This window comes from Leptodactylus fuscus, chromosome 5, assembly GCF_031893055.1.
Source record: "Leptodactylus fuscus isolate aLepFus1 chromosome 5, aLepFus1.hap2, whole genome shotgun sequence".
Taxonomy (NCBI): Eukaryota; Metazoa; Chordata; class Amphibia; order Anura; family Leptodactylidae; genus Leptodactylus; species Leptodactylus fuscus.
In genome coordinates, this window is record NC_134269.1 from 80,232,860 (window position 1) to 80,377,038 (window position 144,179).

General features: G+C 42.0%; 2 protein-coding genes and 1 long non-coding RNA gene across 3 annotated transcripts; 2 read left to right on the top strand and 1 right to left on the bottom strand.

Annotated features, from left to right (window-relative positions):
• The first annotated feature begins 37,554 nt into the window (after positions 1–37,554).
• TEX9 (testis expressed 9) lies at positions 37,555–75,116 on the top strand. Its single transcript, XM_075273533.1, has 12 exons — positions 37,555–37,603; positions 37,815–37,906; positions 46,896–46,959; positions 47,977–48,056; positions 50,567–50,615; positions 52,711–52,790; positions 53,395–53,570; positions 55,147–55,229; positions 55,354–55,527; positions 68,475–68,609; positions 71,258–71,392; positions 74,974–75,116. Exons 1-12 carry the CDS (start codon positions 37,565–37,567, stop codon positions 75,049–75,051), a joined length of 1,185 nt encoding a protein of 394 aa, XP_075129634.1. The 5' UTR covers positions 37,555–37,564; the 3' UTR covers positions 75,052–75,116.
• Positions 75,117–76,435: 1,319 nt separating this feature from the next.
• On the bottom strand, positions 76,436–101,190 carry MNS1 (meiosis specific nuclear structural 1). The gene is made up of 10 exons (XM_075273531.1): positions 100,977–101,190; positions 99,055–99,270; positions 98,119–98,246; positions 95,948–96,050; positions 94,386–94,615; positions 90,831–91,047; positions 90,125–90,232; positions 78,519–78,776; positions 77,254–77,379; positions 76,436–76,673 (listed from the first exon to the last, which is right to left on the bottom strand). The coding sequence occupies exons 1-10, from the start codon at positions 100,980–100,982 to the stop codon at positions 76,566–76,568; spliced, it is 1,500 nt and encodes a 499-aa protein (XP_075129632.1). The 5' UTR covers positions 100,983–101,190; the 3' UTR covers positions 76,436–76,565.
• A 141-nt stretch (positions 101,191–101,331) lies between these two features.
• LOC142203080 (uncharacterized) lies at positions 101,332–113,321 on the top strand. Its single transcript, XR_012716101.1, has 3 exons — positions 101,332–101,416; positions 101,838–101,882; positions 112,679–113,321. It is a non-coding gene; the product is annotated as an uncharacterized LOC142203080 (long non-coding RNA).
• The last annotated feature ends 30,858 nt before the right edge of the window (positions 113,322–144,179 follow it).

The following is a 144,179-nucleotide window of genomic DNA, read 5'->3' on the forward strand; positions in this document are numbered from 1 at the left end:
GGGATATATGCAAGTTGGTAATGGTCAGAAGGACATCGTCTGCAAATAGGCTAATCTTGAAGTCCCTATATCTCTCACCGAGACCCCCTTAATATCAGGATGGGCACAGATCTGGGCTGCAGGGGGTTCAATGCATAGGGCGAAAATAAGAAGGGAGAGGGGGCAACCCTGCCGCGTGCCATTACAAATGGGGAAGAGGGCGGACATAGAGTCTGAAAAGACCCCAGAGTATAATAATTGTTTATGGGTGTCCACAGTGGGGCATAATTCAGTGTTCAGGGGCCACTATGGGGGAATAATACTGTGTGCAGGGGCCACTATGGGGCACAATACTGTGTGCAGGGGCCACTATGGGGTACAATACTGTGTGAAGGGGCCACTATGGGGTACAATACTGCGTGCAGGGCCCACTGAGGGACATAATAGAGCGCGCAGGAATGCGGAGGAGGGGGTCGGTCGAGGTCTTCAGTGTCCGTCGGTCGGGTGGGGGGATCATGTCAAAAGTTCGCCACAGGGCCCCGCCATTCCTAGTTACACCACTGGGTAAAGGTTTATGGGTGAATTTTTAAACCCATTAATGACACAATCAGATATATTAAAAAAAACCACCATTTTTTCCCAGAAAATCCCTTTAAGCTTTACTTCATAGTATCCATCAAACAAATAACAAATAAAGATAGTAAAATACAGTCATCTATTTGATAGTGTAGTTACTTACCCTGGTCTGCTCCTCCACTAACACTGATAGGGGGACTGCCCTAACATAAGCAACCCCACCAAGGGTCCTACAATTAATGACCCTTTGTAAGGGCTTCATTCATGTAAGATTGTTGTGATAGTGATTAGAGATGAGCGAACACTAAAATGTTCGAGGTTCGAAATTCGATTCGAACAGCCGCTCAATGTTCGTGTGTTCGAACGGGTTTCGAACCCCATTATAGTCTATGGGGAACAGATACTTGTTAAGGGGGAAACCCAAATCCGTGTCTGGAGGGTCACCAAGTCCACTATGACACCCCAGGAAATGATGCCAACACCTCTGGAATGACACTGGGACAGCAGGGGAAGCATGTCTGGGGGCATCTAACACACCAAAGACCCTCTATTACCCCAACATCACAGCCAAACAACTACACACTTTACACACTCAATACCACCTCTCTGACAGTAGGAAAACACCTTGAAACATGTGTATTTGGCACTTGCAGTGAGGAGAGCTTGTCACCAGCAGTGAATTTGGCCCTTGTAGTAAGTTGAGGTTGGCACCAACATTTGTTTTGAAAATCAGGGTGGATTGAGCCTCTAACCAGCAGAGTTTGGGCAAATTCATGGTGGAGGGAGCCTCTAAAAAACCCAGTTTGGACCAATTCATGGTGGAGGGAGCCTCTAAAAACCCTAGTTTGGACCAATTCATGGTGGAGGGAGCCTCTAAAAACCCCAGTTTGGACTAATTCATGGTGGAGGGAGCCTCTAAAAAAACCCAGTTTGGACCAATTCATGGTGGAGGGAGCCTCTAACCAGCCCAGTTTGGACCAATTCATGGTGGAGGGAGGCTCTAAAAACCCTAGTTTGGACCAATTCATGGTGGAGGGAGCCTCTAAAAACCCCAGTTTGGACTAATTCATGGTGGAGGGAGCCTCTAAAAAAACCCAGTTTGGACCAATTCATGGTGGAGGGAGCCTCTAACCAGCCCAGTTTGGACCAATTCATGATGGAGGGAGCCTCTAAACAGCCCAGTTTGGGCAAATTCATGGTGGAGGGAGCCTCTAAAAACCCCAGTTTGGACTAATTCATGGTGGAGGGAGCCTCTAACCAGCCCAGTTTGGACCAATTCATGGTGGAGGGAGCCTCTAACCAGCCCAGTTTGGACCAATTCATGGTGGAGGGAGCCTCTAACCAGCCCAGTTTGGACCAATTCATGGTGGAGGGAGCCTCTAACCAGCCCAGTTTGGACCAATTCATGATGGAGGGAGCCTCTAAACAGCCCAGTTTGGGCAAATTCATGGTGGAGGGAGCCTCTAAAAACCCCAGTTTGGACTAATTCATGGTGGAGGGAGCCTCTAACCAGCCCAGTTTGGACCAATTCATGGTGGAGGGAGCCTCTAACCAGCCCAGTTTGGACCAACTCATGGTGGAGGGAGCCTCTAAAAAACCCAGTTTGGACCAATTCATGGTGGAGGGAGCCTCTAACCAGCCCAGTTTGGGCAAATTCATGGTGGAGGGAGCCTCTAACCAGCCCAGTTTGGACCAATTCATGGTGGAGGGAGTCTCTAAAAACCCCAGTTTGGACCAATTCATGGTGGAGGGAGCCTCTAAAAAACCCAGTTTGGACCAATTCATGGTGGAGGGAGCCTCTAAAAAAACCAGTTTGGACCAATTCATGGTGGAGGGAGCCTCTAACCAGCCCAGTTTGGACCAATTCATGGTGGAGGGAGCCTCTAAAAAACCCAGTTTGGACCAATTCATGGTGGAGGGAGCCTCTAAACAGCCCAGTTTGGACCAATTCATGGTGGAGGGAGCCTCTAACCAGCCCAGTTTGGACCAATTCATGGTGGAGGGAGCCTCTAACCAGCCCAGTTTGGACCAATTCATGGTGGAGGGAGCCTCTAAAAAACCCAGTTTGGACCAATTCATGGTGGAGGGAGCCTCTAACCAGCCCAGTTTGGACCAATTCATGGTGGAGGGAGCCTCTAACCAGCAGAGTTGGGGGAAAGCAGGGTGGAGGGAGCCTCTAACCAGCAGAGTTGGTGGAAATCAGGGTGGAGGGAGCCTCTAACCAGCAGAGTTGGTGGAAATCAGAGTGGAGGGAGCCTCTAACCAGCAGAGTTGTGGGAAAGCAGGGTGGAGGGAGCCTCTAACCAGCAGAGTTGTGGGAAATCAGGGTGGAGGGAGCCTCTAACCAGCAGAGTTGGTGGAAATCAGGGTGGAGGGAGCCTCTAACCAGCAGAGTTGGGGGAAATCAGGGTGGAGGGAGCCTCTAACCAGCAGAGTTGGTGGAAATCAGGGTGGAGGGAGCCTCTAACCAGCAGAGTTGGTGGAAATCAGAGTGGAGGGAGCCTCTAACCAGCAGAGTTGTGGGAAAGCAGGGTGGAGGGAGCCTCTAACCAGCAGAGTTGTGGGAAATCAGGGTGGAGGGAGCCTCTAACCAGCAGAGTTGGTGGAAATCAGGGTGGAGGGAGCCTCTAACCAGCAGAGTTGGGGGAAATCAGGGTGGAGGGAGCCTAGTATTAGCAGAATTGTGCAACGCTTATGGTGGATGAGTATGAGGATGCGGAGGAATTGGAGAGGTTGAGTACAGACATGGAGTTTCATGTTGGGGTGCTTTACACAGGTGGGCACAAAAATGAAGGCTCTATCCAGTGGTGGTTAATTTTTATCAAAGTGAGCCGGTCGGCACTCTCAGCTGACAGACGGGTGCGCTTGTCAGTGATGATGCCACCGGCTGCACTGAACACCCTCTCAGATAGGACGCTGGCGGCAGGACAGGACAGCACCTCCAAGGCATATAGGGCAAGTTCAAGCCACAGGTCCAACTTCGACACCCAATACGTGTAGGGCGCAGAGGGGTTGGAGAGGACAGGGCTGTGGTCGGAAAGGTATTCCCGCAACATGCGCCTATACTTCTCACGCCTGGTGACACTAGGACCCTCCGTGGCGGCACTTTGGCGAGGGGGTGCCATCAAGGTGTCCCAGACCTTAGACAGTGTGCCCCTCGTTTGTGTGGACCGGTGAGAACTTGGTCGCCTACTGGAGGAACTGCCCTCCCTGCCGCCAACGTCACATGCTGGAAACATCTCCATCATATTCTGCACCAATTGCCTGTGGCAAGCATTGATGCGATTGGCCCTCCCCTCTACCGGAATAAAAGACGAGATGTTGTTTTTATACCGGGGGTCAAGGATAGCAAAGATCCAGTACTGGTTGTCCTCCATGATTTTGACAATACGCTTGTCGGTTGTAAAGCACCCCAACATGAACTCAGCCATGTCTGCCACAGTGTTAGTTGGCATGACTCCTCTGGCCCCACCGGAAAGTTCAATCTCCATTTCCTCCTCATCCTCCATGTCTACCCATCCGCGCTGCAACAATGGGACGATTCGAAGTTGCCCGGAAGCCTCCTGTATCACCATCACATCATCGGACAACTCTTCTTCCTCCTCCCCCTCCTCCTCCTTCTCCTCCTTCTCCTCCATTAAACGCAATGAAGCGGACAGATGTGTGGACCTACTCTCCAGCTGTGACAGATCGGATGCTATCCCTGACTCCTCTGTGTGATCTGAGTTATCCCTGATGTCAATCAGGGATTCTCTCAGAACACACAAGAGCGGGATTGTAAGGCTCACCATCGCATCCTCAGAGCTCACCCTCCTTGTGGACTCCTCAAAGACCCGTAGGATGTCACAAAGGTCTCTAATCCATGGCCACTCATGGATGTGAAACTGAGGCAGCTGACTTTGTGGCACCCTAGGGTTTTGTAGCTGGTATTCCATCAAAGGACTCTGCTGCTCAACCACTCTATTCAACATCTGAAACATTGAGTTCCAGCGTGTGGGGACGTCGCACAAAAGCCGGTGTTGTGGCACATGCAGGCGTTGCTGGAGAGATTTTAAGCTAGCAGCGGCTACTGTCGACTTGCGAAAGTGGGCGCACATGCGCCACACTTTCACCAGTAGCTCTGGAACATTGGGGTAGCTCTTTAGGAAACGTTGCACCACTAGGTTGAAGACGTGGGCCAGGCATGGAACATGTTGGAGTCCGGCAAGCTCCAGAGCTGCTACCAGGTTCCGGCCGTTATCACAAACGACCATGCCTGGGCCCAGGTGCAGCGGCTCAAACCATATTGCCGTCTCATCGAGGAGGGCATCCCTCACCTCGGAGGCAGTGTGCTGTCTGTCCCCCAAGCTGATCAGCTTCAGCACGGCCTGCTGACGTCTACCAACGGCAGTGCTGCAACGTTTCCAACTCGTAGCTGGGGTCAATCTAACAGCGGAGGAGGAGGCAGTGGCGGAGGAGGAGGCGGTGGAGGAGGAGGAGGAGGGGGGTGTTCTTCTCGTGTCCCTGCCAGGAATGTTAGGCGGGGAGACGAGGTACACCGGGCCAGTTTGGGAAGCAGTCCCAGCCTCAACTACATTCACCCAGTGTGCCGTCAGTGAAATGTAGCATCCCTGTCCGCATGCACTTGTCCACGCGTCGGTGGTCAAGTGGACCTTTGTGCAAAGCGCGGAACTAAGGGCCCGCCTGATGTTGAGTGACACGTGCTGGTGCAAGGCGGGGACGGCACACCGGGAGAAGTAGTGACGGCTAGGGACAGCATAGCGAGGTGCCGCAGTTGCCATCAGGTCCAGGAAGGCGGGAGTTTCAACAAGCCGGAACGCCAACATCTCCTGGGCCAGCAGTTTAGCGATGTTGGCGTTCAAGGCTTGCGCGTGTGGGTGATTAGCAGTGTATTTCTGCCGCCACTCCAATGTCTGAGAGATGGTGGGTTGTTGTAAAGAAGCGCCTGATGGTGCCTTTGATGGTGCAGGAGAAGGAGATAAGACAGGAACAGGGGAGGATGAGGAAGAAGTCAACAAAGTGGCGGAGGCAGATGAAGTGGTGTCCTGGCTCGTCCTCTGGAGTGCATCGCCAGCACAGTCAGCAGTGGCAGTGGCAGAGGCAGAGGCAGTGGCAGTGGCGTGAATGGCAGGCGGCCTTTGTCCTGCCGTTGCTGCCTGCCACTGATTCCAGTGCTTGGATTCCAAATGACGGCGCATTGAAGTGGTGGACAGGTTGCTCTTCTCAGAGCCCCTAATCAATTTCGAGAGGCAAATTGTGCAGACAACACTATATCTGTCCTCGGCGCATTCCTTGAAAAAACTCCACACCTTTGAGAAACGTGCCCTCGAGGTGGGAGTTTTTCGGGGCTGGGTACGAACTGGAACATCTTGGGAGATTCCGGGTGTGGCCTGGCTTCGCCTAAGCTGCTGACCTCTGCCTCTGCCTCTAGCTACCCTTTTTGGTGCTGCACCTGCCTCAACATCCACACTACTTTCCCCGCTTGACATCCCCCCTGTCCAGGTCGGGTCAGTGTCCTCATCATCCACCACTTCCTCTTCCAACTCCTGTCTCATCTCCTCCACCCGCACAATGCGCCGGTCAACTGGATGCCCTGACGGCAACTGCGTCACATCATCGTCGATGAGGGTGGGTTGCTGGTCATCCACCACCAAATCGAACGGAGATGGAGGAGACTCTAGTGTTTGAGCATCTGGACACAGATGCTCCTCTGTTAGGTTCGTGGAATCGTGACGTGGAGGGGCAGGTTGAGGGACAATGAAAGGAGCGGAGAACAGCTCTGGGGAGCAGGGACAGTTGGGGTTATTGTTCTGTGAAGCTTGGGAATTTTGGGAGGAAGGAGGACAAGACTGTTGGGTAATAGGAGGAGAGGAGGCAGAGTCTGACTGGATGCTGGACAATGTGCTGTAAGCGTTCTCTGACAGCCATTGCAAGACCTGTTCCTGGTTCTCGGGCCTACTAAGGTTTGTACCCTGCAGTTTAGTTAATGTGGCAAGCAACCCTGGCACTGTGGAGTGGCGCAATGCTTGCTGCCCCACAGGAGTAGGCACGGGACGCCCTGTGGCTTCACTGCTACCTTGCTCCCCAGAACCATTCCCCCGACCTCGCCCACGGCCTCGTCCACGTCCCTTTCCGGGAGCCTTGCGCATTTTGAATTCCCAGTTAGAAACTGGCACTATATACCAGTAGCAAGAAATGAGGGTATTTGTAACCCCAATATATTCTTTGAATTCCCAGTCAGACAAAGGCACTATATAGCAGTAGCAAGAAATGAGGGTATTTGTAACCCCAATATATTCTTTGAATTCCCAGTCAGACAATGGCACTATATAGCAGTAGCAAGAAATGAGGGTATTTGTAACCCCAATATATTCTTTGAATTCCCAGTCAGACAATGGCACTATATACCAGTAGCAAGAAATGAGGGTATTTATAACCCCAATATATTCTTTGAATTCCCAGTCAGACAATGGCACTATATACCAGTAGCAAGAAATGAGGGTATTTATAACCCCAATATATTCTTTGAATTCCCAGTCAGACAATGGCACTATATACCAATAGCAAGAAATGAGGGTATTTGTAACCCCAATATATTCTTTGAATTCCCAGTCAGACAATGGCACTATATACCAGTAGCAAGAAATGAGGGTATTTGTAACCCCAATATATTCTTTGAATTCCCAGTCAGACAATGGCACTATATACCAGTAGCAAGAAATGAGGGTATTTGTAGCCCCAATATATTCTTTGAATTCCCAGTCAGACAATGGCACTATATACCAGTAGCAAGAAATGAGGGTATTTGTAACCCCAATATATTCTTTGAATTCCCAGTCAGACCATGGCACTATATACCAGTAGCAAGAAATGAGGGTATTTGTAACCCCAATATATTCTTTGAATTCCCAGTCAGACAATGGCACTATATACCAGTAGCAAGAAATGAGGGTATTTGTAACCCCAATATATTCTTTGAATTCCCAGTCAGACAATGGCACTATATACCAGTAGCAAGAAATGAGGGTATTTATAACCCCAATATATTCTTTGAATTCCCAGTCAGACAATGGCACTATATACCAGTAGCAAGAAATGAGGGTATTTATAACCACAATATATTCTTTGAATTCCCAGTCAGACAATGGCACTATATGGCAGTAGCAAAAATAGTGGGTGTATATAGCCCCAATTCTATTGCTAGGGGACTTGCAGGGTATTTCTGGGGTGAAGGTGGGGGGGCACACCGTTGGAACGGGGATTTGGGGTGTATATATGGGGTATATTGAATTCAGGATCCGGGGAAAGCTGGGTTGCGGCGATTGAGCCTGTCAGTGCCATGTTACACTGACAAGCTTCTCCCTGGAATTTAGCTCTTATAAGAGCTGTTGGTTGTCTTCTCCTTCCTATCCTAGCCTGTCCCTGCCTACCCAGAATCTAAGCCCTAGCTAACTGGACGGAAACCTCCGTCCCCGGTGAATTGCAAGCTCAGAATGACGCGAAGCTGGGCATCGCTGTTCTTTTAAATTAGAGGTCACATGTTTTCGGCAGCCAATGGGTTTTTCCTACTTTTTTCAACGTCACCGGTGTCGTAGTTCCTGTCCCACCTACCCTGCGCTGTTATTGGAGCAAAAAAGGCGCCAGGGAAGGTGGGAGGGGAATCGAGTAATGGCGCACTTTACCACGTGGTGTTCGATTCGATTCGAACATGCCGAACAGCCTAATATCCGATCGAACATGAGTTCGATAGAACACTGTTCGCTCATCTCTAATAGTGATCGTGAGCCAGATACCTGTGGTCCTGTTTTTATCATACATTATTTCTAATTAGAGCAGCAGAACATCCTGAACTGGACAATCCTCACAAAGGCCAATATCTTTATCTTGCACTATTATTGAGAAGTAAAGCAGTAGCAGGGTGTAGGGTGACGTATAGTGAAAAAGATCATTTGACAGCCAGAGGATGGATCAAGGGCTTCAGAAAGCAGCTTAGCCAGGCTCTGTGATTTTCTGATTCCTTAATAAGATGCACAGCCCACAAAGAAAACACTTCTTAAAGTAAAATCTATTCTACAAGAAGTGTAAACAGGAGCAAATGTTGTAAAAAATAAACATATTTTAGCCATTTACAATAAACATATATGAATGAGCACTGTTATAAACTAGTGCCGGGATCTTAAAGAGGACCTTTTATGGGTTTGGGCACAGGCAATTCTATATACTGCTGGAAATCCGACAGTGCGCTGAATTCAGCGCACTGTCGGCTTTCCCAATTTGTGCCCCGGGTAAAGAGCTATCAGTGCCGATACCATAGCTCCTTACAGTCAGAAGGGCGTTCCTGACAGTCTGTCAGGAACATCCTTCTCCACACCCCCTCCCTCCTGATAATACTCGTCTATGGACGAGCACTGTGAGCAGAGGGAGAGGGGCTTTCCTCCCCGCTCACACAGTACAGCACTATAGGTGCTGCTGTGGAGAAGGACGTTCCTGACAGACTGTCAAGAACGCCCTTCTGACTGTAAAGAGCTACGGTACCGGAACCGCTAGCTCTTTAACCGGGGAACAGATCGGGAAAGCCGACAGTGCGCTGAATTCAGCGCACTGTCGGCTTTCCATCAGTATATAGAACTGCCTGTGCCCAAACCCATGAAAGGATAGCAAATGGAGAAGAGGATCCACGCTCAAGGTTGTACAGGAAAAACGGGAAGCAATCGTATGGATAAGAACAGCTTTAATGAAGTATAAACAGTACAGCACAACGTGTTTCGGGTTATAAAACACCCTCTCAAGTGCAAAAATCACGAATACACGTCGGGCAGGATGCCTGAAACGCGTTGTGCTGTACTGTTTATACTTCATTAAAGCTGTTCTTATCCATACGTCTGCTTCCCGTTTTTCCTGTATGACCTTGAGCGCGGATCTTCTTCTCCATTTGCTGTCCTATTTGCCTCCAGGGTATCCGGTGTTTGCTGATGGAACCGCTGCCACTCTCACCAGAATTATTCATTACACAACTGTGTCTCCGGGTGTTGTGATCCTGTCACAACGCCATCAGGTGAGAGGCCAACTGGTCATTTTTTATTATCACAAGATTTGTTACATTTCAACAGTGTAATACTGCACTTAGTGCGCTCGGTGTCTCTTCTTTTCCTTTGGCAAACCCATGAAAGGTCCTCTTTAAGTGATCAAAATAACATCAGGTATAAGGGTTGGTGTTTAGGAACCAAGCTAAAAATCATAAAATAAATAAACACCAAAAAATAAATTTTATTTTTATATGATTAAAAAGTTCGATATATGTATAGGAGTGCAATTATTATCATATGTTGCACTTTTTATCGAATACCAATAAAAGTTATTTTTTAGGTTTTATTTATTCCATGATTGATAGTGCAGGGATCTTCCCTGAAAACAACTGGAGTAATATTACTAAACCATTCCTGGTTCACCCAAGTAATCAGAAGTGCCCGGAATCTCCAGATTAAAAGATTAGTCTGGTGCAATAATTGTGGTGTTTCTAGACAATGAGGCTGATGTTTACAATTTTTTTTCTCATGCTTATGAGGTTTAACATCTAAGAACCTTTGTCATATAGATAGGAAAGCTGGTGTAATCAGACTATGCCTTGAAAAGCTATTATGCCTGACGATACAAAATGGAAACATTTCTGCTCTCAATGTTTTTATTTATTTGCTTAATCTGCGAAAACAAATTAGAAAAAAAATGTTACGGTAGGAAAAATGCAAAATAATATGTCAATTTACAAGTACACACTAGGGAATTTATCAACATATCTACGCCAGTTTCCTTATGTAGATATGGGATGATGTGGCGCATATATGGCCAAGCTCTCTCTTACAACAAACATGCAACATATCCCCCCCCCGCCCCGATTGGGGAACGGGAACGTCTTATAACTTACCTTAGGTTTCTAGTGTGAGTTATACTGAAAATCTCTGTCAGTTCCTAACTAGCGTAGATTCCCATTCTGGCACACGAGTTTCCAGAGTTTTTTGATAAATCAGACGCCCCAATTGCCTGTGGGGACTTTTATTAATCACTTCAGTATTGGGCCAATTTCTCTGGTTCAGGACCAAAGCACAGGGATAGAAGAGTATGGGTTTTTTTGGTTTGATTTTCACCTTCTCTGGCCTGTTATAAAAGTTTATCCTGACAACCCTGTTTAAGCCCTGTTCTATGGTCTGGTTTATCTCACGTAAACAGAGCAGTTTTTCGTAGAGTCTGCAATCATACAGGGGGGAAGGGAGAATATTTCTAGCTGCAAAGTCAAAGGGGCATGGTCAGAAATAGTTATATTACCTTTGGAAGGAGAGGAAGATAGTGTTAAATGCCATTTAGATATGAAAATATCTAGTCGTTGATAGGATTTATGAGGGTTAGAATATTAGCGTCTTCTTGATCTAGAATCGCTTTGATCCCCTGAACTGGAGGGCGATTGGTATTATTAATGGTTATGGGTGGTGTGTTTTTTGTTTGTCTTTTTGTTTTGCTGGGGAAATTTTAAACTATTTATTAATAAAGAATGGTTTTAAGGGGAAACGTCCTGAGGGGATAGGGTCACTCTCCTATTCGATAATACATACCTGATTAGAGGCACGTTGTACATTTAGAAATTATTGTTTACAGGTCGTCACTTAAGCAAGAGGTGAGAGAAAAGGGAATGTCTGATTTAAAAGCTATAAAAACTTCATATTTCTTTGTCCCACTATGACAGGAATGAAACCAGGTTGAATAAGGAAGCCTGGGTAGATTAAGAATTTTACCTTCTAGGAAGTGCATTTCTTGCAGCAAAATAATTGAGGAGCCCATCTTTTTGAGTGCATGAATTACGTGGGGGTGCTTGGTGGTGGTGTTGAGAACCTAGACATTCCAAGACACTATCTTTACACAATACATAAACGTTTTTAATCAAAAACAATGGAACCACAAATCACATAATAAGTAGTTCTTGAACACAAATAAGAAAAATTAAGGTAGGTAAGGTAATAAGATGCACTGATCCGTAGTGCGCAAGTATTGGGGGGTGTAAAGGGGAGCAGACGGTGAGTAGAACCATGAGAGGCATGTGGGTTGTAGAGAGAAACAATGTATGTAGTAACTTGATATGAGTCATCATATATAAATATGTATTTGGCTGTTTGATTATGTGCCTATTTAACGTTGCATGGCCTTCAGAAGACAAACTTAGTCAATCTAAGTGTTCTGGCATAAGAGTCTGCCAAGTGGTGGGGCTCCAGCATCACCATGGATTGACTGTTGAGATACAAGTTGAATAAGTTTGACAAGCCCTGCCTTGTCTAATAGGATGTTTTTGTTTAACCCCCTTATTGACATACACCTTAATAGTACAACAGATGTCAGATATTTAAATATGGAGGCTGCTTAGGAGCCAAGTGGTCACAATAACCGCCAGGTCTCCACTGCAGTATGCAGAAGAGACCCAGTGCTAATGTCTGTGATCAGTTCCTGCACCTGGGGCAGACCCCTCTCTGGGGTCTAATAAATTCAAGCAAATTAAAAAAAAAAAAATAAAATTGGCAATGGTATAGATCATTGTTAAGGAGTTAAAATGTAAATAAAAGTATATAAATTTGGTATCCCCGGAATCATACTGAAACATAGAACACAGATGATATATCATTTTGTCGACGTAAAAATGAAGCCTGTAATACAGTTGCACAAATACGCTTTTTCTCCAATTCCACCCAATTCTGAATTTTTTTCCAACTTCCCAGTCCATTGTACAGAATAATAAATGATACCATTATGAAGAACAATTTGTCCCGCAAACACTAAGCCCTAATGTCTCTATGAACAAAAAAGTTATGGGGTTTGAGAGGCAGGGAGTTAAAAATTAAAATTGAAAAATGTCACAGATGGGAAAGGGTTACATATCCTGCATATGGGTGTACAACTATATTTACATCTGGTATAGCAGAAAACTTCTGTTTGTGTTGCTTTAAATACCACAGACCATACTGGTTGTGACATGCTATGATTTTAAACAAGTATAGGGACTCTATGTATTTCACCCCTTTTTGTGTTGCCTGTTTTATTTACACAAATTAAAATACTGTTTGTGGTGAACTGTAAAACTTATTACGTAGTACCACCCTCCAAAAAGTTATCGAAGCTTAAAATATATCATATATACACCCCAAATAATTGGTAAAAAATAGATCTTGCCTTGCAAAAACAACAAACAGCAAAAGAATTACTCTCAACTTGAAGGGATTAAAGATAAGTAACCATATGCTGGGTAAAGTAAGCAACAATAAGGGACATCTAGCAAGATTCTTTTGTGTTACAGCACATTTACACAACAGTATATGTAGTTGACAATAAAAATATTTTTCATATTCTACATATGTCTTTTCTTTCTAGAACTATCCTATTGGTACAGGAGCATAGTTTAATTTTCATTGTCTGGTCAGCTCATATGCACATGTGCTTATTTTTATTGTAATGTTTCCCTGGAGCTTATTGTCAAGTTGTTTACAAAATGTGATAACATTAGCTTCAATCCAAATCCGTCTGTCATCCTCCACTAGGATTGTGAGCTTTCTCTAACCTATGGCATCTTACTATCAGACATTCCCAGTTTTCTACACAGATACAGGGTGACACGTTGTTTTCTCCCTGGTTGTGTTCTCTGATTGGATGTTTTATACAAAGTAAGCTTATTCTCTACCCAGCTATCAAGTCAGAATTACAGACTGAAGCACAACTGGCGAGGTCAATCTGGGTTACAGTCAAAGTGATAATGTTTTAATGGAGGAAAGGTTTAAGGGTTTAATGCAGACTTAGTTCTGTTGTTTTCTGCTGTCCTGCTGCAAAACTATGACAACAACGGCAAAAAACCCCAAAACATTTGATTGTATCTTGTGATTTTTATATGTTGCCCTATAAAGAAATCCATGAGAAATATTTCAGAAGTTACTGAAAATCATCTGTAGAAGTCAGACCTGATCACATCACAGGCTGAAAAAGAAAAAAAATAAACTAGACCACTAGATACATTTTCTAGTCACATTAGCTTTGTCAAGCAGTTTAAATGGAAAAATATATTTTTGTAATGCTTCCCTACCAGAATCATGGCCATTGCGGTGCCCTGGGTAGATACAATGTTATTCACATTTCTGTTTTGAAATTGATAAAAGATACTATGATATTTATAGCATAAAACAGAAAATAATCCTTTCATCTGTTTATAGATATTGCAAAAAGTGGTTCTCAAGGTAGTAGTGTATGTTCATACAATGGCTTTTGGAGAGGAAAAACTGACCTAATCTGCCTCCCTTTCTTATGCAGATTTCATGGAGGTATTTGAGGCAGAAGACTTCCTCAAAAAACAAAATGTTCACCCAAAGCATTTTGCTGGATTCATTCAAAAAACACATAGGTACACCATGCTAGTAATGGGTTGGACCCAGTCAGACCAAGGCACTATATACCAGTAGCAAGAAATGAGGGTATTTGTAACCCCAATATATTCTTTGAATTCCCAGTCAGACAATGGCACTATATACCAGTAGCAAGAAATGAGGGTATTTGTAACCCCAATATATTCTTTGAATTCCCAGTCAGACAATGGCACTATATACCAGTAGCAAAAAATGAGGGTATTTGTAACCCCAATATATTCTTTGGATTCCCAGTCAGACAATGGCACTATATACCAGTAGCAAGAAATGAGGGTATTTATAACCCCAATATATTCTTTGAATTCCCAGTCAGACAATGGCACTATATGGCAGTAGCAAAAATAGTGGGTGTATACACTCCCCGGCCACTTTATTAGGTACACCATGCTAGTAACGGGTTGGACCCCATTTTGCCTTCAGAACTGCCTCAATTCTTCATGGCATAGATTCAACAAGGTGCTGGAAGCATTCCTCAGAGATTTTGGTCCATATTGACATGATGGCATCACACAGTTGCCACAGATTTGTCGGCTGCACATCCATGATGTGAATCTCCCGTTCCACCACATCCCAAAGATGCTCTATTGGATTGAGATCTGGTGACTGTGGAGGCCATTGGAGTACAGTGAACTCATTGTCATGTTCAAGAAACCAGTCTGAGATGATTCCAGCTTTATGACATGGCGCATTATCCTGCTGAAAGTAGCCATCAGATGTTGGGTACATTGTGGTCATAAAGGGATGGACATGGTCAGCAACAATACTCAGGTAGGCTTTGGCGTTGCAACGATGCTCAATTGGTACCAAGGGGCCCAAAGAGTGCCAAGAAAATATTCCCCACACCATGACACCACCACCACCAGCCTGAACCGTTGATACAAGGCAGGATGGATCCATGCTTTCATGTTGTTGACGCCAAATTCTGACCCTACCATCCGAATGTCGCAGCAGAAATCGAGACTCATCAGACCAGGCAACGTTTTTCCAATCTTCAATTGTCCAATTTCGATGAGCTTGTGCAAATTGTAGCCTCAGTTTCCTGTTCTTAGCTGAAAGGAGTGGCACCCGGTGTGGTCTTCTGCTGCTGTAGCCCATCTGCCTCAAAGTTCGACGTACTGTGCGTTCAGAGATGCTCTTCTGGCTACCTTGGTTGTAACGGGTGGCTATTTGAGTCACTGTTGCCTTTCTATCAGCTCGAACCAGTCTGGCCATTCTCCTCTGACCTCTGGCATCAACAACGCATTTCCGCCCACAGAACTGCCGCTCACTGGATGTTTTTTCTTTTTCGGACCATTCTCTGTAAACCCTAGAGATGGTTGTGCGTGAAAATCCCAGTAGATCAGCAGTTTCTGAAATACTCAGACCAGCCCTTCTAGCACCAACAACCATGCCACGTTCAAAGGCACTCAAATCACCTTTCTTCCCCATACTGATGCTCGGTTTGAACTGCAGGAGATTGTCTTGACCATGTCTACATGCCTAAATGCACTGAGTTGCCGCCATGTGATTGGCTGATTAGAAATTAAGTGTTAACGAGCAGTTGGACAGGTGTACCTAATAAAGTGGCCGGTGAGTATATATTCTTAAACAAAAATACACACATAAATAACATAATACGGTAACACACATATACACTATAACTACACAAATATATTTCATGGCATATGTACATTCACGCCTATTAAATATATATATATATATATATATATATATATATATATATATACACACACACACGCACACTCACTATAAATATATACATTATCACTGTAATAATAAACACTCACAGCACACATATCCAAAGTGTAGTACGTGTACACTATGTTTAACCTATTAGTGACCAACATATAGACTTTTGATGTCATTCACTAATGGGCCTTATTCTATCGCAATTGACTTTCTATGTCAGTTGTGGAGAAATAATGCGGGGTCTCCCCCACATCCAGACACGGGTACCTGGAAAACCCATGCAAAGAAGAAAAGAACATACAAACTCCTTGCAGATGTTGTATTTGGTTTAGATTAGAACTCTGGACTCCAGCGCTTCAAGGCAACCACTGACCTACTGTGCAGCCTATTCTCATTTTCATCAAGATTTTTAAAAATTATGAAATAGACTCAAATTTTTTTTCATTACTAAGATGTACTTTTATTCAATAATTAACATTACAATAAAATAAAATCAATACAATTATATTTTTTTAGGACTTCTAATGCTTATAATTTCAACCCATAGCTAAAAACAATACACAGCATTTAATATTTGGTTATATGGGTTACCCATTTTCTAATATAGATTGCATATCATTACAACAGAAAATCAATAATAGAACTGCAAACGTCCAGCAGTCAAGATTATTGCAGATCTCCTTTACCTGGAATTAGCATCTCCATGTAATTTTAGAAAGCCCGTAGCTGCTCTGTTTTGCTGCTGCAATGTTCCCCAATAGACTCAACAGGGCAGTGCAGCACTACCAAAACCAGAAGCTACAATTACTACCGTCATAGAGAATCTCATCCTGGCATTTAAACATATCTGGGAGCTGCAATCAGAAAAGCAGATCTGCATGAATCTCAGCTGTAGGACCCTCAGAGTTACAACATTTAGAGATGTAGACCATGATTATTAGACATTAGATAAACTATTTTATGTTTTGAATTCTTCTTATTAAATGGACTTACCTTTCTTACCTTTTCCTTACCATACCCAGCATTGATGTGGTTTTGCTGGCATTACAACCTTACGGTTTCCCTTTTATGTCTTAGTGTTATTGTTTATGTGTGTCCTTACATTTTCATTTTGGATACTAATAAAAGTTTACTCTTTTATATAAATTCAGGTGTGGTTTTTACTCTTTTTGGTTTTCTATTAATGTCCCATACCTAGTCATGTATCATTGGCCTCTATATGTATTAAAATTATTAGACATTAGATAAACTATTTTATGTTTTTAATTCTTCTTATCAAATGGACTCCACTAATATATTCAATAATTGCTACATAATTTATCATACATGTATGTTTTAGATCCCCATTTTGACACAAAGCATAAAAGGCAGTCTATCAACATATACAACTGCTACTAATATATTATAAGGCACATTACAATTTTAAAAATAAGAACTTTTGTTTTGCATGAGATTTTCTAGATTTGTTGAAAAAGTCAATTGATAAAAATCTTGTGAAAACCTGAAGTGTTATGAAAATGAAGTAGTACTTTTCAGACTCAAATCACTACCATATCCCATCTTTAACACCCCTTGCAGTGAGATTAGATCCTTCCTATCACCCATACTATTCGAGAAGCATGAAAAGTACTCCTAGGGCTAAACACTCAAATACTCAGAATCCCAGGATGTATACATCAGAAGGAGATAGGGAATATCTCACTATAGGGCACTATATAATTTTGTGTAGAAAATAGAGACTAATTGACATGCCTCTCAAAATTAACCAAAATTAATAAAACGTAACCTTTATCAGGGTACTATTAAAAGAAAATATGGTGTGATATACTGTAACTGGATGACAACCGTAAATAATATTATAGTGTTAGGACTGTCTCTGTGTTTCCATGAGAGTAATAAGGCTGAGTTCACACAGAAGTTTTTGGTCAGGAATTTAGGAATCTGCCTCAAAATCGGCCTCCAAAAAAGCCTCCCAATAGAACTCTATTAAGGTCAAGCCCGTATTCTACCAGGGGTAAATCACTATCTCACAATGTCCAAAGTTAATATGGACACTGCAAATAGTGTTCAATGAACACAATAGTGTTAAATCAACTGTGTAGAAAAAACTCAGGATATACACTATTTATGAGATAATAGACCCCTAAAGGGGTTATATAATTAAAAAACATGTTTAAAACTAAAGGCACATAGGAATAGCCTTTATAAAAATTATTCATCTCTTACCTTTAACTTGAAGGTCCGCACCACCGTTTTTGAATTTCTCTTATTTTCTTTATGCTAACTGTGCTCAGAAAGCACAAAGGGCGCCCCCCCTGGGCTCAGAAACTACAGGGGGAATTCCCATTGGGCTCTGGGCACAGTGTTGTCATTCATCCAGCGCCGCCTTTCTTCTGCTCTGTCAGCCATTTTCCTTCTTTTCCTACAGAAGACCACCAAAAAATGACCAACGGAGCAGAAGAAAGGCGGTGCTGAATGAATCACAACGCTGTGCTCAGAGCCTAGGGGGAATACCCCCTGTTCTTTCTGAGCACAGTTAACATAAAGAAAAAAAAAGAAATTCAAAAAGGGCGGCACAGACCTTCAAGATAAAGGTAAAAGGGGAACATGGCTGGGACTTCCATGAGCTAGGATGCGTCTGAGGGGAGCTACTGCCCTACCAGCTCAAATGTGGGACCGCTTGCTTTCTAGCATGACTAAGAGGTAATACCTTGAAACGCGTCGGTTTCTGTAACACCTATCCATTCCGTCTACATTTGAGTATAATACCCATGATTGTATATATGGATTTTAAAGGGAGTATGTCTCCGAAATAAAAGTTTCATTTTTTAAGAAGTCCAAAAGTGCTGGATATCTTCGTGTTGTCTACGCTTGCTTTCTAGGGCTTGGGTAAGAAAACCTGTAAGACATCTGTCTCTGGTGACCCTGCAGTCACTGACTGGTCTGGGCAGCCTACTCTGACCGCCTTTCTTCACTCAGAGCCTTCCAACTCATGGGCCTCCATGAGGTGGCGGCCATCTTGCCTAGCCGTCTCTGGCAATATAATCACCACGGCTCCTCCGTACTCCCTGCCAGGATCTCTTGCTACACAACAGAGCCTGCCTGCTGGAACCTCCTCATCGGAGAGACCGCTGCCTCAGCACCCCTGTTTCATGGTGTCTCCAGTCCTACATGCTCCAGGTATGGAGAGTGTAGGCTCTGCAGCGCTGACAGCCCCTTCCCCGCAGCTTCAACATGTCTCTCCCTCCCAAAGCCTCCCAGAGCCAGAAATGGTCCATCTTATCTCACTGGAGCCTGCTGCCACCTTCCTTCCCCTGTGCCTCACCAGAACTCTGTATTACTTTCCTATGATTTGGGGAAACCCTTCATCCTCCCACAGCCCCTGCAACCTTCTGCCTCTGCACCACTATAACCATCTCCATGGCACCCCTTGAATAGGGGCACCTACCTAGGGGCGACTCCATCCTTGTCCCCCTTTGCTGTCCTCACACAGCCTCCCCTCCTACACAATCTTTGCCTCCTGATGCCCCGGCAGCCTCCTCCGCCCCACCACCGGGGTTAGAATATCTTGCTCACCTGCCTTCTAAAGAGGACTTTGATTCCTTGGTTGCAAAGTCACAGCAGCTTGTTGTAAGCAAATACGCACAGAAATCTCTGCCTTGAGGCAAGACTTTCAGCATATTGCACACCGGGTTAATACCCTTGAGGGTGACCATGACCAGACTCATTCCTATGTTTTTCTGCTTCAGGACACTGTCCTTTCTCAATGCCTTGTGGTCAACGATATACAGTGCCACCTGGAGGACTTGGACAACCGAGGTAGGCGCAATAATATTAGAGTCAAGGGGCTGCCTGAAGCTACGCAGGAGGAGAACTTGCATATTACCCTGGAGGCAATCTTCAGCTCTATTCTACAGGAACCTCCTTCGCACAAGATTAAATTGGATAGAGCACACAGGGCCCTGCGTCCTAAGGGTTCTGGCCCCACTCCACGTGATGTCATTTGTTGCATGCATGACTTTGCATTGAAAGAGACTATGCTCTCTAAGGTCCAGCGGCTCAGGGATATTGATTTCGACGGGGCCAAGATTCAGATCTACCATCTCTCTTGGATTACGCTACAGAAACTAAGACACCTACGTTCTCTGCTCCAACGTCTGCATGATCACCATATACTTTATCTCTGAGGATTTCCCTTTGCCTTGACGGCTAGATTTAATGGTTGTTCCTCTTCCCTTCGAGTTTATGCGGACCCAAAGCTGTTCTGTTCTACCCTGCTTAACTCTCCTCTGTCCCCAAGATGTCTGAAAGCTGCGTTGGGATCTTGGTGTTTTCCTCCTTTGGCACTGAAAGGATAGATATGTTGAGCATCTAAGAGGAAACGTGGGTGGGTGGGGGGGGGGATGAGATACCCTTCTTTTCATTTAACTTCTTAAAAATCTAATTCTGTGCCAAACAGAGAAAAAGAGTGAAAGGGAAGAGAAGAAAAATAATTTTTTAGCGTAGACATCGTCTTTTCTCCATAACTTAAGTCATAATAGTCTGCGGGCAACATTACTCAGTGTCATAATCATAAATGAAAATTTTAAGGAATCCAATAGTTGATCACAAAGAAAATCTGCAGCAGTTTATAACATAGGGATGCTCTGAAGAATTTCTTCTCTAGGAACACTTTCATTTAAGTCACTGGTTAAATCTGTTCTCGCTACGGGAATAATGGAATTAGCAACTAAGGCCGAGGAGACATCCTTTTTTAGAATAAAATCTGCCTTAAGTTTCATTAGTTCCTAAGGAAGCAAGGATTCTGATGGAAAGATAGATTTTTTTTATTTATTTTTTTTTTAAATGTGCAACCAGGAGATCTGCTTTCTGAGGGTTATCCCAATTCTCTCCAATTCTACAAGAGCCAGTATCAGTTCTTTTTTCAGGCCTTCTTTAACAACAAGAACATGAAAAGGGATGCATTTCTATTTTAATGTAGGGAAATAAAATAGATGCTCTTTTTGGATTTTTTGGAGACATCATTAGAAGATTCACTGCTTTCTTAACAATCTTTGTAACAGTAGAACTTTTATTTTTGGCAACTAAAGGCAAATCGTCAAGTTCCTCGGAATCTGAATTGTCAAAAGCTATTTTGCGATCAGAGAAGTTTGACGTGTCAGAGGAAGATACTTCTTGAACAGCAGAGGGTGCCCTAGCTCTCTTTTTTTGAACTAGACCCCAAGGAAGATTTAATTTCATGTAAGGTCTTGTACAGCTGATCTTTAAACCTGAAAATCAAATTGCTGGTGTCAGGACCATGAGGAGAAACATTATGTAGGCATACATGATAGGCTGTAACTCCAATCTTCAGGCATGGGCTGCTGAAAACTATTATAATTATTGTGCTTGGTCTTCCTGGATCTCTTTTTATCTGAGGTAGCGAAAGGCCATCTGGAAGACAGAAAATTCGTAGGTCTTAAGTATGAACAGAGACTACCTACCTAAAAACTACCTTAAACTCATGAGGGTCCAGCTGCCTAGACGAGTATAGAGACTCTCTTCAAAGCCATACATTTGAACAGATCTGGCACCAAGTATACACAAAGGATGCTGTAGGTGCATTGAGCCAGAAGTTAATGGGACCCAAAGTGAGGCACACCTGATTGTGAAGGACCCAAAGAAGGGAAAGCAACCTCAAGCAGCTTTAGGGAGAAAGACCAGGAGAATACAGAGTCAGAACCAGATGTAGGCTCCATGGGTCCAAATTAGTCACAGACTACTGAGAAACAGGGCCAGACGGTATACATCAAACAGGAGACTACCATTTATCAACCCTTAGAATAGCCTTAGGGACTTTTTGCTTTTGGAAAAATTCTCTCTGTGTAGAGGGCCAGGTAAATGGAAATATCCAAACAGAAGTATTCTATCCAGAATGAAAAAAACAAAAAAAACAATTCTGTCTTGCTTTTCATTCCAGAGGCTTTTATGGGTAGCTGATTGGTAACGGATTATTTCTACTGCTAATTAACGCTAGGTTCACACTAGCATTTGAGTCACTCCATCCGCCATTCTGCTTAAAATAGTTCATAGGAGTAACCACTTTGTACATGGACAGGGTTTCAGTTTTTCGGGTCCCCAATCAGATAGGACAAGACAGAAAACCAAACTTCAGTGTGAACCTAGTGTAATTGTGTCTTTTTACCTAGCAGTCAATTGACTTAACCCCTTTGTGTATGTGCTGCCAAGGGATAATCAGTAAATTATATATATACAATAAAGTCCTTAGTTACTTTATTATATTTAAGGGTGACACAGCAATTTTCGGTTCCACAGTGCAAGTTGTGACCAAAACCAAAGTCAGAGTGCAACCTAATTGTTTCTTGAATGGCAGTGTTTAATGAGAACCTTTCACTATATCTACCAACTCCAGCTCTTTGCATCATTTAATACGTGCTGCTTCTCTGATTCTAGCACAGTTGGATTTTTTCTCTATATGCTCCCCAACTGTTGCTGAGCAATTACCATTGTTATCTTTTGTGCTTGATATCCTATTTCGGCTCTGTGCTTTCAGGTGGGCAGTGTCAAACAGGAGTAGGCAAGGCGTGTGATTAGGAGTTCTGACACTGGCTTCTCCTCTTGATGGAATCTTAGAGCGTCGGGGGTCACTGTGTTTTGAGGGTCATCTACCTCACCTATTATCAAGTCTGTGGGTAAGTTAGGTGGCATTTAGTTATCTATAGCTGTTTCTATTGTTGTATTTGTCTGGGCAGAACTTCATTGGTTTAGCTATTTTTAGGATTGGGAGCCTTGTATTGGTATTTTTCAGTAGGTACACTACCGTTCAAAAATTTAGGGTCACTTAGAAATTTCCTTATTTTTGAAAGAAAAGCACAGTTTTTTTTTTTTGAATGAAGACAACATTAAATGAATCAGAAATACACTCTATACATTGTTAATGTGGTAAATGACTATTCTAGTTGCAAATCTCTGGTTTTTAATGCAATATCTACATAGGTGTAGAGAGGCCCATTTCCAGCAACCATCACTCTAGTGTTCTACTGGTTCATTGTGTTTGCTAACTGTGTAAGAAGGATAATGGATGTTTAGAAAACCCTTGTGCAAGTATGTTAGCACAACTGAAAACAGTTTTTCTGGTTAGAGGAGCTATAAAACTGGCCTTCCTTTAAGCTAGTTGAGAATCTGGAGCATTACATTTGTTGGTTCGATTAAACTCTCAAAATGGCCAGAAAAAGAGAACTTTCATGTGAAACTCGACTGTCTATTCTTGTTCTTAGAAATGAAGACTATTCCATGCAAGAAATGGCCAAGAAACTGAAGATTTCCTACAACAATGTGTACTACTCCCTTCAGGGGACAGCACTAACAAGTGATTATGAAGATAATCTTGTTTCCCTTAGTCCTAACAGCGGCACAATGTGGGGTATTTCTGCCCCTGTGTGCTGGTAGGACAGGCGGATTTTTAATTAGCCAATCAAAAAGCGTGGCTGGCCCTATAAGAGGGCACAAGAACCTCCCCTCTGCGTGTCAATACAAAAGTACCTCCATATTTATACACAGTTTTATACATAAGATATGATTCCCAGGGTGGGAAATCTTGTGCCGCTGTTAGGACTAAGGGAAACAAGATTATCTTCATAATCACTTGTTCCCTGTCGTCCGTACCAGCGGCACAATGTGGGGATATAGCAAGTAGGCCCCAAGATGGGTGGGATTATTCCATGACTGAGCTTAAAATGGTCTGGGCAAAGGCAGAGGAATCTGCCACCCGGTCCTTCAGACGGTAATGCCGAATGAAGGTGGACTCAGATGCCCAGGAAGCAGCTGCACATATTTGATCTAAAGACAACGCACTCCTCTCAGCTCGAGAGGTGGACACTGCCCTGGTTGAGTGGGCATGAAGAAAAGATGGGGCCGGCAGCCCTTGGGCGGTATAGGCGACCTTTATAGTCTCGGAAACCCAGCGGGATATCGTAGCTTTGGCGGCTTTGGCGCCCTTGTTTTTCCCCGTATAGCTAATTAGCAGGTTTTCGGCCTGCCTAAAAGGGCGAGTGCGCTGCAGGTAAATTTGCAGGCATCTGACTACATCCAGCTTGTGCCATCTTTCCTCTTCAGGTGAAGAGGGGGAAGGACAAAATACTGAAAGGGAAATTGTTTGGTTCCTATTAACAGCGGATGGTATCTTGGGACGAAACCCTGGGAGGAACCTAAGCTGCACATGGTCCGAAAAGAAAATAGTATATGGCTCTTCAGCAGATAAGGCCTGTAGCTCACTAACTCTTTTGGCAGTTGTAACTGCCAATAGCAGTGCCATTTTGCCGGTCAGTAACTTAAGGGAGATATCCTCCAGAGGTTCGAATGGTTGGTCACAAAGAGCGTTCAGGACCGGAATAAGGTCCCATTGGTGGACAGGGGTGTTCACCACCGGTCTCAGCCTAGTTGCTCCTTTAATAAAGGTGCTCACTAAAGGATCCTGAGACAAACGCCTCCCCAGATAGGCGGACAGGGCCGCTACGTATACCTTGAGTGTGGCCGCAGCAAGACCTCTGTCTAGTCCGTCTTGAAGGAAGTCCAGGATCGCCTCCGTCGGGGGATCAGTGGAGTCCACTTGATGCTGCAGACACCAGGCATTAAAGATGTTACCAATTCGACGGTAATTCCTGTTAGTCGAATCCGCTCTGGCGCTGGATAGGGTCTTCAAGACGGCTTGTGACAGTCCTCTATTCCTCAATAGGGACTGGTCAACCTCCAGGCTGTCAGGTTGAGTCTCCTCAGATCCTGGCATCTCAGCTCTCCTTGGGTTACCAGGTCTGGGAGAGGGGGAAGCCTCCAATATATGCCCTGACTCATTTGTATGAGCTGAGCAAACCAAGCCCTTTTTGGCCAGAACGGGATTATGGCTATTCCCGAGGCTTGGTCCTGTCTTATTTTGATCAATACCTTCGGTATGATTGGAATTGGAGGGAATATGTAAAACAGCCTGAACCTCCATGGGATGGACAGGGCATCCACTGCCAAGGGATTGTCCTCCTGGTATAGAGAGCAGAAGGTCCCTACCTTGGCATTGAGTCGGGTAGCCATAAGATCGACCTCCGGGAGACCCCATCTCTGGACGATCTGTTGGAATACGTCTGGATTGAGAGACCATTCTCCTGATACGGTAATACCCCGACTCAGATGATCCGCTACTATGTTCAGGGAGCCCTTTATGTGAACAGCGGATAACTGGACCAGATTCTTCTCTGCCCAGGTGAATATGAGATTCGTCTCTCTCAGTAAGGTTGGTGACCTGGTGCCCCCTTGTTTGTTTATGTAGACTACCACCGTCATGTTGTCTGACCTGATCTTGACAGACTTGCCTTTCAATTCCGGGGCACCGAATCCATAGGGAACAAGGTCTTAAAGATCCTGGAAAGGGAGTGTCCCTTCTCTGGCTGTTTCCACTGCTGCCCCATAAGGTCGGTCAGCGTGGCGTCCGCATGGAAGGCAATATGTCCCCCAGAGGCAGACGTGGAGGCTTCCCCGTCAACATCTCGGCCCACTGTAGACCGGATGGACTTCAGCAGCCTGCCTGTTTGTTCATAGTGGAACACAGGTCTGCTGGAAACTACTGAGTCGTCCTCGGAGGAATCATCCTCTGCCACCCGTAGATGTTCCAGGGGAGGGAGGGACGAGGAACGATGCTCAGTGCATGGTCTCTTGGTGAGCTGAGACAAGGTAGACTGTATGCCTTTAAGGGAATTATCCTGCAAAAAAATAAAAGGAGAGTACAAGCAAGGGAATTACATTTACCTGAGCGATGCCCAAACTCACCATCTCCTTGACCCAGGCCATCATATCTCTGGGAGAGGGCTCCTCTGGTGGAGGGCCTCTGCAACCGCGACAACGGGTCCATTCGTAGCCTAAAAATAATAGGCGGGTTATAGGACCAGTGGTACCCCAGAGAGGATGACCCTTTAAGCCGCTACCTACCATCAGGGAGCGGTGTGTCACAGTCAAAACAGGAAAGATGCTTCCTTTTAGCAGTAGCTTTCCTCCTAAAATCCCCCGGAGGGGTAGTAGAGGATGACATATCCTACAGAGAGAACAGACCATGCAAACCTTTGTACCAAGACATGTCAAGAATAAAAAGGGTAGATCTTACCAGGTCAGAAGACCGGATAGCAAGGTGACATCCAACAAGTTGGTAGAAACAGCAGTAGAAGCAACAGGAGCTTTAGGGTTACACAATACCCAGCCTTCAGCGCCACTAGGAAGCCGAAGGTAACTGCTAGCCGGCCGGCCTGACCTTTAACCCGGCCGGCCGGAAATGGGCGGAGCTACAGCTCCAAAAGTCTAACCCAAACAGGGTTAGAAAGGCAAGATTCCCCCCCCTCAGCAAGCCCCAACAAGGGCACCTACCTCAGCCTCCTAAGGCCAATTCCTGGCCCAAAACGCGGCCAGAGCCCTGCCGGAGCTTGGAGACCGCCGGCGCCAGTACTAGCAATGGCGCCGCCGTACTTCCAGCTTCCCAACCGGAAGTGCGCACCCGGCCAGCGGTCGCCGCGAAACATCGCCGGGAACTCTTAGTTCCGGCTGCCGCTCCATAGCTAATACAGCCACCGCATCAGCGAAGTGGCCGAAGGACGGGGATGCGGCGTAAGATGAAACAAACAGGTTCACCGGCAGCAGCAGAAGGCAGCCTAGGAGAAGAGAAGGTAGGAAGGAGGACGGAGGAAGGAGGGGGGGGGAGGGGGGGGAGTAAGCCACTTACAGGCTAATAACATTAATTCCCTCAACAGGGCCAGAAGATAGACCTTCAATCAAGAAGGGCCCTGGAGTAAGAAGCTAAGAAAAGTGCTCAAAGGGTAAGTAACCCTATTGAGCCCAATAAGAGGACACAAGTCCTCCACCTGTCCTCTGTCCACACAGGACAGAAAAAAACACGCAGAGGGGAGGTTCTTGTGCCCTCTTATAGGGCCAGCCACGCTTTTTGATTGGCTAATTAAAAATCCGCCTGTCCTACCAGCACACAGGGGCAGAAATACCCCACATTGTGCCGCTGGTACGGACGACAGGGAACAGGCTCTAACCAGAGTAGAAAGAGAAGTGGGACACAACTGCACAATTGAGCAACAAGACAAGTACATTAGATTCTCTAGTTTGAGAAATTGATGCCTCACAGGTCCTCAACTGGCAGCTTCATTAAATAGTATCCGCAAAACGCCAGTGTCAACGTCTACAGTGAAGAGGTGACTCCGGGATGCTGGCCTTCAGGGCAGAGTGGCAAAGAAAAAGCCATATCTGAGACTGGCTAATGAAAGGAAAGGATTAATATGGCCAAAAGAACACAGACATTGGACAGAGGAAGATTGGAAAAACACAGACGCAGAACAACTGAAAATATTCTGCAAGACTGCCTGGCGCCTCTGTCAAGCATGGTGGAGGTAATATGATGGTCTGGGGTTGCTTTGGTGCTGGTAAAGTGGGAGATTTGTACAAGGTAAAAGGGACTTTGAATAAGGAAGGCTATCACTCTATTTTTGCAATGCCATGCCATACCCTGTGGACAGCACTTGATTGGAGCCAATTTCATCCTACAACAGGACAATGACCCAAAGCCACCTCCAAATTATGCAAGAACTATTTAGGGAAGAAGCAGGTAGCTGGTATTCTATCTGTAATTTAGTGACCAGCGCAGTCACCACATCTCAACCCCATTGTGCTGTTGTGGGAGCATCTTGACCATATGGTACACAAAAAGTCCCCATCAAGCCAGTCCAACTTGTGGGAGGGGCTTCTGGAAGCATGGGGTGAAATTTCTCCAGATTACCTCAGAATATTAACAGCTAGAATGCCAAAGGTCTGCAAGGCTGTAATTGCTGCAAATGGAGCATTATTTGACAAAAGCAAAGTTTGAAAGAGAAAATTATTATTTCTAATATAAATCATTATTTCTAACCTTGTCAATGTCTTGACTATATTTTCTATTCATATTGAAACTCATTTGATAAATCAAAGTGTGAATTTTCATGGAAAACACAAAATTGTCTGGGTTACCCCAAACTTTTGAATGGTAGTGCATTTTTCATAAAACTATGTAGAACTTTTATGCATGCTTCCCTCTAGATAAATGCGGTCATCATGTAATCAGTTGTTCCGATGCCACTGTTCTACCCACATTCTATTTTGATTGTTACTCTATACATTCTCTATGCAGATTTGTTATAATGAGATAGGACTAAGTATTACTTATAGTGTGGTTTTATTCCCCCCATGTTCTCCATTGATATGGGAATAGGACATATTTTATCCCCTTCTCCATTGTTAGTGTTTGTATTGATGTAATCATCTTTTTTTTTATTTTTTGTTATATATATAAATGAATTTTGTGATCAACAAATATTTATGGTTTACACATTTGCTTCTGTTGTGTTCTTGTAGTTGCTCTGACACTGGCTCCCCCCGATTGAAGCAGTATATAATGCCCCCTTGCCAGCTCCTGCCTGTCACTGGCTGTCTGATAGTACAGAGCTTAAAGAGGTATTCCGATGTCGCATACTCACCAGTCTTCGATGCTGTAAATTCTTCTTTCTTACAGCTTTGTTGCGTCATTGGTGGGCGGGTCACATATGCAAAGCCAGCGGCGAGAAGACGCCGCTTCTATGCCGCTGGCCCTGCGTGTGCGCTCCTGATGCAGCTAGGCATCGGACGTACAGCCTTCACAACGCAATTTAGACCCGGCATGCGCTGTAATAGCGAGGCGGATGCCAGGGAGTGTTAGACGCCGGCACAGGTGCCTGCAACATCGTTACGCTCCTGCCCTGCATGCTGCTATTCCACTCCTCCACCCCCCCCCTCCTCTCCGGAATAGCAGCATCGCTCCTGCCACTGCTGGCTTCATGCAGGGCAGGAGCTGTTATGACCCGGTCTCAGCAGTCTCGGCCTGTTAGGTTCAGGCGCAGAGTGTCCGGACGGCATTCAGCGCGTGAACCACCTGATGCACGGCAGGGGAATGTTCACACCAGACATGCAGTTTCTGCTCTGGCACTCGGGCGTGGATCACGTGGTGAGTGGCCTGATGGATCAGTGCCTGGTGTGTCTTGGCCTCTGATGGGGTTAAGTTCTCTGCAGTGCTGAATACTTTACAGGCCATGGGCGAGGCCTTCTCCTTACTATATAAGGTTGTTGCACATGCTATCTGATGCCGGTCTTAAACGTCTGTTCCTGTTCTCAGTGAATGTCTGTTGGCTGAAGCTGCTACCATCTGCATCCTGGCCCATCCAGTTTCTTGCTCCTGTTCACACAGGACTGGTTCGCTAAGTATTGAGCTTGTATCCAGACATAGTGTTCGGGGGGAAAGCGAGCCCTAGGTATTTTTCTGTTTGGAAGTTTGGAATTTTGGTAGGGGTTTTTTGTGTGTGATCCTAAGTTCTGTTTTTCCCTATCCCTTGCTTAGTTCAGTTATTCTGTGTTTCACGTTTATTCTCTTCCTATGCTTTTGTGTTCTCATGTTCACTGTTAGTCCGCGTCTGGACATCCGTGGGGGGCTTGTTCTGTATCTGCCTCTCCTTCGTAAACGTGAAGCTAGACAGGGGCTCTATTTCCCTTGGTAGGTTAGCTACTTCTCCGGCTGTGCTCGTGCCCATTCAGGCAAGTTAGTCGGGCCCACGGCTACTTCTAGTTGTGCGAGGCAGGGTGTAGGAGGATCCACACTAGAAGTCCAAACTGCTCATACTTCCGATTTTGTTTTCTTTTGGTGTGTTTTTCCTGTACTGTACTGAGAAGTTATCAGTCAGGGGCCAGTCCGTGGTCAAGGATCCCGAGACCATAACAGTAAGACCGGCCAAAAAGAAAAAACTAGCTGACCTTTTTCATTGGATTTTTTTTTTTGTGGGATCCTTCAATAGTTTTTTTTGTCATGGAGCAAGCTATTGGTTCTTTGATTGAGCAGGTGAAAAAACTGACTCTCTCAAATCAGGAGTTAGCTCAGCGCATACAAGCTCTTGAGACTGCAGGGCTGCCACAAGATGTGGAGCCTAAAATTAAGTTACCCGACTGTTTTTCAGGAGACTATACCCAGTTTGACAATTTTAAAAATAGCTGTCGGAATTATTTCTCAGTTAAAACTCGTTCTGCTGGAACACCTCAGCAACAGGTTCAGGTCATCATCTCCTTACTGCGAGGTGATGCCCAGCAATGGGCGTATTCTTTGCTTCCTAATGACCCAACTTTGCTAAATCCTGATTCATTTTTTGAGAGCCTTGGGTTGATTTATTCCGAACCTGATGCTGAAGGTGTTGCTGAACATGCTCTCATTAATTTGCAGCAGGGTTCTGATAAGGCAGAAGTGTATTGTCAGAAATTTAGAAAATGGGCTGTACAGACTACGTGGAATGACTCCTCGCTGGCAGCCATCTTCCGCAAGGGTTTATCTGACTCGGTAAAGAACGTAATGTTGGGGTTCCCAAAGCCTAAATCGCTTAATGAATCTATGTCTTTAGCCATACAGGTACACCGACGACTACGCCAAAGGAAAAACAATTTGCCGCTCCCTTCCATAAATAATGAGTTTTCTGAGCCAATGCAAATTGATCATTTCAAAACTCCTGAACAGCGGAGGGATTATCGGCGCAAAAATAAAAGGTGCTTTTACTGTGGAGATCCAGGTCATGTAATCTCGCAATGTTTGAAACGCCCTCCAGTGAAGTCCAACCCAGAGGTTTGTCTTGGACCAGGTTTTCGCTTTTCCTTGTCTGTGACGTTTCCTGATTGTAGTTTGTCCTCCTCATGTACTGCTAAGGCCTTTGTTGATCCCGGGGAGATGGTTAATGTTATGAATTATGATTTTGCACGCCAGTGTCATTTTTTTCTTGCTCCAGTAACTAAGAATATCAATCTTCAGGCTATTGATTCTTCTTCTATTGCAGAATCCAAGCCCCAGTTTCTAGTCAAATTGAGAATGGTGACTGAAGGGGAACATGAGGAGCTTTGTACTTTCTTGGTTTTACAGGGTCTCCAAAGTGAAGTTATTTTGGGGTACCCGTGGCTGAAAGCCCACAACCCAGTAATTGACTGGCAATCCCAGAAATTAACCAGTTGGAGGTGTAAATGTAGGGATTCAACTATTACTCTGTCTTCGGTACTGACTGAAGATGATCAAGTTCCGGAATACTTGTCTGATGTTTCTTCTGTTTTCTCCAAATCCCAATCTGAAAAATTGCCTCCTCATAAGGAGTACAACTGCGCCATTAATAACAAGGCTTTGTTGAAGAAGTTTCTTCCACCTCTGATTCCTTCTGTCCGAGCCAGTTCTGGTGGTTGGTAATCTGGAATATGAAGTGGAGAATATCCTGGACTCTAGATGGCGTAGACGCAGGTTACAGTTTCTGGTTAAATGGAAAGGCTATGGACCAGAAGATAATTCTTGGATTTCGGCGTCTGAAGTGCATGCGGCTAGACTGGTGCAGGAATTTTTCCGGAGATTCCCAGAGAAACTAGGTGCGGCCTTTGAGGGTTCGGTGACCCCTCATCAAGGGGGGGGGGTCATGTTATGACCCGGTCTCAGCAGTCTCGGCCTGTTAGGTTCAGGCGCAGAGTGTCCGGACGGCATTCAGCGCGTGAACCACCTGATGCACGGCAGGGGAATGTTCACACCAGACATGCAGTTTCTGCTCTGGCACTCGGGCGTGGATCACGTGGTGAGTGGCCTGATGGATCAGTGCCTGGTGTGTCTTGGCCTCTGAAGGGGTTAAGTTCTCTGCAGTGCTGAATACTTTACAGGCCATGGGCGAGGCCTTCTCCTTACTATATAAGGTTGTTGCACATGCTATCTGATGCCGGTCTTAAACGTCTGTTCCTGTTCTCAGTGAATGTCTGTTGGCTGAAGCTGCTACCATCTGCATCCTGGCCCATCCAGTTTCTTGCTCCTGTTCACACAGGACTGGTTCGCTAAGTATTGAGCTTGTATCCAGACATAGTGTTCCGGGCGCAGCGAGCCCTAGGTATTTTTCTGTTTGGAAGTTTGGGATTTTGGTAGGGGTTTTTTGTGTGTGATCCTAAGTCCTGTTTTTCCCTATCCCTTGCTTAGTTCAGTTATTCTGTGTTTCACGTTTATTCTCTTCCTATGCTTTTGTGTTCTCATGTTCACCGTTAGTCCGCGTCTGGACATCTGTGGGGGGCTTGTTCTGTATCTGCCTCTCCTTCGTAAACGTGAAGCTAGACAGGGGCTCTATTTCCCTTGGTAGGTTAGCTACTTCTCCGGCTGTGCTCGTGCCCATTCAGGCAAGTTAGTCAGGCCCACGGCTACTTCTAGTTGTACGAGGCAGGGTGTAGTGTAGGAGGATCCACACTAGAAGTCCAAACTGCTCATACTTCCGATTTTGTTTTCTTTTGGTGTGTTTTTCCTGTACTGTACTGAGAAGTTATCAGTCAGGGGCCAGTCCGTGGTCAAGGATCCCGAGACCATAACAGGAGCATAGCGATGTTGCAGGCACCTGTGCCGGCGTCTACACTCCCCGGCATCCGCCTCACTATTACAGCGGATGCCGGGTCTGTATTGGCGGCCCCTTCCCCCCCCAAAGTGTAAACTACCCCCCCCCCCCTCCGTCCAGGCTCGCTCCCGTGCACTTAGCCCCTCCTCCCTCCCCCCTGAGAGCAGCAGCTACATGACTTGACTTTTGACCAGATAAGTCAAGGGATGTGTCAACAGAGAAATGAATAAAGTAAGATAGTGGACAAACAAAGCAGTTTTGCTGAAGCAGTGTATTTAGGAAAAGTATTACATCCACATTAACAAGCAGTATAGATAGGATTCTTGTGATGGGACAACCCCTTTAAAATCACATCAACCACCAAACCTAACTGCACTGATAGCTCTGGAACAGTGGGGGCTAGAGAAAACATTCCAACTGTGCTGGAAACAGTAGAGTGGCACCTATTAATGGATGAAAAGATCTGGAGCAGGCAGATGATAAAAAGTTCTTTTTAAATAGAGCACACAAGAGCATTAAAGTATATTTTACACTGATCAACTACAAATGGCATTCAACAGAAAGTATGAGTATGTGTATGTATGTATTGGTCTTTTACACTAGCATGCTTTCCACAGTCAGAAGCTCATAGGAATTTATATATATATATATATATATATATATATATATATATATATATATATATATATATTCTATATCGTCTTTCAAGAAAGTAAACAAGCACAGCAGGAAGCTACAGTAGATAGATCTTCTTTGTATTTAATTTGTCTTTAACATAAGACTGTTTATAAAATAATTTCTAAGTAATAGTAAAAAAAAATAAATCAAAGTTAAAATAAAGAACATAAATTAAATACTGTCATCCTACAACCTTTTAAATCAGGACAACTGGGCATCAACCAGAACATGCAATGTATTATAAGTTTCAATGTCGGAGTGAAGGGCTTAGGGACCACCAGAGGAAATTGTTCTAGGGACTGACCCAACAGCTTCCTGCTATTAAGATAAGATAATCCTTTAATAGCTCCACAGTGGGGAAATTTCAGCATGTTACAGCAGGCTAGTAATACAGATACAGGATAATACACAGTAATATATTATGGAAGTAGAAACACATAAGCTGAGAAGAGAAGATATACGTACTAGATATATTATATAACCAAAAAACAAATGGAGCTATTATTTCTTATAAAAATAATATTATTGTACATCAATAATAAGTTTCTTTTGTCAGCATTTTAAAAAACACCCCAGTCAGATAAAAATCCAAGGAAAAGCACCCAAGTTACCTCACTAATATTGTCTTCAGTTCTTAGTATATATTCAAGTATTGCATTCCTGGTGTTACTCTACATGAGATGAGATGAGAAACAGATTTAACCCCTTAGCGACCCTTGACGTAACTGTACGTCATGGGTCGCATGGGGATGTATGGAGCGAGCTCACACGCTGAGCTCGCTCCATACACGGCAGATGCCGGCTGTATCATACAGCCAGGACCTGCCAATAACAGCAGCGGTCGGTGCCCGAGCCGATCGCTGCTGTTAACCCTTTACACACTGCGGTCAAACGTGACCGCAGTGTGTAAACGGCGCCGGCGGCATGGGCGCCGCCATGTTTCGCCGATCGCCACCCTCCTGAACGTCACATGAGGGCGGTGATCGGTTGCTATGACAGCCGGAAGCCTATTGAAGGCTTCCAGGCTTGTCTCTGCATGAGATCTATTAGACGATGCCAGAGGCATCGTCTAATAGAAGTGCTGGGATTCTGCTATTCACTGCAGTACTGTAGTATTGCAGTGAATAGTATGAGCGATCAGACTCCCTAGGTTTCAAGGTACCTAAGGGGTCTGATCATAAATGTAACAGAAGAAAAAAAAAGTTTTTAAAAGTATTAAAAAAATAAAAAAAATATAAAAGTTCAAATCACCCCCCTTTCCCTAGATCAGCTATAAAAGTAATTAAAGAACATTAAACATAAACATATTAGGTATCCCTGCGCTCCAAAATGCCCGAACTATTAGAATATTAAAACATTTATCCCGTACTGCGAACGGCGTAGCAGCAAAAAAAATAAAAACCGCCAAAAAGCGTTTTTTTCAACACTTTGCCTCCTATAAAAAATTGAATAAAAAGTGATCAAACCATCAGATCTTTCCCCAAATGGTATCAATAGAAACGTCATCTTGTCCCGCATAAAAAGACACCACAACCAGCTCCATATATGGAAATATGAAAAAGTTACAGGTGTTAGAACATGATGACACAAATTTTTTTTTCTATTTTGCAAAGTTTATCATTTTTTTAAAAGTATCAAAACATTTCAAATACTATATAAATTTGGTATCACCGCGTTCGTACTGACACGTAGAACACAGGTAACATGTCATTTGTACCAAACAGTGAACGCTGTAAAAATTAAACCTATAAGAAAATGGCGCAAATGCATTTTTTCTCCAATTGCACCTCATTCTGAATTTTTTTCCAGCTTCCCAGTACATTGCACAGCATATTGAATGATGCCATTACAAAGTACAATTTGTCCCGCAAACAATAAGCCATCATGTGACTCTGTGAACTGAAAAATGAAAAAGTTATGGCTCTTGAAATGTGAGGAGGGAAAAACGAAAATGCGAAACCAAAAAATGGCCGGGTCCTTAAGGGGTTAAAGAAAATTTTAAGAGAAAAAAATCTGAAAAATTGCCCCCTTTAAGCTTGTACAGTATACAACGGTAGGACTAATGGAAATGGTGAACAAATTTGTGGATTCATATCTCAGACCCATAGTGATGGAATTAGAAAACATTAGTTTAGCAGTATAAAGGGACACATGTAGTTACAGACATATATATACAAGAAGGAGAATGAAGAGTAGAATACATGCTGAATATGAAATTTCCTTAGTCAAAGCTTTGCTAAGGGAATATCTTACTTAACGCTCCCCATCAATCAGATACTGATTTCTGCTTGCCACCACGACAACAGGGAGGAGTAAGAAGCTGTATACACTTCTTCTATAATGTTGGTGTGTCCTGTCATAGCAATAGACTAGGCGGCGGAGCTAGAGGCAGTAAGCGTACACTTTTCTCTGAGCTTTGTTCCAATGCAATAGAATAAGGCTGGGTTCACACTACCATTGGATTCCATTATGAAGGTGTCCATTAAAAAAAAACCAACCCAGACACCTTTCATAACAGACATTAACGGACACTAAGGGGTCTTTCACACTTGCACTCGTTCTCTGGTTTGTGTATTCCACCGGGTTTCCATCTTCACCACCAGCAAAACTGGACAGGGGACGGAAACCCGGCGGTCAGCTTTAAAACTCATTCACTTGAATGGGATTGTAAAGGTGACCGTCTGCTGCCTGTCCGTGGGAAAACCGTTTCTCTTTTTTAAGCCGGACACAAAGTCGGACAATATAAAGGAAAAGTCGGAAAATATAAAGGAAGGTCCTAGATGTGTTCCTTCTGTTAAATCTACTCCTGACTGGCTCAAAAAAACACAGAAATATCTGCAACACAAAACGATGCATATCCACAACATATACATATACATTTAGTTGCATTTTTCTATTATAAAACTTACACTTTAAAGGGGTTCTATCATTGGGAAACATTTTTAGATAAGCACATATTTGCATAGCCTTTAGAAAGGCTATTCCACATGTACCTTTTGTATGTAAATTGACTATGTAGATTTTGAATAAGTCCATTTTTATTCATATGCTAATTAGCTCTCCATGTACTCCAGAAGTGTGTCTGTGCACTGTCTGCTCTATGTGTATGTATAGCAAAGATGAATCATCAGCACGGCAGCCTCTGCTATACATACACATAGAGCAGACAGTGATCACAGACACTTACAGGTGCAGGCAGAAGGCTAATTAGCATATGAATAAAAACGGAGTTACTCAATATCTACTGAGGCAATTTACATACTAAAGGTAGGTGTGGAATAGACTTTCTAAAGGTCATGCAAGGATGTACTTATCTAAAAATGAAGTTTCCCAATGATAGAGCCCCTTTAAATCAAAATTGCATGAAGGTTCCTTTTCGTATACAGTACCAAGTGGCATTCTGACAACTCTGCAGGTGTCTACTTTAAGAAACTACATAGGTATGATTTTTTTTTAACATTGTAATTTAGGATTCATTTGTCCATTTCAAAATTGTGAAAATTACACTGGCTCCCAGAGGTGTGAAATATCCGGAGACCCCTGGTAACAAAAGGGCTAAACCACCAAGTGTACAAAATCAGTGTCAGGGCTCGTTCACATCTGCATTCATCTGTCCTTATTGCAGGTTTCCGTTTCCTGCATAAAACAGATGCAGGAGACGGAAACCTGCAGGAGACTTTCTCACCCATTCATTTGAATGGGCGAGAAAGCTGTCCGGCCGTGAGCGGCAGTGAGCGTTTTGCGCTCTCCGCCGCGAATCTGGGTTTTATAATCCGGACACAGAGTCGGACATGCACTACTCTGTGTCTGGATAAAAAAATCCGGTTTCGCGGCGGAGAGCCTAAAACGCTCACCGCCGCACCCGGTCTATGGTTTCCGTCTTCTGCCAGAAGACGGAAACCATAGAACGGAGACATGAACGCAGGTGTGAACCCAGCGTCAGATTCGGGGGTGTTCACACTAGCGTCTGCTGACCTCCCAGAGGTGTCTGTCCTAATTTCCCGAGAAACTGGATAGGGGACGGATTCCTGGGGCTCAGTTTTAAAAAACATTAATTTGAATGGGTTTTTAAATCAAACCGCTGGTGTCCGCAGGGAAAGTTTTTTTTTGTTTTTTTTTAACCTGAACACAAAGTTGGACATGCAGGACTTTGTGTCCCTTAAAAAAAAAATGGTTGCACTGTGGAGAGGCTGCGTACGGACAGCGGCAGTTTGCTTTAAAAACCCATTCAGGACGCAAACCTCTGGGCAAACAGACGCTGGTGTGAACACCCCCTTAACTTGTGGCTTAATAAATATCATAAGGTATAAGGAATGAGAAATAGATAGATGGTTACACGGGTAAAAAAAAACAACCAAAAACGTATGATAAGATACACATGAGGAAAATAATAAGTATGAGAGGATATATGTGACCAAAATACTTGTAAAAAAAGCTAAACCTATAGCTAAAAAAATACATATGAAGGGATACAGGTGACCCCAATCATTGTAACTCCGCTGTAACCACTGACTCCCTGACGTGAATACTCGGTAATCGTACGTCTATTACGTCATATCACACAAGTGCGGAGAGCTCGGCCCCTACGCGCCACTAAAACACGGAGAGCGCGATGCAGACGAGGTCAGGTGACCAATCGCCGAGTGCAAGTTTCTCGCGATATTTCCAATATTGGTTTCTTAGCAACAGAACGCCGGCGCCTTAATGTAACCCAAAGCCTGTACAATGGCGGAGACCCGAAGATCTTCAGCTGTATCCAGCAAGGTGAGGGCTATTCATCGTGTGAAGACACCTGCTATAAGGACAGTGCATGTTGTGTGCCCGCTGGCAGTCTCTATACATAGATGACTGCAGTCACAGCACTGGGAAGCTGAGCTCCTTACACGCCACGTACTGCATATACAGATATAAAGCATCAGTGTGTCGGCTATTACAAGTCATGGTTATTACTCTCCTGCAATTTCTCTTTCGTTAGGTGAAGAAAAGTAAAGCAGTTGGCCCTCCTGCAGCTGGTACAGTGACGGGGAAGACACAGGACAGGCTGCTGGCTAAAGAAGAAGAATACAAGTATGTTATTAGCTGCAGAATATAGGTGACCCAGTGCAGTCAGAAAGCTGCAGAATATAGGTGACCCAGTGCAGTCATAAGGCTGCAGAATATAGGTGACCCAGTGCAGTCATAAGGCTGCAGACTATAGGTGACCCAGTGCAGTCAGAAAGCTGCAGAATATAGGTGACCCAGTGCAGTCATAAGGCTGCAGAATATAGGTGACCCAGTGCAGTCATAAGGCTGCAGAATATAGGTGACCCAGTGCAGTCAGAAAGCTGCAGAATATAGGTGACCCAGTGCAGTCATAAGGCTGCAGAATATAGGTGACCCAGTGCAGTCATAAGGCTGCAGAATATAGGTGACCCAGTGCAGTCATAAGGCTGCAGAATATAGGTGACCCAGTGCAGTCATAAGGCTGCAGAATATAGGTGACCCAGTGCAGTCATAAGGCTGCAGAATATAGGTGACCCAGTGCAGTCATAAGGCTGCAGAATATAGGTGACCCAGTGCAGTCATAAGGCTGCAGAATATAGGTGACCCAGTGCAGTCATAAGGCTGCAGACTATAGGTGACCCAGTGCAGTCAGAAAGCTGCAGAATATAGGTGACCCAGTGCAGTCATAAGGCTGCAGAATATAGGTGACCCAGTGCAGTCATAAGGCTGCAGAATATAGGTGACCCAGTGCAGTCATAAGGCTGCAGAATATAGGTGACCCAGTGCAGTCATAAGGCTGCAGAATATAGGTGACCCAGTGCAGTCAGAAAGCTGCAGAATATAGGTGACCCAGTGCAGTCATAAGGCTGCAGAATATAGGTGACCCAGTGCAGTCAGAAAGCTGCAGAATATAGGTGACCCGGTGCAGTCATAAGGCTGCAGAATATAGGTGACCCAGTGCAGTCATAAGGCTGCAGAATATAGGTGACCCAGTGCAGTCATAAGGCTACAGAATATAGGTGACCCAGTGCAGTCATAAGGCTGCAGAATATAGGTGACCCAGTGCAGTCATAAGGCTGCAGACTATAGTTGACCCAGTGCAGTCAGAAAGCTGCAGAATATAGTTGACCCAGTGCAGTCAGAAAGCTGCAGAATATAGGTGACCCAGTGCAGTCATAAGGCTGCAGAATATAGGTGACCCAGTGCAGTCATAAGGCTGCAGAATATAGGTGACCCAGTGCAGTCATAAGGCTGCAGAATATAGGTGACCCAGTGCAGTCAGAAAGCTGCAGAATATAGGTGACCCAGTGCAGTCATAAGGCTGCAGAATATAGGTGACCCAGTGCAGTCATAAGGCTGCAGAATATAGGTGACCCAGTGCAGTCATAAGGCTGCAGAATATAGGTGACCCAGTGCAGTCAGAAAGCTGCAGAATATAGGTGACCCAGTGCAGTCATAAGGCTGCAGAATATAGGTGACCCAGTGCAGTCATAAAGCTGCAGAATATAGGTGACCCAGTGCAGTCATAAGGCTGCAGAATATAGGTGACCCAGTGCAGTCATAAGGCTGCAGAATATAGGTGACCCAGTCCAGTCATAAAGCTGCAGAATATAGGTGACCCAGTGCAGTCATAAGGCTGCAGAATATAGGTGACCCAGTGCAGTCAGAAAGCTGCAGAATATAGGTGACCCAGTGCAGTCAGAAAGCTGCAGAATATAGGTGACCCAGTGCAGTCATAAAGCTGCAGAATATAGGTGACCCAGTGCAGTCATAAAGCTGCAGAATATAGGTGACCCAGTGCAGTCAGAAAGCTGCAGAATATAGGTGACCCAGTGCAGTCAGAAAGCTGCAGAATATAGGTGACCCAGTGCAGTCAGAAAGCTGCAGAATATAGGTGACCCAGTGCAGTCATAAAGCTCCAGAATATAGGTGACCCAGTGCAGTCATAAGGCTGCAGAATATAGGTGACCCAGTGCAGTCAGAAAGCTGCAGAATATAGGTGACCCAGTGCAGTCATAAGGCTGCAGAATATAGGTGACCAGTGCAGTCAGAAAGCTGCAGAATATAGGTGACCCAGTGCAGTCATAAGGCTGCAGAATATAGGTGACCCAGTGCAGTCATAAGGCTGCAGAATATAGGTGACCCAGTGCAGTCATAAGGCTACAGAATATAGGTGACCCAGTGCAGTCATAAGGCTGCAGAATATAGGTGACCCAGTGCAGTCAGAAAGCTGCAGAATATAGGTGACCCAGTGCAGTCATAAGGCTGCAGAATATAGGTGACCCAGTGCAGTCATAAGGCTGCAGAATATAGGTGACCCAGTGCAGTCATAAGGCTGCAGAATATAGGTGACCCAGTGCAGTCATAAGGCTGCAGAATATAGGTGACCCAGTGCAGTCATAAGGCTGCAGAATATAGGTGACCCAGTGCAGTCAGAAAGCTGCAGAATATAGGTGACCCAGTGCAGTCATAAGGCTGCAGAATATAGGTGACCCAATGCAGTCATAAGGCTGCAGACTATAGGTGACCCAGTGCAGTCAGAAAGCTGCAGAATATAGGTGACCCAGTGCAGTCAGAAAGCTGCAGAATATAGGTGACCCAGTGCAGTCATAAGGCTGCAGAATATAGGTGACCCAGTGCAGTCATAAGGCTGCAGAATATAGGTGACCCAGTGCAGTCATAAGGCTGCAGAATATAGGTGACCCAGTGCAGTCATAAGGCTGCAGAATATAGGTGACCCAGTGCAGTCATAAGGCTGCAGAATATAGGTGACCCAGTGCAGTCATAAGGCTGCAGAATATAGGTGACCCAGTGCAGTCAGAAAGCTGCAGAATATAGGTGACCCAGTGCAGTCATAAGGCTGCAGAATATAGGTGACCCAGTGCAGTCATAAGGCTGCAGAATATAGGTGACCCAGTGCAGTCATAAGGCTGCAGAATATAGGTGACCCAGTGCAGTCATAAAGCTGCAGAATATAGGTGACCCAGTGCAGTCATAAAGCTGCAGAATATAGGTGACCCAGTGCAGTCATAAGGCTGCAGAATATAGGTGACCCAGTGCAGTCATAAAGCTGCAGAATATAGGTGACCCAGTGCAGTCATAAGGCTGCAGAATATAGGTGACCCAGTGCAGTCAGAAAGCTGCAGAATATAGGTGACCCAGTGCAGTCATAAGGCTGCAGAATATAGGTGACCCAGTGCAGTCATAAGGCTGCAGAATATAGGTGACCCAGTGCAGTCATAAGGCTGCAGAATATAGGTGACCCAGTGCAGTCATAAACCTGCAGAATATAGGTGACCCAGTGCAGTCATAAGGCTGCAGAATATAGGTGACCCAGTGCAGTCATAAACCTGCAGAATATAGGTGACCCAGTGCAGTCAGAAAGCTGCAGAATATAGGTGACCCAGTGCAGTCATAAGGCTGCAGAATATAGGTGACCCAGTGCAGTCATAAGGCTGCAGAATATAGGTGACCCAGTGCAGTCAGAAAGCTGCAGAATATAGGTGACCCAGTGCAGTCATAAGGCTGCAGAATATAGGTGACCCAGTGCAGTCAGAAAGCTGCAGAATATAGGTGACCCAGTGCAGTCATAAGGCTGCAGAATATAGGTGACCCAGTGCAGTCATAAGGCTGCAGAATATAGGTGACCCAGTGCAGTCAGAAAGCTGCAGAATATAGGTGACCCAGTGCAGTCATAAGGCTGCAGAATATAGGTGACCAGTGCAGTCAGAAAGCTGCAGAATATAGGTGACCCAGTGCAGTCATAAGGCTGCAGAATATAGGTGACCCAGTGCAGTCATAAGGCTGCAGAATATAGGTGACCCAGTGCAGTCATAAAGCTGCAGAATATAGGTGACCCAGTGCAGTCATAAGGCTGCAGAATATAGGTGACCCAGTGCAGTCAGAAAGCTGCAGAATATAGGTGACCCAGTGCAGTCATAAGGCTGCAGAATATAGGTGACCCAGTGCAGTCATAAGGCTGCAGAATATAGGTGACCCAGTGCAGTCATAAGGCTGCAGAATATAGGTGACCCAGTGCAGTCATAAGGCTGCAGAATATAGGTGACCCAGTGCAGTCATAAGGCTGCAGAATATAGGTGACCCAGTGCAGTCATAAGGCTGCAGAATATAGGTGACCCAGTGCAGTCATAAGGCTGCAGAATATAGGTGACCCAGTGCAGTCATAAGGCTGCAGAATATAGGTGACCCAGTGCAGTCATAAGGCTGCAGACTATAGGTGACCCAGTGCAGTCAGAAAGCTGCAGAATATAGGTGACCCAGTGCAGTCATAAGGCTGCAGAATATAGGTGACCCAGTGCAGTCATAAGGCTGCAGAATATAGGTGACCCAGTGCAGTCATAAGGCTGCAGAATATAGGTGACCCAGTGCAGTCATAAGGCTGCAGAATATAGGTGACCCAGTGCAGTCAGAAAGCTGCAGAATATAGGTGACCCAGTGCAGTCATAAGGCTGCAGAATATAGGTGACCCAGTGCAGTCAGAAAGCTGCAGAATATAGGTGACCCGGTGCAGTCATAAGGCTGCAGAATATAGGTGACCCAGTGCAGTCATAAGGCTGCAGAATATAGGTGACCCAGTGCAGTCATAAGGCTACAGAATATAGGTGACCCAGTGCAGTCATAAGGCTGCAGAATATAGGTGACCCAGTGCAGTCATAAGGCTGCAGACTATAGTTGACCCAGTGCAGTCAGAAAGCTGCAGAATATAGTTGACCCAGTGCAGTCAGAAAGCTGCAGAATATAGGTGACCCAGTGCAGTCATAAGGCTGCAGAATATAGGTGACCCAGTGCAGTCATAAGGCTGCAGAATATAGGTGACCCAGTGCAGTCATAAGGCTGCAGAATATAGGTGACCCAGTGCAGTCAGAAAGCTGCAGAATATAGGTGACCCAGTGCAGTCATAAGGCTGCAGAATATAGGTGACCCAGTGCAGTCATAAGGCTGCAGAATATAGGTGACCCAGTGCAGTCATAAGGCTGCAGAATATAGGTGACCCAGTGCAGTCAGAAAGCTGCAGAATATAGGTGACCCAGTGCAGTCATAAGGCTGCAGAATATAGGTGACCCAGTGCAGTCATAAAGCTGCAGAATATAGGTGACCCAGTGCAGTCATAAGGCTGCAGAATATAGGTGACCCAGTGCAGTCATAAGGCTGCAGAATATAGGTGACCCAGTCCAGTCATAAAGCTGCAGAATATAGGTGACCCAGTGCAGTCATAAGGCTGCAGAATATAGGTGACCCAGTGCAGTCAGAAAGCTGCAGAATATAGGTGACCCAGTGCAGTCAGAAAGCTGCAGAATATAGGTGACCCAGTGCAGTCATAAAGCTGCAGAATATAGGTGACCCAGTGCAGTCATAAAGCTGCAGAATATAGGTGACCCAGTGCAGTCAGAAAGCTGCAGAATATAGGTGACCCAGTGCAGTCAGAAAGCTGCAGAATATAGGTGACCCAGTGCAGTCAGAAAGCTGCAGAATATAGGTGACCCAGTGCAGTCATAAAGCTCCAGAATATAGGTGACCCAGTGCAGTCATAAGGCTGCAGAATATAGGTGACCCAGTGCAGTCAGAAAGCTGCAGAATATAGGTGACCCAGTGCAGTCATAAGGCTGCAGAATATAGGTGACCAGTGCAGTCAGAAAGCTGCAGAATATAGGTGACCCAGTGCAGTCATAAGGCTGCAGAATATAGGTGACCCAGTGCAGTCATAAGGCTGCAGAATATAGGTGACCCAGTGCAGTCATAAGGCTACAGAATATAGGTGACCCAGTGCAGTCATAAGGCTGCAGAATATAGGTGACCCAGTGCAGTCAGAAAGCTGCAGAATATAGGTGACCCAGTGCAGTCATAAGGCTGCAGAATATAGGTGACCCAGTGCAGTCATAAGGCTGCAGAATATAGGTGACCCAGTGCAGTCATAAGGCTGCAGAATATAGGTGACCCAGTGCAGTCATAAGGCTGCAGAATATAGGTGACCCAGTGCAGTCATAAGGCTGCAGAATATAGGTGACCCAGTGCAGTCAGAAAGCTGCAGAATATAGGTGACCCAGTGCAGTCATAAGGCTGCAGAATATAGGTGACCCAATGCAGTCATAAGGCTGCAGACTATAGGTGACCCAGTGCAGTCAGAAAGCTGCAGAATATAGGTGACCCAGTGCAGTCAGAAAGCTGCAGAATATAGGTGACCCAGTGCAGTCATAAGGCTGCAGAATATAGGTGACCCAGTGCAGTCATAAGGCTGCAGAATATAGGTGACCCAGTGCAGTCATAAGGCTGCAGAATATAGGTGACCCAGTGCAGTCATAAGGCTGCAGAATATAGGTGACCCAGTGCAGTCATAAGGCTGCAGAATATAGGTGACCCAGTGCAGTCATAAGGCTGCAGAATATAGGTGACCCAGTGCAGTCAGAAAGCTGCAGAATATAGGTGACCCAGTGCAGTCATAAGGCTGCAGAATATAGGTGACCCAGTGCAGTCATAAGGCTGCAGAATATAGGTGACCCAGTGCAGTCATAAGGCTGCAGAATATAGGTGACCCAGTGCAGTCATAAAGCTGCAGAATATAGGTGACCCAGTGCAGTCATAAAGCTGCAGAATATAGGTGACCCAGTGCAGTCATAAGGCTGCAGAATATAGGTGACCCAGTGCAGTCATAAAGCTGCAGAATATAGGTGACCCAGTGCAGTCATAAGGCTGCAGAATATAGGTGACCCAGTGCAGTCAGAAAGCTGCAGAATATAGGTGACCCAGTGCAGTCATAAGGCTGCAGAATATAGGTGACCCAGTGCAGTCATAAGGCTGCAGAATATAGGTGACCCAGTGCAGTCATAAGGCTGCAGAATATAGGTGACCCAGTGCAGTCATAAACCTGCAGAATATAGGTGACCCAGTGCAGTCATAAGGCTGCAGAATATAGGTGACCCAGTGCAGTCATAAACCTGCAGAATATAGGTGACCCAGTGCAGTCAGAAAGCTGCAGAATATAGGTGACCCAGTGCAGTCATAAGGCTGCAGAATATAGGTGACTCAGTGCAGTCATAAGGCTGCAGAATATAGGTGACCCAGTGCAGTCAGAAAGCTGCAGAATATAGGTGACCCAGTGCAGTCATAAGGCTGCAGAATATAGGTGACCCAGTGCAGTCAGAAAGCTGCAGAATATAGGTGACCCAGTGCAGTCATAAGGCTGCAGAATATAGGTGACCCAGTGCAGTCATAAGGCTGCAGAATATAGGTGACCCAGTGCAGTCAGAAAGCTGCAGAATATAGGTGACCCAGTGCAGTCATAAGGCTGCAGAATATAGGTGACCAGTGCAGTCAGAAAGCTGCAGAATATAGGTGACCCAGTGCAGTCATAAGGCTGCAGAATATAGGTGACCCAGTGCAGTCATAAGGCTGCAGAATATAGGTGACCCAGTGCAGTCATAAAGCTGCAGAATATAGGTGACCCAGTGCAGTCATAAAGCTGCAGAGACCATCATTTACAATCAAAGGGATTGTTCCGTTTTCAGCAAACGAATATTGTTCAGTTTTCTTGATCTCTGCTTGCTGTCACCAATTGTTTACTTCACGTTCATAAAAATCAGTGAATAGTCACGTTATCTACAGGCCAGAGTCATGTGATAGACACACAGGTGCACATCTTGTCACTGTCACACCTTGGCGCGTTCATCACATTACTATGGAATCAGTTTTAACCACTGGAAGTAAATAAAGAATGACGTCAAACAAATATATAGAAAATTGTGAAGGAACTGATCCAGAAAGTATGTAGGAAAATTGTATAACTTGTCACTATACGAATATTTTTTTGCTGAAACAGAACGAATCCTGTGATTGTAGAGGTAGGTTCACACTCTGAAGACTGTATCAAAAATTTCCACCATTGTCCCATTTGTCTGATGGACCTGATTTTTTTGTTTTTTTTGTTTGTTTGTTTGTTTGTTTTTGTTTTTTTTGTACCTCTGTCTCCATCACATTCACCTCCCCTTACCTTGTATTCACACGACTGAGCCCATATGTGTGCTGGATCAGGAAAGGAACTCCTAGCATTATAGTTTTCTGTGGTGCTAGGAGTCCCTGCCCCTAACCAGCGACATCCTGTCTCATAGTGGTTATAGTACAGTATGTCACCACGATGCAGGGAGTCCTTGCAATCCTATTTGCTTTTGGCATGATCAATCAGGCCAGTAAATCCAGCAAAAATACAAACTGAGTTTCACGGGGGAAACTTGCTTGTGTGAACGTGGGGTTAATCTCAGGAACAATCCTCACAACCCATTCCTTTAGTAGTAGATAGAACTACATTTCTCTCCACTCCCCACAGCTTAGTAGTCATAGCCACATTCTTTTCTCCAATCCATCCAACTCTTGCTAGTCACAACCACATTCTAGACTAACTGACCCCACTCTCAGTAGTTACAGCCACAATTGCCTTAGTTTAAGCCCTCTTAAAATTCACAGCCAGGATTCCTCAGTCCCTATGTACTCATGCCCTTTTGCAATGAACCCTGTATTAGTAAATACATATGTGCATACAGACAGCTGGTTGTGTATATACTTGTGCCCTCTTACAATGCAATTTCTGATAGCCGTAGGCTACATATTTGCATGCACACTGTGTGTGTCTGGCTGCATCAGTGTTTGCTTAAAAAATGGCTGCTATTTTTCTGCTGTTAAATTAAATGTGGTGGTGATGGGGTTCCATGGTGGTTTTCTATTAAATAAGTTTTAGCAGCATTTTGCAACAATTGCTTTTTATTTTTTATTTATTAATTACATTTTTTTAAGAGTCTCAGTATGGGGAACTAAGACAAAATCTTTGGTCTCTATTTCCAGGACTTTTCCCTCTGCCGGTTTCTGTATGAAACGAGGGGGGGGGGACCCATTAAATTTCCCCATGGTGGGACTATTAAAGGATTATCTTATTTTATTGTCTATGAGGTCCACAGGTTTCCGAATATAAAAAAAATTTATGGACAGAAACTCAAACGCTAGTGTGAACCATCTTGTCTGCTTTATTGTATAATTTAGGTGTTTATTTATTTATTTACTTCTATAGGAGACTAAATGCTGAACTAGAAGCAAAAACAGCTGAGCTAGTACGTGAGGCTGAGGAAGTGATGGTGAGTAAGCTAGACAGGTGTTGTCTTCTGTAGAACAGTGTGCACAAAGCAAATTCCTTAGCTAGCCAGAAAGAAGATTTTTCATGATGTATGTAACTTACTTGTGAAACCATTGAACATCTGCAAGATTAGAAATGGATTATTAAGACCGTTATTTTTGTCATACATAGTAATACATTCTATAGTTGGCATCATTATCTTATAAGATATGTTAATTCAAGGGTTATTCCTATCTGTTAAAATGATGGCATATCTCCAGAATATGCCACATATTTGTTGGAGGCCCAACCTCTGAGAATTCTGGGAATGAAGGGGCTGCAGTGCAGTTTTAAAAAGGACCTCCGCTCTAAAGCAGCATTGTGGTCTATTCATTCTTGACATTTGTTGGGATCCCAGAGGTCAGACTCCCACCAATCATGATTGATGGCATATACTAGTGATATTCCATCACTAGTATATGCCATGGGTAAACCTTGATGGGTAAACCTCTAATAAGGATCTCTCATGTCCTCGGTCTTATGTGATTTTATACACCGCTAGAAAGCAAACAGTGTGCTGAATTCGTTATGTGCCCCAGGACAAGAGATGTCGGTGCAGGTAGCGATAGCACTTCACTGTCAGAACGGTTTGTTTACTTTTGTAATAGAAGAAAAAGTCCTGCATGCGGAAGAAAACTTCTGTTAAGATTTCTACATGTGGGTGGGGGCTCTGTCTGCATCTGTCTTTTAATGTTTGTTGCTCTCATCCTGTGTCATCCCTTTCACAGACAAAGAAGGATCATATGAAGACTGATTATGGGCATTAGCACCGGGTCTCCGCTGTGTAAAACAGCAGAGACTCAGCATGTATAGCATGCCCTCTGTGGTTGAGCAGTACCTAAAGTTCTAGGTGTTCAAAGGCCAGAAAAGTCTACTGCTACTTTCCTTATGTATATTTGGCAGGAGTCATTGTTAATTGTATGAATTTTTTTTGTAGTTATGTGGTGAATGTTATAACTTGTGGTTTTCATTCCAATAGAGAGAGCAGCAACAGCTCCTATCACGTCCGGCACTGTCACAGGTTAAACTTTTTGATGAAGATGAGGAGGAAAGTTTAAGGTACTTCTTTTGTTCCTAGATATAAAGTGTTATATATGAGAATAATAAAAAGGGATATAAAAGCTTTTTAATATATCCTGTTAAAGAAAAATGCTTTGTTCTTCATTTATAAGGCTTTGTTACTTTTAACATAGAAGTCTATGGATAGGGGAGATGAAAAGGAGGAGGCTGCTGAACGCACACATTCTGCAGCTGTTACTTTTAGTAACTTAGACATCTCTTTTGATACTAATACATCTAATTATACAATGCTCTACAAATAAATCAAGCACATTCAGTGTCCTCCTCCTCTTCCCTTCTTGATAGAGTTCTCCTTTTTTGAGACTATACACATATAGGGTCCTGTTAGAAATAAAAGGCAGGTTCTTTGTGTGCTGTATGTCATACAATGTTACCGCCCACTTGGTACTGTATACCCTAATTTGCTTCAACACTAAAGGGGCTTATATCTTTGGAATGGCTGGACAGTTATAAATAATACAAAGATCGAAATACCAAAATGATCATTGTAATAGTGATCAGGCAAAGTATGTTATTTGGATTTTCAGATCTGGTGACCCTTTCCTGTCATCCATTGTACTATTATGGCAGAACTTGGGTGTTTAGATGTGACTTCTGCATTTGTGTAGACTCAGAGGCAATGCCCATACTGATCACAGCAAATAAACCGCCTGATGCCTCAGTCAAAGTTGACCAAGGCACCATTTATCTGGCAGCAAGGCATCATTTTCCTTTCAATCACTGTCCTCCAGAACAAGATTCAGGGGCGGCGATCCATTACTATGACAGCCGGGAGCCTATTGAAGGCTTCCAAGTTTGTAATTCAATTATTGCTATTACAGGCTGCGCTAGCTAGCCTGTAATAGAAGCATGTGAAAGTATCGGAGGTCAGGGATCCGCGCTCCAAAGGTCGTAGAAAAGGAAAATACCCAAAAAATAATTTCTTTGTTAAACAAAAGGAAATTTAATGAAGATAAAAACAGTAGGCACAACTCGTTTCGGATTATCCAGAATCCTTTTTCAAGTGCGTAATTCACAGATACCCGTCGGGCGGGATGCATCTTGAAAAAGGATTCTGGATAATCCGAAACGCGTTGTGCCTACTGTTTTTATCTTCATTAAATTTCCTTTTGTTTAACAAAGAAATTATTTTTTGGGTATTTTCCTTTTCTACGACCTTTGGAGCGCGGATCCCTGACCTCCGATACTTTCACATTTATTACCCGGGATCCCGGTGTTTACAGACGGAACCGCAGCCACCCTCAACCTGGTTAACTCATTTGACCAATGCTGTTATTGGTGTTGTGACTTCACCAGGTGAGGGGCCTACTGGTCGTATATCTATTCTATAAGTTATATCATTCATTTGGTGGTAATACACTTAGAGCGCTCGGTGTCTTTGTTTTTATTTTTTATGTATTAGAAACATAGGACTTTTACAGTTGCATTTTATTGGTGATTGGACCCCCTGGGTTCAAGACCTCTAGAGTGCCTAAAATAAAAATTAAAAAACAAAAAGTGAAAAAAATATATAAAAAATTTAAAATTATTTCCCCAGTGTCCCTACACTCGTGCTATGTAAATAAATAAAAAACAAACAAACATCACCTACCGATACTTGGTCCCCGAAACTCTGTGACCCCCTGCCTCCCCCCCCAGGTGACAGGTAGGGTGCTGGAATCTCGCAATACCACCCCCAGGTTTTTAACTTATGTGTGGTCCAGTGTGGGTCTTGAGTAGGCCTCAGCTGCAGGTGTGAGTCCTTGGCTCATTACTGGGCCAGAAAAAGGCTGCAGATTCTGCACTCCAATGTAGATTCATGGAGTGAGAGGAGGTGTGTGGGTCTGTCCTGTAACCCCGAGTCCGGTGAGACAAAGTTGTTCTTGTTTTGTTTGGGTGGCTGGTAGTAAGCTACACATATAGTTAGGTTAACATTTTTGTTTAGTTAGTCGCTCAGACAAGCAGGATTTTATTTTGTTTTTGCCTGAAGTTAAGGTTGAATTTTTTGTGCCTGAAGTGAAGGTTTATTTCTTTTCCTGTTTTCTAAATAAACCTGTTGGCTGTATATGTTGTGTCCCTGTCTTTAACTGTTTGGGTCCGCACTACTGTTTCCATGGGTCTCAATGAATGTAGCCTTTAGCGTGCATGGACAACCACTGTTTCATTCCAGAGCATTTTCACTCTTGCATTGTGCAGTAAAGAGGAATGTAGGGCAGGGGATTGGAGTTTTTCGTGGTGGAGTTCTCAGCATTCATTAACCTATGACAGAGGCTTCAATAGTAGTAAACAGTTTGCTAAAAATATTCCTTGTAGTTTATAATTTTGAAATCCTTCAGAAATTGTCATTACTGTATTGGCAAATACCTAACCGTAAGTAATTTCTAACAGACTTCTGATTGTTTTTCACTATATTGATAAGACATATGAAGACTGTTAACATTACGACGATGGTGTTTGTATTCTCTTTAAGTATTATAATACTTTTCTATTTTAATACTAACTTTTTCTAGAAAGCTGCTGTCCCCAGAAGTACCAACTTTAACCCTCTCTCATGGCAAGGTAATTTGATCCTATAGAAGGTAATAATGTAAATTTTAAAACCCTAAGGCTAGGTTCACACCTACATTCGGTTTTCCGTTCAGGTGGTCTGCTTGGGAACCCCCTCTTGAATGGAAACCTAATCCATTTAAAAAAGCTGTTACTCGTGGACCCATAGGCTATAATGGGGTACACTGGGTTTCCGCTTAGTTTCCCCTCGAAAAAGGGCAAAAAATGCAGAGAAATGCGCTGCTTGTAGCACTTTTCTCCGCATTTTTCAAGCGGAAAGGAGAACGAAATCCTCGAAGAGACTTCATGCACTGGTGTGAACCCAGCCTAATATAATATTGTTAATACCACTGGGTTCTTTTATAAGGCTACCATTACAAAGCAGGTTAAGCATAAAAAAATAGACCTAATTAAACGTAATCTAGTACCAATAAAATATTGCTGTGCTGTGCTATGCTACGGTATATTCTGCTCTAAATGCTTTAAAGCTGTTTTCCTATTTTATGTAAGTTCATCGCTGTATATATGAAAAGTTCTACAACTTTTTAATATACTTGTTTCACTTCCTTATAAATTTACGGATATTCTCTTGCTGCCAGGTCTTTCATTGACCGCAAATACATATATTTATGGTGAGGAAATGATACACAAAGTTGTTAATACTATTGATCCCACAATACTATTTTGTTTTGACTAGATTTTCTTAATGTGGAGCAGAATATGAACCATAAAGCCCTTGTGGCTTGTTGGTTTTTAGTTCATGAGTCCGGAACCCCTAAAAGCTTAAAAACTACTGTGTTGTTCTTACAGACATATTCCTTATATTAAATGTACAGACAGATCTGGTACATTTACTCAATCTTCTTTGCTTTGTAGCAGTACACACTTATGGTTTTCATGACTATTAAGGAATGGTGATATTTTAGACTACCCTATTTATACAGATCAATTTTTTGTACAATAGCAGCACAAGAACCTTGCCTTGAAGTGGTTTCCCTTGTTTTAGCTTTATTTAAAGGGGTTTTCCAGGGAAACATAAAAAAAAAAAAAAATGTCTGTTAGTGCTATTGGTGGGTTAACAAATGCACTCATATACCTTTAGCAGTGTTTTGATTGATTTCTGGGTGACTTACATTCCAGACTTCTTCCTGCGGGACGGTCCCTCCTTCTTTATTGATTCTGCAGACGCATGCTCTTTTTCCCAGCGTGGCTCTGTTTTCTGCAGCACTGATCCACCTCTATTTCACATGCGTAGGAGCTATGCAGTAGAGGTGGATTATCGGCAGCAGTGCGCAGAGCTTATAGAAGAGCGTGCTCCTGCAGAATCAGTAAAGAAGGAGGGACCATCCTGCAGGAAGAAGCCTGGTAAGTATGGTGGGCACATAGGGGGAGTAGTAGTGATGATCCGTTTTCGGAAATGGGGAAATGAATCATCACCTGATAATCAGAAAATGTGGGTAAATATATATTTTTGATTAACTATGTTATTTAGAAAGTAAGAGGGTATTTAAATTGTGTAGGGCTTTCCATTTATCCCGGACAACCACTTTAATTGCAGCACAGTTTACTGACTCAACCTCTATCTGCAACACCCTATTGCTGTCTCGGTGTAGAAGGTTTGTAATGGGTACAGCCGGTTTTGATAGAATAAGAGAATTTGCTGCTGAACTTCAAGATACAAGCTCCATTTGCTATCAACTGCTATCAAACCCAACTGCTGATGCACCTCAAAATATAGACCCCAGATTCCGCTGAACTCACAATATAGACCCCAGGCTGCTGCTGAACCCTGCAACAAAATAAAAGACTTGAAGACAGACTCTAGGAGGAAGGTGCTGTGTCTTGGAAGAGACTTTTTCCACTACCTGATTATGCACAAAGGAAGCAAAAATTGTGGCTATTATAGGGATCCCTATCAAAAATGGGATACAGCAATGCCTTTCCATTTTAACATTTCTTTCCAGACAATTGTACTAGACATACAATTTTCAGAACAAATACAAAGCAATGTGCTTTATTAAACATAAGCTAGAATAATAAAACTGTTGTAAAATGTAAGATTTTTAACTTTAGACTTGTGTCTAAAATAACGGTTCAAATTTTACAGACTGATGGTAAGATGGGCACAAAATCTTCAGCAAGGAACAGACCAAATACTGCCACAAATGCCAAAAAAACAATACCAAGGTAATTCTGAAAACTTATTGATATGGTTTATTTCATTTTATTCTAATATTTTTAATTAAATTGTCTGTAGTAAATTGCTAATCTGTTGCCTTCCATCATATATATGTACAGGTTTCTTTAAAGGAAGTCTGTCAAGTTCAAAATACCTTCCAAGCCAATGAAAGCAATGTGTAGGGGCTTTTTATAGGAGTAGAAAAAAACAATAAAACAAACAGGAGATAATCATCTTTTTCTGGACATGCAAATGGCCCTCAATTGCGCTGTTGGTAGGGCCTGATTTGCCAGATTTCCCAACAACCAGCTGTGACACAGGCAGAGGCTGAAAAATCATTAATAATGGGTAGCAATTGTAGAGGACATTCAGAGCACTTTTGGCTATCCTTAGGCATATCAGGCACTCCCATGATAAACTTGAGACTGGTTATCATAACTAAATAGTTGATTCTCTCTATTTTGTTTCATCAGCTTACGGCCACAGAGGTATGTTTATGCTCCTATTAAAGGCCCCAACACTGCGTTTTTATTGGGTTTGTAGGTATTTTGGTGTGATAGACTCCTTTTAAGGTGATGTTAAGTAAACTTTATTTATTTATTTTATTTCAAGGCCTCGACCAAAAACGGCTGACGCACGTACTGCCAATGACGTTGCAATTCCAACAGATGCAGACTTCTCTCTTGCAAAAACCATTAGTAAGATTGAAACCAAACTGGAGGAGGGTGTACTGCCTGAAAACATTGAAGATGATGTGATACCTGGAATAAACAATGAAATTGGTTCAGGTAATTTTATTAAAATCTCGCTTCTTTGTTCCACTACTGACTAGCGGAAAAGAAAGCAAGCAGCTCCTATTGAAATCAATAGGAGCCATTTTTGCAGGTGGATTTTGAGGTGGATTCGGTGTCAAAATCTGCCTGCAAAAAACTCTGAGTGAACATACCCTAAAAGCGGTTGTCCAGGATTTTAAAAAGCAGAAAATGTTGTAAATAAAGAAAATAACCTATACTCACCCTTTATGTACCCTGCTAGCTCTAGTGTCGTCTCCTAGCATCCCCATCAGTTCTGTAGCAATAATAAGGACACTATTTTTGTGACTGCTGCAAACAATCACATGTAGCATATTTAGGTGTTCCTTCTGAGACTAGTAATAAGCTGCAGTTATCACATGAGAAATATGCACGAGATCATTGCTGCAGGACCAGAGCTGACCATTTATACAGCAGAACATATAAGGTGTGAGTGTAGGTTATTTCTTTATTTTATAATGCTTCCTGCTCTCGCTATTTTGTAAATTCAGGAATACCCCTTTAAATTAATAGGTATAAAGGTGAGTGACTGTGTTAGAATTCATGCACTAAAAGGGTTTTTTGACAACTTTAAAGCAAAGACCATGTGTGAGTAATATATTTGCTTTATCCAAAGGATGTCTGTCACCTCCACTACGTCTTTACTCCCTTGATATTGAGCTGCAGTGTCAGCATTGGGTATGAGCCAGTGAGATGAGACCATGAACCTCAGACCCAGAGCTGACAATGCTAGCAAATGATGCATATGATGCTTGGCTTTTGTGTTGGAACAGTGATCCAGGAAATATTTTATTATAAGCGTTCGTCAGTAATAACTCAAGGTTTTTTAAAAGTCTGTTTAACGCTAGAAAGTAATATCAGGTCATAAAATTCTGTCATATCTAATTCTGTCTGCAGTCTGACTGTCCTATTGGTTGCTGACACTCACCCTTTTTCTACAGCAGCTTTGAATGCTTGTCACATTTGTTAAAGTGTCTTATATCTGACACGTTGTACAGGGTGCCTGAGTTGTGAGTAGAACACAATAAGCGCACTTACACTTTTCTTTTTTTTTAATTCTTATGGATTGGGATGGTGTACATTTCCATCAGGTAAATTTTAATATAGCTAAACTGAAAAGCTTGATATTGAGAACGTTCAAATCCTTAGTTCTATGGTGGCTTTTCATGTGCATTACTGTAAAATATGATTGGATAGTTGTTACTATTTTCACAGCATTTCCATTACAATAAAAATATCTAGTAAAAATGTGTTTGTGATTTTGATTGAGTTTTTCTAGAACAAAGTATCATTAAAATACAGATTAGTACAAAAAGAATAAATATTGTATGCAATATCTTGGGACAAGGGCATCTATTTTATATTCAGCCTGGTAAATTCTTAATTTAGCATTGCCAGGGAGAATCCATACAGATTACTATCTATTACCAGTATGTACAGATGTAGCTGTTGCCAAAGGGACTAACACTTTAAATAGGTGTATTTCCCACAGCTTTCATATGCTACCAAGGTTTTCTATGATAAACACTATATATTTTTTTATATTTTCCAGAGGCTCAGATCAGATTTCTGAAAGCAAAGATACGAGTAATGCAGGAAGAACTGGACAATATAACTCATGAATGTAATAAGAAGGTAATATCTGTTTCCTGAACACTCATTAAAGTGAAACCGGGAGGACTTTGAGTCTATGTAACCATCACACACTTAGTATTCCATTAAATAACGGTTGAGTTTAAATGTTTTATATAATTAACAGGACGATGAAAACCGCAACTTTACATCTCGTGTAAAGGAACTTGAAGAGGAGCGTGTGAGGCTACAAAGAGCAGCCAATATACAGCAGACCCAGGCAGACAAATATAAAGCATTATTTGAAGAAGCTAATAAAAAGAATGATGGCTTACAACACCAGCTCTCTGCACTAGAGAAGGTATGTTGAATGTGCTCATAAATATCTAAACTACCGTATTTTTCGGACCATAACACGCACCAAGGTTTTAGAGGAGAAAAATAGAGGAAAAAATGTGGGAAAATATTTCATAAGATATGGGAGTTTTGCAACAGCTGCAAGGCTATATATACTGTGTATTGCCAGTATGTACACATGTGAAAGCTTTCATATGATACCAATATCATTGTTCTAGCTATAAAAAAACAAAACAAACAAAGATGAGATATCATTAGTTAGGGCTAGTTCACACATGTTAGGGCTAGTTCACACGGGGGCAAGGAGGCGGATTTTGACAAAATCCGCCTCCATACAATGGTGGTCTATGGAGACCACTAGCATTCTTTTTTCCGCTATCAGCATGTTGCCGAAGGCGGAAAAAAGAAGCGAGCTGCTTTTTCTTCAGGCAGAAGCCGCAGCTTGCTGATGGGCGTGGCGGGCCTGGTGCCAAAATCCGTCCCACTGGCCCCTGTGTGAACTAGCCATTAGGGTGGTTGAGGAATTTGGTCAGGAAAAAATCCGAAAAAGGAAGTGTTTTTTGGAGCGTTTTTTTGACATGAGGTGTTTTTTGAAGCTTTTTTTGTTTCAGGTTTTTTCCTCCAGCACAGTGAATGGACCTTGAAAAAACCGCCTGGCGTTTTTGGAGGTGGTTTTTGGCAAAAAAAATGCTAGAGGTTTTTCCGCCTCCCATTGACTTGTATATATTTCCTGAGGCGGAATCCGCCTGAAGAAAGGTCATGTCGCTTCTTTTTTCCGCTAGCGAGAAAAAAACGCTAGCAGAAAACAGAATGCTAGCAGTCTACATAGACCTCTATTGTGAGGGGGCGGATTTTGAGGCAGATTCCGTGTTAAAATCAGCCCTGTGTGAATGAGCCCTTAAAAGGACCTTCTACCACCAGCTCTTTTCTATCATTTAACTGTACTGCTTTATATGTAATACTGTTCTTTGTGGTAAAAAGCCAAAAATAGCTATTTGAATTGATTCCCCCTACCCTTGTCAACAGCTCCATCTGCACGTACTGGCAGATCTGTACATACAGTTACATTTTAACATTTTGTTTTGTTTTTTTGCAATAGAAAATTGGTGCAAACAGGAATATCGGAAAACACCATTTAATAATAAAATAACGATAATAATTTTAGGATTATAGGTCATCAAAATTATTTGAGACTTGTGTAAAATGATTCATTAACCTAAAATTTTTGAAAATCCTTTGGTCAGACATAAGTTGGTGAGCTTGACAAGACCAGGTCTAGAATGGGGAGTCCATAATTCATTATATATAGTCTGGTAATACTTATTTCTTAAAGTAACAGCACCCACTATACTTGTAGATAACATCCAGGCTGCTTGCTCTTTTAGTATGTCATGAAAGTGCTAGTGCCATTGCTACATTCATATGAGCATGAGCTATCCTTGCGCACCAACCATGATCTCTGCCCTCGCAACACAGCTTATTATTAGAACCATTTGTTCTTTTCCTAGAAAGTAAATCCTCTTTAGCGGACATTAGAGCTTTACCTTGTGTCACAAGCTATGGCATTAACCCTCAGAGATGTGAGCTATTATGTTAGATGATTTTGTAATTTATATAATGGTTGTGAGCAGTTGCCTTACAGAAGAGGGGGTATTGATGTGTTTACCCTTGAGTTAGCTAATAGAATATCCCTGAGCACTCTGTAAGATAGAAAATGCTCAGTATCGTACTCAGTATGTTGCGTGATATTACCAACAACATTTATGGAAGCTTAAAAGGCATGGGATATTAAATATTTTATGATGTTTCATGTGGCAGTAAAGCTCTGTACAGGCCATGAAATATGAGAAAAATGGTGTAGTATCGTGGTAATCAGAAAAAAAATCATGCAATATTTGATACTTTTGAGTCAAAAAGGTAAAAGTATTGTAGCTATTATAGATACCTTTATTGGCTAACCAGAAAAAATTAAATATGCACGCTTTCAAAACACGGAGGCTCCTTCTTCAGGTTAAACAAATGAATGACTGAGAGCACAGCACAACACTTGGAAGATTCTACACAAAGGCCGTTAGTTCAAAATCTCCCCCCCGTACCCATAACCACCGTTTTATTACCTTAACTTACTAAGGTATCAAATCATAAACTATTCTGTTTGTAATTTTTCTGGTTAACCAATAAAGGTATTATATCTAGAATAGTTTTGCATTTGTGACACTAAATTATCAAATAGAAGCAGGCCATGTAGATTTCTATTGCCTATTGAATTGACACTGTATTTCTAGGACTGAACTCATGTAATGCTGTGAGATGCTGAACAGCCCAATAACTACAGAATGAACTGGCAAAAACACTATCAGTTCATTACTGTAGTGATCAGGCCATTCGAGAGCTCATTGCATCATATCTATGATGCAGAGACCCTTATGCACATGGCTGAGTTCAGTCCAGGTACTATGGCCCACACATGGACCTATCCACGGACGGGACTCCGTTCTTGTGGAAAGGCCTTTATATGCTTACTCTCTTTTGTATCCATTCCTGTGTTTGGCTCAAGACTGAAGTAAACACTGCCAAGAAATTGCGCTTCTCAAGGCAGATGTTGAATTTTCTGAAAAGATTATTACTGAATTATATGAAGCCATCATCTTTGGTAGAGTTTTACATTTCAAAAGGAGGTCTGCTCCACACCATTTTATCTATGGCCCATGGTCCATCTCCAGGAGACAAGAAGTCATAAGCTATTTCATTCTTAGTGGGAAGTTGTTTAAATATAGTTAACCACACAAATTTAAAACAAAATCACCAAAAATTCTTAAAAATATGTTTAGTATAAAAATCTGATTTAAGGAATGGGTAACTTTTTGTGACACTTTCCCTTTAAACTGTGAAATAGAGAATCGAACATGTTGAAATTTAATATGCTTGATTCTTCTTTCCCCCTTACATCTGCGTTGAATCTACTTTGACCCTTCTTTCTCCTTAAGGGACCGTGGACACGGAGTAAATGCGCGCTCATATTTGCATAATACATGAGTAAAGAATACATGTGTAAAAATCAGACTCCCATTGACTTCAATGACAGTTTTTACATGTGTAAAAAATGAAAAAAAAATGCGCCAAAAAATACATGTAAAAAATGTAATTGACGTCAATGAGAGTCTGATTTTTACATGTGTATTCTTTACAAGTGTATTGTGCAAATATGAGCGCGCGTTTACTCCATGCGCACAGGCTCTTAATCTGCTGTGAGGGTGGACACACTACAAAGACATTAAATGGTCACTAACTTTTCAGAAAACTTAGTCTCCTATAATAGAGTATGTGATTCTGGACCAAAATCATAAATGTTGGGGCCACACGGTGGCTCAGTGGTTAGCATTGCAGCACTGGAGTCCTGGTTGTCAAATCCCACCAAGGGCAAAAAACCATCTGCAAGGAGTTTGTATGTTCTCCCCGTGTTTTCATGGATTTCCATCCCATATTCCAAAGACATACTGATAGGGAAAAAAATGTACATTGTGAGCTCTATGTGGAGCTCTCAATCTATGTTAAAAAAAAAAACCCCAAAAAAACCCAAAACCATAAATGTTGCTGCTTTCTGCCTCAAAAACTTCTGTACAGTTCCTGCCACTGGGTGTTAGCTAATTTGCAGTTTACTTTCTGTTATTATGGAAGTCCTCACCAGATAACATTAAAAAAAGCAACATGGCTTCACAGTGAGTGGAAAACCGAGTGGATAGTTTTTCTTCACATCAGGTCTGTAAACAGCTTTCTCTGTGCACTGTACTGAACATTCTGTGAATCTCACAGCTTAAAGGGGTTGTCCCATCACAAGGATCCTATCTATACTGCTGGTTAATGTGGATGTAAGACTTTTCCTAAATACACTGCTTCAGCAAAACTGCTTTGTTTGTCCACTATCTTACTTTATTCAATTTTTTGTGGCCACAGCCCTGACCTAGCTGCTCCTGAGTCAAGTGACGTATCTGCTGCTCTCAGGGGGGAGGGAGGAGGGGCTAAGTGCAGGGAGTGAGCCTGTGTATCTAGCTATTCCTGTGTCTACACCCCGTGACCTAGCTTCCTGTTAGCAGATAGGGGAGAGGAGCTGCTTTCATTTCTTCTGTTCTCCTAGTTATCAGGCTAGCTAATTCAATTGTGTTCATTATGGCAGAGACAGGCAGTCTCTGTATGTAACACAGAATGGAGTTGCTGCTGCCTGTACTTCATAGTCCAATGTGAGTGGGCGGAGCTACACGTGAATTTGGGGGCGGAGCTAAGCGGCAGGTTGCCTGTGAAACCCCGCCCACCAAATGATGCAAGAAACCAGGAAGAAAGAAGATTTTACAAGAGTGAAGACTGCTGAGTATGTGAGGTGGGAATACCCCTTTAAGAAAAGGAAGAAAAGTCTATTTTTATACTTGTATCTACTTCTGGCTGTGTGCATGATTACAGATAGGATATTATTCACAGTCAGCAAGCTGATTTTCTGAATGTGCTCATAAATGACTCTTTTCCTGTATCAGGATTCTTTTTAGCTGCATTATGTCTGCATGTATTTGCCCTATATTTGCAGTTCAGCGTACCTGAACCTCCTATATTATGCTCATGAAAAGATAGCTGCATGAGTCAATGTTATCTCTGGGGGAAGGAACTGGGCAACATTATATTGGGTGTTGTCCACTGGGGAGCATTACAATGTGTATAGGGCCCTGGGGCTGAGCTGGGGGCCACTTAGGAGCATTATACTTTGTGAAGGCCATTGAGGAACATTATTCTGTGTGTGTGTGTGGGGGGGGGGCGCACTGGGGAAAATTATTCTGTGGGGGAGCTCTGGAGATCATTATGCTGTGTAGGAGGTCCAGTGGGCCATACACTGCGTTGCAGCTCAATCTCATTCACTTGAATAGGACTGGGCTGCAAAAACGCAACATGACTAATGGATGAAAAGAGGGAGAAGCTGTCCCGTAGGAGAAAGCCTAGAAGGAAGAGAGATAAGTATAAGGGTGAGTTCACACTGAGTATACGCCGGCTTATTCTGAACGTAAAACACGTTCAGAATCAGCGCGTATAAAGCAGCTCCATTCATTTCTATGGGAGCCGGCATACGAGCGCTCCCCATAGAAATGAATGGGCTACTTTTTTCACTACGAGCACTCCCATTGAAGTGAATGGGATGTGCTGGCGTGTATGGCCTGGCATGAGCAGAGCTAGCCGTATACGCCGGCACTTCCCATTCACTTCAATGGGAGTGCTCGTAGTGAAAAAAGCAGCCAATTCATTTCTGTGGAGAGCGCTCGTATGGCGGCTCCCATAGAAATGAATGGGAACTGCTTTATACGCCGCTGATTCTGAACGTGTTTTACGTTCAGAATAAGCTGGTGTATACTCAGTGTGAACTCACCCTAATAGAGTGAATGGGGAGGGGAGTAATAGTGACTCTCCGAAAATGGGGAAACGGATCGCGACCAGCTAATCAGAAAAAATGGGTAAACATACATTTTTATTAAATAATATTATTTAGAAAATAGGCGGGAGCAGTGGCGTAACTACTGTGGTAGCAGCAGTAGCAGCTGCCACAGGGCCCGGGCCATTAGGGGGCCCGGTGACAGCCGCTACCGCTGCGGTTTTTTTTCAATAGGCAGTTACGGGCCCTATTCACTTGCCGATCCTGGCTGGGCCGGGATCGGCAAGTGACACTGCGGGCCCCACAAAGGCTATCATTATACTCGGGGGGTCTTTGCAGAGGCCACTATTGGGGTTAATACTGTGTGCAGGGGCCACTATTGGGGTTAATACTGTGTGCAGGGGCCACTATTGGGGTTAATACTGTGTGCAGGGGCCACTATTGGGGTTAATACTGTGTGCAGGGGCCACTATTGGGGTTAATACTGTGTGCAGGGGCCACTATTGGGGTTAATACTGTGTGCAGGGGCCACTATTGGGGTTAATACTGTGTGCAGGGGACACTATTGGGGTTAATGCTGTGTGCAGGGGACACTATTGGGGTTAATACTGTGTGCAGGGGCAAGTAAGGGACATAATAGAGTGCGGAGGAGGGGGTCGGTCGAGGTCTTCGGCGTCAGTTGGGACGGGGGGGGGGGCATGTCAAAAGTTCGCCATGGGGCCCCGCCATTCCTAGTTACGCCACTGGGCGGGAGGAGAATGTTTAGATTAGTGTAGGGATTGGCTGTTATCCCGAACAACCCCTTGAATATAAAAGAAGCATGCTCCTTTTTACACCTACCCCTTCTTCACTTAGCTCTGAAATATCTGCCAAAATATGTCTTGTTAGAGGAAAATGGACAGACATTGTTGTATTACAGCTCACAAAAAAGGACGGTGAATTGGGGAGGAATGAATGAAAGAGCAGAGACAAATGCACGTGTAATATCTGCTGTGGAATTAAGTAAGCTTTCTATCTCATCCGAAGTGTTTTATGAACATCAGTACTATTCAGTAATTTTCTGTCCCGTATGACCCTGATGATGTTTCTTAGTGAGCGAGAGAGAGTTGGATGAACAGATTCAACTCTGCTTTCTTTGTGTAGCAGCTAGTCTTGCCCTTGCCAACTCAAAATAATACATTTAGATATAGAAACTGCTAAAAATACAGAACACCAGTGGCCAGAAATAATAATAATTTTATATAGTGCTAACATATTCCGTAGCACTCTTCAAATCAAATAATATTATTCTTCTTGTTAGGGCTGGGCGATTATGACCTAAATAAAAAACACAATTAAGTGAAGTTTTTACTTTGATTATTTTAGAACTCTCCTATTTACATGCCACACCATGCCACTGCATTTGGATTTCAGTTAGTGACTTATTAGCGATCCTGATTAGATAGTCTACAGTTAGTGACAAATCCTTTAGTCAGTGACAGTGTGAGGCAGGATGGCATGGATGAAAAATACCTGAATACTAATTACATCGATTAATTAAGCTGACTTTAGATTTTGGTAACGTTTCGATACATTACCCAGTACAGACACCGTACTCATTTATTTCATTTATGCAAAGCTTGTTGCAATGTTAGTGTTGCTTTAAGTACTGATAACGCATTTTAAATGCATCCATGCTATGAAGTCTTTACAACTGGATTTTTACAATATTTTTACTTTTTTATGGGTAATTAAAGCATATTTATAATAAAGAATATCGTCAGAAAATCTGTTTTGTTAATTACAACTAGAATAGGAACTTAGGGTGTTGGCACGATTGGCAGGTAACAGTATGGCAACTGCATGTGGCTGAAATCTCGTTCCCTCTCGGCAGCACAGTGGCACCATCTCGTGCCCCGTGTGAACGGGGCCTTAAAGGGGTTGTCCCATCACAAGGATCCTATCTATACTGTTTGTTAATGTGAATGTAAGACTTTTCCTAAATACATTGCTTCAGCAAAACTGCTTTGTTTGTCCACTATATCACTTTATTCATTTTTTTGGGACACATCCCTTGACTTATCTGGTCATAAGTCAAGTGATGTATCAGCCTGCTCTCAGGGGGGAGGGAGGAGAGGCTAAGTGCACGGGAGCGAGCATGGAGGGGTAGTTTACCCTTTGGGGGGAAGGGGCAGCCAATACAGACCCGGCATCCGCTGTAATAGAGAGGCGGATGCCAGGGACGGTTAGACGCCAGCACAGATGCCAGCAACATCGCTATGCTTCTGCCCTGCATGAAGCCAGCAGCGACAGGAGCGGAATAACAGCATCGCTTCTGCCGCTGCTGGCTTCATGCAGGGCAGAAGCATAGCGATGTTGCTGGCGTATGTGCATCTGTGCCGGCGTCGACACTCCCCGGCATCCGCCTCTCTATTACAGCGGATGCCGGGTCACATATTCACATATGCATAAGCCAAGCGTCGAGATGCCGCTGGCCCTGCGTGCCCGCTCATAGACCAGTCTAGCCTTCACAATGCGAATATAGACCCGGCACCCGCTGTAATAGAGAGAGGCGGATGTCGGGTCTGTATTCGCATTGTGAAGGCTAGACTGGTTTATGAGTGTGCACGCAGGGCCAGCGGCATCTCGCTGCTTGGCTTTGCATATGTAACCCCGCCCACCAATGACGCAACAAAGCCGGAAGACAGAAGATTTTGCAACAACGAAAACCGTTGAGTATGCGACGTGGGACAACCCCTTTAAGAAGGAAGCCATTATTATTCTGTGTGAGTTCCAAAGTATATAATATTTAGCATATATTTTCTTTAAAGCATTCTAGAGTTCACCCAATAAACAATTTAGAGTCAAAATCGGTGAAGAATTGAGGGATATACTGGAGTCAGCTCAGTGGAGGAATCGCCCATATGAAGGAACTGAAGAGATTTGAGCTGTGTCAATTATTTGTTCTCAAATACAAAAAAATCACTGTGTCCATTATTTGTGTATTGTGACATTTGTCCCTGTTTTTATTATATGTGTACTGTGATATCCTTGTCCTGTGACATCACTGTGTGCATTATTTATGTATTGTGACATTGCTGTGTGCATTATCTGTACTGTGAAATTACTATGTGTGTTACCCCTGTGTGTAAAGGAGCCCAAAATAATCTGTCACATCTCACTAAACTATATAGCAGATGTAGGCTGTCGTATATACACACCTATAAGTGGCAAATATTTAGTGTAGGAATGAAAAGATGTTTTCCATCATTGAGATCAAGTATGCCCATGTTTACATATACAGTATTTATTTATATGCATTACATTGCAGTCCTTGTTGAAATTATATTGTTTGGCAGTGTAGAATATATGAAAGAGAACAGTACTCAAGTAACAAGGGTCTTATTGTTAGGAAGAACAGTCTGGAATAATCTACTTTTCATTGTCACATCTTTGCTAGTGATAGCCCCTATTTATTTCTGTTTCCTTTTCATGCCAGCTGCATGTTAGAAAGGGTTAACCTTCATATTTCATTTCCAGCATTGATAGCGTCTTGAACTATTGAAGAAGTTAAATATCACAATACAGATGAAGGTTAAAAGCAAAAGCATTTCCTCAGGGATGGGGGTGAGGAGGGATATGAGGTCATTTTCTATTTTCTTGCTTTGAAATATTAGCTGAGATAGGACCTTGGAAGAGACTCTGTAGGACTTGCTAATAAGGGATGATGTAATAATGTCCATGATGTTCTTGCAGTACCTAGGAAACATGTAGTGAATACAAATTGGTGAAAGTAATATTGTTGGGGAGGTGGAAATTGTGATCTGCATATTTCAGAAGTGCGCCTCTTCTTAATTTTGTCAGCTTTTACTCTTGTAGTTTATTTTTTTACCTATGTTTTATATGTAACAGTAAATTCTGACATCCTAGATAAAATCTGAAGTATATGGGCATGTCCTAGGAAGCTAATTAACAGGAAACAGGAGTACATATGGAAAACATTTGAAAAGATATCTTAGCAATAGGGGAACTTTATAAAAATTTATTTGAAAGCAAAGTATTCTCACAATTTTTTCAACTTACTTGTTACATCCTCGTCCATCCGGGCATTGGCGTCACCCTCCGGGCCTCATGCTGCGGCGCAGGAGACGTATCCGGCTGTGATTTCTTTTTTTGGGTTCTTCTTGAATTGTCTGAACACTGTCCTATTCCCTCACCTTGGTAATTGTTTTTCCACCACACCCATCTCCTTCATCTTGGTTTTCCTCTGCTCCTAATGTTAGCCTTGCCTGTGTAATTGACAGCCTATCTTCCTATCAAGTCTGGGGTGGGTTCTTCCTCCCTATTTATTCTTGGCTCACATTCAAATTGGTGCTTGCTATTTCCTTGTGCGTGCTGGCATTACTCTTGCTGTTTTGTTACCTGTATTCTTATTCCTGACCTCTGGAGGGTAGGCAGAGAAGGTGCTCCGTTTCTCTATAATGTTGTCAGGACAGAGTCTCTTATATTGAAATAACTTTCCCTTTTTAAATTGCAACACTTTTTTTTTTTTTCTTTTTCCTTTTACTATTGTGTCAGAGGGTGTTTGGTGAACGTTTTTTATACTTTATTTTATCTAACATTCTTTTTATTATAAAACAGGTTGAGACATTCTCCCTAGCATCCCTCTAACTGAGCTGTTACTAGGGAAAGTCTATATACATGATTGAAAGACTAGCTATAAAAGAAATAGAGATATCACTTACTAAAAGCACAGTCCGAAATTTGATTTTAATCTTCTTGTTACATATAAAATCACATTCTGGACTAGTACTTCATTCGTGCTGAGAATCTCCGCTTTCTTATGATACCAGAACCATTTTTCTAGTTGGTATAAGCCTGGATATAAAGCTATTTGAAATGCCGCCCTTTGGTAAGTGCTTCAGCTCTACATGCTGCATTGAGTACAGGTGTACAGACAGAGGCTTCCTGGCAATGCTTATTTAGTAAAGTACAGTCTGTTTTCTATTAAAGGGAAGTTTAATAGGTTAATAAAGGATATTACAAAATGTTCACTGCAACCCACCCTACAAAATAGCAAAAAATAAATACATAAATAGAATGGGAGTTGCACTTTAAATGTAAAAAAAAAAGTCACTAAATATCAGATTTTCAAACAGGTAAAATTTCTTTATAGCCAGTAATTAAAAAAGAAACAAAAAATACACCATTTTTAAATCATAAGGGCGGACAACATCCAGAGTCTGATATACGTATATACGGTGATAAGTGATAACAAACCACTCTTTTTGCAAAACAATGTCCTCTATTCACCCATGTTACACCTAAGCCTGGCTTTATTATTGAACGTACCGGCCAATAGTTGGTTGCCAACACTTATGACTCATTGTGACATCTGCTAAACAGGTTGTCACCTAGCTTACGTTAGGTTCACACCTGCATTCGGCACTCCGTTCTGTGGTTTCCGTCTTCTGCGTGCAAGAAGACGGAAACCACAGACCGGGAGCGGCGGTAAGCGTTTTATGCTCTCCGTCGTGAAACCGTTTTTTTAAAATCCGGACACAGAGTAGTGCATGTCCGACTCTGTGTTCAGATTAAAAAAACCGGGTTCACGGCGGAGAGCATAAAACGCTCACCGCCACTCACAGCCGGACGGCTTTCTCACCCATTCAAATGAATAGGTGAGAGACTCCTGCAGGTTTCCGTCTCCTGCCTCTGTTTTGTGCAGGAAACGGAAACCTGCAGAACAGAGACCGGGCGTAGATGTGAACGAGCCCTTAGACTAGTGAACAGCCAGTAAGTAGGTTTTGCCTAAGAAATACACTTTTGTAATATTGATATATAAATTATTCGCGGTGGGCGAAGCACAGACCACGGCTTTTGGCACACGTTTGGTGCAAGCAAGGGCCTTGTGGCAAACTTGCACTTCAATATCATCCTTCTATGCCATAAAAGTGGTGTACAGGGAATGATGAAATCCCGCTGATGTGTCATGATATTGCATTTAGTAAGAACAGGACAGGGCTGTGGCTATTGACAGTTCAGCAGTAGTGGTTGCTTCTGGGCCCTGGAACCTGAGGATGCCCCAAGGGTCCCTCTGACAGATAAAATATACCGTTATTTTAAATGGCACAAGGCAAGGTAGGGGTCACATCGCCACCAGATTTTGCACTGGGGCTCAGCAACTTCAGGTTACACTTCTGTATGATGTCTTGCCATTTAGAAGAGTATTTGGGCATCAGGCTTGTGAAGAAGATCACTTCTACCAAATCTGCCTCCACAACTACACCTCTCTTACAAATTGGAGGTGCCTTACATTTTGAGAACTACTGGCTTACAGCAAACAGTGGCCAGATGTGTTTTGTAGAGCTCACTTCTCCTCTTCTCAATGAAATGAGCCATAATACCAAAACATTGGTGCACTTTAAGCATAACCCTGTTCTGACAATTTCTTAATAGCCCAACGAGTTGGAAACCCTGTCAGCAAGTATAAGATTTATGACTTTGGTGTCCTGACTTGTATTAGTCAGTTAGGAGAAGAAAACATTGATTGATGTTCACCAGTGACATGGGGAAAGTGATAATTGGAAGTCGTGCATATTAAAGGAAGATAGTAATTCATGGCATGGAGGATCACCATCCACAACAGATTGCTGGTTCATTCAGTTCAGTAGACGTTTCCACAAAGTGAAGACGTATGATGACAGATTTATTAAGACCAATGGTTTCAATGCCAGTGTCTTGATATTCCTTGCTTTAGCAGAGGATGTTCTTAACTTATGACTTTGTTCGTAACTGCTGTATAAATGGATACAAATCTACCTCTTATGATACCCGTTTTGTTTTTTTTAGAAAGCAGCAAGGGCAGCATAAAAATGACATTTTCTAAAAATGTTGTCATAAGTGGCATTCATTTATTTACCTCAGAAAAATCTTTCCATTGTTCTTATAATGAAGCTTCATCCTGGTTTTACAAAATGTAACCTCTTTGTAGTTTAGCTTACAATGGCATAAAATAGTAATCTAATAGTAGTATATCATATTCTGATCCTCCTCTGTTCCTGTCCTAATTCTTACTGTTTTCCCTGCTGGTCTCTGTGTTTCCTGCTCTAGTAATGACATCCTGATACCAATTTGTAACCCCTGCAGCCAATCAGTAGCCATTACTTGTGAGCAACATGCCGGGACACCGTGTATATAGCAGGGCATACAGAGACAGATAAAACATTGAAGCTGCAGGGGGTCGGTAAAATAAGTATGGTATAGAGTAAGTATTCTATGCCATTCTAAGCTTTCTTTTTTTTGCGGAATTTTTTTTTACATTTTTTTTATTTTATTTTTTTTCTTATTGAAATGCAGAAAAATAAAACCCCTGTTTGCACACCGCTTCTGAAATTTTAGTTGGCTATATATCCAATGTTAATCAAAGGTTTAACTTTATGTAAAAAAAAAAAGTGGGACTTCAATTAAGGTCCTGAGCACATGCTGAGCACCACTGTACATGGGTTTTTCAGTCATAAACCAATTACAGGCTAATATGGAACATATTTCTCTATCTGATTTAGGAACTGGAAAACATTAAAAGAATACAGAAACAGTCTGCAAGCAATCAAAGTGCTACCGAGGTTCGCCTGAACAGAGCTGTGGAGGAAGTGGAGAAATACAAAATGGAACTCAATAAACTTAAACAAAGTAACAAGGTACTTTAATTGAATTCAGGCTTTTCATTTCCGCACACATCATAGAAATTATTTTTTAAGATTTATTAGTACAAAAACTTAATCCAAATACCATGTATTCATAGATGAACCGATCAATGTAGCCTTTGTTTCATACTTGCGTATTATTACATTGAGTTTTATGTATATAGAAAACCTTTCTATTATATGTTTCATATATTGCCACTGATAACAATTTGTATACAATGCTGCACAATACACTTTCCTTATATAACAAAGGGGAACTAAATAAATCCCTAATTCTACTCACAGCAGAGAGACGCATAGAATTTACAGCAGCCAAGAGTGTGTCTGACCTAAAGCTCTGAGCACACTGGCATCATAGACTGCCTCATCTGACATTGGTCGTGGAGAGACCCAAATACACACTGACCTGGAGAGTTGGAACATTGCCCAATGCCCACTAAGATTTCTGCACAGGTCCCATTATTTAAAATGGATACCGCTGTTCAGACTTGCTGGGTGTCAGACGGCAACTTTTCCATCCTGCTGTAGATGTGTCTTACAGTGTGTTTATCAATGTACAATGTTTTCTTAATGTATCATTGTGGAGTTTAGGTTGTTTATCACTCGGATGATTGTCTACACTAAAAACAATTGACTCCATGTCTTAGGCTAAATTCACATCAGTCCATTGGAGGACCAAAGCAAAGGATAGGCAGACTGCTAAAATAGCAGTTACATACGCAGCCCGAAGGACCCCATTGACTATAAGGGGGTCTGTCATGTGTCCATTGCTTTTAAACTGAAAGTGGCAGATGACAAAGTTGTTCATGGGGCTTTTTGCATCGACCGATTTCAGGCAGACAGTGCAATGCAGATGTGAACGTAGCCTTAGCTAGAAGTGGGTCTGGCCTGGGTCTATATCGCTTGTACTAGATATAAATAATATTATATTTTACACTGGTTGTAAAATCCCCCCCCCCCCCCCCCCCGCTGCACCACAGAGAGTGTTTAATTCATGAATTATGTGCCTCATAATTAATTAGGAGCTGCTGCCCACCCCGTAGTTGCTGTAGATTCTGCTATCATCTATTCCATTTGGAAGACCACTTTAATTACAACCATAGTCCATCTGGCACCTTTATATATTTGCTGATTTCTAACACTGTGCTGCATTGCTCACCATATAGACAGAAGCTTTCAGTATTTTTACCAATCCAATAGTAGTTTGGTATTGTGCTGTACTCCCAAGACTGTTAATTCACAATAACAGCACTTGCAATTATTATAGGAACAAACATAATGATTTTAGGATAAACAAGAATGTTTCAAGCCACCGCTCTCTAGTGCATCCCATAATGCTTATTTTTCTGCATAGCATGTGCATACGTTTGGCTCTGTTAGCTGAAATGCGAATTGTTCGCAAAAATATTTCCCTGTCCTTGAATAATACAAGCAAAAGCAGGATGTTTGTCAGAAGAGTAAATTCAGAGACACAGGGTTAGATTCTATTTTTGTATTGCTACATGTACAACAATGTAGGTAAGGGTAATTGGGTTTATTAAAAAAAAAAATCAAAAAAAAAAATCTATGGAATCTGTATAGGATTGTACTAAAAGATTTCTAACTTATTTCTTTTTGGTAGGTACAATGGCAGCTCATTTACTGTGTGGGTCTGACAGCTAAGATGTTCTGCAGTCAGCTTTTACTAGCGATGGAACCACATGGTAGATCCTTGTTTCCCTCTAATTGAGGAATATTATCTTGCCAAATGGGGCCCATCACATTTTTTGTCCTCATTACCAAATGCACAATATAAACAAAAGTATTGGGACACTACACCTACAGGAGCTTTTTCACATCCCATTCTCATTTTTCTGCCGTTTCCCAAACCCAGACTCAACCATCAGGCTGCCCACATCGAAAAAAACAAGTTTCATCACACCACAGAATAGATTTGCTGTGTTCCAGAGTCTTGGCATAGTGCCGTAAAGTTTGCAAGTAGTTGCTTGTCCATAGAAACCCTTGCCATGAAGATCCTGACGCTTAGTTATTGTGTTGATGATAATGCCAGAGGAGTTTGGAGTTCTGTACTTACTGAATCAGCAGAGCATTGACTGTAATGCACCAAGTGTCCCAGTACTTGATGACCCCTCTCTAAAATCCTATATGCTCTGCTTATTCGATGCTGAGTTGTTGTAGTTCCTAAATGCTACCACCTTTCAATAATTTTCTAGGAGATAATAATAGTGTAGAAGAGAAGAAGTTTCATGACTTGTTACAAGGGTGCCATGCTATTACTGTACCAGGCTAGAATTCAGTGAGCTGTTTAGCATGACCCATTCTGTCACCAGTGTTTATACAGGCGGCTGCATGGATAAGTGCTGGATTTTATATACTCGTGGCTATAGGACTGAATTAAAGACCCGAGTTGGTGCTTTCCAATACTTTTGTCCATATACTGTATATCATAATCCTTATAGCAGCCTCAAGTTGTAAAATATACGGTAACTGCTATAAATATTAGTGATATTTTGCTTTAGAATAATTACTAATAACATTGCTATAGTCTCTAATATTAGTGGATGCCAGGTTTTGCTTTATTTGTTGATGAGACCAAAGTAATACAACAGAATTACAGAAATCTCTTTCTAATTCTGTCCTAGGATACAGCTAACAAAGAGAGGAAAAAGATTGAAGAATTGAAGCTTGAGAATAAGAAGCTGGAGAAACAGAAAGCGGATTTGATGGCTGGATTTAAAAAACAACTCAAGCTTATTGATATTCTAAAAAGACAAAAGGTAGGCAATAAGAAACCATAGTGAATGGGGCCTTAGCACAAAACCCCCTCTTACCTGTCCAGGAATTATAAAACGAACACATACATATACATAGATGGAAAGCAGCAATATAGGTTACCGTTTTTTTCCGGACTATAAGGCGCACATAAAAACCTACGATTTCCTCAGAAATCGTAAGTGCGCCTTATGGTCTGGTGCGCCTTATATATGGATGGAAGCGGCGGCAAAGTCTGCGTGCCGCTTCCATACATACATAAAAGGCACCGTAAGGGTGCATTCACACTACGGAACGCCGGCGTGTATCACAGCCGTACACGCCGGCGTTACAGCAGGGCTGCCGGACACTTCCCATTCATTTCTATGGGAGCCGGCATGCGAGCGCTCCCCATAGAAATGAATGGACAGACACTTCCCATTCATTTCTATGGGAGCCGGCATGCGAGCGCTCCCCATAGAAATGAATGGAAAAAAGCAGTCCATTCATTTCTATGGGGAGCGCTCGCATGCCGGCTCCCATAGAAATGAATGGGAAGTGTCCGGCAGCCCTGCTGTAACACCGGCGTGTACGGCTGTGATACACGCTGGCGTTCCGTAGTGTGAATGCACCCTTAAAAGTTATAATAAAACCCTGAAACAGAATGTGAAACTTACCGAGCGGTGCAGGGCGGGCGGGCGGGCATTCAGGCCTCCTCTTCCTCCGATGTCCTGACCACTTCCTCCGGCGCTCGCGAACTGATAATGGCCTGGGCGCATGCGCAATATCTAATGGCTACTGCGCATGCGCCCAGGCCATTATCAGTTCGCGAGCGCCGGAGGAGGAGGACGGAACATCGGAGGAAGAGGAGGCCTGAATGCCCCGCCCACCCTGCACCGCTCGGTAAGTTTCACATTCTGTTTCAGGGTTTTATTTTAAAACGGGGGGGGGGGGGGGGGGGGTAGTTTAATATAACTTTTACAGTTGGGCTCTATCAGCATGATTTTGCTGATAGAGCCCCTCCTCGCCTGCCGAGCGCTTCCAATAGAAGCGGCTGGCACGCGGGGGGTTAAGCGGCCGCTGGCAAAGTCTGCGTGTCGCCGCTTTCAATAACATATAATGCGCACCGGACTGCGCCTTATAGTCCGGTGCGCCTTATATATGAACCGAGACGGACTATAAGGCGCTCATGGGCAATGCGCCTTATAGTCCAGTGCGCCTTATAGTCCGTAAAATACGGTAGTTTTATATTTTCCTGTTCCCCAGAGCTGTAAATTCAGTAAGCCAGACTTCACACTGACTCTATCTCCAATTCCAGCTACTTGATAAATATTTTTTGCTAAATAGGAGCCTTACAGTGATAGGACATAACAAATTTATTCATATAAATATATGTTAACTTTCCTAAATTCCTATCAAAGTAAATATGCAGCAATCCATGCATTTTAGGAAGTAATTATCTAATATTATATAATATTTAAGATTTTTATTTTTAAAACTGGAGTCTGTATCTTTCTTTTTTCAAATCGTGCTTTATTTAGGAACAGTTTCTACTTTAAACATGCAAGACTTGTGACATAGCAGAACATATGAAAGGGAAAATGTGTAGTCAAAGAACCCAAATACACTTACTGGTCGCATATATAACACACAAACGTTAAAAGGGTCTCTATCATTGGGAAAAGTTATTTTTAGCTAAGCACATACTTGCATAGCCTTTAGAAAGGCTATTCCACACATACCTTTTGTATCTAATTGGTCTCAGTAGTTTTTGAATGAGCCCTTTTTTTTATTCATATGCTAATTAGCTTCCAGCCACCACAGGAAGTTCCCAGCAGCACTCCTCTTTGCTATTCTTTCCTATCTGTGTGTGCAAACAGGAAGTCATCATCAGCAGCACCTGTGCTGAATACATATACAGGAAAGAATAGCAGAAGGTGCATGATGAGACTTCTAGGGTGCACCAAGAGGCTAATTACCATATGGATAAAAACATGCTCATTCAAAAACCACTGAGGCGATTTACATACAAAACGTAGGTGTGGAATAGCCTATCTAAAAATGACTTTTCCCAATGATAGAGCCCCTTTAAGGACAATCATATGGGCCTTAGCACAAAATACCCCCCCACACCAGGAATTATAGAACACACATATATATCTCTGTATACACACTAGGGCCACACTTATTACCAAGTTAAAGGTTTACAACAATCTGGCTTCACACTATCAGAAGTCTCCCTGAATGTACAGTAATGCACTGGTTAGTAACATGTAGGATAAACTCAATGTTAAATCTAAGAAGGCTCAAATTGACACTCCCAGTACATTGAACCAGCACTTTCAAATGGCTGAAAACTTGGTAGGGCACTTTGTCTTTAGCTGCACTCCCCACTCTAATCTGATAATTTAACTTGGCTATCACTTCCCACTGGTGGCTGGGGTTTGGATCATATCCATCTACATGCTATGCATTTTCTTGGCTGATTTAGTATTTTCTATATGTCCAGAACAGTCATATTGTCTATATTGGGCAGTTCAGGGCGGCACAGCAAGCAGAGTTGCGGATTGGGAGTTAATGTCACATCATATACTTTTTTTTAATAAGTCGTAGAGCGTTCCTCCAAAAATTTCACAAAGCTCCCACATCACATGCATCAAACCAGGGTTGACCATAAAGCATCATGGACACTCAGAATCGTGCCTAAGTTGAATTTCAATCAAAAAGCACTCTACGAAAAATAAATATATGGGGCAATCTTTGAGTTTCTGATGGGGACAGGATAAGAGCCAATCATATTACCTCAACCCAGTCCCCATCAGCTATGGCACCCCAGCTCTGCCTCCCACTTAGCTCTTAGACCGACTCTGACTTCTTGACTTTTCCTTCACAAATCACATGGCGGTGCACATTCATACAAGGATTGCATTTATCTACATGCAAATAAACTATCCATAATTTATCATTTTCTACGGTGTATAGAGCAACTTGTACTGTGAAATGTAAGCTAACCACTGCCCACTGTAAATCAAAATATCTATTTAAACATTTTATGTGTTATCTGGGCTGTGAAATACTTGTTAGTGACCCGTTTGTCACAGGCTACATGAATTCCTTATTTGTTGACTACATTTGATTTGGTTGGCAATTTATCTCCCCCAGAGACCTTTTAAGTAAAGTAAAAACCTGCCAGAATTTGGTTTGAGAATGTAGGGTCCTGTTAAGTTTCAGGTGCATTTACTTCTCGTGTCCACTAAAAATATCTTTTCAAACAAGTTGGTCCAAGAGTCATTTTGCTCTCCTCACAGATTCCCAGAGGTATAATAACTTAGGTTTTATGCTGTTATATGGGCTGGAATAATCGAGTTGTAACAAACATTTACACACTATTTTACAGCTCTGCTAATGTCCAAGTGTTTGAGTCATATGAACAAAGGCAGAATTGAGCTAGCGGTCACATTCCAGTAGCCCAACCATGTTTATTTCCCAAATGGATGTCAGAAACATGAGAATGGAAACATTACTATATCACTTGGAATTTTAATGTGTAAAAGTTAGACTTCTGTCCTATAAAATGTAGAGTATTTATCCATTTGCTTTTTTACAGATGCACATTGAATCAGCCAAGATGCTGTCTTTTACTGAAGAAGAATTCATGAAGGCACTAGAATGGGGTGTCTCCTAAAGCGAGATTGTATATATGACTGAACTGTACATACTGTAGTATTCTAGCTTCATAGTGTAAAGTATTTTCTATTAGATTTTGAACAGTAAAGTTTTATTGTTTTTTTGTTGTTGTTGTCGTCTGCAATAAGATGTTATGCTGCAGCAACGTAACCAATTACAGAAGTTTGGGTTAACTCTGCTACAACTGTATGTTGACCAAATGTTTGGCCCTAGTATTGGTGTTATAATATTCTATTAAACCATAAAGAAATGCCCTGTGTTACGTGTCTTCTTGAGTGTCAGATTCCACGACTTACATCATCCACATTATAAATAAGATTCAGATCCTTGATCCTTAGACTAGGTCAACAATAATTTTATCCAAGAAACCTCCTTTAAGCACACCCTTTGAATGAACCCTCTTTGTGTGGGAGATAGTCTGGTCTCTACATTTGGACCCTATGTACACACTACACTTTTACACTCAGATTTAGGACCGTGTCAGATAAGAATGTCATCTGCTCCATATTTCATGTGGGGGCTTAAAACTGCAGCCCCTACATGAATTTGTAAAACAATCCAGCTTGTGGCCATAGAAATTAGATGGTCCTTACGCTTTCCATTATTACAGATCGATAATAATGAATAGCGCACAGTCCAAAACCATAGTCATATACACAAGGTCTAAGGCGCGTATTCTGTACTGAAATCTGCATCCCAGGTATGTAAACCTCCATTTAGGTTGCAAAGGGACAATTCCATACTGTTTTTTTTTTTTTTTTTTTTTGCATTATAGCTAGGGAAGAAAATGCTTGGGAACTGGTTTTCTTGTCACTTTGGGGCAGAGATTGCAAGGAGGCTAGTCCTCATGCAGGTACTGCAAAATCTGTGGCAAGTTTGCTGTAAGACAGACTTTCCTATACATGATCGCACATAAAACGGACTTTCTAATGAAAACAGTTGTTTTTGATTAGATACATTTGGAAATGTTAACACCCCATAGCTTCCCTAAACGTTACTCTTACATAATATATACTATACATTAAGGAATATGTTAATGTGATGTTACCAAATGAAATAATTTCTGAGAGCAATATCTGAGAGTTAAGTATGAAAAATGGGTCTGAGCACTACAGAGCAGTACCTCCTGCAATGCTGATATACATTTTATATGCATGCGCTATTTGTCATCATAGTACACAAACTAGTTAAGATAGATTTTCTTTTATCTTTACAAAATTACCATCAGTAAGCCAAAATTCTAAAAGAACATAGAAAAAAAAAATATTTCTGTACAGAGTTACTAGAGGAAATCACTTTAATTATAACTATTTTTTATTTTTTATGTTTAATGAAATATCAACAAAGTTTTGTTAAATGTTGGTGCGTTATCATCCTTAAAATGTATAATGAATAGTATCCATATAAACTGATAACTACTACTATACAAACATACAATAAATATTTCCAGGTAACTTTAGGCTGGAGACGAGATGGATTGCCACCTTGAGGTAAACCAGTGAATGGTATAATTTAGGAATCCCAGCCCTCATCAGAAAATATGTCTGCACTACGTTTCTGAAAAGTTTTCCGAAACTCCTCATCAAACAGGCTGAGGTCATCTTCATTTTTAAATATACCCTAAAATTTGCAAAAAAAAAGGTGAAACAATATTAATATGGAAACATACTATAAAAGAGAGTGATTACAGACTATAAAACCATTATTCTCAGATCAGGTTGACACATTGCCGTACCCTACCATGGAGAAGAATATGTAGGCAGATTGCCTATAGTTCCTAGAGAAGACACACACAAAGAACCAAAAATTTGGGGTGTGGTTATTAAAACACTATCATTATTATTATTGGTTTACCTATTCACAAAAGCAACAAGTGTTTACTAGTATCACTTAATACATATGTATAGTGTTTGTGTTATTAAAACATGAATATATGGGATACTGTACAAACTAAAGTAAATAGTAAGGCTATTAGAAGTGACCCACATAAAAGATTGTGGCCCTGTCCATCTCCGTAGGTCACAGAATTCCAAGCTCATGTCTATAATTTCTGACTTCTAGAAGGGGGTACATTATTCTTTACACCACATCATCTGCAGCAGACATCTACAATGATGTGCAAGATAAGGGTCATTGCGTCCAAATATAAAAAAACAAGAACATAGTAATTGATAAGATATTGTACGGGACAAATACTCACTTTTGGTAGATAGCCCAGTAACTGTGAGGCATGTTGCTTAAGAAGTTTCTGTCTCTCTTCTTCAATGATAGCTCGGCGAAAGGCTTCCCTTTTCTCCTCCTGCTGTCTTTCTTGGAGTTCACGCTCCTGCAAGAAATTTAAAACTGTCAGTAAATGCTGTTTCCATGATCCACATCTCAAACCCTCATCAGGGATTTTTTTTTTTTTTTAATGCAGGCAAGATAAAGGGTTGAGAAATTTACGTGAATAGTCTTCAACTTCATTTAAATGAAATGATTTGTATAGACAAAAATGGAAATGGTTTTTGCTGACTTGGGGTTGGCCACTTTGTTACGACTTTCCAAAGTGCACTGAAACAGCCCTCCAACTCACTAATACAATATTATTAGATCGGCACCAGTGTCTTCATTGTAAAAGTGCCTCCCCCTTGTGTTCATCACTGATAGCACAGCACTATGATCATGTAACTAGACAAGTCCACCAGCATTCTCCACTCTGGACAGTGCAATGCTGTGCATAATGTTATTCAATGGTGGCTGCTAAAAATGTCTAAGGAATGTGATCTGAAATATTTTTTCTGTAACTTATGAGTGAATCCAAGAGGCATTTATTTTCATTATTTCTGAAATGCTGCCAATATATCAGGCCCTTTTTTCATAACCATTTAAGAGAAGAACTTTGGCTTTGCTGCCCACAGTAACCATTCAGCTCTCATTTCTGAAACTGCTCTGATAAAACGAAAGCTGCACTGTAATGCAAAATAGCCAGTTTTCTGTTAGACATTTTTGATAAATCAGATCCAATTTATAGAACAAGGATAAACTGTTTAAGCAATGGGGCAAATTTATCATGATTTTTAGGTCAGTTTCCTGGCATACAAGGCATGAAAAAGTCCTAGTTTTTCATGCAAATCTGCGTTTTGCACAAAAAAATAAAAAAAATTGAGACTTTTTCCCTATTTTACATTGCTCACTCACTCCTTTCCATACAGGTGGTGCGAGAGTGGGGCCACTGGCGCTGTCAGATTTATGAGCATCATGCCAATTTACTATTGGAAATAATGCCTGAAATCTCCACAAGTTATAGGCTGGTGTATATTTCAGTGTAGGCACACGGCCCTGCTGCAGGATGCACCTGATTTTTGTCAAGTCGTGCACCTCACCTCATCCTCTAGGGGTGCAGATATGTACTAAATGCCAGTTGTCAGAAATCCCCCCCCCTATTATTCTAATGTGCAGAACGGAATCAAATACATCATTTCTTACTTTATCAGCAATGAACTGTTTGCGTCGATCCTCCAGTAGTTTCTCAACTGCTCGCTTGTGCTCAAGCTGTTTCATCCGTCTCTTCTGGGCATTCATCTGCTCAATCCTATCATCCTCAGCAAACTTTGCAAGCATGGCCTGTCTGAATGCTTCTTCTTCCTCTTTTGCTGCTTTTTCAACAATTTGTTTAAAAGCCATTTGTTCTTCAAAAGTGCGCTGCAATTCAAGACGCTGGCGAATTTTCTTCTCCATATTTGCCTAAGGAAGTCCAAGAAAATTATATTACTGCTAAAGTGCCTAAACCCAGTATATTTGTATAAACCCAATAACTTTGTATATTAGATATGTTGGCAGCTGGAGCTGAACAGATCTACTGACCTAGTATAAATTTACATGTGATCTATCTACCACAAGAATCAAGTTTAAGAAGACTTTCAGTCTCACAGTATTAACCAATATAAACTCACGGTCCTTTTAGCTCATAACAGGAAACTAAAGTCCAGCTGTCATGTATCCAGAGAAGTTTAATAAAGGATATCTGAACTCTGGATGCAATGCAGCAGATTTTCTGTAAGCTTTGATACATGAGATCAATTATCTTTAAAGTCCATATAATTTACATTTTGTAAGAATGGGCCCATTGTTCCCACGCTCAGAATTGAAAAATGATTAACATGGCTTGACTGGGTTGTATTTTGGGGGTCTGGCAAGGACTAATGCAGAACAGACAATTCATTTTAGTCTGAAAACATAGTACATGCAGTTTGTGATGCAGTTTTCTCAGGCGGGTCAAGCAGGAAGGGGAAGTACAAGTCCTCATATTTCCCATTCCTTTTTAAACTACATCTGGATTTTGACTGAAATATTGCAACAAATTCTAGATGTGTGATTCCAAGCTTAGGGCCACTTTACAACTGAGGTGCCTGTACTGAGTGCTATTTGACAATATAGGAAGACAATCATTCCATTTAAATGTGTCAGTCATCTCAAGTGTGTTTGTATTGTCCTCCATCCCCATTCAGTTTGCAGTAGTGTTGGTAGAAGTGGATGTGCCGCCAAAGATTTTTATGCCCACAAGATGCAATCTCAAGATATTTTTTACACTGAGCCTGGCATATTTACACTGGAAAATAATCTTAAATAAACTTTCACATGAACAATTATTTGGGGATATCATTACCTTGTTTAAAATACCTTTAGGCAAACAGCCTTTAAAGGAACATGACACATAGCTAATGCAGTTCACACCCCTGTTCTGTCATACACCATCAATCCTGCAATCCCTCCCACTTTTTGGAGAGGTCTATCAGCACTATGTACACTACATCATATTTTTTGGGGGGACTGCCCTATGATCCATCCCTTTTGGATGGAGGTGAAGGAGATGGCAGACATCCTCTTTCTGCAGGTTGTCCCCCTGAACCCGCTTACTTGCATACATACCCTTTTTCCTAGGGATCTTGATTTAAAAAAAAAAACAAACAACCGACAAGTTATTTCTCTACTTAAGAAAAAAGAAGATGCGGTTTAATAGAAATGTTATAGAGCAGGAGGAGCTGAACACATTGAATATAATTTGTGAGGAAAGATTCAGTATAGCCTGTAATATAATCATTTATATCTTTGTTCTGTCTATTGCTCAGAAACAATCAGTGAGTTACCTCTGTATAAACAGTCATGCATGGAGGGCTGTGCACTATGTGGACCACCTAGATGATTGTTTCCAAACTTAGAAAAAGCAAATATATAAATATATTTCAGTTTTTTTCCTATTAAACTATGCATCAATTTGCTCATCTCCTCCTGCTCTAGTAGATACTGCCTGCAGATTGTACTGTATTTTCCATGTCACAGGCTCATGGTTGCATCATTCCATAGTGTGCAAAGGAAACAAATGCAATGTGAAATATTCTGCATGGAATGCTTTTGTTTTGTTTTTTTGTAATGTAAAAGACAATAGGATTTAAATCTGAACATAAAAATTGCACTTTTTAATTTATGGTTTCATATGATCATGTAGATCTGAATAATAATCGTTTTCTAAGTAATTTAACTACAGGAAGGATCATACGGGGCTACAGGGATGTACCAGAAGGTAAACAAGATGCTGTCTTGTTACTAGGCATTAGAGCAGCAGCTGAACTATCCTCTTACTGTCAGCATTACCTCCCTCAAGGCAAACATCTCTGAACAATAAATGCTTTAATCCCCTATTAGACTGCACTAATCCCAAAAATCTCAACCTAGTTGTTAACCAGTCAAATTCTCTCGGTGTAACAGACTACTACTACAACCTATTGTTTAAGAAATCAATGCACCAAAATTACATTCAACCAAATAAATTCCAAGAAATCATTTATTCTGAACCTGATTTCCCAAAGTAAACAGCACATGTCAATTATGAGGAGAGGCAGTGAAAATATTCTGACACATCTATGCTGAAACAGTGATTGATGAAATTTCCCTAAATGTAGGTGTTGGGCAGTTCAGCTACGACTATCCCATGGCTTATCATGGGAATATATCCATACTCACAACAGTAACTGTGAGAATGAGGATGCACTCACTTGTAAAAAGTTGCTGTTAGGAGACACTCTGCATTAAAGGGGCACCTTCAACATCAAAGGGTTTTTCTATAACCATAATATTGCTGACCTGCTCTTAGAATAGTTTGTCAATTTCAGAGTGATGGGTGTCTGACACCTTGCAACCCCATCCATGAGCTGTGGCAGGGTGCAACATTCAGGCAAGGGCTGCAGCCTCATCACTGTTTAACATGCAATTGCCAATCACTATATAGTGGTAGTGCTTGGTATTGAAGCTCAATCTCATTCATTTAAATGGCACTGGCTTGTACCATGGCCATGTGATCAGCAAATGTGATGTCACTAGCCTTAGCAGACGAACCTGCGATTGCTCAAGCCCCATGACCTCTTCAAATAGTGTGGGTATTGGGAGTTGGCTGTTGATATGATATTGATGAACTATCATAAAGTTTTATAGCCCCAGAAAAACCCTTTAAGGCTACACTCTGGTGCACTTATCATCATTAGTTAACTCATTAGTACTGGGCAAGTTCACGAATCTTCTCTTATGACCACCAAACATTTTCCCTGGCACGTCATGTGATTGGCAGATGGATATATGGATTCCCATTGTTGCTGGGAGTTACTTTTTCAGTTTAAAGGGATACTATCATACAAACGCTTCTTCGCAGTCTTCTCTGCCCGAGGCCTAGAAGTCTGAAACCTGCACCGGAAGAAGAGGATGAAGAGGACGTTGCTGATGAAGATGGAGGCGGCGCTGGAGAGAGTTCTCTCGCAGCATTGGGGACGCCCGCAGTGCTGTTTGAGCACTGGGGCCCGCCACCAGTGCTGCAAGAGAACTCATTTGCACACCGCCAAAAACGGGATTTTAGGCGAACGGTGGCGCGGAGAAGACAACGAAAAGGTAGGAGTGTGAAGGTAGACCATGTCTATTCTTATTTTTATACATGCGTTATACTGCTTAAGAAATTATATTTTTCTTTGTGCAACGTTTATACATTAAGATGGCGCCTGTATCCAGTACCGCACCCAGATGCTGACGCACATGATCGTCATGTGGTTTACAAGAAAGACAGTATCATTTCCTGGGAACTCGAAAGCTAAGAGATGTTGAAATTTAACAGCCAATGACTGATCGCCAGTGTATTCGGATACAAGACGTATATGCTTACAGCCTGCCTTTTTCTTATCTTTCTTGCATTCCTGTATAAAAACTGTAACTTCCTCAATAAACCTCAGTTCTGTGTGAATAGGCATCACGCTCATTGCATGGACTGAGATTGAAACTGCATCAATGTCAGTGTTTATCTTTGTCAGCGCGCACATGCATGATTGATTTGGAGCAGGTGACTGACCACTGTAAGTGACCCGTATTCTGGCGGGGGTTCTCCCTCAACAAGTGGTGCCGAAACCCGGGATCACGGCCATAGGACCACCGCGGATGACCGACCCGCGCAGGACCCTGGATGCCGGACGACGTCTCACCGACCCGAGGCCTGATCACCCTCATTAGAGTCATGGTAAGTGTATGCATATTCATATGAATATGTGTCATTTGCCTGTGACTGTCGGTGTGTCGTTGTCTGGCTGACAGGTGATCCAGTTGGATCGATTGTCCGGTCTGAGTGATACAGATAGGTGGGTCCTAGAGCCGTAGTCTGAACTTGTTTTTCTTCACTGGTATATATATATATCACCGAGTGTTCAGTCACCTCTGGTGCTGCAGATTCCAGGAAGTGAATTTCTTGCCCTCTTTGATGTAGAGTAGTGCATGTGACCTTTTGGACGATTGCAGCATTTGGTCTGGGCACGGGCTGTCAGTAAAGAGGACGGGTGCTGTAATTTACTTATTTATTGATCCCTAGCATAAGGCTGTCAGCTGGTGGATTGCTTCTGCTTATTCTTTCCTATCTGATATTGCCCAGTGACCGCAACCTTTGGTCAGCGGAGGACCTGTCAGCAAGAGTCTGAGACCGGTAAAGGTGACTTTTGTTGGTGGTTGTGGGGTCACATATCTGCCGTGCGCACGCAGATAAGCAATATTGGGACCGTAAGAATGTTGCGGTTGTTCAGGAGGGAACATGTTCTGCCTGACGGGGCACAGACTGCTGTTGATTTAGTTCGAATCAGGGAGGGCAAGAAATACGTGAAAGAAGCTTTGAGAATGTATAAACTGGCTGAGGTGCCTCCTACGGGCCGATTGCAACCTAGTATGTGGAGAAAAATGTTAGAAGAGTCACGGGGAGTGTTAGAAGATAAAGGTTTGCTGGAAGCCGCCCAAGCTCATTACAGGGTCGCAAGGACTCTAGAACGTGAGGGATATGAAAAGGCTGAAAGGGGCCACACGGTGGCTCAGTGGTTAGCACTGCAGCCTTGCAGCACTGGAGTCCTGGTGTTCAAATCCCACCAAGGGCAAAAAACCATCTGCAAGGAGTTTGTATGTTCTCCCCGTGTTTGCATGGATTTCCATCCCATTTTCCAAAAAGACATACTGATAGGGAAAAAATGTACATTGTGAGCTCTATGTGGGGCTCACAATCTACATTTAAAAAAAAAAAAAAAAAAAAGAAAAGGCTGAACCTTTGTTTCTTTGTTTGGTTATCTGAAACTTAATGATAAAAAGAATATGCCGAGTATAATTGCTTGTGCGCCACTGCCCTAAAATGGCGCCGAGAGTAGTGGAGATGGGTGGATCTGTGACGTCTATAGGCAGCTGAATCCTGATTGGCAAGATGTCTGTGTAGCCTGTGGATCTCCCCGCCCATGCCCCTGTTGTCTCATCTTCCGGACCAACGCCCAGGGATGGCGGAAGTGAGGTTATGGCTGTTCCCAATGGCAGCCATGTTAGTACACCCAGACCAACATCTCCGGCCCCCACCGTCCCTCAGATCACGCCCCCTTTATCCGGTGATTCCAGTGATAGCCACATCCAGTTCCTATCACAAACCCTCAAGCCCGGAAGAGGTCAAACCCCCGGTAGCACCCTTTCCGAGTGTCTATGCCCAGTTCAGCTATAAAAGACCTCACTGTATACCATTATTATGATGTTTAGAGGATTATCCGTTCAAAACTTTGGTTGGGATCTAGTAAAGAAAAGGAAAATTGGGAAGGAAGGAAATTTCCCTTAACGTCAAGTATAGTTTAAGAGATTCTGAACACTTGTGGTAATTACTAGAGTGAGGTTTGCTATGAAAATAAAAAATTGTGCAAAAATATTAATGTGTAATTTTGGTGTCAGTATATTAACTGCTGTTTGAGTTTTATTCCTATTTTATTTCTGTAAAGGGCAATCAAAACATTTCAATTGACTGCCAAGAGCTTCAAGGTCGTTTTATCTCATAGACTGCCAGATGCTGGAGGACGCGCAGAGAAGATGAAACTTGGCTTTGTGCCAGTACCACAGTCCACAGTCTATGTATTATATCCAAAGAAGTGATTTAGTACCAAAAAAAAAAAAAAAAGGGGGTTAACCTGAGTAACGTATAATGACAATGTGTATACAGGGATATCCAAACATATGATGTAATGGTTATTTTTTGAATTATTGTTTGCCTGGTATTGTCTTTCAAACTGTTGTATCCACAAAAGAGCAAAAAGGTGATAGTGAAAAGTTTTGAGTCTCCACAGCGTGGGTATGGGAGGTCACGGAGGGGGAGACGGCCACTCACTCTCTGTCGCCTCGCCAACCTACAAGTTGGGGTTTTACCCCAAGTTAAAATCTTTGTGCAAGAGTTCAAGGCACACAGAGCTTGGATTACTGGTATCATCTATGTATTACAGAGAATATTCTGATTTTTACTTGTTTGTTTATATTTCTATGTGTTTATGTTTTATTTATGGGAATGGGGAATAATGAGATGAAACTTCTTCTTTGTGTCTTATCCCATAGTTATGTGTTGAAACCTATGTTGGAATTTTATATCCCGTTATGCTAATTATTCTAACGTGTCTTCTTCTTGTCTAAAAATTTACCATAAGAGACCAGAATCCTTTTCCTGAGCTGACTCAGATCACGGTTATGAGGGAAGGTAACTCATCTGGTCTGTGCTGTATTTTAATCTTTGTATATTAATCTTTATAATTTGTATCATACAGAAGTGTGCACAATATCATACTAGCTTCCGTTCTCTTTTTATGTAGTCACTGATCCCACATAGAATTGTCTTAGTAAAGCATTTAGTGTTGCCTTCTTTAAAGCCGTACCCAACCCCTTAAGATAGTTAAGATAGTTGGAAAAACATATAGTGCTATAAGAGGGGTACGGTAGAAGGTTTTTCTTGTTAGGACTGTGTTGTTAGCAACATTTTGATCTTAAAAGTAAAATTCTAGGTAAATTCTGATAATCTGGAATTTTGAGACGTCCATCCAACAATCCGGAATATAGTGTGAAATTGTGTTAAACATGTATTTTAGTCAATGAGTGGTCACAATGTGTTAGATTATGTGAATCATGAAATGAATGGTTGAAAAATGTTGATGTAATGAAGAGGTGCCAGAAAGTGGAAAGAAACAGGAGGTTTAAGTATGTTGCCTAAGTTTAGGATGTCAAAGAGATGGAACTTGGAATGTTGAACCATAAAGTGATGAGACAATATGCACATAATAGGATGGGTATCAGATTTTAGGGTGAAGCAAGTGGAAAGATTTCGCAAGAAAATGAACATAGGTTGAGATAAGCTAATTGAAACCAGGATTGTCCCCATTATAGAAAAACTGTTATTGAAACTTAGAAACTCAGTAAGGTGTCCGAATTTGAAAACGTGTGTGTGTATGTTGATAAAAAAAAAAGACGTAGAACAGATTATCTTTGTAATGATGTTTTGGTTGTAGGAAAAAGGAAAGAGAGAGAAAAATTCCTTTGTGTCTAAAAAAAAAAAAAAAAAAAAAAAAAAAGAATTAGAAGTCACTCCCATACCTGTTGTATAGTTGTGTGACCAGGAGATTGATTTGATCCCTCAGTTAATGTTTCTGCTTTCTCTGCTGATATGTATATATATATATATATATATATATATATATATATATATATATATATATATGTTCTGAATATGTGCCTAACCTTATTGTATTGATATCATGAGATTGTACAAATGTGTTTCTGTTTCTTTAAGAGAGATTGCTGAGGTCTGTAGTCCTACACAAGACACAGCTATGAGATACAGGGGGGGGATACCCAGCCGCAGCTATGAGTGGGATAGGCAGCTATGTGAGCTGCAGCATAAGATAAGATAATACTGGCTCTTCTTGTATTGTCTAGCTTTGACCTTGCAGAGACTCCTGTGCCCCGTCAGACATGTATCTCTCTCACAGAACATGAAGTACTTTTGGAAAAAAAAAAAAAAAAAAAAAAAAGGTCCAGTCCACGTACATTAAGATTGTGTTAAAGTTCATTTCTCTGACAAGTCACATTTGCTTGCTGCATTAGAAGGTTTTTGTTTTGGTTTTGTTTTTTTGTTTTTTTTCCAGGGGGGGGAAGACAGCACAGCCATTGTTGTTTGTTTTCCTGCACGCCCCATCCTATTTATTACTGTTGGTAGCTGCACCTACTCTTTCATTAGGGGTGACCATCTTTAGTATCCCAGTTCTTAGCCTCTTTCAGCTCTCACCCCACCTGTCTGCTAGGTCTTCGTGTTTAGAGAGCCAGAAGTTGTCGGGGCCAAGTTTAGCTTGGGAACAGCTGACCAACACCCGCAGGCAGGGCCTAGTCAGCCAGTAGCGCCAGGGAGAGTTTTCCTACCCCATTCCCATAGAGGTGCATGCAGCATTCAGTATATGGTTGTTTGGGCATTGACACAACCGAACCGTGATGTTATCAATACCTTAAAGGGGGGCGGGGGTGAAGAAGCCTAAGATAACTTAAGAAAATTTTGCTGATATGAATCTATTGATAACTTTTTTGATTGAGCTCTATTATAGATGGTCTTATATTTGGGAAAGATGGTGAATCCTGCATCAGATATGCCACAGTCACCGTATATGAGGAAAACCAAGCATAAGGAGACCTATTATGGGACTCCACGGGTCTCAGGTGAACTTGAAGCCATCGCTTGAACATGGTACAATGTCTGAGGGTAGGTGGTTGATATAGTAGAATTATGGTCCGATCTGGAGGGCAAGAACTTTTGTGTGATGGAGACCCTGCAGCTGCTCATAGGTATAGTCAGAAGTCATGGCACACACCAAGGCTGATACGAAAGAAAGTAGAGGTAGCATGTGGGCAGACACTGCCACTAGCCCAGCTGCATAGGCCTAGGGGACATGTTTTACTGGTAAGACCCAAACCTTTTAGCTCTCTTTTCAGGTTTTATGACACTGATGCACCAAAGATGGTCCAGGAGGAAAGGAGACTTGGAAAGAGGATGTACAAGTCCTGGTGTCTGGTGGTAAGAGAGTATGTACTGAGAACATTGTTCCCACTTATGGCATAAGCAGCTTCTTACTAAGTGTACTGTTTAGAAGTAGCCATGTGTGACCTGGTGAGCGGAGGATGGGCAGCTGCAGGATTTAGCATCACTATAGTCAGATATATATGTGAGCCCGCATGGCATGTGCTAGGCCGGAGAGCCAGGCCTGAAGCCCTTGTACCTGTTCCAGAGATTGCAGGTTGAGTATATACAGTGAGACGGTATGAGTACGTGCTTGTGTGTTGTTGTCTCCCTTCAGGATGGCTTGGGGCATATCTGGTGAGGAAAAACCATCACAAACAGTCCGTGTACAAAGTCCACTAGTTCTGGGGCAGACGTGTCTACGCGTGTCATTATTGGTTACCTGAATCTATTGTCCATAAGTATGCAGTGTGTTGCACACTAAGTTGAAAAGAGGAAAATTGATATTTAGCCCTGTCTTTGGATTGTATTCTTTTATAAATGTTCCAGATGTAATATGGTGTGCTGACTGACTATGTGACGAATCATCAAAGACATATGATTAATGTATATTCTCGAGTTTTCCCCCTTTTCCCTCCAGATTCTAAGTCAGTGGAAGAAACCTATAAACTAAAACCCAAAGATTGGATGTTGATAAAGAGATGTATGAGATTCAATGGTCACTTCCGGTTCCTGTTGATCGCCAGTACAGCTGTGAGAGTATAAGGAAAATCTTAAACCTTTGCCCACTTGATGATGTTCTTGAAAATAAATGGGACAATAAACTGTTAGAGGATATGGACCTTGAGAAGAGAAAATTTGAAGACTGTTGGATCTATCTGAACTTAGATTCCTGTTATGTTTCTATAGTTATTATATTCATATTGTTTATAGGTCTGACAATAGTCAATGTATATGCTTTTTATAAGATCTGAAGGGTATTTCCTTACAGTCTGGTAGTGAGAGATAGGGACAGACATCCCACCCTGCATTCCCTTTGTCTGGAGCTGTTTCAAGGGGGGACTATTAAGGTCATGTGTATATACATGCTGGTAACTATACCTGTTTTACTGCCAATGAAACATCTGGAGTCAAACTAGGCATATTTGGCTCTGACTTCTGCATGAAAAACTCAACCACACCCTCCTCCTCTCTCCAAAACCGACTAGCTATAGATATGATCACAGCAGAAAGAGGTGGAGTCTGCTCCATGATTGGTGAAGAATGTTGTACTCACATTCCAGATAACACTGTGTAGGAATTTCAGGGAAAGAAAAATATAATTTAGGGGGGAATGTGAAGGTAGACCATGTCTATTCTTATTTTTATACATGCGTTATACTGCTTAAGAAATTATATTTTTCTTTGTGCAACGTTTATACATTAAGATGGCGCCTGTATCCAGTACCGCACCCAGATGCTGACGCACATGATCGTCATGTGGTTTACAAGAAAGACAGTATCATTTCCTGGGAACTCGAAAGCTAAGAGATGTTGAAATTTAACAGCCAATGACTGATCGCCAGTGTATTCGGATACAAGACGTATATGCTTACAGCCTGCCTTTTTCTTATCTTTCTTGCATTCCTGTATAAAAACTGTAACTTCCTCAATAAACCTCAGTTCTGTGTGAATAGGCATCACGCTCATTGCATGGACTGAGATTGAAACTGCATCAATGTCAGTGTTTATCTTTGTCAGCGCGCACATGCATGATTGATTTGGAGCAGGTGACTGACCACTGTAAGTGACCCGTATTCTGGCGGGGGTTCTCCCTCAACAGGAGAAGAATAGCCCTTCTTAAGGCTATTCCGACGTGTTACGAAGAAAAAAAGTGTTTGTATGATAGGATCCCTTTAATATTACAAGACCAGATACCTGCTGGAGGTGTGGTGTCTGGCTAACTTATCCCTTATTTTGGTCCTGCTCCCTGGTGCAACCCTATTGGTGACTGATCCAGAATCTGATAGACCCTGTTTTAGTGATCACCTCCCCCTATTCCCAAGACATATCTTCTCAATTTGCAGTTGAAGCGCACTTTGAAAACATAACCTGAAGTTGCTTTTATACATCCTTACCTCAGCTAGGTGTCTCATTGCGAAACAATGGAGACAACCTCCCCAACTTGGGAAGAACTGTAAACTAGTATTAGAGAGTTTAGGACTTTAGATTATCTGCCCTTCTTAATAAAGAGGAAGAGAGATTTCAGACTATGTGAAGACCTTGGAATGTGTTCTGGGTACTTCATGAATTGAGGTTCATGAAGGTTACTTCTGTTGTCTCCCTGCTTGGATGAGGAGACACCCAGTAATTCACTGAACTCCTTTACTCTCACCCTCACGGTTCTTGACTTGTGTAATGTCCCTGTCTTAATATGGTTTACACGTTGGCTATGGTATCTTTTGTTCCTCACTAAATGCATTACTGCCAATTATCTGTATTTTTCTGCTCTTAAGTTATACAACCATTTTATGCCAGTGCATGTGTAATTTGTATGTACAAATTTGTATATGTTCAAAACTTCAACAAAAATTACAATAAAAAAAACAAATAATGGGCTAAATGGGTAACACTCAACACTCATGTGAAAATGAACAATGTAACCTGTTACTGGAAAAGCCCAGATGGTAATTTTGAACATTATATTAGTATAATAGAATAATGAAATAGAAAAATTACACTTTTTGTCACTTACAATTTCCCGTTGCCTGGCCTCCTCTGCTTGTTCTTCCAGGTACAGCTCTTCACGCATCTGCTCAAGCTCTTCTCTCTGTTGCTGCTCTCTTTGGATATGTTCTGCAAGCTAAAACCAAAATAAATTATTGGTTACTTCTATAGAAAACAATTGTAACCTACAATAATTTATCTCTTCCTCTAAAGCTTTTCTAATAATGCTTTGAACCAATATTATACTTTTGAAAGTATAATAGGGAATTCAAATATATGTTTTAAAGAGGTCGTCTCATCAAAGACAAGCACTCTCAGAATGCTGACCCCTGTAGGATCAGCAAAATCTGGCTTAAAGGGTAGGAGTGCTATAGTGGTCTACAATGAAAGCTGCACCTTGCTGTCTGAGGGACCCAAAAGGTCTTCTGTCACACAAAGGCTACCAATATTATAAATGGCACATGGTAGGTGGCCAAGGAGCTTTAAAGATGGAGGGACTCAGTGCATATTATAAAATACGGTACACTATTTAATAGGTTTAATCATTTAGCATCCCCTAATATAGCTTTATAAGTCTATAGTTTTTGAAAGATGATATAAAAGAGGAATGATTCAAAGATTTTACAAAATATACACTAAACTTCCCTCCATTTTTTCACTTTTTGTATTTGTACAGCAATGTTGGGGATTAAGGATGAGTTTGCCTGTTTTCAGACTGTCACAGTGATCAGTACCATTTCCTGAAGAGCTTTTTTCTTCTCCTCTCGCTCTCTAACTTGTGTCATGCGGTCCTCCTCTCTCCTCTGCTGCATATTAGCAAAAGCCAGGATCCTTCTGTTCTCTTCCTCCATCTTTGCCTTCTCCATTTTTCTCCAGGTGTCCTGCTGCTCTTTGAATTCCTCTATATATCTCCTTGTGGCATTCATTTTTTCTAGTTTCAATTGTCTTTCACTATAAAATGAATATATGCGCAAAAAGTAACTAAGCTTTTATAAATGGGAAAAAAAATTACATTGTAGTTTAAGTCCGTTGCCAACTGCAACTTTGTTAAAATACTATAATTCTGGAGTGTAAGATACATTTTTAGCAAGGAAAAATCTAGCAATTGCTAGATTCCCGTAACTGCTTCCATAATGATCAGGAGCACTGATAGAGCGCTTGACCAGATCCCTGAGAGAGCAGTACATATCTCTCTCTCTCCCTGCTCGACAGCGATCTTTGAGATTAGTATAGGGCAGGAGTGGATGGAGAGGAGTCATAGCCCTACTCACCATGTAGGTCTTTGTAAATCACAAGAAACAACAACAGTAAAGCCAGATGAAAGATGTGAACAGTCTTTGACAACATAATGAGCATATTCCTGATCACATGATGAAAGGGTCCTTTTTATATGTATCATGTCCATAGTACAGAGCTGTGTGAAAATAAGGTGTGTACTAAAGAGCTATGTGCACATAAAATCAGAAAAAAAATAAAAACTTAAAAATCATTAAAAAATAAAAATGGCAGTTTTGTAAGGACAAGGACACATGAAGTTTAAAAGGAATCTACTATTAGCTGCTAACCCCCGCAACTACCATTGAATTCTTTTGACTACCAAGGAAGTTTTAATAAATATTAGGGTTTTTTTGTCTGAATCTGGGGTGCATATTATAGTAAGATGCATGTTATAATCTAAAAAAATACAGCACAATATAAGAATTAGAGACAGAGTAGGTTTACTAGGCACTTAAATGGGTTGTCAAGGATTTATTTATGGCCTAGCCTTATTTAATCAGCTATTCACTAGGGGTGTGTTCATTCCCTATATTATAAAGTACACAGTATGGCAACATTACTAAAGCTCAGCTCCCACTGACATAAATAGCGTCTGGCCATTGTAAAGAACACAAAGCCATCTGCTTTAGGATATTTTGGATGTACCCCTGAACAACTGATTTGTGCAGTGGGCGGCTGTTGGCCCCTCACCGATGAGATATTTATTGCCTATCATAAAGATAGGTAAAAAAAAAAATCCCGGACAATCCCTTTAAATCAAGATCACCTGAAGTAAAGTAACTAGAGTCTGAATTTAACAATTATAAAGTTCCTTAAATAATTTATGCACTTTTATCTATCCCTTTTTGTTAGAAGGGTCCTGTGACAATAAGCTGATCTCAAAATGTACTATTGCAGGGCCCCACAGCTCGTCTGTATTCCACGTAAAACCCAGCACAGATTGTTTCAATCCCCTGTTCTGCCATCATGGGGAAAAAAAAATCAAAGTATTATATGTGTATGCCAAATTATGCCATGTGTCCCCATATACAATATATGTTTAATGTGACAAGGACTTTACATTGCTGTTAATGCACAGATTAGCCCACTATGTAAATACCTTGCCAATAAGGGCAGCTCTGCTGAAGTGTTGAATGTGGCTCCAGAATATGTTGACAGTGAGATGTGGCGTTATTGTACTAATTGTGTATATTGCTGCCATCTGCTGGTGTTTATGAATATTTCCTATGCACAGTAAAGCAGTGTTGGTACTGCTAACATCTAACCATCCTGATGATAGTTCTTAATATAAGCAATCACGGTATAGCTTATTTTTTAAAACTACAGGATGGGTATAGTTGTTGGATATAGTTGTAGTCCACATTCTCCCTCAGTCAGTGTACATTGTTTGATCATCACTTATTGTGAAGGAAGTCACACAGGTTTTTATGGCAGACTTAAGTTTAAATACTAAAGGTATTTTTAAGGCAAATTGTCGGCTTAAACACCCAAAATCGGCCATTTTAGTCAACAAAGATCTAATGTGTAAGGGCAGCTTTACTCATAGGACAGCTATCATTTGGCTGATAGTTACAATGTCAATTCCCTGAGGCTGGGTTCACACCAGCGTCGGCTCTCTGTACAGGAAATCCGTTCCCCTCTCCGCTTGGAAACTAAAAGCAGAGGCTTTCTCTCCACATTTTTTTCCCTTTCCGGGCAGAAACTGAGCAGAAACCATGTGAACCCCTTTATAGTCTATGAGGTCCATGGGTTTCCGAGGGTAACTGCTTCTTTTAAGCGGATTAGCTTTCCGTTCAGGTGATCCCCGAGCAGACCCCCCAAATGGAAACCCAAATGCAGATGTGAACATAGCCTCACTGGCATACAAGTTTGAAGTAGCATGAACAAGCAGCTACCGGATACTGATAGTGCTACATTTCTCTGATAGAAACAAAAGAACAACTCCATACTGATAAGTTTTTATCAATGGCAGCTTTAGACCAAGGGTTAGTCAGGCTTCCAAGACAAAACACAGTGTGCAGATCTCTTCAAAATGATCTAATATATACAGCTATTTTTAGTAATAGTAATACCTTCATTTCTGCACCTTTTAAGGGGTTTTCCGGACAAAAAAAATATTTTTAAAAAAGGTCTATTAGTACTATCAATAGGTTAAATAGTGCACCCAAATACTTTTAGCAGTGTTTTGAGTGATTCCTGGCTTTCTCTGGGAGCTCCTGGTGTCCTCTGCATTTGTTTATAGGGGTAGCTTCCTGCTGTCTTGGCCTACAACTACCATGCATTGCACTTCACTCAGATCCCCCCTCTCACTTCCTTCCCCTACAACCTTCTCCCCCCCATGTTTCCCTAGCTAGCCTGCAGACTATTGGCCCTACTTACCTAGCAAGCTAACTCAGTCCCTCAACCCCCTCCCTACCCCATCATACTTACCTTGTCCTGAAGATCACTTTGAGGTACCGCTGTCCCCATTTCTGCCCGCAACTGTGATCCGTAACTGGCGCCTGTGCAATAGAACGCCAGCAGAAGCCACGCATGCACAATACAATTGTGCTTCTTTTTTCTTCTGCTGGCGTTCTATTGCGCAGGCTCCTTGTGAAGAAAGCGACACCAAGCAGAAGAAGAGGAAGCGAGCATTGGTGAGTATAAGGGGACGGCGGGAGCTGGGCAGAGTGGAGTACTGGTGGCCTCCTGTCTCTTGAAACAGCTAAACGGAACGTCACCAGGAAGTCAGAAAATGTGCCTGGGTCGGACACATGACCACCTCTGGCATATGGATAAATATACTTTTTTTTTTTTTTAAAGGGAGAAAATTAGAAGTTAGGCGGGGGGAGGGGACTTAGCTTAGTGGTAATGTTTTAATTTATCCTGGACAACTGCTTTAACCAAGTTACCTCGGCAGTAATAAGTTGTCGAGTGATTATAAAAGAGCATCTACATATTGTTCAAGATATCACTGCTCCAACTGTTTATCTATACAGCTGTTATTGAGAGAGAATATAAAGAAAACTTACGTTTGATCTTCTTCATAAATTTTCCTTACAATTTCATCAACCAGGATCTTCTCTCTTAGGAATTCCTGGTAAGCTTCCTGCCTCTTCTTCTCTTTGTCTTCTAGCTGTACTTCTAGCTCTCTCTGGTAGCGCAGCTGTTCGTGATAACGTCTTGTCTCCTTAGCCAACTCTTCTTTTGAAGCTCTTTCATGCTCTTCCTTCATTTTGCGAGCTATTTCAGATTCTTGTTTCTGAAAAAAATAAAAAAGGTGACAGAAAAAGTCACAGAAAGGAAAAAAAAAAATAATGAATGACAACATAAAGAATCCCAACACATAAGCAGTTTGTAACCTTCCCATCCAAAGCTCTGAGTGCTTAGCGCAACATCATCAACATTTTCCAACAAATAGAGACTGAAGTGCAAGTTATGGTACCCATTGTATACACCAGGTTGTACACTTGCACATGCAGAGAAAATCTAAAAATAAATTAAAGGGAGTGTGTCTCCAGTAAATAACGTATTGTTTGAGACAAGCAGAACTTCTCTCCACTGATATCAGTACAAAATCGGAGGAAACCGGGCAAACCCTATTCCGCAGGTAGTTGCTCCCCCCCCCCCCCATTAAAGTATTTTATTGAATTTTCAAGATTAAACAACACAAATCATAACAGACCATGAATACAAACAATACAGACCAGAGCCTACCAAAAGAGATCCCATGGCTAGGTAACTGCTTTTTAGGCGGATAGGGAATCCGTTTTTCTAATTCCCAAGCAGACCCGAAGAACAGAATCCTGAACGCTAGTGTGAACCTAGCATAAGCATAAAACACTCTGTGACTTCATGGTATCTAGACACAATAGTCTGGAGCAGACCCTTTTCACTTTTATGGGAGAGTTTTCTAAGCATGCTCTATGACCTGTGAGTATGTCATCGTGTACATAGAGGAATGTATGACCACTGAAATTCTCTATTGTGAGTAATGGATTATTTGTCTTATCTACATCGACATGATTTTTTTTTTATCATTGATGTGTTGATAGGTGAGGTGGTTGCTGCAAAGAAATTTTACTAAAATTAAGCAGACAGATAACTTTTTTAGTAGTTGTTACCAGAAATGCACTTTTCTGAAATTTACTCATGAAAAGAGCGGCTTTACAAGAAGTCAGTCCTGTATTCATGAATGACAAACATCTGAATGTGCTTTTAGCACACACAAAGAACTCAAAGCACAAGGAGAGTAGTGAAGTCAGTGGCTGCTATACAGACACTCATTCCTAACACCCACTAAGGTCAATTTGCATGTTAAGCTAATTTACCTCTTATTATATTTTTTGCATGTGGGAGGAAAACCACATAAACATGGGGAGAAATTACAAACCTCATGCTGATGTTGCCCTTGGTAGGATTACAATTCTGGATCCCTATACACATTACACATTCTGGATCACACTATGGTACTCTTCGTACATTCCTCCCAAAGTGTCAGATTTCCCAGGATAAATTCCCATAAAAACAGTAGTGCCTAAAGTCACATTTCTATGCACCTGTGTATACAACTAGAATCAATAAAGCAGCTTACCATTTTCTCATAATTAATAAGGTCTTTTTCCGCAATCTGTGCAGCCCTCTCCCTTGTTAGATAAGCAGACTTCAGTTTTTGCTCCAATTCTCTGAGCTCAAGGCTGTGAGAAAGAAGGAATCAAAGAAATTAAGACAATACCAATACATTAAAAAAATACTAGGGTTAACCTGGAAACCATTTTTTACCTGTGATAGACAAAATACTTGTACTTAAAAGTTTATACCCTCCTTACCTAATTTTTCATCTGTACTCCTCTAATTAAACATTCTAAATCTAGGTTCACATCTGCGATGGAGAGTCCGTATAATCAGTGGAGAGGCTATGCCGGCATATACCAAGTAGGTTGAGATTGTGAAACTCTGGCTGGCACCCATGCATCCCAATGTGCTTTTGTGGGTTGGCTCACCCCCCCCCCCCCCACCTGCTTGGCCCCATCCGTTTCACTATGTCTATTTGGTCTATTTGCCTGTAATGTTAGGTTCTCTCTGATGTCCCCACGCTCCTCGATGGTGTCTATATTGTATAATCCCCTCCTCCCAGATAGTCTGATATGGTCAAGGTGTGATCCGAGGCGGGCCTCTACTGGATAGCTGATATGGTTGACCCTGCGACATTGGAGCTCAGGCTCTTTGACTATCTTATGGCCAATTTAAATCTCCTGACTGCTGAATGGCTCCACTACTTCCAGGTAGCCCACTTTGTTTACTCTCTCCATTGGTCCTCTAAGGTATCACTTCCCATGGCCTTTGAGAAAATGTGCCATGCAGGCACGTCCACCAGGAGCCTCAGCTCCTCCATCTACCAGCTTCTTGACTCCTAGGCGACTGGCTCTCCTGTCAGACACCGCTATATGTCTAGTTGGAAGGAGGTGGTGGGTAAAACTATTTCCCTGGGACAGTGGCGGATAGTGTGGTCTTGGATTCAGAAGTCCTCTCAGTGTGTGACCTTTAGGGAGGCTCAGTATAAACAGTTGATGTACTGATATCACACCCCCGCCCTTCTTCATGCCTTGAACCCGGTAGTTTCCTCGGGGTGCTGGCGCTGTGCAACTGCAAAGGGTACTCTGTACCATATTTTCTGGACATGTCCTCTAATCCTGAGCTTCTGTAGGAAGATCAGGAGTCTGACGGATGCTCTTTTTTTTGCAAGGGGTCCCTCTTGATCCCTTTGTCTATTTCTTGAACCTCCCTCCTAGACACCTCGTAAGCAAGGCTCCAGGCTCTTTCTCTACCTATGTACTGCGGCAAAGACATTTATTGCTAAAAATTGGAAGTGTGTGAACCCTCCCCTCTGGCCTTGAGCTCCTGGCTTGAATGGAGGATGTAAGGAGCCTTCCATTCCATCTGGACCCCCTGGGACATGCACTGTATTCTACAGGGTCTCTAATCCTTGATTTCCCTCCTTCTCTCTCCTCGCTTCCTCCCTTTTTTTTTTTTTTACCTTGTCCTTCGTGGTTGTTTTCTCCTCCTGTCCTTTTGGTCAAATTGTTAAGTGTATAAATTTGACTCTTGTTTACTTAGGGGCCAGCCTCCCCCTCCCCTTTTGTCTCTCTCTTGTTTATTATATACTTTATTCTGAAAAAACTCTTCAATAAAAATTACAGTTGGATTATAGCATATGGGGTCTGCGGATAACCGCTTTTTTAGCGGACAGGCTCTCTGTCTTTTGGGTCCCCATGTGGACCAGGACAACAGGGAGATGAATGCTAGTGTGAACCCAGTATCAGCTGTTTTTGGGGTTTTTTCTATAGAAATAGTTTAGACATCTTAGTTATGTTGTTTTGGACCAGTCTGTAAATTCAAGTACTTGTTCTGCATACTAGAAGACATAAAAAGTGTTTCAAATCTAAATGAAGTAAACTAAAGAGTGTGTTATATATTATACATTGATTATAAATTATTATAGCAGTATAGTATAGTATAGTAAATATAGTATGAGTATTCACAGCCCTCCAATATGAGACAAGTCTAGTAATGCATTAACAGGAGAGGTTTACTTCCAACAAGTGATGAACAACATGGTCAATATTTAAATTCATTTGTCAATAGTGTTTATAAGGAGATATTGGCCAATGTATTAACAATATCTGTACTTGTCATATAACTTGTATTTGTAAGCTACAAATTCACTGGCATATAATACGCTATAAGACAAATGAACGGCTTTACCTGCTCTCTCTTATTTGCTGCCTCATCTTCTCATCTCTAAGTTGTTCATGCTTGATTCTTGCCAGCTCCTGCGCCATCCTCTCTTCTTGTGCCAGCTGTAACTCTTTAAGACGTCTGGTTTCCTCGGCCTATATTTAAATGAAGGAATCTTCTAAAGTTATTTTAAGCTATGTCATTTCTTTTTCTCTGGCTTTAGTATGTAAAAAAAAAAACTGATGGATGAGAGACATTAAATAACAGTAGTGTGTACCTTCCCTAATTCTATAGGTACAGTGTATGCTTTAGGCCTCATGTACATGACCAAGTCCCATCCCTGAAAAATGGTCCATGTGCAGGCCATGTGTCCTAGACTGAGCTGTCGTGTGCATAGTAAGGCTAGATTCACATCTGCATCTGCTTTCCACCTGGGGATTCCGTTCCCCATTCCCCTTCAAAAAGCAGTGCCTTTCTCTCTGCATTTTTCGCCCTTTTCGGGCAGAAATCCAGTGAAACCCACTATAGTCTATGGGGTCCACGGGTTTTCAAGGGCAACTGCTTTTTTTAAGCAAATTAGTTTTCCGTTAGGGGGGTCCCCAAGCGGACCCCCGAATGGAGACCCGAACGCAGTTGTGAACCTGGCTTAATGCATATAAAGCTGTTGGTGCATTACTGTAGTGATTAGCCCATTTGGGATCTCACTGCATTATAACCAACTACAATGCAACGAGTTCTATGCACAAGGCTAAGATCAGTCCAGGACTCATGGCTCACACACAGACCGTTTTCCATACACAGGACTTGGTCGTGTGCACAAGGCCTTGTGTTATGTCAAGTTTCTGAGTCCTTTTTCAAAACAAAGTCATATAACTAGGATTGCTGATAAAAGTTAAACAAGTGATAAAGCAATGACTCTCTCCAGAGTCCTCATGACAGCAATAAACTCAGCTCATCCCTTACCTGCTGGAGAGTTTCCTCTATCCTTCTCTCCTGTTCTTCATCCTGCAGTCTCCTCAGAAAGCGCTTCTTTTCCACTCGCTCTTCGCTCTTTAGGAAAGCATCCATCTGTTGTTCTTGGTTCAGTTTCTTAATTTGGTCCTCCCGAATAAATTCTTGTCGCCTAGCTTCCGCTATCATCTTCTCCCTCTGACTATAGGTCACACCTCGTTTTGAAATCTAATAAGAGAAACATGTGGAGGAGCTTTAACAATTATGTAGTTACATGCATAAATTAAAAGCTGAGAAAATGACGTTAGATTCTTTAAAATACTGTACACCGATAATATAGTTCACACATTTTCCTTTGTTTTCTTTTACAACCGCTCTTTCCATTTTTTACGAAACTTAACAAAATTGTTAAGAAAGGAGTGAAAAATTAAAACAAAGCAAAAGAAAACACGTCAGGCACATTTTGTTATTTTATTCTCCCCCAAAGTGTTATTAAAATACATAATGACAATTTTTTTCTAGCATATGCTCAAATATAATAATCAGAACAGTCAATGGAAATAACATCAAAGCCAATAAGTATCACCATGCACAATTTTAATGTACAGTCTTATACACACGTGATATGATCATAACATTTTGCCACATACCAACCATATGCTGGGAATACCACTAGAAATTCTGAAATTGTGCTGGGTAACTACATACAAGATAGCACTGACCTGTGTCTGACCACAAACTGCAAAAGTCAAAGATTTCTGCCAAGGGAACATGCATTCGTATACTATTACCCCTTAAAGAGGACCTTTCAGGTTCTGTACACCGCTAGAAAGCCGACAGTGCACTGGATTCAGCGCACTATCGGCTTTCCCATTATGTGCCCCCGGTGAAGAGCTATCGGTGCCATTACCGTAGCTCTTCACCGTCAGAAGGGCATTTCTGACAGTCTGTGAGGAACACCCCTTCTGACAGTAGAGTCCATAGCACTGTACTGTTAGAGGGGGCCTTCCTTTATCAGCAAAGTGCAATTAGCTGAATAGATTGTCCTGCTGGTACTGAGTAAGTGACGTCACTTGTCCTATCTCCCAGGTACGTGGTTATAGCAACGCAGTGTAAACAATGGAAGGAATAAGTTCACATACCAGGCAAACAAAGCAGAATTTCTAAAGCAATATATTTAGAAAAGGGCTTCAATTTACATAAGTTACCAGTATAGATAGGATCCTTGAGATGGGACAACCCCTTTAAAGGAACCAGTCAGATCTATTGAGGACACTAAACCACCCATTGGTCTTTATCAATTGGAGGTTTAGTGCCCAAATAACCTTTCTGATCCTGTCCTTATTACAATTGTACTCCTGGCACTTGCACATTGACTTACTAAAGCTGTGGGAGTACACCTCAGCTTCAGTGCGCATGCGCTAAACTACAGGTACATATACAGTGATGGTGCACTCCCTTGATTTCAGTGAGTCACTGCGTAGGCACCAAAGGTCATCAGACTCATCTCTGGGTAATAAAGCTGTCTTTTGGTAGCTGCCACTGGCAGCACTATGATAAGACGACTGGTTCATGTGGACCTATGGGTAGTTTAGTATCCCAAATAAACCTGACAGGTTCCCTTTAAGGACCGAAATAAAACCAGATGGAGTTTCATCTATAAACAGCGCCACAAAGGTTTTCAGGTTGTGCGTTGTATTACACCTCATACCCATTCACTTCGGTGGAGAGGTGTGTTGCAGCTATGCTGCTAATAGTGAACCTCCCCTTTAAGAGCCTGTGTGTTACATATCTGACTATTGTATCCGATGGCAGGATTATTGCTGTCCATATATTGATATACTGTAAACCCAGGTAGTATGTATCGTGTACCTGCCCCACAGGAGGGTACACTGACTCCCCCATGTCTCTGTCACACCATTCTCCTTTCTTACCATCATTGTTGCTCCAGCTAAGCCCCGCGCCTCTCCAAGATCCGCCACTTCTTCCTCCTGTTTGCCCAGGTTACCCAGGTAACCGACTCTCCGAGGATGTTCCCGCCTCTCCACGCCCCCTTTGTTCCATGTAACCTACTTCCACTTGTTCGTTTTTCCCGAAAACTGACGCGATAAACCGAATTATAGGCGCCAGGTCTTACGTTACCCAACAATAAAGCGCAAAATCTGAAATGACAATTCCATCCTATTATTATTTCCAGCGCCGCCTACAGTGCGCCAGGAGTAACATAGAGAATCAGCAGGCGCACACTGAGAGGTCACATGATCTGTAAGACCCCGCCTACTAGAGGAGAGGCGGAGCGGACAGGGGCCTAGCTTCCACATTCACGTCGTGTTTGGTCGCCATTATCTTATTTCTCCAGCTTCGTCTGTAGCCGGTATGTAATCTCCTTGAGGGAAGCCTTTGTAGTAAATGTAATGTACCGCTGACGGGAGGCGAATGTTTGCATGTTCTTGAGCTTGTTTTGTAAGTTATTGTAAGGTTCTTTATTCCTGCCTTTTGCGTTTGTGACACACACACACACACACACACACACACACACACACACACACACACTCTCTATCTCTCTCCATACTCATACAAAATATATATATATATATATATATATATATATATATATATATATATATATATATATATATATATATATATAATTAGCAGGAGGACCTGGCTTCGCACGGGTATATCTCATATTTTGTTTGTGTAGTGGCCCCACAACAATTGTCCAGTTTTCAATTGGTGTATATTATATGTGTGTGTGTCCATAACCATCGTGTGTATCTCATTTCGGATATTAGTGACAAACCGGGGTTCGGTTGTTCTGGAGTGAAGCTATATCACACGTATGTAATTGTTTGGTATGTGGAACTGTGTGCAGACACGCATGTTTAATGCTGCGGCATGTGGAACTGTGTATAGACGCACGTATGTAATCCTCAGTCATGTGGAACTGTGTGTAGGTGCATATATCTAATCGTGTAACTGTGCGCATTAGCACGTATCCAATCCTCCGGCGTGTGGTATTGTGTGCAGTGGCACGTATGTAATCCTGCGGCGTGTGGAACTGTGTGCAGACGTGCATTTCTAATCCTCTGGCGTGTGGTATTGTGTTTAGATATGTGTATGTAATCCTGTGGCGTGTGATGACGTGCGTATCTAATCCTCTGGCTTGTGATACTGTGTGCTGGCCGGTGTATCTAATTCTCTTGTGTGTGGTAATTGGGCTGATGCGCGTGTGGAACTGTGTGTACCACAGATCTCTTAACTGCACGGGACACTGACACACCCACCTAGTCATGTGACCGTGTGATGTTACACAAGGTCCTTGAACCATAGTCAAGCGTTCCTCCAATCACTGCAGCCTCTTGGCTGTTATAAGAGCAGGCAGTGATCGGAGGAATGATTGATCAGTAAATCATTAAAGGGTTATAGCGGGACATGTAGGGAGCTGCGCAGGACAGGGGCAGGAAAGCGTGAGTGTCCCGCGGAAATTGGGACGGTTGGGCGGTATGCATACGAGGGTAGTCTGAAAAGTTTCCGACCTCCACATGTAGATGGCATCACTCGTCAACCAAATTTGGGGAATGTGTTTGTGCATGTGTTGGAATGTACTCACAAAAATTTCAGCCATTTTGCACCAGCGTTTTTTCTTTGACAGTCGTTGAAGTGAGTCAATGCAAGTGATTTTGTGAAAGTGGATAAAATCGAATATCAAGCTGTTTTTGTTTTTGGGGTATCCAAGTTTCATCCACAGTAATTAATCGGCGCTAAAACTCTGATTTATTGTGACTGGCGTATTGCCTTTCAAAAACAAATATCTAATGACAGCTCGATATTCGATTTATCCATTTTCACAAAATCACTCGCATCGACTCACTTCAACGACTATATATATCTCCATCATTTCTTTTAGAAATGAAGGTCAGTCAGGTTGATGCCTTCAGTGTGAATCTACAATTTTCATAGTCATGAAAATACAGAAAACTCTTTGAATGAGAAGGTGTCCAAACTTTTGGTCTGTACTGTATATATCGATATATATGTGTGTGATATATATTATACACACACGCACGGTGATCCAAAAGTAATGATGATCGGTTATTTCTAGTGCACACAAAAATAAAATGTCCTCTACTCACTTAGGTACCCACTAGTTCAGGAAAAAAAATTCTCTTAAATAGGCCACGATTCCCGGGAGCTACATTCATTTGAATACGAACTGCCGAGGAGTGCACATCAAAATGGAAAAAAACGAAATCAGAGCTGTCATCAAATACCTCTGCTTGAAAAAAATGTCTACCAAAGACATACACAGCGACTTGGTGGAAACATTGGGGGACTCTTCTCCTCCATATTCCACAGTTGCACGCTGGGCCAAGGAGTTTAAGCTGGGAAGAACATTGACGGAAGATGAATATCGTGAAGGACGCCCATCCACGTCCCTCACTGAAGATAACGTGAAAAAAGTTGAAGAAGTTGTATTGGCAGATCGAAGCGTGACTATCAGGCATGTAGCTGAGGTCACAGGGATCTCATATCGCAGTATTCAAAGGATTCTTGCAAACGAATTGCATATGAGAAAGGTCTCCGCGCGTTGGGTGCCGAGAAAGTTAACCGACAAGCAAAAGGAGGAACGAGAATGCCAAGAGTGTACAAAACAGTAATCAAAGCAAAAGGTAGCTACTTTGAAGAACCTAGAATATAACACACATTTTCAGTTGTTTCACACTCTTTTGTTAAGTATATACCATATTTTTCGGACTATAAGACGCACATAGGTCTTAGAGGAGGAAAATAGGTGAAAAAAAAATTTGAAGCAAAAAAAAAAAAATGGTACAATATTTAATATATAGGAGTTGTAGTTTTGCAACAGCTGGCCACATTGACGGGTTACCCTGCAGCTGTACGGAGATCCATAGAGCGTTTTTTTTTTTGCGGGGCCAGATGTACTTTTTAGTTCTATCATTTTGGGGAATGTCTATTGCTTAGATCACCTTTTATATGTATTCTAGGGAAAGGAGGTCATTTGGAAGTTTTATTTATTTATTTTTTTTAAAGCTTTTTTTTTTTTTTTAGCCCCAGGGGTTATGCTACACTTTGGGGGAAGGGGGGTTAAGTTTTAATGCCCGCAATTAGAATGCATTAGCATTGGGCCTCCACGTATAGCAGAGACCCGGTTGCTATGGTGACCGCTCTGCAGCAGAGCGGCCGCCATTATTCTTACAGACCCGGCAATAGAACGGCGGATGTCGGGAAGAGGGTTTTAGACACCAGCACAGGTGGCGGGGCCTGCAGCATTGCCACACTTCTGAAGCCAGCAGCGGCAGGAACATGGCGATCTCCATCAGAAATCTCCACATTCGAACAATAAGACACACCCTCATTTTCCCCCCAGATTTTGGGGGGGGAAAAGTGCGTCTTATAGTCCGAAAAATTCCACATGTTATTTCATAGTTTTGATGCCTTCAATGTGAATCTACAATTTTCATAGTCATGAAAATACAGAAAACTCTTTGAATGAGAAAGTGTGTCCAAACTTTTGGTCTGTACTGTGTGTGTGTGGGGGGGGACCCGGCTTCGCACGGGTATATTACATTTTATGGTTGTGTAGTGGCCCCATAAGAAATGTCCAATTTTGCACTGGTGTATTTTGTATGTGGTTTGTGTGTATGTCCATAAGCGTCATATGATTATGGGTATCTCATTTTGGATATCGGTGAAAAACCTGTGATCAGTTGTTATGGATACCTGGAGTAAAGCTGTATCTAATCCTTCCCAGTGTAGTACTGTGTTTAGACGCAAGTATCTAATCCTTGTTGGTGTGGTACTGTGTGCAGATGCACATATCTAATCCTCCGGCGTGTGGTACTGTGTGCAGATGTGTGTATCTAATCCTCCCCCATGTGGCATTGTGTGAAGAGGCACGTATCTAATCCTCCGGTAAGTGAAACTGTGTGCAGACGTGCATATCTAATCTTACGGCATGTGCTACTATGTGCAGATGCGCGTATCTAATCCTCTGGGGTGTGGTACTGTGTGCAGACAGGTGTATCTAATCCTTTGGCGTGAGGTACTGTGTGCAGATGCGCGTATCTAATCCTCCCCCGTGTGGTACTGTGTGCTGAGACGCGTATCTAATTATCTGGCATGTGGTACTGTGTGCAGAGTCATGTATCTAATCCTCCAAAATGTGGTACTGTGTTCAGACGCACGCATCTAATCCTCTGCTGTGTGGTATTGTGTGAAGAGGCGTGTATCTAATCCTACGGCGTGTGGAACTGTGTGTAGACGCGCGTATCTAATCCTACAGCATGTGGTACTGTATGCAGACGCGTGTATCTAATCCTATATATCCTGTATTGGCTAAGTGGGGGTGGGGCATTGTGTTTGGAATGCTGTATCTCAGCAACGGTACGTCTGAGCGAGTTGGAGTCTCATCTTAAACCTTCCCGGCTACCTGAAATATCTCTGTACCAAATTTGGTGAAGATCGGTCCAGTCGTTTGGTTCGCATTAGAGGACAGACAGACAGAAATTCATTTTTATAATATAGAGGGATGAGCGTGGACCCGGCTTCGCACGGATATATTAAATTTTATGTTTGTGTAGTAGCCCCATAAGAATTGTCCAATTTTGCACTGGTGTATTTTGTATGTTGTTTGTGTGTATGTCCATAAGCGTCGTGATTATGTGTATCTTATTTTGGATATCAGTGAAAAACCTGTGATCAGTTGTTATGGATACCTGGAGTAAAGCTGTATCTAATCCTTCTCCGTGTAGTACTATGTTTAGACGCAAGTATCTAATCCTTGTTGATGTGGTACTGTGTGCAGATGCACAGATCTAATCCTCCGGCGTGTGGTATTGTGCGCAGATGCGTGTATCTAATCCTCCCCCGTGTGATATTGTGTGAAGAGGCGCTTATCTAATCCTCCGGTAAGTGAAACTGTGTGCAGACGTGCATATCTAATCTTACGGCATGTGGTACTGTGTGCAGACGCGTGTATCTAAACTTCTGACGTGTAGTACTGTGTGCAGATGCGCATATCTAATCCTCCCCCGTGTGGTACTGTGTGCTGAGAAGCGTATCTAATTCTCTGGCTTGTGGTACTGTGTGCAGAGGCATGTATCTAATCCTCCAAAATGTGGTACTGTGTTCAGACACACGTATCTAATCCTCCCCTGTGTGGTATTGTGTGTAGACGTGCGTATCTAATCCTACAGCATGTGGTACTGTATGCACACGCGTGTATCTAATTCTATGGCGTGTGCAGCTGTGTGAAGACGCGCGTATCTAATCCTCTGGCATGTGGAACTGTAAGCAGATGCACATATCTAATCCTATGGCATGAGGTACTGTGTGCAGACATGCTTATCTAACCCTCTGGTGTGGGGAACTGTGTGCAGATGCGCGTATCCAATCCTCTGGCATGTGGTATTGTGTGCAGACGCATGTATCCAATCCCCCAGCGTATGGTACTGCGCGCAGACGTGCGTATCTAATCCTCCGGTGTGTGAAACCGTGTGCAAACGTACGTATCTAATACTACATGTGGTACTGTGTGCAGACGTGTGTTTCTAATCCTCTGGCGTAGCGAACTGTGTGCAGATGTGCATATCCAATCCTCTGGCATGTGGTATTGTGTGCAGACGCATGTATCCAATCCCCCAGGGTATGGTACTGTGTGCAGACGTGCGTATCCAATCCTCCGGTGTGTGAAACTGTGTGCAGACGTGCGTATCTAATACTACGGCATGTGGTACTGTGTGCAGACATGTGTTTCTCATCCTCTGGCGCGTGGTACTGTGTGCAGATGCGCGTATCAAATCCTTCCTCGTGTGGTACTGTGTGTAGATGTGCGTATCTAATACTCTGGCAGTGGTACTATGTGAAGACATGCGTATCTAATCCTCCAGTGTGTTGAACTGTGTGCAGATGTGCGTATCTAATCCTCCCCTGTGTGGTACTTTGTGCAGACACACGTATCTAATCCTTCAGCGTGTGGAACTGTGAGCAGACGCGCATATCTAACCCTCGGTCGTGTGGTACTGTGTGCAGATGCACGTATCTAATCCTCCTCTGTGTGGTATTGTGTGAAGAGGCGCGTATCTAATCCTACGACATGTGGTACTGTGTACAGACGCGCGTATCTAATCCTCCTCCATGTGGTACTGTGTGTTGAGACGCGTATCTTATTCTCTGGCTTGTGGTACTGTGTGCAGACGCATTTATCTAATCCTCCCCTGTGTTTTTGTGTATCTAATCCTACAGCATGTGGTACTGTGTGCAGACATGCATATCTTATGCTCTGGTGTGTGGAACTGTGTGCAGATACGTGTATCCAATCCTTTAGCATGTGGTACTGTGTGCAGACGTATTTATCCAATCCCCCGGCGTGTGGTACTTTGTGCAGACACGTGTATCTAATCCTTTGGCATGTGGAACCGTGTGCAGAAGCGCGTATTTAATCCTCTGGTTTGTGGGACTGTGTGCAGACCCGTGTATCTAATCCTCTGGCGTGTGATACTGTGTGCTGATCTGTGTATCTAATCCTCTGATGTGTGTATCTCAGTTTGGATATCCGTGTTGGGTTGTGCATGTGGAGTGACCGTGTGTATTGCAGTTGGAATATGAGTGAAAGACTTGCAGGTTTGTATTGGCTGGGTGGGGGGGGCATTGTGTTTGGAATGCTGTAGCTCAGCAACGGTACGACCAAGCGAGTTGGAGTCTCGTCTTAAACCTTCCCTCTCTGTACCAAATTTTGTGAAGATTGGTCGAATCGTTTGGTTTGCATTAGAGGACAGACAGACAGACAAGAATTCATTTTTATAATATAGAGAGATATATACACAGATCTCATAAGGAAAAAGCCGCCAGCTCTCTGAAGTGCATTAAAAAATAACTTTTAATAAATCAAAAATTAAAAAAAAAAGTGACAGTTTATTGGAAAAGGAAAATTGAAAACAAAAAACCCCATAAAAACTGGTAATGCGTTTCAAGACTATAGCATCTCTTTGTCACAGCGTGTAAGTCATACTTCCAGTTCGCCTTTCTTGTAAATGACAAAGAGATGCTATAGTCTCGAAATGCATCGAAAATTTATCAGCAAAATTATGCCGTATGAGCCCCACATATACCTGACTAGCCTTTAAAAAAAGCTATTCAGGCACTGCTAATGGTATTTTAAAAGACCTTCCCACCTGTCAGCAACTTGTATGGATGGAAAATGTCCTTTTATTGGAAAAAGCAGTACATCACGTATCGGTCCACACTGGGACCTTTCTCAGTATATATACACACGCACACATGTACGTACATACACTTGTACGTGCGTACATGTATACATACCTACAGTCATGGTTCAAGTATGTATCATTCTCAAGTTTTGAGAATGATACAAATATTAATTTTTACAAAGTCTACTGCTTCAGTTTTTCCAAATGGCAATTTGCATATACTCCAGAATGTTATAAAGAGTGATCAGCTTAACGGCAATTACTTGCAAAGTCAATATTTGCCAATAAATGAACTTTATCCCCCAAAACACATTTCAACATCATTGCAGCCCTTCCTTAAAAGGACCAGCTAACATCGTTTCAGTGATTGCTCCATTAACACAGGTGTGGGTGCTGAGCTTTTTCAAGCTCAACATATTGAGCTTGAAAAAGTGCTACCAGCACAAAACGGGTGTCGCTCTCCTCTCCCAGGCGTTCCTCCTCCCGTATTGTATTTTACATGGATGTTTGAAATAAAGGTTTGAAATATTTTTATACTCTTCCAACGGTGAGTGCCCAGATTTTTTCTATTTTATGGACTGTTTTACTTGCTGTGAGCACCACCAGTGAAGTATATGGAATTTACCCCTTACCTCCCATAGCATAGTTTGTATGCATGCAGTAGTGCCACCTCATCCTTTACATTTTTTCTCAAGTCTCTGTATTCCCTATCGTCACCATCAGTGTTAAGGCCTACTATAAGAGTCATCGGAGTACTTCTGTAAGTAACAGCTGGATGAGTTGTGCCTAAATTCAGCAGTGTACAGTGTGAAGAGAAATGGGGCAAGAACTGTACCTTGTGGTGCCTCCGTACTACAGATCACAGTCCCGGGCTCTCACATACTGAGGGCGGTTAGTGAGGTAGTCTAGTATCCAGTTGGACAGGTGATGGTCCACTCCACCAAGGTTCAGCTTCTCCCTCAATAGCCCTGGCTGAATGGTGTTGAATGCACTGGAGAAATCAAAGAACATTATTCTCAGTGTTCCCGCGTTTCTCCAGGTGAGGGAGAGCTCTGTGAAGAAGGTGGATGATGGCATCATCCACCCCAATGCCCGGCCGATAGGCAAACTGGAGGGGGTCCAGAGCGGAGCTCACTAGAGGGTGTAGGTGGGTCAAGACCAGTCTCTCTAGAACCTTCATCAGGTGGGATGTCAGTGCTACAGGTCAGTAGTCATTATAGCCCATCGGGTTGGGTTTCTTTGGTACTGGTACCACACAAGATGTTTTCCACAGTTGAGGTACCACTCCCAGCTTTAGACTCGTATTGTACATTTGCGTAATAATACTACACAGCTGGTCTCCGCACATTTTAAGAACTCTTGCGCTTAAACAATCGGGTCCTCCGGCCTTGTCTGCTTTAATCCTCTTGATTTCCCTACACACTTGAGACTCCTTGAGGATCAGATACTCAGATTGCAATTGACTGCAAGTCAAGATATCTGCGGTCGTGATGTACGTCACGCCTTCCGCCATTAAATAGGAAACAGCATTGGCATTAGTCGCATGCAAGAAGCCACAAAGTGCAGAGATGTCAGATTTCGAGAGAGAGGTATTTGTTGGGCACCACATTAATGGTCGATCCTTAAAGAGGACCTTTCACCACTTTTGGGCACATGCAGTGTTATATACTGCCAGAAAGCCGACAGTGCACTGATTTCAGCGCACTGTCGGATTTCCCGATCTGTGCTCGGTGTAAAGATCTTACGGTGCCGGTACCGTAGTGCTCTATGGTCAGAAGGGAGTTTCTGACCATTAGCCAGAGATGTCCTTCTGCCTCGCGGCGCCAATCGCGCTGTGTTGTGGAGCGGGGAGGAACGCCCCCCTCCCTCTGCTCACAGCGCTCGTCCATAAACGAGCATTATCAGGAGTGCTGGCCAGAGAAACCGCACCCAACCGATGGCTCTCATACACAAGGAGTTCCAACAGGCATTCGGGAGTATTGTCAGTCAATACCATCCATAAAGAAGCATCTGCTGGGTTCTACCTACTATTGAAAATGAATAAATGTTGTTTTTCTATTCTACCACAGGTGTCCAAATACTTATTGGTAGACAGTGTATAATGGTGTTTGCTGGGTTTCTGCCTGAAAATGTGGAGAGAAGACCTGCTTGCAGAACTTTTCTCGCCACATTTTTCAAACTGATTCAGGGATGGACAGAGTGCAAATGCTAGTGTGAATCCAGCCTTACACCAGCTCTTTCATAAATGTATCTGCTACAGATAAACAATGTGATTTTGTGCACATCATTTGGATTGGTTTGGTCATTACATTACTTGGGAGCCTTTTATCTGGAGTTTCATTCAGACTAAAAATTTCCAGTGCTATTCTAGTCTGAAGTCTCTTCAGACCCTAGAATATAATTAAGGGAGGCCCATGGAAGTTGAGTAAACATTAAAAAAAAGTGTTACTCACCTCTCCTTCTCTTTGGCACTGGTGTTCGTCCTCTTTTAGCCTACTGAATGATATGTGACAGCTTAAAGGTCCCTAGCGTCACAGGCCTTAACATTCCTGATATCATTCAGGAGACCTGAAGAGGGCCCGGCGTAGCGATGGACCCCACCCAGGGGAGGTGAATAACACTGTGTTTTATGTTTGTTCAACTCCCCTGGGGCTCTGCTAATTATAATCTTGGGTCTGGAGAGACCCTAGACCATAATGGCTGTTCTGGTTCAGACGTGTTCAGTCCATTTCTGTCTAGTGAAACTCACAAGACAAATCTCACGATGCTTGTCCAACACATACTCACAGTTGAAAATGGATGTTTTGTTAAAGGGGGAGGCCTAAATAATCTCCATTAATCATAATTTAGGTAAAATGCCTAATTAATTGCAACTTTTGATCAAGGTAATTGCCCAGCCAACCTAGTAAACAGGTTGTGTGCTACAGACAAACGCAAACAGGCGGCAGATTGGTGGTGGAATTTAGCCCTGATTTGACCATGATTCATACACTCACCGGCCATTTTATTAGGTACACCTGTCCAACTGCTCGTTAACACTTAATTTCTAATCAGCCAATCACATGGCGGCAACTCAGTGCATTTAGACATGGTCAAGACAATCTCCTGCAGTTCAAACCGAGCATCAGTATGGGGAAGAAAGGTGAGTTGAGTGCCTTTGAACGTGGCATGGTTGTTGGTGCCAGAAGGGCTGGTCTGAGTATTTCAGAAACTGCTGATCTACTGGGATTTTCACGCACAACCATCTCTAGGGTTTACAGAGAATGGTCCGAAAAAGAAAAAACATCCAGTGAGCGGCAGTTCTGTGGGCGGAAATGCGTTGATGATGCCAGAGGAGAATGGCCAGACTGGTTCGAGCTGATAGAAAGGCAACAGTGACTCAAATAGCCACCCGTTACAACCAAGATAGCCAGAAGAGCATCTCTGAACGCACAGTACATCGAACTTTGAGGCAGATGGGCTACAGCGGCAGAAGACCACACCGGGTGCCACTCCTTTCAGCTAAGAACAGGAAACTGAGGCTACAATTTGCACAAGCTCATCGAAATTGGACAATTGAAGATTGGAAAAACGTTGCCTGTTCTGATGAGTCTCGATTTCTGCTGCGACATTCGGATGGTAGGGTCAGAATTTGGCGTCAACAACATGAAAGCATGGATCCATCCTGCCTTGTATCAACGGTTCAGGCTGGTGGTGGTGGTGTCATGGTGTGGGGAATATTTTCTTGGCACTCTTTGGGCCCCTTGGTACCAATTGAGCATCGTTGCAACGCCAAAGCCTACCTGAGTATTGTTGCTGACCATGTCCATCCCTTTATGACCACAATGTACCCAACATCTGATGGCTACTTTCAGTAGGATAATGCGCCATGTCATAAAGCTGGAATCATCTCAGACTGGTTTCTTGAACATGACAATGAGTTCACTGTACTCCAATGGCCTCCACAGTCACCAGATCTCAATCCAATAGAGCATCTTTGGGATGTGGTGGAACGGGAGATTCGCATCATGGATGTGCAGCCGACAAATCTGCGGCAACTGTGTGACGCCATCATGTCAATATGGACCAAAATCTCTGAGGAATGCTTCCAGCACCTTGTTGAATCTATGCCACGAAGAATTGAGGCAGTTCTGAAGGCAAAAGGGGGTCCAACCCGTTACTAGCATGGTGTACCTAATAAAGTGGCCGGTGAGTGTATATACTCTTAGTAGGTATATAGAACAGGGAAAGTGATATATTTAACACATTCTGTAATCTGTGCATGTCCACCTTTGTGCAGAATAGGCTATTTGTCTGCCATACAAAGAATTGCACATGGCTTTGGTTCATGAGCCTTTTAGTTGGTGATTTTTATGGTAACCTACCTTTAGTATTTTGAAGTTTTGTTTTGTTTTGTTTTTCAGAAGAAAGATCTGGTAACAGTATACAGATTTCAAGCCTGTACCATGGATACTGAAAGCCAACCTAATTGTTCCAGAGTTGATGAACCAGAAGAGGATAGTAACCCATCTGCTGAAACAGTCGAAGGGATTGTAAATGATAAGCAGAAGAAAAAATTGAGTGTCCATAATAAACCCCACAAATGCGGACCTAAAGAAGCTAAAGAAATGTCAGAAAGTATAAAAGAGAAAAGGAGAATAATCTGTAAAGATTGCGGAGCAGAGTTGTATTCTTTTTCTAAGGCAGACAACCATCGAATATCACACCAGAACTTGAGAAACTTTAGCTGCCAGGAATGTGGAAAAAGTTTCCTCCATAAACACACACTGAAAGAACACTTAAAAATTCATCTACGGGTAAAAAAATACAATGTCGTCAAATCTCTTTCAATAAGCCATACGAAATATGTGGAAACTAAGGTGTTAAGAAAAAAAAAACACAAAGAACTATTCTAATTGTACAAAATTGAACTGTACAGAAAAATGGCATTGGCAATGCTGTTATTGTTCTGTATGTTGGGATGTCATTGTTCTTTTAAATCACATGGAGTATAAAAAAATTAGTATAACCCTATATTTTGTTGAAAATAAATACTTTGAAACAAAATACTTAGAAGTGTTTCTGATGACGTTGGCAGCACAGCTAGGCTGTCTGCTCTCAACATTTGACTGGTAAACATCTTAGTGTCATATGACTTACCTGTGCTGTTTCTGCAGACTACTTCTGTGTATTCCTTGAAGACCTCTACTGACTGCAAAGGGGACAGCAGAAAATGTAGTTGCAACAGTTGCTGATCGAGTTTTGGTAAACGACACTTCCCAGCATATGCTGAGTTATACAACTTCATTACGTTGCAGTGTTCAAAACTACAACTCCCAGCATGTTTGGAACTGGGATTTGTAGGGTGCTTGGCATCCTGCAAAGGGGAAAGCAGAAAATGTAGTTGCAACAGTTACTGATCAAGTTTTGGTAAACGACACTTCCCAGCATATGCTGAGAGCTATACAACTTCATTACGTTGCAGTGTTCAAAACTACAACTCCCAGCATGTTTGGAACTGGGATTTGTAGGGTGCTTGGCATACCTAGTTTCCTGTTCATTCTGTCTCTGACTGAGCCAGCAAGATATAGGCAAGAAGTCCATGGTAGCAAGGAGAAAGATCAATTGGGGGAGGGGGACAGTTTGTAGTAAAAGTTCATGGGGTGCAGGGGGAGTGCACCAGGCAATTGCACTGACACAGAAACCCTAAGTCAGAAGTAAGGACCTACATTCATTGTCATGTCCATTGGCAGAAAGAACAATTTCTCTTCTTCAAAAAATCTGAGGGAAGAGGAGAAGGCAGATGAAGGGTGCTCCTTAAAAATCAATCATTCTATATCCATTTTAGTTTATACATTCATCCTATGGCAGATGAGAAATAGACTGTATAGATTGTAAAGCTAGCCTAAGCATGCTCTTTATGGGGATTAACCCCTTAGTGACCAGCCTATTTTGGACCTTAATGACCAAGCCAAATTTTGGAAATTTGCCCTGTGACTATCAGTGAATAATTCTGTAACGGTATAGCGCATCCAAGCGATTCTGATACAGTTTTTTTCGTGACATGTTGTACTTTACTGAGAAGGTAAAATTAGACTGATATAACTTGTGTAAATTTATTTAAAAAAAACTTGCAAATGCTGAAAATTTTGAAATTTTTTTTCAATGTTTTCCATTTTCAGCTGCGATATCTCACATATGCACAATACAGGGCAAAAAAGTTAGTAGTTATATACTTCCAAATGTTCCTTTTGTGTTTCTAGCATATTTGAAGTAATTTTAGCATATCTCAGTAACTTAGACAATTTACAATTTTATCACGTTTATAAGCAAATTTTGGAAATTTGGAGTGTGATTTTTTTTTTTTTGCTTCTAAATGTTTCAGGCCAATTGCGCATTCAAACAAGATTTGAGTTGCCAAAACAATTTAAAACCCCAATAAATTACCCCATTTTATAAACTAGACCCCTTGAGGTATTCATTGAGAGGTATAGTGAGTATTTTGACCCCATAGATTTTAAAAGAATTTGTGTCAAACTAAAAATTCTCATATTTTTTAAACAAAAGTCATTTTAAAGGCAGTTTTAGTGCACACAAGGCATGAAAGTGAAAAACACCCCAAAATAAATGACCCCATTTCTCCCGTATTCAAAAATGTACATTTTGTGGCCTTAATCCTATGTACGGAAGCACAGTAGGGCCCAAAAAGATGGGAGCACCAACTGGATTTCAATACACAAATTTTGCTTGCAGATATTTTAGGCCCACTGCATATTCAAACAAGATTTGAGTTACCAAAACAATTGAAAACCCCCATAAATGACCCCATTTTATAAACTAGACCCCTTAAGGTATTCATTGAGGGGTATAGTGAGTATTTTGACCCTATAGCCATTTCACAGATTTTACTAACCTTGGGATGTGTAGGTTAAAAATTACTAAAATGTCCCTTTATCCCCAAAGTTTTCATTTTCACAAGGGGTTAACAGAGAAAAAGCCCCCCCCCCCCACACACACACACACAGTTTTACACAATTTCTCCTGAACACGGCAATACCCCATATATGGCCATAATCTGCTGTATGTACATGGTGGGGCTCAGAATGGAAAGAGTGCTATTTGGGTTTTGGAGAGCAGATTTTGCTGGATTAGTTTTTAAGTGCCATGTCGCATTTGCTGAGCCCCTAAAGCAGGGTTCCTCAAACTTTTCAAACAGGGGGCCAGTTCACTATCCCTCAAACCACTGGAGGGCCGAAATATAGTTTAAAAAATTTAAGATTATATGCTCCACAGTAGCTCCCCCCACAGTATTATATGCTCCACAGCAGGCCCCCCACAGTATTATATGCTCCACATAATGCCCCACACACACAGTATTACATGCTGATAATACTGCCCCTGCGTTGGGGCAGAGGTCACTCTCCGCCATCAGTGTAGGCCACGCGACCGCGGCCTACACTAACAGCATTCAGTTGTATGTGCATTTGCATACAACTGAAAGCAGCGATCCGCTCACTAACTGGGAATCCTGGATGCCCCATTAGTGAGCGATCCAGACGACGGTGCGCGGGCCACATGCGGTGGGCCGGACAAATGTTCTCGGTGGGCCGCACCTGGTTCGCGGGCTGTAGTTTGAGGACCCCTGCCCTAAAGTATGAATACAATGGAAACTCCTCAAAAGTGACCCCATTTTAAAAACTACACCCATCAAAGAATGTATTAATGCATATTATCATTTTGAGCCTAAAAATGCTTCCCAAAAATTAATGTACAAAATGAAAATTGAAATTTTGAAAGAAATATGCCATTTTGGTGCCCAATACGTTGCACCCACTTTGTGTTGTCAGAGACCTGCACTTCTAAAACTATTAAGGGACCATCCCAAGGGGCAAAAAATTATAGTGCGGTGTAAACTGCTGCTTGGGAACACAGCTGGGCTCAGAAGGGAAGGAGCACTGCGCTTTTTAGCTTTTGGGGTACAGATTTAGAGGGACCCTCTGGGCGCCATGATGTTTTTGCAGAGCCCTGGAGGTACCAGTAAACTGGAATTCCCCAAAAAGTGACCCAATTTTGTACGGGAAATTTTAGGGTCTCTGCAAATGTAACATGGTGTCCAAACACCAACAATCTAAAGCTACACTCCAAAAGCACCTATCGCTCCTTCACATCTGTGGCCTGCCGTGTACTCAAATGGCAGTGTATGCCCACATGTATGACACTGGTGTACTCCGGATAACGGACTTAATGCCATATATGGGTAGAATCGGCTGTTTGGGCACAGCCAGACACTGAAGGGAAAGAGCGCTATTTTGGTTTTTGGACGTCACTTTTGCAAAGACCCTGAATTGCCAATAAAGTGGAATCCGCAGACATGTCACCCCATTTTGGACACTAGCCCACTGATGGGATTTATCAAGTGGCGTAGCGAGCGTTTTTAACCCTTGTGTTGCATTCATTTAGTTTCCAGAAATGAAATCGCAACTGATAATGAGAAGTTAAAAATGAAATTTTTCCAGAGATTTGCCATTTTAGTGCCCGATATGTTGTGCCCAACTTATGTCAGCAGAGACACTCCAAAAACTGGTAAGCGGGTATCCCGGGCACAAGAGAAGTTCACCCCCAGACGAAGGTAGGCGTGCTGAAACGCGTGTCGGGTGTGAGCCGGCGGTTCCTCTTATTGCCCTCCTACTTCTATTTACGTGGTTTATATCATGGGTAAGCTGTACTTCCATTTATTAATATGATAGACCTGCTGTGTAACCTCTGCTGCCGCTGATTAAGTCTTTTACAATCTACTTTGTGACCATTTTTTCTTTTCTAAAAGTACTCAATGCTTACATGTTATATTATTTTACTTTTAGCTTAATTGCGTTTTTGCCTTATTGCACTTTGCACTATATATACTATAGGATAAATCTGGCCTCCTTTTGGCAGCATTTGTATAATCCGGCCTTATGCTTTAGCTTACCTTGCTGGTTTATGTGGTGTGTGTGTGTGTGTGTGTATATATATATATATCTATATCCTGTTTACCACTCACGTTTATCTACATTTAATAACTATCCTGGGCAGTAATGGACTCTTTGCTGTGCTCTTTTTCTTTTTTTTTTTTTTTTTTTTTACATTTATCTGTGTGTTACTCGCATCATATATTTTGTATAACTTTTTAATGTGATACTATTAAAGTTTGTATTCCTATTACGAGTTTTGGTCTTTTTTTTTTTTACCTCACTATTTTGAGTGTCTGTATACCTATTTCTTTGTTTTTTCTCTTAGTTTGTGGTATAGACACGATTTTGGATGTAGGACCTTACTTTGGGAACATACTGTGTATCTCAAAACTATATTTAGTTTTTCCCTCTTATGTGCTAGGCTTGCTCATTTCCCAAGTGACATAGCTGCCTGCTCTCAGGGGAGGAGGCAGGGGCTGACAAGCAACGGAGCTCCTCAGATAGGGGAGGTGAGAGCTCTGGGATTACTGTGCTGTCTATCTTCAGCTTTTCCACTTATCAGTCGGTTTAATTGAATTTGGCTGATAAGGGCTGAGATAGGGAGTCCTTACCTCTGTATGTAATGCAAGCTGACTCAAATCCAGCTCTGCTACATCAGTTTCCACATCAGCTTTATACTGGGGTAATGCATTTACAACCAATCCCTCATTACTGATTGCAAACATAGCAGAGCAAGTGAAACCCCGCCCACCAATGTGCCGAGAAATCCAGAAAGTGAAGAGAGCACAGAGCCTGGAGACTGCAGAACAAGAGTTATGGGAATACCCCTTTAACTTACACCAGTGATTTTGAGATTGTTTTGTCGTAACACATTATACTTCATGTTAGTGGTGAACATTAATCAATATTTTTGTATTTACTTATTGATGGAAATTTTTAAAAAATTGCAATTTTCAAAATGTGAAATTCTCTGCTTTTCACACAGTCATACCACCCCAAACACATTAATAAATATATCTCCCATATCTCTGCTTTATATCAGCATCATCTTTTGATTGTCTTTTAATTTATTTTGGACGTTACAAGGCTTACAAGTGTAACAATGATTTTCTAGATTTACAAGAAAATTCCCCAAACTAATTTTTTAAGGACCACTTCAGTTCTGAAACTGCACCCTTTAAATATTTCAAAACAGCATTTGGGATGTTTAACCCTTTAAAGAGGACCTTTCATCATTTTGCCCATAGGCAGTTCTATATACTGCCGGAAAGCTGACAGTGCGCTGAGTTCAGCGCACTGTCAGCTTTCCCGATCTGTGCCCGGTGTGAAGAGCTTACGGTCCGGTACCGTAGCTCTTCTATGGTCAGAAGGGCGTTTCTGACAGTTAGCCAGAGACGTCCTTCTTCACAGCACAGCCAATCGCTCTGTACTCTGTGAGCCGGGAGGAACTCCCCCCCTCCCTCCCTGATAATGCTCGTCTATGGACGAGTACTGCGAGCAGATGGAGGGGGCGTTCCTCCCGGCTCTCATAGCACAGTGTGATTGGCTGTGCTGTGAAGAAGGACTTCTCTGGCTAACTGTCAGAAACGCCCCTCTGACCATAGAAGAGCTACGGTACCGGACCGTAAGCTCTTCACACCGGGCACAGATCGGGAAAGCCGACTGCGCTGAACTCAGCGCACTGTCAGCTTTTCGGCAGTATATAGAACTGCCTGTGGGCAAAATGGTGAAAGGTCCTCTTTAAGCATTTCATAAGAATAAAAATAATATGGAGGTGAAATTTAGACATTTAAGGTTTTTTTTCACTAATACATTCATTTAGACCTAAAATTAACACATTCACAAAGGGTTAAAGGAGAAAATGCATCTGGCAGTTTATTGTGCAATTTTTCCTGTGCACAGAAATAACCCACATGTGGGTGTAAACTGATTTTTGGGCAGATAGCAGTGCACGAAAGGGAAGGAGCGACACTGGGGGTATGAAAAGCAGATTGTGCTGGAATAGGAATAGTTTTAATGCGCCATACCTCATTTGCAGAGCCCCTAAAGTACCAAAACAATGGAAACCCCCCAAGAGTGACCCCCATTTTAAAAAGTACACCCCTCACAGAAGGGGTATCATCAAGGGGTATAGTGAGCTTTTTGACGCTACGGCTGTTTCACAGATTTTACGAACATTGGAATGTGTGAATGAAAAATTACTAAAATGTCACTTTATCCCCAAAGTTTTCATTTTCACAAGGGGTTAAAGGAGAGAAAGCCCCCCCCCCCCAGTTTGTTAAACAATTTCTCCTGAACAAGGCAATACCCCATATGTGGTCATAATCTGCTGTATGGGTACATGGCGGGGCTCAGATTGGAAAGGGCGCTATTTGGCTTTTGGAGGGCAGATTTTGCTGGAATAGTTTTGAGGTACTATGTTGTATCTGCTGAGCCCCTAAAGTATCAATACAATGGAAACCCTTCAAAAGTGACCCAATTTTAGGAACTACATCCGTCAAGGAATACATCAAGGGGTATTATCATTTTGAGACTAAAAATGCTTCCCAAAAATTTAAATTTTTTTAAAGAAATATGCCATTTCTGTGCCCAATATGTTGCATCCACTTTGTGTTGTGAGAGACCTGCACTCCTAAAACTATTAAGGGGCCATCCCGAAGGGCAAAAAATTATATATGTAGGTGTAAACTGATGCTTGCGCACATAGCCGGGCTCAGAAGGGAAGGTGCACTGCGCTTTTGGGTACAGATTTAGAGGGACTTTCTGCGCGTCATGTTGTTTTTGCAGAGAGCTGGAGGTGCCAGTAAACTGGAATTCCCCAAGAAGTGACCCCATTTTGTAAGGGCAATTTTAGGGTCTCTTTAAAAGTGTCATGGTATCCAAAAACCAAAGCGTCTAAGTCAGTTTATACCCACATATGACATTACGTACAGTGGTGTAACTACCACCATAGCAGCAGAGGCAGCTGCGACAGGGCCTGGGACATTAGGGGGCCCGGCAACTGCTACCCCTGCTCTTATCACAGACAAACTGTTGTAACTGCGATAAGATCGGGGGAAAGCTTATAGGACCTGTAGATGAAGGACCTTGTGTGACGTCAGCCGTCACATGACTAGGTGGGCGTGTCTTTATAGCCTGTGCAGTCCTGCAAGAGATGAAGAGAAGGAGAGATGTGGTGCTAGGTACTGAAGGGGAGGGGTAATGTGATATGCAGAATGGAGAGTGTGTGTATGTATGTGTGGTGTGGAGGAGGGGATGGAACAGTGTCCTGATATTTGTGTGTTAGGAGGAGGGGGAGGTCAGTGTCCTGATATTTGTGTATGAGGAGGAGGGGAGAGGACAGTGTCCTGATATCTGTGTATGAGGAGGAGGGGAGAGGACAGTGTCCTGATATCTGTGTATTAGGAGGAGGGGGAGGTCAATGTCAGTAGATAGATCAGTACTCTACACATTGTTTGTATTCAGACTTGCCTGCAATTGCTGTTACTAATGACTGTCTAATAGTAGTCAGGGGGCGCTCTGTGTATTGTATTGTACTGAAGGGGAGGGGGATGTGAGATGCAGAATGGAGTGTGTGTGTGAGTGTGTATGTATGTGTGGTGTGGAGCAATTGAGGAGCAACAGTAACCTAGGGGCAGAGATGGAGGGGAAGACATGAAAATGGGGGTAGAGATGAGGGGTGCATGAAACTGGGGGCAGATGGAGGGAGGGGATGAAATGTCATTTGACATCCGTGCGTTATTAAAGATGGCCAACACCACCAAAGACTGCAGCGGAGCCGGAGACAGGTAAGTAATAGAGATGAGCGAGTACTGTTCGGATCAGCCGATCCGAACAGCACGCTCGCATAGAAATGAATGGACGTAGCCGGCACGCGGGGGGTTAAGCGGCCGGCCGCCATCAAAGCGGAAGTACCAGGTGCATCCATTCATTTCTATGAAGCGTGCTGTTCGGATCGGCTGATCCGAACAGTACTTGCTCATCTCTAGTAAGTAACTTTTTTTATGTCTGTATCTCCCCTCGGTCTCCGATTATTATTATCTGGGGTCTGAAAATACCCCTTAGTATAATAATTGTTCATGGGTGTGCAGGGGCCACAATGGGGTGTAATACTGTGTGCAGGGGCCACTGAGGGACATAATAGAGCCTGCAGGAATGCGGCGTGTGTGTGTGTGTGGGGGGGGGGGACGTCGGTTGGTCAAGGTCTTCGGTGTTGGTCAGGAAGGGGGGGGGGGGCGCCATGTCAAAAGTTCGCCACGGGGCCCCGCCATTCCTAGTTACGCCACTGATTACGTACGTTATCCGGGTACACCAATGTTATACATGTGCCCTAATATCAGTTTATACCCACATATGACATTACGTGCGTTACACGGGGTACACCAGTGTCATAGATGTGGCATAAACTGCAGTTTGGGCACACAGAAGGGTGCAGAGGGGAACGAGCGCAATGCGACTTTTGGAGTACAGATTTAGATGTTTGGTATCTGGACGCCATGTCATGTTTGTAGAGCCTGTAAGGTACCAGAAAAGTGGATTCCCCAAAAGAGTGAACTCATTTTGAAAACTGCACCCCTCAAAGAATTTATCAGGGGGTGTAGTGAGTGTTAGTATCCCAGACGTGACTGCACAGCGGATGGTGAAGACGGAATATATATAAGCTGTGCGGAGAACATTGCAAACGCCAAATTCCCTACTATGTCACAGTAGCTCCTATGATTGGGGGAGTCACTCTGGGGGTCACTTTGGGGTCACTTCTGGTGTCTGTTCCCTCATAAGCTGTAAATCTGTGGTGTCCCCTGATATCCGCTCACACAGCTTATATATATTCCCTTCCTGCCGCAGCCAGTTGTATTCTAATAATTTGATAATTTTGGGGTTTTTGTCTTCACATTGCTAGATGCTATATTTTCTTTATTTTTCTGGTGATGTGGCCATATAAGGGCTTGTTGTTTGCGGGATGAGATGCATTTTGTAATGACACCATTTTTGGGTGCCTACAACTTATTGAATACATTTTATTAACTCTTTTTTGCTGGATTAAAAAAAAATAAAAATCAATTCTGGTATTGCGTTTTACCTTTTAAATTTTTCGCCATGCAGCGTACAGTATAAATAACATGTTCCCTTTATTCTGCGGTTTGGTACGGTTATGGCGATACCTCATTTATATTATTTTTTTATGCGATACTAATTCTGCAGAACAAAAACACATTTGGGGACATAAATCAGTGATTTTTGCATCGCCATCTTCTGAGAGGCATAACATTTTTATTTTTTAGTTGACAGTGTTGGTTGAGGGCTTATTTTTTGCAGGACAACCTGTGCTTTTTATTGGTACTGTTGCGGGTGCATATCACTTTTTATAGCATATTTTGTAAGGTGATATGGTGAAAAATCGCTACTTCCGGCGGGTTTTTTCAGTGATTCACCATGTACATTAAATATTGCTTCATTTTTATTGTACAGATCGTTTCAGACGCGGCGATACCAAATATGCATTGTTTTTATTAATTTTTAGATTTTTTTTAATATAATCAATTTTCTATAAAAAGAAGGCAATTTTGGGGGCTTTATAACTTTATTAATTGTTTTAAAACACTTTTTTTTCTCTTTCATGTGTCCCTATCAGCATGCACGTGTCTCACAGGGCATAACAGGAAGTGAGCTGTGCAGACGGCACAGACTCACTTCCAGAAGACCCGGCAGGATCAACCAGGTAAGGGGGCTCAGCGCAGCCTGTGGTCACTTGCCAGACCCCAGATTGCATAGTAGACATACCGGCACCCCCAGATCTCGCCGTGGTGGGGTGCTGGGGGAAAGGGGGGAGAAGAAGATCGCGGAACCCTTTGTTTGCCCTTTGACCATCGCAATCAAAGGGTTAAAACCTTCTATAGGTAAAAGTACCGACCGGAGGTTATGGAAAAGGGTTATAGCTGTAGCTATCACCCGATTCCGCCCGCTCACTAGTTACTTCATGGTGCGCAAGGTACCTAGTGCCCATGAGGTAATAGTACGTCATGGGTCGCTAAGGGGTTAATGGTATTTAAGCTATACATAATATGTATATATATACAGTATATATATATATATATATATATATATATATATATATACATACAGTACATATATATATATATATATATATATATATATATGCTATATAAAAAAACAATAATAATAATAACAAGATGTCTATATTCAGGTATTGAATAGTGTTGTGAGGACGCTATGAAAGGAAGGATATTGATCCGGCAGGCAGAGATGACACTTTCTCCAGAATTACACTATCCCCCAGCAGGCACACCCGACATGCATTCATGGGATTAACAAAGTTATCATGGGGCACAGATGCACAATTTTCAGATGTAGTTGGATTTCAACCAGCCAATCCTCTTGTTCTTGTGCTCCACAAGAAGATATTCTTACCCTAAATACAAAACATTCTCCAGTCCCAAAGAAGCTCAGCTTGTTCCCACTCTTCTTCTGCACGCTCCAGTTCGTAGACAAGTATGCACCACACACCTGGGATGAAACTAACAGGTAAACAGGCCACATGTGGAAAAGCTGCATTTGTTGTTGCTGATTTTGCTGCCAAAGCTAAGAGTGACTTCGAAAAGAATGAGAAAGACAAAGGAAGAGATCCATATGCCGGTGCCATATTCATCCAAACCGTCCCTCAGGGATCCCTATGCAATTGAAGCCCCCCATTGGAGGTGTACATCAGGAGTATCCTATAACTTCAATAGAAGACGCACAGCCGATTAAGCAGAAACTGGCTTCCATGTAAAAAAAAAAAATAAAAAAAATAAAAAAAAATGGTAGAACAAATAGAAAAAGGTAAAGCGGCACTACTGGAAAGAAGTTTTATATTCCTAGAAAGGTTTCAGAAGCACTTGCAATATATGGAGCATATAACGGGCAACCACATTGTCAAAATGAAAAAACTAATCACGCTTCCCAGGTGGTGCTCTCTGTGTATAAAGTCCATACAAAAATAGCAAAAAAGTAGAGCAAAAAAACAGGGCACTCACCAGACAACGGGCCTAAAACCAGCAGACTTTATTTCATCTCGTTAAAAAAACTCCAGTGCATGGGAATAGAGTAGATGGACATATAATTCAAGCGACAATCGTTTCATGCGATATGCATTTCATCACGCTTGCAAGTTTACTGGTTTTAGACCCGTTGTCTGATGAGTGTCCTATTTTTTGCTCTACTTTTTGCTATAAAAATAAAAAATGGATTTTATATATATATTCAGGTATTTCCATAATAGCCTCACAAGTAGATCTAACAAATAGTTCAAAATGTGGGCTCAACGTAAATGAAGGGAACTTTACCCACCTGTTGTTCCAGGAGCAGATCTTCTAATACCTGGAGCACCACCAATTCCTCCTGGATTGAAAAAAATGGGTGATATGTTATCCTTAGAAAAATGTTTTGTCAATAATCATTTTCTGGCAAATAAAAAGATGTCTTTTATGGCAGTTGTGACAATTTAAGCTTACCAGTAAAATGTGTTATTTCCTGGAAAACCCCTTTAATGCTATTTCAATGTCCCTTATACTCATACTGCTCCCACTGCTCTTCTTTATAAATTATACCCCCTTTTATTAAGGTCCCTTAATACCCAAAGGTCCTTTCTTATGTATAAAGCCCCCAGTTCCACTCTTATATGTTTTATCCCACTCTCTATATAATGCCCCAAGTGTGTAAAGAACAAATAAATAAAGCTGATACTCACCTACCTCCGATTCCCTGAGGAGGTGCCTCCAACACTGTTCACTGTTGAGCACCTGGACCTTCTGGCGCAGGACAATGATGTCATCACGCCTACGTCTGCAATAGGACACAGATGTCTTAGGGCAGCTTGTAGGCTACAGGCCTGTTGTGGCTTTGTGACTTACAGGGTACTTACTAGTAGGGAAGGAAGTGAGAGGCTTCCTCCTCTACTATGCACTTCAACTGCATCATTTGTCATGTAGAAGCCGATGCAGTTAATATGTAGCTTGTCTTGAGTTGGGCCGCCCAGTGTCAGTGGGCCCAGGGCCGCTGCCTCCTCTGCCCCCCTGCTAGCTACGACTCTGGCTGCAAGTTAGCTTATGTTGAATTTGTGGCAGCTAATCCAGTGTGTCCTTGGCCTTCATGATGCAGTACACAGTTATGATAAAGGATAAAAGCTGCTAATGTCAAGCATCCCCAATGTATGCAATGAGACAAAATCATCATAAGTAGCAAAAGAAAATGTATCTTAACATTTCACTTAACATATTAACAATCTCTCATGTCATTTTCCAGCTGGACACCACCTGCAGAGGACTCTTTAAGTACTCTCTGAGCATTGCACACATATCCTTAAAATATTGATAACACCATTTTTCACTTAAGTGACATGAATCCCCACAGGGAATAATTATGCTAATAAACCTTAATGATTCTTGCAAATAAATGATCAAACCAAATTGCTACTGTTGATTTATATTAATGGCTGCCTTTAGGAGGAGATCTGTCAAGATGTGCTGTATCCTGCATCCTGATTCCTCTAGTTTAGTAGAAGACGCTAGAGTTTGTGCATGCGGAGCCCAGTCTTCCTAAAGTATTCATATTCTTCCTTGTGGCTAGTAAATATCAGTGTTCCTATTACTGGAGACGCTTTCTCTTTGATGATACTTCATCTCTGAAATAATTTGTGTTCTGGTTGAGCTCCAGAACATTTACAATTTATAATGTGTATTTGCAGAACACAATGGAACGCAATACTGTACTATATATATAGGATAACTTCTTTTATACTGTTATCTGGATTGAGCTATTGCAAACAGTGAAGGGAGCCATATATTTTATTGCAGCGCTGCAATTTATTAGCAAGTGCTAAGTGCATATTTTGTAAAACCCATTGAAGGAGCAAAGATGCTGTGACAACCATAACACCTGCTGAGTCGTCCTGCATAAGGGTAAGTGCACACATAGCATAAAAATTAATTACACTGTAAAAGCAGTCTGCAAGAAAACAGCTGCAAGTTTCACTCTACATAGCAGTGAATGCTATCGCTGTAAAAACCCAAAGCATTTTCAAGTCTTATCGAGAAGCCTTTTGGAAAACAGTTGAGAAAAATTTTATAACCAGAGCATACTTAGTTCTGAAGAAAACACTGCATATGTCGACTTTTAACCCCTTCCTGCTCAATATATTACCTATACACATAGATCCACAAAATTGTGCATGCTGTCATAATTGTACATGCATGTCATATAAGTGATTTGAGATGGGACCCCCTTCTCCCACCACCCACAACAAGATCAAGAAATTGCCATGGTTGTCAAATATGCTTCCTATTAGTTCCTGTCAAAAACAGGGTCTAATAAGCACCTGCTGAAATGTACAATATAGTGAATTTTTCCTGTGGCTCCTTTGTTTGTTTGTTTTTTAGTTCACTTTATTAACAACATGACAGCATCACCCAGAATTAGATAAACATGTTATTAATCACATAGGACAGGGGTAGGTAACCTTTTTTGTACATTGTGCAAATTTAAATTAAGAGAATCAAAGAGTAAAATGCCAGGCAATAATTGTAAGGCTGACGACCCCCTAAACTAAAGATGTATACCACAAACCATAACACAGAAGTGCTGCCACCGGATGCTTCAGGACACATGCGTTGGGTGCAAACAAATTGTGTTTGCTCCGAATAAAACTGCTGGGCAAGTTCATCTAAGTGCTGCCCCCTCACAAATTTGGGCTGCATTGCCAGAGAAGTAAGCTTAGTTTGCCAGGAGTGGGATTGCCGACCCCTGACCTAGAGACAGACAGCCATATAAATATACAGCGAGTTAATTATCAGTTTCAAAGATAATCATTGAATTGTAGCAACAGAAAACATTGTTAGCGGCAAAGTAATACAACAAAATATAATAATAATAATAATAATATAACAAAGTAAAACAAAATTCATAAATTGGTAAAGGGACACCAATAAATGTCAAAGATCAGCCAAAATCAGCAAATATATAATACAGGGAGGAGGAGGTTACAAGGTGAGAATAAAAATTGAAAAACCAACCTGGGTCAGGGGAGAAAGGGGGAAAAGTAGCGCTCCAGTGAGGTAATTATATATTTGTTCCTTGCTGTCATACAACATTGGATAAGAGCAACAGACATTAACAGTAGTAGAGTGATGGGTGCAGACACAGCACATAGACAATTACTCTTTGTAAAGACAATCGAATCACAGAAATCTCTGCAACAAATCCGCCACATGTGTATATTGTATGTTATCTTACCTTGGCTCTACCTTTGGGTATGCCTGTTCATGCCAGATTTGTTGCAGACATTTCATCTATTGTCCCATAAATAGGAGTTAGAGTTTTCAATAATACATGCACATACTGCCAAAACAACCCTTTTCCCATCTATAAAGAAGATTTACAATCACAGGAAACTCAACAAATCTGCCTAGAGAATTGCACAATTTCTTGACAGTATTTGATTCCTTTTTTTGAGCTAAGCACAGGAATGGATACAAAAGAGAGGACCCTTGCACATGACTGAGTCCCGTTTGTGGAAAACGGCCCATATGTGCATCGTAGTACTCAAACTAATCTGGGGCATGTGCATACAACTCACTGCATCGTAGTCAGTCGTAATGTGATGAGCTCCCAAACATCCCAGTCTCTATAATAACTAGAACTGATAGCGTTATGTCAGCATTACTGTAGCAATCAGGTCATTCAGGAGCTCATCACATCATAACTCACTATGATACAGTGACTCCTATTACACATCTGAGTTCAGTCTGGGTACTACTGCCCACACAAGAACCATTTTCCAACTGCATAGAAAACTATTTCCAGCTTTTGGTCCTTATATATAAAATACTATGAAGTCAACAAGTAGAGTAGCTGCACTCTTGCCAATTGTCATATGTAAGTGTGCCACCTTTTATTTAGATTATTTGTTGGTTGCTGCATTGAACGTTATAAAAATCTTGAAGCTATTCCATGATAAACAATAGAGAACTATAGACATTTGCGTGCATGCACTATGTATAGTTCAATACTGTACATTATGAGCACCTGCTGTGTGTCAGACACAGTATGATCTATACCAGGTGCTTTCCTTTTTTTTCCCCATAGACTTTAATTAATAATTACAAATACAAGACATAATGCATATGCATCGTTTTTACATGTGGGACTGCTTTGCCACAATGAGGAGATTTTGAGTTTTAATCCATTTATATAAAAGTAGCTAAGACTTGTAGATACGTTTAATACTTGTCTAACTTTAATTCCTGAAGGAAAAGGTGTTCTGAGAAGCGCCTGCAAAGTGAGATGGGAACTGTCCTTTGGTTCTTTATCTGGGCTAAATTCACACATGGTAATTGTGGTTTGGTTTCTATACAGCCAGTTTATCCTCATTGGATGCCGCTGTTGCAGTTATTATAATCAAATAATTATTAGGTCAGATAACAATAAGAATAACAATGGTATAGGTAATAATATTTATTAAGATAGCTAAAACTACATGAAATACTGACTACGGATCACCTAGCCATAGCCATTCTTTGGGCAATGATGCATTTTTAACCACCTTAAGAACGATTAGGGAAGAATGTAATATTTTAAACATGAAATTCCTAGAAAAAAAACTAAAACAGCAATCAGGCTGATAAATCCTAAAGTAAGATGAGCCTTGGGGCACCTATAAAGCTTCTCCAATTTACAATAATAGTAACAAAACTTGCAATGAAAGTAATATTTAAAGCTTATAGATCATCAGTGGGTATACGGTGGGGGGAACTAGGTTGCCTATAGCTCCCAACATTATTGTATGCATAGATACGTTCATATTGATAGTTCAATTACACCACCGATATAAACTCCATTAGTGTCAGACAGGAAGTAGACTTCCATCTACATGCTATGAGTAGACGGGCAGCCCCAAGAACCTGGCATATTACAGTCCTATACCTACTTGTCAATAAGTGAATGCCAAGCAACAGGTATATGCCCCACTACTATATATTTCTCTTTGTACATGTGATGTTTACAAAAAGTCTAATTCCTGTTGCAAAAGCGTCTGTCTTTTTGTCCAGTGAACAAAGTTGATGAATTCCAGTTATTTTTAGATTTTCATCACTTCATATGTAAATTAACTATCAAACGTAATATTTCAGTCAATAAAAGAAAAAGCTATATGAATGAGATAGAAGATATTATGAATAATAAAGGTAAAAATACAATACACAGTCAAAGTCTACAATAAAACTGGTTAATGTAAGCCCAAGTCTAAATTTTTTCACATTCAAAATCAGGGTCATTTACTTTAGTGATTTAGTCCAACATGGGTTGAAAGAAATGGTAAAACAATCAAAGAAGATAAAACAAGAGCAAAGAAGAACAAAGAGCATCTAAATCCCTGAGGGAAAATAAAGGATTGGTATCTGTTCCGCAGATAGAGGTGGGGTTGTACAAAGAAGACTATCACAAAGAAGGGACTTGGCGTCTTCCGATAATACCGTGTTTCCCCGAAAGTAAGACAGTGTCCTAAATTCTTTTTACCCCCAAAAGTCCCACTATGTCTTACTTTCGGGGTATGTCTTATATTGGAAAAAAAATGTCGACAGGGGTTAATGTGAGGGAGGACATGATGGGGTTAACTGCTATTAATGTCAGGCACATGGAGTTACTGAAACTAAATTAATAACTCTAAATGCCTGACATTAATAGGCAGAGTACAGCCTGTACCTGGTGTTTTCTTTTTTCACTTTCACTTTGCTGGGAATTTCTCTTTCCCTCTGCTCTGCTCCGTCTCTTGTGTGCAGTATGGAGACGGCAGGAGCCCTCACTGCAGGCGGGACCTGAATCTCTATAGGGATAAGCTCCGCCCCCTGAGCTCACTTCTCTCCTCTCATTGGTGGGCAGAGAGCAGCCAGAGAAAGAGGAGCGTCCTGAAAGCACTGAAGGGACGCTCCTCTGCTGCAGCTGCTGCCGTGCCAGCCAGATATGCCTCGCGTGCCAAGAGCGGCACGAGTGCCAGGGGTTGCCGACCTCTGGTTTACTATGTCTTACTTTCAGGGTACGTCTTACATTAGCCCACCCCCCTTAAACCCCACTACGTCTTACTACATACACAGTACATATTATACTTTAATGACACATGATCCATTCCCAATGATACAGAATCATTTGAAAGATATTTTGAATAAGGAAAAAAATTAGGACATTTTCTCGAAAGAAGAATTTACATTTCTTTTAATTCCTTTTTGTAACAATCCATTTTATTACCATGGCCCAAAGATATATAAATCATTGGAAAGCCTCCCCCTGAAGACAGGAAGAGGGTCAATAAAAGCAATTTGTCACATTTTTTGGATCTATACCTTAAGGAGTATGTAATAAAATTAGATAGTTATCTTAATGATTCGGACCAACTTCTTTGTGAAGTCCAGAATATTGAATGGAGGGAACAGTTTATGTTTATCACGTTAGACGTAACATCTCTATACTGTGATATTTCTCACCAACTTGGATTAAGATGTGTAGAAACCTTTCTGAATAATGAGTTGTATATCACTAACAAACAAAAACACTTTATTTTATCATGTTTAGATCATCAACATTTGGGAACAGCAATGGGTACAAGAGTGACACCTTCATATTCCAATTCATTCATGGGCTGCTTTGAATAAATGTTTCAATAGTAACTTCGGTGTTACCAGTGCTATATTGATTACTTATTTTTGATATGGTTTGGTACTGAATTAGAGGCTAAGAGAGTTCTGTGCATTTTGAATATTAACATATGGGGTATTAAGTTTACAATGGAATATGGTGGAAGTAAAATAGTAGTTTTAGATTTAGTAATGTCTCACAAACAAAAAAACTATCTTCACTGCCACTAATCGTAGAAATATGAATACTAACAGTTATTTGAAGTATAAGATTGCACATTATAGAAAATGGGTTATTAATATACACAGTCCAGTCATATTAATGTGACCACCGCCTACTTTTGACGTCAAAATTAAATAACCAATTGCAGAAGGCACATATCATCAGCCATCTGGGTGCACTCATCATTGTGGAAGGCACGATGGATCAACACAAGTATGCATCTATCCTTGTGGACCATGTTCACCCCTATTTATGAATTGTTTTTCCTCAGGATGATGTGTCATAAAGCTCACAGTGTACATGTGTGGTTCTAGGAGCACCAGGATGAGTTTACCATACTCCCTTGGCTAGCAAATTCCCTGGACTTGAACCCAATCGAGAATCTGTGGGACCACCTCAATTGGGTTGTTCGCGCCATGAATGCTCAACCACCTAACCTACCTAGCTCAACCACAGCTGGCCTCGGCACTGGAGCCAACATGGCTCAACATCCCAGTGACATCATCACAACATCCCCTCTCTTCCTGCACGTCTCGCAGCGGTCCGCTCTGGGAAAGGTGGTTATTCTGGATTTTGACAGGTAGTCACATTAATGTGACTGGACTGTGTACCTTACAGCTAATGCAAAATAATAAGAAAAACATGTACAGAGGATTCAATGTTTTATACGCATGCAAGCATTTTAAGAGAGTACCTCAAAGAAAAGGGCTAACCTGGAAAGTTATTGTCTAACAGTTTGTCACAGGTCACATGCGTACAATCCTGAAAGAACAAGGGGCCCACACAAAAAGAAGAACATCAGGGTGATATATGAAGGGGGTTCATATTTTATTACCACCTTAAATTCTAGTCACAAATGAATACAATCTATTCTTTGTCAAGATTGGCATCTTCTCACCAAAGATACCTTTTTAAAGGATATTATAACAAGAAAACCCGAAAGCTACATACAGACAGGAGCCAACAATTAAAAATATATTGGCATCAAGTAAGTTAAGCCATCATAGAAAAATTGATACACTGGATAGTGGAACACAAAATGTGGTCATAAATGTTGTTTGTGCTGCTCTATCAGAACAAGTGCTACTCAATTATTTAGGTTACCTTTGAAAAAAATTTGATCAAATTGAACATGAATTGCCAAAGGAGTTAAGTAGTTTATTTGATTGAATGCAAGTGCCATTTGCAATATGTAGGGCGCACAACTTTTGCCATTTTCTTATGCTACCACACAGGATAACAGAGTTTCGATTCTCATGTTTGTATGTGATACCCTGCTGCAATGCATCTTTGGCTCAAATATTAAGTAATAAAGATAAATACGTACCTGATACTATTTTTATACATGGATACTGATTGTTACCCTGTTGGTTAGAAATGCTTGTATATGTTATTAACTTATCAATACAATGTAACAGACATTACTTGTTTACAACCTGCTGACTGTAATCTAGTAACGTCCCTAAATGAATTTGTCACAGGCAGAATAATGAGCTGCAACGTCCACTCCGGCAATCATTATTACTTCTCTCACTGGCAAAACAAAGAATCAGAGATGCAAAGTTTTAATGTGCTGTGGTTGATGAATAATTAAAGACTTTTGAGGATAATACACCATTTTATAGGTTCTGCCCCAGCAGAGATAACACAGTGTCAGTCTGGAGATAAAGTAGCCTTGGGAGTTTGGTAGGCATTAATCTTCTACCTTACACTTAGCTGACACAGAGCACAAACCACATATATTTAAAGCAAGTGATAATGATGGCAAAATATAAATTGCCTTGATAAGTTACTGCTGCTATAGATGTTTGATACTACACAATGGTAGTCTCAGTATGTCTGACAAGGGGACTTTGTGTGCAGTCAATGTAGCCTCAAATACAATTAATAGAGGAGCAGATATCATGCATGAATAAAGTCAGCACCTACATATTGAAACAAGATTTGACCACTAATTTTATACTTCTAAGTATAGCTTAGAGCAGTGATGGCAAACCTTTTAGAGACCGAGTGCCCAAACTGCAACCCAAAACCCACTAATTTATCACAAAGTGCCAACACGCCAATTTAACCTTAATAATGTGTGGATCCACAATTGCACACAATTACAGACCTGCAAAATATGGTCATACAAATGGGGCTTTATAGAGATTTCTTCACAACTGTCACCCCCACACAGTCCAGTCTGCTTCACAGTGGCCCCCACACAGTACAATCAGCTCCACAGTGGCCCCCACACAGTATAATCTGCTTCACAGTGGCCCCCACACAGTACAATCAGCTCCACAGTGGCCCCCAAACAGTACAATCAGCTCCACAGTGGCCCCCACACAGTATAATCTGCTTCACAGTGGCCCCCACACAGTGCAATCTGCTCCACAGTGGCCCCCACACAGTACAATCAGCTCCTCAGTGGCTGCCACACAGTATAATCTGCTGCACAGTGGTCCCCACACAGAACAATTTGCTCCACGGTGCCCCCACACAGTATAATCTGTTCCACGGATGGGTGCCCAAAAAGAGGGCTCTGAGTGCCACTTCTGGCACCCGTGCCATAGGTTTGCCATCATGGACTTAGAGCCACACACCATCATGTGCTACATAATGGCATAATGGCTCTTAGGTGGTCACTTGCAGTGAAAATTTTGTGACTCTATCACAATGCAAAAACTATGACTGCAAAAAGAAAATGTCATAGCACTTATCTGATGCTAGTATAAATTTTATAACAACTCTCTGACGCTACCAAAATTTGTTAAATAGCCCTAGCCTCAGCAGAATAGGGATAGGTTCACATCTGTGCTTGGGGATTTGTTCTTCATTCCGCTTTAAAAATACAGAGAGAAAAGTCCTTTGAGCAAACTATAAACTGGGCAGATTCGTGGCCCTGTACTTTTGGACCTTCCATTCCTTTATTGTCTTAGCATGTTTCATAATACTGCCTGGGGTCTCACCCCTGTCCTCTTGTTCACATGCGAGGCCTGCGAATCACTAGGCCTTTGTTTTTGTGTTTTCTGTAATATGTGAAAACTTTAATAAAATCAGATTAAATATAAACTGGGCGGACTTCATTATAGTCTATAATTACAGATAACCGCATTTTAAGCAGATTTGGTTTCTATTTTTTGGGTTACCAAGTGGAGCTGAAGAACAGAAACCCAAGTGCAGATGTAGATGCCAGCCTGGGTGAAGTAACTAAAAATTAATTTAATACTAACAATCACCTCCCCGGGGCTCAGCATTGTCTCTAGGGCTCTTCTGGGCTGTGACTGAGGGCACACATTAATGTCAGCACACCCCATGTGACTTCTGAGGCCCAATCACAGGCCCCAGCAGTGACATCTTGGACACATCACCTCAGTTGCCAGGCTAAAGAGAACCGAAGAAGATGCTGAAGAGAGTCGGACAGAGTGAGGTGTTTGGTATTTCTAATCATTTCCCCGGCTTTCTATTTATACTCTGAGGTCTAATAACACTGTAAGGACCGGAGTCAGGGGCAGGCAGTGCAAAGTGACACAGCTGGGAAAGCAACACTGTGCAACTAATGACAAAAGGGGTTGTAGGCCCTGCGGCTATAACTATGCTGTAGATCTGAGATGAGGCAGACCAATGCACTTCCTAATTGAAGTGCGCCTGCCACGACTCCTACGCTACTGTCCAGGCGGCTAGGGTCAGGGAAGAGGAGGCCCTGAAAGTGCTAGGGACTGGAGTCACGAGGGTCACACATAAGCAGAAAGCACAGTGTAACTGCAATGCAAAACAAAAGACTAAACAGCATGGAACCAGGGAGGACCACAAGTCCCAGCAAAAACACAGTAGAGAAAGCGAGGTCAGACGAGCCAGAGGTCAAGCCAGGAGATAAGAGTAAAGTACCGAATCAGAAGACAAGGAATAGTCAAAATACAAGCCAAGTATAAGATAACCAAAACACAGACTGAAAGATTCTCAGACAGGAAAACTGACAAAGCAGGAGACCAGGAAAACACAAAATGAATGGCTGGCAAGAAACCATGCCTGGGTGGGGTTTAAATAGCAGCAGAGAAAACCACCCACAACACCTGTGATGACTAATGGCATGGAGACTGAGAGCAAGGAAAAGATTAACCCTTAATAACCTAAGCACAACCAATAGAACTCTTAATACGTCTCCCGGGGAGGCGCCGCGCAGCAAGGAGACCGCGGCGACTCCGTATCCTGACAAACACTGGCTCTAGGGGGATCTCAGGGAACATGTTATACTGTGTGAGGGCCACTGTGGAGCATATGATACTGTGTGGGTGCCACTGTGAAGGATATAATACTGTGTTGGAAACCACTTTGGAGCATATTATACTGTGTGGGGACCAATGTGCAGCATATTATACTATGTGGGTCCACTGTGGTGCATATTATACTGTGTGTGGACCCCTGTGGAACATATTATAATATGTGATTATGAAACAGATACTGTGCAATGTAAATAGCAAAAGGGTCACAACACTTGCAAAAGCACCACAGCAGGGGCCCGGGTGTTGGACCCCCACTGTTCTCTTAGACTGTTAGGATCCTGCAGATCAGCTGTTTCCCACAGCATGCAGTTCCTACTACTGTTTATATGCCGTGTGCTGCGCTGCTCACTTACTGTATTCTTGATAACTGCAGTTGTGGGCACTATAGTTGTATCCCTTTGAAGTATCTGAGATACCGCTGCAGCACACCTAAGCCTCATTATCAAGAATTTGCTGCAGGGAGGGGGTAGGGGGACCTGGAGAAAAGTTTGCACTGGGGATCAGAAGATTTTTGTTATGCCTGTAAAGAGAACGCAGTCCATTCAAAAGCGTTGTGGCTCCTTAAAACAGCTCATCGGCAGGGTGCAAAGAGTCAGACCCCCACCAATCTATTATTTCATCATATAATGTCATCAATAATGTAAATCCTGAGGTGAATACTGCACTTTTATGTATAACATTTTCTGCTGATTTGTCTATTTAGTTTTATCTTTCGCCAACCCCCTTAACTCCTTCCCACAAATAGAAGTACTACTACAATCTAACTGCATCGCTTTTTATTACATTTTTTTTGGAGGTGAAACAATGAAAAAAAAAATAAAGGTAGCTCAGCTATTTGTTTTTTTTCCTGCTACTGTGTTCACCATATGGGAAAATATTAGTATAAATGTGTAATTTCAGCATTTTCATATGCGGGTATACATAATGTATATATGTTTTACTTATTATTTTTTTATGTGATCTAGGGAAAGGGAGGTGATTTAAACCTTGTATTTTTTAAATATTTTTTGTAATTTTTTTTTCTGCTAATTTTAGACCTCTTGGGGGTTCTTGAATCCTATCAGTAATCAATGTTAATGATCCTGCTCAGTAATACAATGTTACTACATACTGCAATGCTAATGCATTGCATTATATTGAGAATAATACACTAGGTGTATTGCAGACAGGCCTTAATATGCTCCCGGCTGTCTAGGCAATGGATCTCATCAATCTCACCCAAAATGGTGGCGTCTATGTGTCGCAAGTAATTAGATGCCTCAGTCAAAGGGTTAATGCCATTGATTAGAACCAGGTCGGATTGCGAGCATTGCCGATAGGTCTGCCCTGTGTGATACAATGGAAAAGCAGCAGCTATGGTGGCCTCTCAGCTCCTCAGATTTTACCGTGTTTAAAGACATCTGCTGTAGTATGCCAGATTTTGGGAAGGAGTTAAAAAAAAAATCCCAAGTAATAATTTGGGCTTAAACCTATGCAACATGTAAATTACAATCACATTGCTAGATATTTTTGAAAAAAATGTGCAATAGGTGAAAAACCCTATAACAATGGTGGACAATATTAACAAATCTGGCGCAAGGTGTGAGAAAGTCACAAAAGTTACTAAAGCATGTGACAATATAGGAGCAAAATGATTAATAAATTGTTCCCAGTATTTGTAAGTCATAATCAAAACTATGTTGAAGATGTAAAATAAGTCTTTCCCTTATAATTTTGCCTTTTTTCAATTTGTATGAAAATGGCTTTTGTGCAAATTTGGTTAAAGATTAATACACAATGGCTTAGAAATGTAATTCTGAGTTTTTTACAGAAGAGGGCGCCATCAATCAATGTTTCCTTGTTTTGTAGCACTTTCAACTTGGTGGATACTGATATTAAGCAAATAGATGATCATTTTCATGCAGCATAAGTAATTTTACAATGTGATAGCTTCTATAATTTGTCCGTTTTTGGAATAGTCATCGCTGCAAATACACAATAGCAAACATATCTTTATTAAATGTATCAAGAATAAAATATATGGTGTATTGGTGTTGTCATGCCATTTAATAGGAAGCACCACTGCAAATATAGAAAGGTATTATTCTTTATTATATTTTTAATAGTCACAAAGCACACAGATAACATATAAAATTAGAATTATAGTCACGCATGGCAGATTTGTTGCAAGTTTTTTTTTTTTTATCATACATGTAGATGAGGCTATTTCTGTGGACTTCAGTAACACCAATTCAGATGATTGCTACAGAACTGTCTTCACCCAATACTCAATGTATGACTATACCGTTATACATAATTACATGAAGCTTGGTCTGAACATTGGTGTAGTTGTCTTTGTCAGACAGAAACTAAAGTAAATTAATAGACTACCTATCGTATGCCGTGATTTCTATAAGACAAAACTCAATCTGCTTACATTTTTTTCTCAGTGAGGACTCCAAGAAGCAAGCATTATTATACCAATGTATCTCAAGATTTGTGGATGTCACTGGTGACTCTATGTACAAGTTCTATACATTTGGAGATATTATGTCCTCAGGGCCCTGGAGGCTTATGGTGAGACCCTGTCTTGTACAATCTTACCAGTATGCTAGTGCAAAGGAAGTGGAAGCCAAAAGGTAAGGGGTAAAGGTGTCCAGGTCAGATGAGATGGTAATGGTGAGGACAAGTGGGGTTTATATAGGGTTACTGGCACCAAGAGCTGTCAGATTGGGAGCCCCGCCCCAAAGGGGGCGTAGCCCCAAGTCCAAAGGCGCCCAGTGCCCCCCGACGATAAAGTAGCCGAATGGGGTAGGAAAGGAGACCAGGAAGGAGTACATTGGTGGTGTACAGTGGCCATATTAAGATTAAGACATCAATAACGCTCCTTGGAGTCCGCAGGAGTTAAAAGAAGTCCACTTGTCGGGGGGCGCTGGGCGCCTTTGGACTTGGGGCCACGCCCCCTTTGGGTCGGGGTTCCCGATCTGACGGCTCTTGGCGCCAGTAACCCTATATAAACCCCACCTGTCCTCACCATTACCATCTCATCTGACCTGGACACCTTTACCCCTTACCTTTTGGCTTCCACTTCCTTTGCACTAGCATACCGGTAAGATTGTACAGGATATTATGTTTACATAGGACTTGACCATTTGTCTAGCAAGCTGGGCACCATTCCTCGCTTTACATGTGGCTGAATATACCGATTATGTATCTTTTCATGTTTTGTTGCCATTTTCCATTTGTCCTTTTATATATTCGATATTGTTCTCTGAATACATGGTGTTCTTATAAACCTTTAGGTTCTCCATCCACATAGACCAGAGCTATATAGGTCTATTTGTATCCTTTTGCCTTTTATACCCTCTGGGTTATACACCTAACATTATCCATATACTTTTCACTTGTTATATTTGTTTTATATTCTTTAATATTGCTTTATATGATGGATGTATTTACATTCTTGATTTGTGTGTTTTCTTTTGTACTTTCCAAGACAAACTGAAGAAGGTCTAGAGCAGACCGAAACGTCTGTTCACTTCTTGTCGGATGTAACTAAAAATATACACTTCTGGAAGTATCAATTTTGAGTGCCGGGAATTCATTTTTATTCCATATCATGGCTGTGAGAAAACTTTTCCTGGCACCATATACCTGAAACCGAGTGACGGTACATTATTATTACCGAGACCCCGTCTTGTGACATCCATTGGATGTTACATATAAAAATCAAAGTCTGAAGCACACGCCATTGTAAAAGCTTTCTCCCAGGAACATAAGCTGCAGAATCACAAGGGGTTTGTATGTTGACCAGGGCAACTCTAGTATTACTATGCATCCCCGTTCATCTAAAGTCACAATGACATATATTTCATGGTATCACTCGTCTAGCCTTGTTACTTATAGCCTTATGTCTAGAAGAAAACAGCCATTATTATTCTGTTAAATTTTTAACCACAGTTTAATTGGAACATAATTTATTGAGTATAAGCAGCAAGGAAAGTGATGGCGAATGTCTTACAGCAAATGTAGAAAATCTTCAATAATTCACCAGGTGAGTAGCTGCTGTAAATGTGTAATAGTCGGTAGAATAAACAGTTAATAGGAGCTATCACTTAATAGAAACAATCTTGTTTGTTCAACATTTCCACTCACCATATGTTTGCAGAAGTATCATTAAAAAAGTAATTCATTATGAGGATAAGGCTCTTAAACATTGTGCTGAGGACCCAGGATCACGCCCTGGAAGTGCTGACTCTGTCAGCATTTTGTTCATAGCTGGGAGCAGTATGGGAGAAAGGATGATAAGGGAAAGTGCCCCATTAATCCACAAACTGTCTTAAGAACCAAAAATCACTGTACTGTGTCTTAATAATTCTCCTGTTTACTTTGCAGAAAGGTTTAACCATTGGTCAGCTCTGGCGTTCATCTATTTAATATGATGGATAATACTGTTACCGCAAATCAGTGTTGTGCAAACATTTCATGTCTTGTAAATGAGCGTCCTTCTGCCACATCCAATTAAAATATTATCTTGTCTAATAGTGTCTATGGAAATAACCAAGGTCCCACAAGCTCCCAATGAGATGTCTTAAGGCAACCAGTTGACTAACCCATTATAAATAAAATGTTCCGCTTACAACTATTGCCTTGCAATAACTTTTTCAGCATGTTAGTGGAAACAGGAGTGAATGGCTGCAATCTATCTATCTATCTATCTATCTATCTATCTATCTACACATTGGGTATAAAGAAGTTGCTCACAAAATGTTCCTAACAAATCTCATGCCAAACACATGATAAGGATATAGGGCAACACATTGGCACACATAACCCTTAGTGCCTTACTATTCTCTAATGCTGCATAGATTGGCACAGGAAGAGATACCTACATTTTAGTGATAACTTATTGACTGCTCTAGTGCAGGAGTAAACAGTGTCGCATTGTAGCAGTATCAAGGAGCTTTATGGCTGGCATATTAGTATGGGATAGCTTCATGAATACAACTACATTATGGACACTGTTAATGGCTGTCACAATGATATACAAAACCATCCACAACCTGTCCCCTCCATACATCTCTGAACTAACCTCCTGCTACCTGCCCACACGTAACCTCAGATCCTCCAAAGACCTCCTACTCTGCTCTCATCCACTCTTTACACAACAGTCTTCAAGATTTCTCTCGTGCATCCCCCATACTCTGGAACATCTTACCAAGACACATAAGACTGATCCCCACAATCACAGGCTTCAAGAAGGCCCTGATGACTCACCTATTCAGGAAGGCCTACAACCTCCAATAACACTATCACTGCACCGCCATCTGAATAGTCTCCCCATCTCCTTCTGCCTCTATCCCCCTTCCCTCATAGATTGTAAGCCCTCGCGGGCAGGGCCCTCTACCCCACTGTGCCAGTCGGTCATTGTTAGTATTATATTTGTTTGTATTTTTTGTGTACCATATGTAAATCTTCAAATGTAAAGCACCATGGAATTATTATAATGTAAAGCACCATGGAATTATTATAATGTAAAACACCGTGGAATTAATGGTCTTATATAAATAAACAATAATAATAATCATAAAGGCAGTTTTATGCTAGTTTTATAACTGTGCTTGAACTATTGTTGGCTTAAATTTCTTCTTATGGACAGCAGTGAAGAATTCTATAGTGAAAGCCCTGGTGTTCAGACAACTTGCTATGACCACTATGATTTGGAAAAATTCAGTAGAGTTATTTTCATCAGCAAATGCTCATTACAGTGGTACATTGACCAGGTCCAAATTTTTGCATCCTTCAATAGGTTCTGCTCCACTGATACTGGCACAGTTGCAATGTTTTTTTTATATACACCCACTGCTACTGAGCAATCATTGATCATTTCAGCACCCAATGTGCTAATATGGCTCTCTATAGTGAGATGAGCGGTCCTGGGGTGAAGCAGACAGACAGACACTGCCCACCTGACACTAGAAAGGCTGATTACCATATTGGGTGCTCTAATTGTACCAATGGCTAGGAAAAATATTCTAGTTGCATCAGAATCAGTGAGGCGGCGTCTGTTGAAGGATGCAAAGAGTTAAAGTTAGTGTAGGTAGTAAAAGACCTTCTTTAAAACTAAGACTGGTTTTGGAGGTTTGTCCAATACTTAAAGGAGTTTGGTTAGGTGGGCCTTACATCTGAAGAAAATGCTATGGCGTGTACATTACAGTGAAGGATGCTGGGTGACAGCTAGACTCCCAAATACCTCCTAGCTGCCCACACCTGAAATTCAAGTTTTGTAAGACTAAGCCAAAATTAAAAAAGTATTTAGCAGAAGGGTGAAGTGAAAGTTTTATCCTTACATTTCCCATTCATTTTGAAGTCACTCTTGGCTTTTGCTATACCACCCCCCCCCCCCCCAAACAGCAAAGGTGCAATAGAAAATGCAGTTTTTCCGCAAAGCATGGCCTGAGCTTAAACAAGTGAACAACAGCACCAGTAGGTAACAATATATTGGTACAACTGGAAGTGGCAGCACAGTACTGTACTACTTGTATGCTAAATCAATCACTTATGGGGTTGTGTTTCCATGTTACTTTCATTCCATGTGCCACAACCACATGGGACACAGAATGCAACACTCATAAACGGATAATTCTATTTCCAAAGACAGAATCTGGCAGGCCCTAGCATCTAGCTACTAAGCACCTATGGCCACTTACTGGATTTCGACAATTTCCTGAAGAAAAAAATAAATATACATATACTGAAAAGTGACATGTTGGTGTATTTTATTATTTTCTGACAAAACCAGGAGTGGATTACAAAGATAGTAATATGTATATACCCCTTTGCATATTTGGATCCAGTTTCAGTTCTGCTAGATATAATTCATGCTACAACTTTGGTTGCACAATCTCAGCCATAGGCAGGTTATAAAACTTGTACTGAGTTGGGTGAAACAGTTTCACTCAAACCATTGGGAGTATTGTGGAGTTAGTGGCTACCCTACAGCCGCTCATCTCCCAACACCCATAGTGGTTAGTTCACACTAACTTTGTGGGATTCTGTGCCCATTCAGCTTAAAATACACATAGAGAAAAGTCCTGTAAGCAGAACTATTATCTCTGCTGATTTCAGGTAAAAACTCAGCGGACCCCATTATAGGCTATAGTTTCCACGGGTAACCTCTTTTTCAATGGATACGGTCATTACAGTCTATAGTTTCCGTGGGTAATTGTTTTTTAAGTTGATAGGGTTTTCATCTTTTGGGTCCCCATGTAAACATTAGTATGAACCTGATGTAACAGATATTTTACAGGAAGACAGAATTTACCTATCAGTATAATTTTGGCTAACCACGGAGACACCATGCTGCCCAATAGAAGTTAGTGAGAAAAATCAAAGGACAGTCACTTAGCTGTAGCGGTCTGCTGGTGTTTTTGGAATGTAGACACTTCAACAAAGAATTGTTGCACAACTGTAACACAATTCCAAAGTTACCGAACTTTTGCAGTCTTAATATGGAGGGGGTGGCACCGATGTTATTGAAGTGAAAGCTCTTATAATAGGATGTTATTTAGTGTGGTTAGATCAAAAGTAGGGTGGTAGTAAAAATAAAACTTAAAAACAATGTTTGTCTACTTCCACTTAACATAAACCATCTATAATAATAGAATTTATTGAGGCATAATGGCACATAGTCCATTATTGTACAGTAATATAAAATGGTCAAACCTTGGCTGTAAGTCTGGAAGACATTGAGGCTGAAAACACAAAGTGGGGGTTGTATATCATCTGCCCGTTTCTGCTGTATTTTCCCCAACTGTACCTTTTTTCAGTCTACTGTAGTATTACTGTATTGTCTTGTTTACAGCGCATCTCCTTGGTAAATGTTGTTCACATCTTTGCCTATGTGCCCTTTGCCCCTTTTGGTTCAAAAAGCACAATTGCCCCTTTTTAATGCTATCCGACATGATCGGGTTCTTAGGCTGCACATGTGCTTAAGTGCAATTGCACCTCTTTTTGCCCCATAAATACATCTTAATGATTCAGGCACACTCCCATGTGCCAGAATTAAAGTGAGGGATGGCCTATATTTCAGGTATGACTCACACCAGATTTCTGACCTGACCCCTTATTCACATCTGCATTTGGTAATCTGTCCGGGGACCCATGGGGACCCCCCCGAACAGAATGCCAAACGCATTGGCAAATGGTGTGCTGTGAAAGCACACAGACCCCATAGACTATAATGGGGTCCGTGTGCTCTCCGTGTGCTGCCCACATTTATCATGCGGACATGAAAGTAGATTACAAAGTACTTTTCTGTCCGCATGTTCCATGCAGACACCCCGCGGAGAGCACACAGACCCCATTACTGTCTATGGGGTCCATGTGCTTTCACTGCAGACACCGCTAGCCAATGCTTTTAGTATTCCGTTTGGGGAGGGGGGTCACCATGGGACTCCACAAATGGATTACCAAATGCAGATGTCAACAAGGGGTGAGAGTTATAGTAAATTTGTTGGGCTGAGGCTTCTCTGCTCCTCCTCGCCTTAATCTCACCCTCCCCACCTACTTTTCTAAAAAGTGTCAGGCAGGTCAAAAAATGATTAAAGTGGTGCGTTTTTTGGTACAAATGGCCATACACCAAAAAGCACCACTTTTACATCTGAAAACTTTTGTGCCTTTATAGTAAATTCCCCTCTGTGTGTCTTCAGCCTAACAACACCTTTTAGCTTCTCCAGTGAGTTGTAGACGCTTTTCCTAGATATTTCTAGATGTAACTGTTTATAATGACTTGCATAAGGGATGAAAACATTGGTTTTCCTGGT

Bases quoted from the DNA above. Each gene is read 5' to 3' on its own strand.
- MNS1 (XM_075273531.1), bottom strand. The intron at 91,048-94,385 runs GTAAGTTTTCTT...TTCATTTTATAG, and splicing joins ATTTATGAAGAAGATCAAAC to TGAAAGACAATTGAAACTAG. The intron at 90,233-90,830 runs GTACTGATCACT...TTTTGGTTTTAG, and splicing joins AAAAAGCTCTTCAGGAAATG to CTTGCAGAACATATCCAAAG.
- TEX9 (XM_075273533.1), top strand. From the start codon at position 37,565: ATGGCGGAGACCCGAAGATCTTCAGCTGTATCCAGCAAG. The intron at 37,907-46,895 runs GTATGTTATTAG...TTACTTCTATAG, and splicing joins GCTAAAGAAGAAGAATACAA to GAGACTAAATGCTGAACTAG. The intron at 55,230-55,353 runs GTAATATCTGTT...TATAATTAACAG, and splicing joins CTCATGAATGTAATAAGAAG to GACGATGAAAACCGCAACTT.